General features: G+C 47.9%; 1 protein-coding gene across 1 annotated transcript; it reads right to left on the bottom strand.

Moving 5' to 3' along the window:
- Nucleotides 1-29,102: 29,102 nt before the first annotated feature.
- On the bottom strand, nt 29,103-115,343 carry LOC119441452 (plexin domain-containing protein 2). The gene is made up of 14 exons (XM_037706069.2): nt 115,201-115,343; nt 100,768-101,258; nt 94,282-94,419; nt 87,216-87,285; nt 75,751-75,873; nt 66,197-66,250; nt 65,011-65,079; nt 57,881-57,970; nt 57,144-57,239; nt 52,521-52,663; nt 45,541-45,667; nt 40,190-40,267; nt 38,888-39,042; nt 29,103-37,528 (listed from the first exon to the last, which is right to left on the bottom strand). Exons 1-14 carry the CDS (start codon nt 115,289-115,291, stop codon nt 37,460-37,462), a joined length of 1,794 nt encoding a protein of 597 aa, XP_037561997.1. The 5' UTR covers nt 115,292-115,343; the 3' UTR covers nt 29,103-37,459.
- Nucleotides 115,344-144,179: the final 28,836 nt, after the last annotated feature.

Genomic DNA, 144,179 nt, shown 5'->3' with positions numbered 1-144,179 from the left:
GGCGTTTTGCCCACGTTCGCACCGAACGCGCGCGGCGTTGGTGACTGCTGCCGTTATGTTGCCGGTGCCTCTGGGGCGCCTACCGTCGCGCCTCTAAACCTAAGCTGCTGCGCACCTTAGCGCGGAGCCGCAGGTGCTGCCATTCGTTGCGCAATCCGGAGAGGAGCGTCGGAGAGGAGACAATGAGAGGAGGGGGAGGAGGATGCGCATGCGCAGTAGGGGTGTGGACGCACGGCGGTTGGATGGATGGAGGGAGGTAGGGAGTGACATAGCCCCGAGCATAAATGCTTCGCATCTAAAAAATGCTGGAGCGGAGCTGCCGTCTCAAAAGTGAAGCCGGACCGCCGCCATCTTCCAAAGGCAAGCAATAACGTTAGGAAACAGAGGGAATATACGAAGCATTTAGTCCCACTCCGTGCTGTTTTCAGGTGGATAATTTAGCTGAGCAGATATCGTTGGACGTCTTCCTTTCTGTCACTGGTTTCAGAAGAAAGCCTTAAGTTATTTTTAAGTTTTATGGCACATCATGATATTAGTAGACAGCCAAAGGTAATATTTTAAGCGCAAGGTTCGAGCTTTTAATTTCAAGTTAGCCTAGCATTTGCAATACCTGACCAAAAGGACGTGAGCTGCTAGCAGATTTCAGCTGTCACGGCCCTCTTTCACAGTAGAAGTATAGGCAAACTGTGGCTTCACCTGTGCTGGTGCGAACCTGCGGGGGCTGCCACTCCAGCAATTTTTTTTTATTGCGATAGGAATTATATGGACACTCCAAAGCAGATTTCTGCCGTCGGCGTCGCCGTCGCCGTGAGGTTCCGTATGACGTCAATAGAGATGAAATCGTCGCCGCGCGCCGCCGAACGCTGTATGTGCGAGTGAAAGGGCATGAGGGACGCGCGCTTTCACGGGGAGTGAACGCACGGCGGAGAACAAACGCGCGTTCAGCGCCGTGCTCCCTTAAGGGCTGCAGAAGTAGGCGTCTCTTTCCTCCTTTACAATCACCTATATGTAGAGCAAACGCGCCTTCTTCTGACGCGTGAAAGGCCGTGGGGAGGGGGGGGGGGGGAGGGAGGCGACGTTTAGCTGCGGCACCAAGTGCCTATTTATATCAGAGGCTCCGGCAACAGGCACCAACGCCGCACGCATTTTGTGCGAACGCGGGCAAAATGCCGACGGCGTCGACAACAGATCTGCGTGTTGCCGGTGCTGCTGCATGTCCAAGTTTATACAGCTGATAAAGCTACTACCATTACTCCGTATAGCTCTCTACAAATTTGCTATCGCAATTGATGCTTCGCCTTTCAGGTGAAACTGCGACTTTTTTTTTTTAAACCTCTTGAACCAGTATTGAGCAACAGAAAGCTGTATCGGGAGTTTTTCATGTTGCTCTACAATTTTCTCGCTGACACTTTTCATCTAATTATAATATTTGAGAAGTTGATTAATTAATTAAGACTAAATATGTAATTAGGCGGAACAAAAAAAGTAATCTCAGTATCTCCAAGCCACGGCAAACAACATTACCTTGGTTCTGTCCAGATCCGTGGCATTTGCATATTTTTAAATCTTGGTGCATGATAGTTGGGACACCCTATACTAGTATGCCATGCGCACGATGTATGTACTACGTTGCAATCGTGGTGAATGTAATTTGAAGAAAGACAAATTTTGCCCCGCTAGCGTGAGATTTTCGCGACGCTTGTTTTTAGGCTAAATAATGTGAGACTGCGTTTGCATGTGCGACGCCTAGTTAGGGTTTCTCATGAATAGTCATGGATTTGTCAGAACCTGTTCATCATTAAGTAGAATGCTTAAAGAGTTGTTGAGGAGCCACGAAGCATCTGGTTCAATATTCAGCACCCAAACAGTAGTTATACATGTCCCATTTCTGAAAAATACGTAGTACATGTCTATATTTCAGATACCAGAGCGGGACCATAGCAGAATCAGTCAAGTGGCTGCACAGTTCTCTGGTAAATGGGCTTATGCAATTCAAGGAAAGACATTTTCAAGTACCCATACAAGACTGTCATTGTTCAATTCCCATTTTATGTTTGTCATTACAGTATTTCACAACAAGGTAGGTATTCCAGTATTCCAGTTTCTGTTGTGTTTGTATATAAATAGTTCAATAAAAGTGGACAAAAATCAACTGTAGTGATAATTTGTCTACAAGGCACTCGCCTACTATATAAATAGCGCGCTTAAGGATGATAAGTGGTTCTTGAGGGAAAGGGAGAGGTTGGCGCTATCTTCTGCCTTTCCCTTTCCCTCAAGAACCACTTATCATCCTTAAGCGCGCTATTTATATAGTAGGCGAGTGCCTTGTAGACAAATTATCACTACAGTTGATTTTTGTCCACTTTTATTGAACTATTTATATACAAACACAACAGAAACTGGAATACCTACCTTGTTGTGAAATACTGTAATGACAAACATAAAATGGGAATTGAACAATGACAGTCTTGTATGGGTACTTGAAAATGTCTTTCCTTGAATTGCATAAGCCCATTTACCAGAGAACTGTGCAGACACAAACGTGCGCATGAATTAAATAGCGAATTATACGGGGTGTCCTTTCTTATGTCAGGAGGAGGAGGAATAAACTTTATTTAGAGAAATGAGCAGACGCTAAAATCGTCCGAGGTGGGCGGCGTCCCTAGTCCAGGATGCCGTGGGCCTGAGCGGATAGCTTGGCCCTGCTCACTAGGCGATGCTGGTCTTCAGGGCTCGGGCTTCCTACTGCTCATCGGTTGGTCCGGTGATGGGTGGTATCGATGGGTTTTGTCGACATTTCCATACCATGTGGTAGAGGGTATTGGGCGCAGAGCAGAAGGCACATTTGTGAGCATATCTCGTAGGATACATGGCGTGTAGCAGGGTGCCGTGCGGGAATGTGCCGGTCTGTAGTTTGCGGAAGATCACCGCCTCTTCTCTTGTCAGCTTGGGATGCGGGGGTGGGTAAATCCTTCTATACCCAGTCTGTAATGACTCAGGATATCGGCGTATCATTTCGGGACGCTATCATGTTGATCTACTGGTGCTCGTGAACCCGGTGAGATAGCCCGGACAATGTGATCTCGTGCAGCGGCGTTAGCCGCTACATTACCCGCCAGGAACTCGCGTCCCGGGGCCCAGACAATGTACAGTTCTTGAAAATTGTCTAGTTTTTTTAGGATGCTCAGGGCTTGTTTGGAAAGCGGCCCTTTGGGTAATTTCTACATGATATTTGTGAGTCCGTGATGACTGTGAGGTGATCTTCCTCTCGCTTGCCCGTAGTGGCCGCCAGGGCTATCGCCGTTTCTTCCGCGCAGTCGATGTCTGAAGTGATTACCGAGGCCGCTGCTACTTCTTGTCCTTGGCCGTTGATCACGCTGATAGCGTGGGCTGCTCTGTTCTTGTACTTTGCCGCGTCGGTGTATCTGACTTCTGGTTTTGGTCCTTCGTAGGCCTTACGTGCAGCTTGCACTCTCGCTCGCCTCCTTTCTCTGTTGTATTCAGGGTGCGTGTTTCTCGGGATGCTGGCCACCGTGATCTCCTCCCTCAGGGGTAGAGGAAACCGTTGTTTTCTGGACTCATATTCGACTGGGTAGCCCAGTCTTCTTAACGTGTCCCTGCCCGTGCTGGTGAGCTTGAGTCACTCTATCTGGCTCGTCTTGCGGGCCTCTGCTAGTTCCTCCCAAGTATTGTGGATGCCCAGGCTCAGTAGCTTCTCCGTCGACGTCGTCGGTGGAAGCCCCAATGCCAGCTTGTAGGTCTTTTGTATTAGGGTGTTCAATTTGTCTCTCTCGCTGTTTTTGAGACCCAGTACGGGGTGCCGTAAGTGACTGCTGATTATCAGGGCTTCTATTAATCTGATTGTATCCTGCTCTTTCAGGCCGTGCTTTTTGTTAGTCACTCTTCGCACCAAGTGCGCGACTTGGGTAACTGTCGCTTGCAGCTTTTTAATGGCGGCGAGACCGGCACCGTCCTTCTGGAAAGTGAGCCCCAGAATACGGAGTACGTCCACCTTGGGTATGTTGACTCCATGTAGGGTCAACCAACGTTACTAGATTAGCTTCAGTTTGCAAGCTCCGCCCGAGCCGCGCGCGCGAATGTGTCCCTTTTCCGTCTCCTCTCGCGGGGTGGCGCTGCCACCTCTCTCGGCCCTAAAACCGCGTTCGCTTGCCTCTGCTGTCAGCGGCCGCCTGCTCCGAGCGCGTTCCAGTGCGTTTCGTTCGCAACACGTGAATTTGTATTTCCTGCGCGATAAGATTGAAGTACAGACCTCAGGGATGGTGAATAAATTACCTTAACTAGTCCATACCCTCGCATTGCTCTTCGCATTGTAATGCGAAGAGCAATGCGAGGGTATGGACTGACGTGCTATTCAGCTATAATTGCGCATTAGACGTTCAATTAAACTGCTCAACACAAAAATAGCCAATCTCGTTTGTTATTTCGGTGTCTCTTAGTGAATTTGTTTATTTGACGACATAGTTTAAGGCCAGCGATGTCGTTTCCCATCTTTGCGTAAGTTACGAGACTCCGCGTTCATTTCGCGTATTCGTTGCTTCCTCGGGAGTCTGGACCAACGTGTCTGGACGAATGAATGAAAGAGAGCTTGTGTTTTGATTCAACAAAGTAATTTATTACTCTGTAAAATTACAAAAACATTTTATGCGCCCACTTGGCCAAGAATAACGCATTTATCTACAGCAAACGGGCCTTTTTATTTGCCACGGCGGCTTTCTCGCTATTCTCAAGGCGGCGATTCACATCCCTAGCGTAGAAGTGCATCCTGGTAACTATAATAAAATTCAGCACCTGACATGTAAAGGCAGCCTCATGCTCTACGCATCCAAGACGATCGATGTTCTCCATCTCCAGCTCATCAAGCACGTCCCAAAAGATGTCTGATGTAACTTGATCCCCGCTCAAAGAATGTGAAACTGCGCGGTTCACAATTTTCACAAAGTGCAGCATTTTTCTCGAAGGATTTTTCAAACATCCTTCCTTGAAGCTCCTATAAATAGTGAGGTAAGCATCTTTGCCTACGACTGGGTCAGTGGAGCTTATGTCTCCTATGCACGAAGAGCAGGTGGTGGTTTTTGTGAATTTATGAACCACATATCCTGACAAATAGTACAGGATGCTGTCGTCTACTTCTCCTTTGAAGTCAACGTCGTCGCTGTCTTCGTGCTGGTCCACGAGTTCGCTGTAGAGCGACGTGATAGTTCCACACACAGGGGAGTTACTTCCGTCATCGCACAGGCTTGTAACATCGCCATCACCTTGCCTTTTGCGCAACTTAACGGGAGGTGCCCTCCGCACAGCTGGTTGCTTACGTTTCCGCGCCGGTTTCGACAGGTATGAAGGGCAGTTCGGGAACAAACGGGGAACAGCGTCGTCCTTGAGCGCCCAATTGTCGCGCGGAATGATAACAACGTCCCCGTTTATGTTGTGCACGAACTCCTTCACTAAGTCACTGTCCTCGAAATGGAGATCGCACACAACGCAAGAGCTTGTGAGCTGCTTGTCCAGTCGTGGAATCGCAACGCTGCCACACTTGAAGACGTGAAGAATCTCTAGGCGTCCGGAAGAAATGCCGCTTCTCGGCAGATCTTTGAGAATCGTAACCGCTTTTGCAGCCGGTTACGAAACAACGCGGCATGTCGGTTGGTCACGATACAACGCCACTTATAACGTCAGACGACTCGAACGTGAAGAACAAAGCACATGAACAAAGCGCACCACCACAGCACCAACAACAACGGTTCGCGCAACGTGCTTCGACGAGCCGCGAAGCCGGGCCGAGCGTGCGACTAGCGCCACCACGCGGCGGGAGACTGAAAGGAGACACGCGCCGCCGCGCAGCTTTCAAACTGAAGCTAATCTAGTAACGTTGGGGTCAACGTTGGGTCCGGTGTCTCCTGCGGAGGCCGCCCTAGCTCTTGTCCTCTTTTTGAGGATCAGGAGCTCCGACTTTTCCTGCGTGCATGAAAGACCGCAGCGGTGTAGATAATGCTCGGTCCTGTCGATGGCTTCCTGCAGGGCGTCTTGTTGTTCGCCCACCGATCCCGTGCACGTCCATATGGTCAGGTCGTCTGCATACATTGCATGACAGATACCCCTGATATTCTCCAAGAGGTTCGGCAATCCCCTCATCGCTATATTGAACAGAAATGGGGAGATCACCGACCCTTGGGGGGTTCCTTTCTGCGGTATTTGGAACTTCTCGGTCCTAAGGTTCACCAGGCCTACGGTCACCGTTATACCCGTCAGGAAGTCCCGGACGTAGTTGTATGTCCGCTGTCCGCAGTTGGTAAGCTGTAGGCTGTTTCGCACTGCTTCGTGTGAGACGTTGTCGAAGGCTCCTTTCACCTCGAGTGCCAGGATGGCACTCTTTTGGCAAGTGCTGAGGCCATCGATGCTTCTTCTTTTAGCTGAAGTAGAATATGTCCTGGGTGGACAGGGTTAGGCCGGAAACCGAACATAATGTTCGGCAAGTGCCCCCCTTCTTCCAGGTAGGGTGAGAGTCGATTGTGGACCATGTGCTCGAAGAGTTTTCCCGCGCACAACGTGAGAGAGATCGGGCGCAGGTTGTGTAGCTTGATGGGCTTGCCGGGTTTCGGGATGATCGTTACGTCCGCGTGCTTCCAGGAAGCCGGTATACTGACGGTCTCCCAGCTTTGTTTGATATATTTTAGTAAAATCTGTCACCCCGTCGTCCAGGTTACGGAGGGTCTTGTTGCTAATTTTATCCCTGCCGGGCGTCGTGTTTCTCGTGAGATTTCTTAAGGCTGCCAGATCTCCGACTTGGTGAAAGGTTGGTCTAGATCCGGATTCGTTTCCCCCTCGTACTCCGGGTGAATGACTGGCTGCGCCTTCCGTTGTTGTTCGTCTCCGAGCTATTTCCCGGTGATGGCTTCGAGCACTTCTTCCTCGGTGCCCTGGAAGTTGTGTATAAGTCTTTGTATGTGTTGCCCCGTGACAGTTTTTGATTCCGCCTTCGCCAGAAGGGTCTTTAGAATGGCCCAGGTCTTTCGGTTGCTGAAGGTTCCCTGTAATTGGTCGCACACTTGATTCCAGTTCTGACGTCCGAGTTTTTCAGCATACTCCTCCGCCTGCCATAAAACTGCGGCAATGCGGATCTTGAGTTTGCGGTTTCTCTTCTGCTTCTTCCATCTCTTCAAACTCCTCGCCTGGCCTCCCAGAGGTGAAGTAGGTGTGGGTCGACTTCGGGATTGCCCGCAGTGAGTCGGATGGTCTTTGTGTACTTGGTAACCAAGACCATCACGTTCTTGGTCCACTCCTCGATGTCCTCTATGCTTCTGGGGTGTTCATATTTCCGGAAAGCGGGCCAGTCCGTAATTTTGGCCTGACCTAATCTCACGGGGGTTTTGTGGTGCGTGATTTCGGTGTGGATGATGTGATGGTCGCTGCCCAGAGTCTCGTCTAGTCTCGACCACTCGACTTGCCTTAAGCCAGTGGAGAAGGTCAGGTCTGGGCTGGGGTCTCTGGAGACACTGTTGCCGATTCTAGTTGGTATTTGAGGATCGGTCCACAACGTCAGCTGGTGGTGTTGTCCCGCGTTGTGCACGTCCATACCCTTCTTGTTGGTTGATCGGTAGCCCCAAGCCACATGTGCAGCGTTAAAGTCGCCCACCACAAGGAGTTTTTGACCCTTCGTGACTTTCTTCACTTCTCTCAGGAACTTGTCCAAGTCCTTCAGGGTGTCGCGCGGAGGACTGTATATATTCAGGATGTAGAGGCTCTGCAGGATTTTCTTGTGAGGACCAGCTCAATCAGAGTGTGTTCGATTCTGTGGTTGATTTGGTGCTGCTGAGTCGTGTGATGTTTCTTATTCAGGACGTCGGTCCGGCTCCTTCCTGGGGCAATGTGCGTTTCGTAGCCGCGCATCGTAATATTGTTGGTTTCTGTTTCCTGTAACGCGACGACGTCAGGTTGATGTAGGGTGCATAGGTGAAGTAAATTTTGCCGTTTCTGATTTATTCCTCTCCAATTCCACTACCAAATTTTGAGCGTTTGGGTCGCTTCTCTCTTCTTTCCTATCTTACTGGCCTCTTGGCTTCCCAGAGTCTCGTTCATGTGGGCTTCTCTGATGGGGTATTTTGGCTTTTTTTTCTTGCCTGCTCTTTGTCCTTTTCTAGGATGAAGATCAGTTGACTGAGCTTGTTGCCCATCTGGGTGATCTCCTGGCGGAGCGTTTGTACGGCTGCTTGGACGGTGGCTGCCACAGATTTGCTTATGGTGTCGACGGCCTGAGCCAGTTCGGCTCGGAACTCATTTCGCAGTTCGGCCTTGTCTTCGGTTGGGGCCTTGGTCATCTTGTACTCTATTCCCGATTCTAGGTCCTCTATCGGGGGAGTATGTTCCCTCGGCGGCGTTGGTGTTGTGGTGGGTTCCTGCTGTCTCCGCAATTGGAGCTTCATCTGCAGGGCTTGTTCCCTGGCCTGAGCTATTCTGTCCCGTTCCTCCTGACGTCTTTCTTGATCTTCTAGACGCTTCATGAGCCCTTCGTTCCGCTTCATCAAGACGGCGTTTTGCCTTCTGAGGGAGGAGATGGTTTCCTCGTATCTCGAATTTCGCTCTTGCGTCGGCAGTGAGGGAAACGGGTCGGTTGTCGACTTAGAACTGGCCATCACTTCCGCATTGCAGATCTTCTGCTGTTCTTGCTGTGGCTTATTTTTTCCATACTCTGAGGAGCTTGAACTTGTCTCCCTTGTTATAGATGGCTGTCGGCCTCTTCTTCTACTTCTCTCCCTCACGTACAGGGGTGGGGGTCTTGGCTTGAGCCTTTTCTCGCACTCCTTGTTTGCCGTCTCATGAGGTAGTCCGCATAGTTTGCACTTCAACTGGCAATCATGGTCTGCTTGTGGGTTCTGCACCCCGCACCGGTTGCAGATATGTTTGTCTGGGTTGGGGCATACGTCCTGCCGGTGGCCGATTTCTCCGCAGGCCTTGCAATACTGTACCGATCTGCGGTATGGGCGGCAACGTGTGAACGAGCTGGCCACCTTCACATAGAAAGGGACGTGCGGACCTTCGAAGGTGATAACTGCTGAGGTGGATTTGCCGAGCATCCTCGCATACAGGATGCCACAGTTGTTGGCTGCCAGAAGTTCCGCAAGTCGTTTCTCCGTCGTGCACGCAGTGATACCGTGCACGACTCCACTTACTGTTCCTGGGAGCGGTTTGATGTACGGTGTCATCTCGTATGTGGCCGCCTCTAGTTAGATGCCGTTGATGGAACCGAGCTTGAGTGCGTAGTCCTCGTCTGTGGTGCTGGCAATTATCAGGTTCTGCTTCCACTGCGTTTGTATGGTTACGTACGCGCAAAATTCTTTGAAAGGGGAACCACTTGCCCTTGCAAGTCCCTCGGTGATCTTCTCGTCCGGCCAGCTGGACAGCTTCATGCCGATTCTTGGTCGGTACACCACCTTGTAATCATTCTCTGGCAGCGGCGGCGTCGCGCGTCGCGGCGGTGGCTTGCCGTTGGTTCGGCTTCCCTGATCTTGCTGCCGTTGCTGGTTGGTGTTGGCTTGCATGCTTGCTTGCTTATATCAAACTTGCTTGCTTTCTTTCTTATGTCAAACTACCTTTTTTATTCTTGTTGCGGATACCAGCATTCCGTTTCTTCACCTGGGTTGCATTTAACAGGTGGACATTACCTTCTAAATGCGTAGTACAGTGCATAACTTACTAATTGACAAAATCGTGCCAATTATCTTTTTAGTTATTAACTTTAGTGCACATGTTGCAATAGTGGAAATGAGCCCGGTAACATACAGGGCCTATACAGTTGGAGCCAATTTCGTAACTAGTACGAGTTCCAAGGTATACATCAAAGTTTGGGGCAAAAATGCCTTGGTGTCATGCGTACTTTCTTGCTGCACTGTGAATATATGCAATGCTCGAGGGTAGTATTCAGGACACCAACTCATTTTGCTGATTTGACTTCTTATATCTCGAAAATGGTGCTAGTTACAAAATTGGTTCCGATTGAATAGGCCCTGCGCGCCTTACGGCCTCTAATTTCGTCATTACCACATGTACCCTAAAGCGATGAATTAAAACCATAATTAGCGCGACTCTTTCAATTAAATGCTGCTGTACTTGTAAGTTATTCAGAACGTAATGTCTACAGTTAAGGTAACTCTGCTGAACAAGCGGAATATTTGGTATCTGCACCAGGGTCCTTAAAAAATCGACATAAGAAAAAAAAGCATGCGTGCATGACGGCAAAAAAAAAAGCCTACATACAAATGCCGGCAAAAGAATGCTGGCCGTGGACAATCCACGTTGTGACCGTCGTGCGGAAGTTGTCGGCCAGACCACGGCCACAATGAAGTAACCGGCGGCCATGACGTCAGCCCGATGCTGACCGTCAGCCCGATGCGCGGTGGTCGGCAAACAGATTGGCCACGTGCAAAAACCGAGCCCGGCCCGACCCAGAAGGCCAAGATCGGGCCGTCCTCTCTTTAACTGGCCATGGACGTCCGCCCGATTTCCTGCCGAGCTCATGTTTTGCTGGGGAAAATCAGCGCAGCACTACGCGATAATGGAACTACTGGCCACCTTAAAAATTTTAGAAACTGTTAGCTGAAACACCTAGTATATAGAATTTACTCAGTAACCGAAATGATGCCAAGCCGGATTCACTCGAAATCAGAATAGTCTAGAAGTCATGCGCAGCAGCGCTTATACTCGGACTCAAAGTACTAAAAAAATAAAACACCGCATATCCACGGGGTGAATGATGATGAGTGGGCGAAGCTCCGGAGGGAATCATCGGTAAACCGTGAATCTTCCGTGTAATTCGCCCAGTCTCGCCGCACTAAATCGAACGATTGACTTCCACCAATGACACGCGCCATATGTGACGTCATTCCTATTTTATAACAGCGCCCTTCATTATAATTGCACCATCTCCCGCTTAAGGGGACGCTAGCACAAACGCGTTAGAAACGTGCAGTACTCTAAGGGGAAGAGGCCACAGCGTCTTACGCAGCCGTTTACACATGCCGGAACGTGCACCGCGTTTGCCGACGCCATCAGCGTTTATAAATACGGGGGTAAGGCGGAGAGGCCACAGCGTCTTACACCAGCTTCTTGCACGGGCCGTAACGCGCTAGCACAAACGCGTTAGAAACGCGCAGTCTTTCGTTAATGTTGGGTATTTATTGCCATCGTGGTGCGTCTGTCCATGTGCGCTTCGTGGCGTAGTGGTTAGCGCCACGCGTTCGGAAGCGAGGGGTCCCTGGATCGATTCCGCTACGGCCAGAATTCTCGGAATTTTTTTTCTCATAAAAGTAGACGTGGCTACCTACTACGACGACGACTCCTCCTACTACTACTACTACAGAGGAGGGACAGACCCACACCCTAAGGAGCTTCGCCCCTAAAAAAGAGTGTAGTTTGGACGGGAAGGCGAAGCAGTATTAGTAACCCGAGAAGCAATCGCGTTCCGTGCGCCGATTCTGATCCGGCTCAACAGCGAATTGTCGCGCGCAGCGTACTTTCGCGCGTCGCTACTGGATGCCGAGAGGAGGCGATCGCGAAGGTTTATGGCGGATTTCATACTCGTAGTTAGAAAAATGAGGTCAAATGGCCCGGTCCCACGAAAGGCTCGTCAAAATCTCGACAGAAAAGTGTGGCCCTTACACGAGTCTATACGTTAGTTATAGTGGTCATATAAATTGTAGTAAACATTCACCTTTTTCAAATTAGTAAGCATAGTGGACATAGTAAGCACGTACCATGTAAACCTGCAAATACCTCACTGGATGACCTCGAGCACTCGCTTAATTTCAAAAGGCAAGCATTGTGAAGAACGCCGGCAGCGGAGGCGAACGGTTCGTACAGCCGCGCGATTCACTGCAACTCTGAAAATTAGATTCATCATCATTATCTGCCTATTTTTATGTCCACTACAGACGGCCTCTGTCAGTGATCTGCAATGACCTATGTCTCTTAACTCTGCCACACTAGGGGCGCGGAAAGACAGCCCGGCAAGGAAGACAGCGCGCATGAAGTTAGCAGCCATCCCTGCTCGTCCTTTATCATTGCACCCACCAATGATTACCGACACTTAGATATGGCACTCGGGCCGCATAAGCGTCAGCCGCGCACAGTCATTCACAGCTATACGGCAGGGCTAGAGGAGAAGACGCGTGCTCTGTTTCCCATTCGCATTTGATTACGTGACATAGAACTAACCCGAATATTGAGCGCATGGGAAAATAATGCCCACCAAGCCGCCTTCCTTTTCAGCTCACTGTTACGTGCTTTTTTCCGCACCCACAGTGTATGGGTCGCTCATTTATATGGCTTTTGGATTTAATGCGGAACATTACGGCGACGACCACCGCGACAATTTGGCTGAAGTGTCGATATAATTGCTTTCGCCATAAAGCTGGACAGAAAATTGTTAGCAGATGACATATATATATATATATATATATATATATATATATATATATATTGTAACCGACAGTTGCGACAACCGTTTCTAATAAAACTGATTTATTCTGGGCGAACCTACTCCAAAGACTCAACACTCAACAAAAACGCCTGCGAGCGGCACCTCTTCGAACGTTCTCTTCTTTCTCACCTCCTTTCGCGTGCCATTCATCCGACCCTCGAGCACGAGCCACCGGTCTGTCAGCACGTGGTGTGGGTACGTGCGGAACCTACCCATTATATATATATATATATATATATATATATATATATATATATATATATATATATCAGCAAGGAGCGCGTTTACGACTTCGGAGAGGAAGACACGTCCTCTATCACTCAAAAGTTCGCGAGGTGCACCCCGTGACGGAAAATAAAGTTTTTCAGGAGGAAGGATGCTATTTCACGAGCGGTGGCAGCAGGCAGAGCGGCTGTTTCTGCGTAGCGCGTCAAATGGTCGATGGCGACGACTATCTATCGGTTTCCGGAAGCCGTGCTCGGAAGGGGTCCATTCAGGTCAATGCCAATGCGATCGAAGGGCCTGGCAGGACACGGGATTGGCTGGAGCGGACCAGAGGCATGCTGAGCAGGAACTTTGCGGCGTTGGCACTGGGGGCACGACCGAATGTATTTGCACACAAAGGTGTAGTACATGCCACGCCAATAAAACCTGGAGCGAAGCCGGGTGTACGTCTTGAAGACACCCGCATGTGCACACTGCGGGTCAGTATGGAAGGCAGAACATATTTCACCACGAAGATGTCGAGGTATGACCAGCAACCACTTGCGGACGTCAGAGGCGTAATTCCGGCGATAGAGAAGTCCATCCCGAATTTCGAAGTGAGATGCTTGAAGGCGCAAAGCTCGAGAAGGTGAAGGAACAGTCGAAGGGTTTGAAAGGAAGCGTCGAATCACTAATCCAAGCATCCTTGCGTTGCTCCGAAGCCATATCGCAGCCTGCTGGGAACGAAAGCACCTGGTCAACGGCAGAGAGGCAGCTATCGCTTTCGGTTGACACGGGAGAACGGGAAAGCGCGTCGGCATCGGTGTGGCGGCGGCCAGACCTGTAGACAACGCGCACGTCGAAATATTGCAACCGCAAAGCCCAACGAGCTAATCGACCTGAGGGGTCCTTCAACGCGGACAGCCAACAAAGCGATCTTCGACGTGATCTGTAACCACGTCGAAGGGGCGGCCATAAAGGTAGGGTCGAAATTTACCAAGTGCCCAGATTATGGCCAAACACTCGTTCTCTGTAACGGAATAATTCTTCTCGGCTTTGGTGAGGGTGCGGCTTGCGTACGCAACGACGTACTCGTCGAATCAAGATTTGGGCTGCGCGAGCACAGCGCCGAGTCCAACACCGCTGGCGTCGGTGTGTACTTCTGTCGGAGCTGTCGGGTCGAAGTGACGCAGTATAGGCGGCGAGGTCAGTAGACGACGCAACTCTTGGAAGGCATCGTCACAAGCGGACGACCAGGCGTAATCGTTCAAGTCGCTCCGTAGAAGCTGATTCAAGGGAGCGGTGATGGACGCAAAATTCTGAATGAAGCGGCGAAAGTAAGAGCACAGGCCAAGGAAGCTGCGAAGTTCTCTTACGGAGGAAGGTTTGGGAAAATCAGCAACTGCACGGAGCTTGGCGGCGTCAGGAAGAATACTGTGTTTAGATACCACGTGGTCAAGGATGGTGAGCTGACTTGCGCCAAAGTGGCATTTCTTCAGGTTGAGCTGAAGGCCGGCGGAAGTTAGGCACCGTAACACTTCCTCCAGCCTACAGAGATGGGTGGGAAAATCAGGCGAAAAAATAACCACATCATATAAGTAGCACAGGCACGTTTTCCACTTGAGACCACGCAAAAGGTTGCCCATCATACGCTCAAATGTTGCGGGGGCGTTGCAAAGCCCAAAAGGCATAACGCGAAATTCACATAGGCCATCTGGTGTTACAAAGACCGTTTTAGGTTGGTCTTCGGGTGCCATGGGGACTTGCCAATAGCCGCTGCGTAAGTCGATAGAAGAGAACTCCGCGCCTTGGAGACAGTCAAGGGCGTCGTCAATTCTCGGAAGAGGGTAAACATCTCTACGAGTTATTTTGTTAAGACGACGGTAATCGACAAAATCGACACAGCATCGAATCGATTCATGCTTCTTCGCTACAATATATATATATATATATATATATATATATATATATATTGTAGCGAAGAAGGATGAATATATATATATATATATATTCTAAGGGTGTTTCTTTGGCAGAGCTTGGAGCAGCGCAGCGTCAACGGTCAGCGCAGTAACAGCTACCCATCACGAGAGCCGTTGCTGAGCGAGAGCGCTTGACCCACTAGCGTTTATAGCCAGTAGCGCTGTATCCACTGGCGTGTCTCTCTTCTTCACTACAATCACCCCCGGGAGCAATAAGGGAGCCGTCCGGCGACCTAACAGCTCGGCACGATGAGCGGGTCGAAGTAACGCTTGAGACGGTCGACATGGACAATGTCTCGTCCACGGCGGCGCATGTCTGAAGATGGCTCAACTGGTTCGATTACGTAGTTCACAGGGGATGCGCGTTCGAGAACACGATAAGGGCCTTCATACTTCGGGACCAGTTTTGATGAGAGACTAGGGGCAGTGAAAGGGACTGAGAGCCACACGAGCGCTCCCGGATCGAAGGTGACCGTGGAAGTGGCGTCACCGCGAGAGCTCCTCTGGCGCTCTTGATCATCGGAAGTAAAGGCCCGTGCTAGGTCGCGGCACTCTTCTGCATGCCTGACCGTGGCAGAAATAGGCACACACTCGGATGCATCCGGCCGGTACGGTAGAATGGTGTCGATGGTGTGGGAAGGGTGTCGACCATACAGTAAGAAATAGGGTGAAAATCCAGTGGTGCTCTGCGTAGCGGTATTATACGCGTAGGTCACGAAGGGCAGAATGGCGTCCCAGTTCGTGTGGTCGGAGGCGACGTACATTGAAAGCATGTCGCCGAGTGTACGGTTGAAGCGTTCTGTGAGGCCATTCGTTTGAGGGTGGTACGCCGTAGTCGTACGATGAACAACGTGGCACTCCTTGAGAATCGCTTCAAATACTTCCGACAGGAAGACGCGTCCGCGGTCGCTGAGCAGTTCTTGAGGTGGACCATGCCGCAGGATGAATCGGCGAAGTAGGAATGAGGCAACATCGTGCGCCGAAGCTGCTGGGAGAGCGGCGGTTTCGGCGTATCGTGTAAGATGATCTACTGCCACAATGACCCAGCGGTTACCAGCCGACGTCAAGGGAAGTGGCCCATACAAATCGATGCCAACGCACCCGAACGGCCGGGTAGGACAGGGTAGAGGCCGCAGACCAGCTGGCGAGAGTTGGGGTGAAGATTTTCGACGCTGGCAGTCGGGGCATGAGCGAACGGACTTTTGAACGTAGTTGTAGATTCCTCGCCAGTAGTAGCGTTGTCGGAGGCGCTGGTACGTTTTCAAAAGTCCCGAGTGTGCACACTGTGGATCAGAGTGGAACGATGCGCAGATTTCAGAACGCAGGCTTCTAGGTACTACTAATAACCACTGGCGGCCGTCAGAGGTGTAATTGCGTCGGTGAAGCAGGTCGTCGCGAATGGCGAAATGGCGAGCTTGACGGCGCAACGCACGAGTGGTTGGCGGCGATGACGGGTCAACAAGGAAGTCTATGATGGAGGCAATCCAGGGGTCCTTGCGCTGCTCGGAAGCGATGGTTTCAATGTCGACGGAAGAAACATCAAGCTGGGATAGTGAGCAGCAGGCATTGTCGTCAGGCAAGGGAGAACGTGAGAGGGCGTCAGCGTCAGCATGTTGGCGTCCGTTGCGGTACAGCCCGCGGATATCGTAGTCCTGCAGGCGAAGTGCCCAGCGGGCAAGACGACCTGAAGGATCCTTCAACGATGACAGCCAACATAGTGCATGGTGGTCGGTGAGGACATCAAATGGGCGACCATACAAATAAGGCCGGAACTTAGTAAGAGCCCAGATGATCGCCAGACATTATTTTTCCGTGACAGTGTAATTGGTCTCGGCTTTCGTAAGGGTGCGACTGGCATAGGCCACGACATATTCAGGAAAGCCAGGTTTGCGCTGCGCAAGGACAGCGCCGAGGCCAACACCACTGGCATCTGTGTGTACCTCTGTAGGGGCCGTCGGGTCGTAGTGGCGTAAAATTGGGGGAGTCGTCAGCAAACGACGGAGATTTGTGAACGCTTCCTCGCACTCTGACGACCACGAATGAAGGGGTTTGTTGCATCCAAGGAGCTTCGTCAGAGGCGATATGATGGCGGCGAAATTTCGAATGAAGCGTCGGAAGTAAGAACACAAACCTACGAAACTTCGCAGTTCTTTGATGGACGTAGTTTTAGGAAATTCGGCGACGGCACGAAGCTTGGCTGGATCGGGGAGAATTCCTTCCTTGGAAACAACGTAACCCAGTATCGTCAGCTGCCGCGCTGCAAATCGGCACTTCTTTAAATTAAGTTGTAGGCCGGCGTTTCTCAAACACGTCAAAACACGCCGGAGGCGTTAAGGTGCGTGGAGAAATCCGGAGCAAAAATAACGACATCATCAAGGTAGCACAAGCACGTGTGCCATTTCAAGCCGCGCAAAACTGTATCCATCATGCGCTCAAAAGTTGCTGGCGCATTACAAAGTCCAAACGGCATGACGTTAGATTCGCATAAACCGTCGGGCATGACAAAGGCTGTCTTCGGTCGATCGTCATCTGCCATAGGTACTTTCCGATCACCGTTACGTCGAATTTACCCTCTTCGCTGCAACGCGAAGTCTGGAGCGTGTCCTTACGAACTACGCAAGAGCCCAGATGTTCGAATCCCTACGATTGCATCCGTGGTTCGAGCGAGTTCACTACGCTTCTTTATCATCTGGGCATGCGCTCGATAGCGCGGTCGGGCGTTTCTATGAGATATATGAGGCGCTCCGTCGCCGCAACCTGCGTAAAGCTAAACCGCGTGGCGGCAAGGCGAATGCGTGGTGGAGCCCTCAGCTCGCTGAGGAGAGACTGCGTGTGCGCGCGATGCGTCGTCGCTTTCAACGGGCCCGCGACCCTGATCAGCGATCGTTTTACAGGACGCAATATGCGTCGGCTTTCGCAGCCTACAAGCAGCACATTCGTAGGGCCAAAGACGCAGCGGATCGCGCGCTTTGCCAGGATATGACGGCTCGCAACCTTTATGGTTCGCCGTTCAAACTGGCGTTTGAGAAATTACACTCCGCGACGCTCCTCCCACCGCTTGAGACCTCGCCCAACGTCGTCACGTCTTCGGTGTTGGCGTCTGCTACACTGCTGTTGAGTGAGCATGTCGCGACGGATGACCCGAGTTGCGATACCCCCTTTCACGCACTACTTCGCGCGCTCGCGTGCTCTGATTACCCTCCCGTGCCTGACGATCACGCATTTACGCTCCCGGAGATCGAGCATGCGCTGTTTCAGGGCAACTTACGTTCGGCGCCGGGGTTGGACGGGCTCACCGGCATGTTCGTTCGGAATCTGTTTCGTATTCACCCTTCCTTTTTTCTTCTTTTGTTTATTGCGGCCCTCCGCCTGGGACACTTCCCTACGTCCTGGAAAGAGGGACGCATTATTTTCATTCCCAAACCTGGCCGGCCGCCTCATTTACCTTCAGCTTATCGTCCTATCGTGATGAACTCCTTATTCGGCAAAGTACTGGAACGATTACTAAATTCCCGGCTTTACTTTTTCTAAATTCTAATCACCTCCTTCACGATTCCCAATTTGGCTTTACACATGCCCGGAGTGCCCCTCTCGCCCTGTATGTCCTGAAGCAGCGCCTGCTCTCGCTCAAGGCATCAAAAACGCCCGCCGTTCTGATCTCCCTCGATTTTCAGGGCGCTTTCGATAGCGTATGGCACGCTGCGGTGCTGTTCTTTTTGCGCAGACACCGCTGTCCGGCCAACTTATACCACCTCTTGTGCTCTTTCCTCTCGGGACGGCGGGTGGTGTTCCGGGCGCGCGCGGGTGAGGTATCGGCTAGCCCGACGATCGGCAGTCCGCAGGGCTCCCCCATCAGCCCCTTACTGTGGAATTTGATCGTCCACTCCCTGCTCAGCCTTCCCATGCCGGACGGCATGCACTTACAAGCGTACGCGGACGACACCATTGTGCTGCTGTCTGGCACCTTGCGCCTGCAGCTGCAGGGTCTGGCAGAATCTGTCTTATCCTTGATTTGCAATTGGGCCCGGCAAAACAAGGTCAAAATTAGTCAGTCAAAATCTTTCTTTGTCTTCTTCAACAATGGGCATATTGGCACTTCCAAGAGGCGTCCGTCTATTCGCCTAGACGGCGCTTTTCTAAAACATCAAGATCACATTAAACTTCTCGGCGTGGTCTTTGATGATAAGCTTAATTTTCACGCCCATGTTGACTTTATCAAGACTAAAGCCGAGGTATTGGTTACTCGCTTGCTGAATTTCGTACGTCTGCATTACAGGCTACGTCCAGTCCTTTTACGACGCCTTTATAGACAGGTTCTGCTCCCTGCTGTTGCATACGCATCGCCGGTGTGGTGGCCCGCTTTCCCTACCCCGCACCTCACTGCCCGTGTGCAGGCGGTTCAGCGCTCGCTTCTGGTGGCGTTGACGGGCGCCTTCCACACAACTCGTACGTCGGCATTGCAGATCCTGGCCAACTGCCCACCACTCCCATTGGAGCTGGATCGCCTCAATGCCGAATTCTCACTATTCGTGTTGCGCCAGGTGACTCATTTCGCCAACGAGTCGTTTGACCCCCGCAACTTGGAACGCCCGTTCGACGCGTGGTCGCGCCATCCGCGGGAGCTGTACCGATTCCGGTTCTACCGATTAACGCCCCAACAGGCCTCACGTGTGTGTGCCACACCTGCGTACCACGTGTTCACGGACGGTTCATATACGAGCGTGCCTGCGGGCGCCGCTTTCGTGGCTTTTAACCCACGTGGTCGTCTATGCGCTGTCCGCAAATACAAGGTTATAAACGCGTCAGGCGCCTACAGCGCGGAGGTAGTCGCCTTCACTGAGGCGCTTTATTACCTCACCACGCTGCAAACATCCACGCCGGTGCACATATGCACGGATTGCCTTTCTTTACTCCTTGCCCTCTCAAACATCCGTGACGTTGACGCTCGTGTTGTCTACTGCAAGCGCGCGTTAGCGTCGCAGAGCGCTGCCGGGCGCCATGTCTACTTGTACCACGTCCCGGGTCACCGCGGCGTCCTCGGAAACGAGCTCGCGGATTCCGCTGCTTCTTCAGCGGCCACCACGGGTCTTTTGAGGGAAGTTCGTATGTCAGTACGTTCGGTCAGGGCGCGTCTCCATCGCTTGTCCCGGAATGTATGGCATGGCGTCTGGCAACGCGAGGGCGCAGGCACATCCCTGTATCACTGGCTCCCCAGCGTTCACGATATCCCTGAGTGGTGTCCTCCTCACCGCTCGCTAGCTGGTGCATCTCCTCACGGGTCACGGGCATTTTGTGCCCTAACTATTCCGTTTCCGTCTGCACGCCAATAATCTGTGCGCGTGTGGGACGCAGTGTGAGGACTTATCCCACTACTTGCTGGCTTGTCCTCACACCGCACAGATTGTTGCTGAATTGCGTGCGGCGGTTCGGGTTGCTTCCATCACCCCACCTATTTACCCACTTTTACTGCGCTCGAGGAAAACCCGCGCATTACATATTCGCCTTTCTGTTCTTATAGCTTGGTCAGTCCCCACTTCACCTCCCGCCCCTGCTGTTTTGCCCGACGCCTTTTAATTTTTTTGTCTTTCACTTTCATCTTCATACTTTCACATATTACTTTTGCATGGCTGTTTCTGGCCATCGCCACTGTTTATGCCAACTATGGCGGGGGGAACCCCGTGGCCGATGCCTTAAGCTGCCTGCGTCATCGTCATATTTCTTGCGTTTCTCTCTTGGTCTTTCCCTTTTCTCTTGTTTTTCTCTTATTTTTCTATTTCGTCCTGCAGCCACCCGTGTGCCGCAGAGCTGCCCACCATCAACTGGCCGCCTCCTGCGGTTCCTGGCATCAGCAAGGCGCTGCCCCACGCGTGGCAGTTCATAAGTCTTAATAAATGGGGTCGGGCGGTTTCCGTGGATCACTGCCGGGGACCATTTTTTTTTCCCTCCCTCCAGGAGCTTGTTTTGTTTTCTGCGTTCAGCCTTTTTACCATGTATTCACTGAGCACCGGCACTTCGCCTTTCACAATCTACTGCTTTGTCTCCGAGACCATTTTTTTTCTCTTTTAATTGGCTTTCTTTAAATCTCTGTTTGGGTTGCTTCTGTAACCCTTTTCATTTATTTCCTATTGGACTTATACCTGCCATACCTCTTTGGTGGTGCGGGTTTGCCCCATTTTTTTTTCCAACTCCGGGGCAAAGAAAAAGCCATAGGTACTTGCCAATACCCTGAGCGCAGATCGAGAGATGAAAAAAATTCTGCTCCTTGTAGGCTGTTAATAGCGTCGTCGATTCGCGGAAGCGGGTAAACGTCCTTACGAGTGATCTTGTTGAGGCGCCGATAGTCCACACAGAACCGTACAGAACCGTCTTTCTTCGTAACAAGGACGACGGGAGATGCCCATGGACTGTGGGAAGGTCGGATCACTTCACGGCGGAGCATATCGGCCACTTGTTCATTAATCACGCGACGTTCTGTAGCCGATACACGATATGGGCGTTGCCACAATGGCGATTCGGAGCCAGTATCGATGTGGTGCGTAACAGTTGACGTCCGGCCCAGGGAAGGTTGCCCGACGTCGAAAGAAGCACGAAATTCTTGAAGGAGGCACAGAAGCTGTGATCGCTGGCCCGGTGTAAGGTCATCGGCAACAGAAGAATCGAACACATCTGTAGGCAATGGGCCAAACGTAGAAATCGAGCCGAGCGTACTTTAACGGGCACAGAATGGGTCTTCGGGAACGTCCGTAATTTGTACGTCTGCGATAGCTTCGACACTGCCCAGACATTCTCCTTGCCAAAAACCCTTGCACTGTGGCCGAGATAATTACACTGTGCCAAAGTTACGAGGAGCTACGCAGGCAGCGGTCATTGAACCGTCGCCCTCCATCGCGCGACGAACACCTCGCTGGCTTGTCGGCCATTTCTGATCAGTCAGCGTTGATGGCAGAAATGAAGGCCCTTACCGCGTCGTCGAACGCGCATCTCCCGTGAATTTTGTTATCGAACCAGTTCAACCGTCTTCGGACCAGCGCCGTCGTGGACGAGACATTGTCCACGTCGACCGCCTCAAGCCATACTACGATCCTGTCATCCTGACGAGCTGTTAGGTCGCCGGACGGCTAGTGGGTCCAGCTCTAGCCTGCCCAGACGCTAGTGGGTCCAGCGCTTTTGCTCTGCAACGGCGCTCGTGCTTGAAAGCCGTGTCTCGTTTGGCTGTCGACGCTGCACTGCTCCGATCTCTAATAAACTCTTTACAATATATATATATATATATATATATATATATATTGCAAAGTAGATCGAAGACTTGAAAAATAGATGCTTCTCTTTAATGGCGGGCCAGAAGAAGAACGTGCAGCCTACGCGCTTCGTCGTCTTTCACGGCGCCGACCTTTGCGCGCGCCGTCCCGCTGTGCGTGAGCCCCACATCATTGTGTCAATTGCCCCCCGTACGAAAAGCGACCGTCTCGGTCGCGTCAAAAAGTTCTTTCAGCCATGACAAGAAATGGAGTTCCTCAGGTGCATCTGGGCGTTCACGTACGCGCATGGTATGGTTTCATGCGTACTACATGAACAACTTCAGCGCGAGGACGACGACGGAGCGAACCGGGGTCGGAACTGCAGGGGACGACTTCGTAGGTTACGTCGCTGAGGCGGCGTGTAACCTTGTAGGGACCGAAATACCGGCGGAGCAACTTTTCCGAGAGTCCACGGCGACGGATGGGCGTCCAGACCCACACGCAGTCGCCGGTATTGTAATGGACGTCGCGGCGACCCTGGTTGTATCGAAGGGTGTCGGTATGCTGTTGGCTCCGGATACGATGCCGAGCAAGCTGGCGGGCTTCTTCGGCTCTTTGCACAAACTCTTCCACGTGTTCGCTGGTCGGGCTATTATCATCCACAGGTAGCATGGCGTCAAGTGTTGACGTGACGTGGCGCCCGTATACAAGTTCGAACGGCGTAAACTGTGTAGTCTCCTGTACAGCAGTGTTATACGCGAAGGTTACATAGGGTAAAATCTCGTCCCCCATTTTGTGCTCTACGTCGACATACATGGAGAGCATATCAGCCAGCGTTCTGTTCAGACGTTCCGTTAATCCATTGGTTTGAGGGTGATAGGCAGTGCTCTTGCGGTGAGAGTTATGTGTTAGCTGGAGAACGTCCTGCATAAGTTCGGCTGTAAATGCTGTACCGCGATCCGTGATGACAGCAGAAGGTGCACCATGTCGCAGGACGATGTGGTGAACGAAGAACTTGGCCACTTCATAGGAGTTTGCTTGCGGAATAGCTTTGGTTTCGGCGTACCGGGTTAAGTAGTCGGTAGCGACGACTATCCATCTGTTGCGCGAAGAGGTCACTGGGAATGGCCCAAGTAGATCCATTCCTATTTGTTGGAACGGTGCTTGAGGAGGGTCCACAGGGTGGAGAAAGCCAGCCGGTTTAAAGGGCGGTTTCTTGCGGCGCTGACAATCGCGGCAGGTCTTCACGTAGCGTTGAACAGAAGAAAAAAGCCGGGGCCAGTAATACTTCTGTCGTATCCTTGCTAATGTCTTAGCGAATCCCAGGTGTCCCGCGCATGGCTCATCATGGCAGGCTTGCAAAATGTCTTGGCGCAGCGCCGACGGCACGACAAGGAGGTACGTATTTGGACCGCTTCCGCAGTTTTTCCTGTAAAGGACGTTGTTGCGCAAACATTACGATGATAAGCCGCGCACGAGCGAGCGAGGTAAAACACCTTCAACTCCTTGAAGGTGCTCGATCAGCGGCAGCAGCAGCTCAGGGTCAGCGCACTGGTGCTCAGCCATCTTTACGGCGTCGACAACGCCGACAAATGGCAAGTCATAGTCAGGGTCCGACGATGTCGTAGGGAGCGGTGCGCGGGACAAACAGTCAGCGTCACTGTGCTTCCTTCCAGATCGGTAGACAACGGTAACGTCGTACTCTTGTAAGCGCAGGCTCCAACGGGCTAGTCTGCCTGAAGGATCCTTGAGGTTGGCAAGCCAGCACAGGGCGTGGTGATCGCTGACAGCCTTAAAGGGTCTACCGTACAAGTAGGGTAGGAATTTACTAATTGCCCACACAACCGCTAAGCATTCTTTTTCAGTGGTTGAGTAGTTTTTCTCAGCCTTGGTGAGACTGCGGCTTGCATAAGCAATAGTACGTTCCGCACCATCTTGCCACTGCACAAGAACTGCGCCGAGACCCGCATTGCTGGCGTCAGTATGGATTTCTGTGTCTGCGTCTTCGTCGAAATGAGCAAGTATTGGGGCAGCTTGCAAACGCTGGCGCAATTCATTGAACGACTGCTGCTGCTCGTCCGCCCAAATGAAAGGCACATCGTCGCGTGTAAGCCGTGTGAGAGGCTCAGCAATTCTCGAGAATCCCTCGACAAAGCGTCTATAATAGGCGCCCAAACCAAGGAAGCATTGGACAGCCTTCTTGTCTGTGGGTGGTGAAAACTCGGCGACGGCAGCTAACTTGTCGGGGTCTGGTCGGACGCCTTTAGGACCAACGACATGGCCGAGAAATTTGAGCTCTTGGAACCCAAAGTAGCATTTTTCGGGCTTGATGGTGAGGTCGGCAGTACGGATCGCAGCGAGGACGCTCTCGAGTCGTGCGAGGTGCTCGTCGAACGTGCTCGAGAACACGACCACGTCGTCCAAGTATACGAGGCAGGTTTGCCATTTGAGTTCAGCAAGCACGGTATCCATCATCCGCTGAAAGGTGGCAGGTGCGGAACAGAGACCGAAGGGGAGAACTTTGAACTCATAAAGGCCGTCAGGTGTCACAAACGCTGTTTTTTCACGATCCTGTTCATCAACTTCGATTTGCCAATATCCGGATTTGAGATCCAACGAAGAAAAGAACTTGGCATGTTGTAGACGATCCAATGCGTCGTCGATGCGTGGCAGTGGATAAACATCGCGCTTGGTGACACGGTTCAATTTTCTGTAATCTACACAGAAGCGTAACGTGTTGTCTTTCTTTCTGACTAACACTACAGGGGAGGCCCACGGGCTTGTGGACGGCTGGATCACGTCGTCTTGGAGCATCTCTTTCACCTGCTGCTTGATCGCTTCCCTTTCCACTGGAGACACTCTGTAAGGATGCTGGCGAACAGGACGTGCGGATTCATCCGTAATAATGCGGTGCTTTGTGATGGACGTACGCCGTAATTTGGACGACGTTGAAAAACAGTCGGCAAACTCGTTCACGAGACTCAGTAGTCGGTCTTTCTTATGGTTTGGCAGCGTAGCGTTAACGTGAATCCGTTCTTTTAGGCTGGGTAACTCAGATTGCTGAGACGATGCGATTTCCAACGTGCCAATGTCAGTAACATGAATGATTTCTCGAAGAAATGCGATTGTCGTTCCTCGTGGTACATGCCGATACTCGTTGCTAAAGTTTGTTAGCAAAACGACTGAACATTTGTTTTGCACCTCAAGAAGTCCTCTGGCTATGCAAATGTGGCGCTCAAGAAGCAGGGGGATGTTTGCCTCAGCAATTCCTTCGGCGACGTCCTCCATGTCGCATCGGACAAGGGTAAGCACACTGCTCTTGGGTGGCAACGTGACGTGATCGTCTGCAACGCGTAGCGCGATGTCACGGTCGTTGTCATTACTGTGCGCTATGGCTTGCGTAGTAGCGAAACTGACTCTAGACTCTTGCAGGTCGATGATAGCGCCGTTCGCCTGAAGGAAATCCATGCCGAGTATAAGGTCCTTTGAACATTCAGGAAGAATGACGAAGTCGCCGATGTACGTGAAGCCTCGAATGTTGACTCGTGCCGTGCACCGGCCCATTGGGGTTAAGAGGTGCCCTCCCGCAGTACGAATCTGAGTTCCGGCCCATTGCGTCGAAACTTTGTTCAGCATACGTGCGAGATTCTGGCTGATGACAGACGTGTCCGCACCCGTGTCGATTAACGCCGTGACTTCGTGGTCATCTATGGTAACTGGTACGTCGCAAGATACTGACACCGAACTGCACCGATTTCTCTGCGTCTCAATTACGTCATATCGCGGTCGTCGTAGTGGAGGATCTTCAGCGTTCGCAACGTCAGCGACCTCACCTCCGCAGGTCGCTGGACTCAGTTTTCCCGGGAAGCAGGGCTGGGTGAGCGACGCCTTGTTGCGCTCGGCGTGAAGAGGGGGCTGGAAGACCTGTTTCGGGCGGGTGACGGTGACCGGGTGTCATGGAATCGTGGGGCAAACGAGGTCCTGGCGTCCGCGAGGTAGGCTTCAATCTCTAGGGGGCGTTCGCCATTTCGTGGGCACGGGGCGTTCAGTGAAAATCCACGGAGCCCAGCTCGGCGGTAAGGACATGCCCTGTAGAGGTGGTCGGCTTCACCGCAATGAAAACACAAGGGCCTCCGGTCTGCAGTGCGCCATACGTCGCTCTTGCGGGGTGGTCGCGCTTCAGCCATGAATGGCGTGCGGCGAGGCCTGAAGTCGCCAGTTGCTTGTTCCACAGCGCGCACTCCATGGAAGTCCGGCACGTCGCTCACACCGTGAAAAGTCGGCGACAACGAACTTCGCGCAACTTCCGCATACGACATGCGAGGCTGTGGCTGCCGTATCTCGGGCTGTGGTGTCTCGCTTCGCTCTGGGACTTCCTGAACTGCCTGCCTGATTTCCTCTCGGATGACCTCAGCCAGAGCAAGTCGCGGTACCGATGCCGGAGCCACCTGAAGCTTCTGGAGCTCTTCTCGAACAACAAGCCTAATGAGCTCCCGCAAGGCGTCGGTATTGTCAACAGGTATAGTGAGATGGTCACGTGATAGGGTCGACACGTCGCGGTTGTACTGCCTTGTTCGCTGCTGCAGTGCCTTTTCCATTGATATGGCTTCCGCGAGAAACTCTGCAACGGTCCTTGGTGGGTTGCGTATCAGGCCTCCGAATAGCTCTTGCTTGACACCAAGCATTAAGTTCCTGAGCTTCTTCCGGCATGGACGGATCCGCGCGTCGGAAAAGTCGGCACATATCCTCGACAAACATTGCGACGCTTTCGTTCGGCCGCTGTACTCTCGCCTGAATTGCAGATTCAGCTCGCTCCTTGCGATCGAGGCTGGCATATGTGCTGATTAGCTGCCGTCGGAATTCGTCCCATGTTGATAGGGCCGCCTCACGGTTCTCAAACCATGTCCGCGCATAGTCCTCGAGGGCAAAGTAGGCGTTGCGTAGCTTGCGCTCCGGAGTCCAGCCGTTGAATTCTGCGACACGCTCAAAGTGATCGAGCCAGTCCTCAACATCCTCGAAGGTGTCCCCATGGAAGGATTTGGGGATTAGCGGCTGATTAAGCACGACCTCGGTCGGTGCAGTTGAGGAAGAAGACGGAACTGATGTACTCATCGTTCTGACTCGGTTGGGTAGAGGCTCGTGCACCGGTGGCAGTCCTTGAAGTCGACGGCTTGTCCGTACGTGAACAGGAGTCAGCTCGACCGGACTTCGTACTGGGCTTGTAGGCGGGGTTCGATCTGGGAGTTGGTAGCATGTACCCAGCACCTCCACCAGAAAAATGTAACGTAGATCGAAGACGGAGTCTTGAAAAATAGATGCTTCTTGTCTTGTCTTGTTTCCCAAACTCTGGCGCATACCCACTACGGGGGATTGGCCAAGAAGCAGGCGGTTTCAATTATGATGCTTCTCTTTAATGGCGGGCCAGAAGAAGAACGTGCAGCCTACGCGCTTCGTCGTCTTTCACGGCGCCGACCTTTGCGCGCGCCGTCCCGCTGTGCGTGAGCCCCACATCATTGTGTCAATATATATATATATATATATATGGGTAGGTTTCAGAAAGCTGGTCGGGCCCCAGCTTCCCCTCCCCCCCCCCCCCCCCCGGAAAAATGAAAACTTCCCGCCTATGCATTGCAGGCAAAAGGCCAGTTCACTATCAAATGTGCAGAGCGATACATTTGTGACTGCACTACCTGTACAGTGTACTGCTACGTATGAAATGAGTATTCACTCTTTTCGCGGCGATCCCGTGAGCGCCGCCTTGTTTGATCACGTGGTGACGCGTCCATTACTTGCCTCAGCTGCCTCCGTCGCTTCCTTGTTTACAATGGATGGGCATGACGCCCGGTGCGGCGCAGAAAACCTCTGTATTGGCGGGCATTGTGGACGGTGACTGGGTGAACGACGCGAAGCTTTGGCCACAGCTTCAGAGGACATGCAAGCGCTTTCCGAGCTCATTACGCCCTTTCCAAACGGCACGAGCAGCATAAACGGGGCTTGTACTAAAGGTACGTGGCACTAGAAATGTATTCCAAGCTGTCCAACCTTCCCGCTTATGAATTAAGGATTAGAGTGTTTTGCTCTTCGTTATTTATTTGGCAAACACTTTGAAGCAGCGGCCTTGTCATGTTGCTGACTCAGTAAAGTGCATCGGTGTGTTTTTGTGCCTAATCGCTCGCCGCTGTGCTTAATTTCGACAGATTTGTCCTTGCCGAGCACAAAAGCTTGGATCCTAGATGTTCTGTACTTTGTAATAGCTTGTAGCAAAGATGTGTTATCAATAGTCATTCGCTTACTGTGACCGCAACGAAACATTTAGCTTTGACCATTCGTGCGCTGACGGTGCATTGATTGAAGTGTCACTTATCCGTGGTACGTTGGCGATAGAGTGCGCATACGTTTGCATGCGAGTTGGGCTAGATGCGTGTAGACAATGGGCGAGAAACTTACTATGTCAGGAAGTAGCGCTACTCCCTTTGCCATTGTTTAACGAGCGGTGCACTCTTGCCGACGTTCTGTGGTTGAAGTCCTTTCTTTGGAAGTTAGCAATACAACGCTGGCAGATGAGCGAATTTTTTATAATCATGGAAAGGCTGTGTATCGTGAAGGTCCGGCAACACAGGCAGTCTAGCAGTGGTCCGTGAACTGGGTCACACGGATTCGTTCCATTTCTTAATATGCCAATCACCATTTTTGCAGCCGACTACGGCACACATCTTCCCTCTACCAGTCTACATTTTGCAGCATGAATAGAGCACAGTGCGTTAGCAAACACCCAGCTGGATTTCCGACAGCTGATCGCACAGAAGAAGGGCAGAAGTTGCCAACGGTTTTGTATTCGTGCGCTTTCACCGAGGCAACATGCAGCGCGCCGCCGACGGCGCCATCTCGTTCCTCTGGAGCAAATTGCTCCGCGAAAAGGGTCAATAAGAAGCTGACATTAGCTTTGTTGTCAGCAGTATAGTCATCTGGAGGGTGCAGGTTGCACATGAAGATTAAAGTAGTTCGACAGACACCTTTTGTATTACTCTCATGCATGACTACATAGACTGTAATGTTGATTACAATATCTTGCTAGGCTGCATGGGTACACCAAGCATGAAATATTTTTGAAGAGCAAGTGAAGGACAAGCAGTGAACTGGATGAAATTGGAGGCACGACGACGCAGCGAACGTGCCAGTTTGTACAAAGGACAGGTTTAAAGAGCATTCGTTTTATTCGTATTAAGAAACGGCGTCATGAACGTTAAAAAAAAATGCAGGAGGAGGATCAAACACACAGTATATACCAAATCTTGCATTGCATAAAATCTGTAACTGTAACGAACACACTTTAAAAAATGACCTCTCTCTCTATATATATATTTATATATACGTATAAAATAAAAACTTTTTCAGCAGTTACCACACTTTTCAACATTTGTTACAAGAAGGAAAGGGCCACAGGTACGCCTATTATTGAGAGCTTTGGAGCCAGACTGCTCGTCACCCGACAGATAGACACATCTTGCCAAAACACTAAGCACACTTATGCCGCACCAGACGCAGAACAAGCTGCTTAAAATGTATTCTCAATGCCTGCTGTAACTGCCATTGAATGCCAATATCCGATGTGCTAGCTAATGCCAAGGTGACAAACGGTGAGGCTCCTTCTGGGCCAAAGGCTTTTTTCTTATAATGCAGCCATCAGAACACACAAATTCATTAGGTGCCGAAGTGAGGCTCAGAAGCGGCAAGAAGATTTAACATGTTGCGCCACTAAAGCTGTGAACTGAACTTTGCTTGTAAACGCTTGTGGATTGTGCTATTGTGGACGCAAGTGTGCGGAAAATTACTTCTCTGCTCAATCTCGCATGGCAAGCACAAAATTTGGCATAAAAGGCTGCACGAGACCACCTTCTTTCTATGTCTATAAGCACAATGCATGCCTATTTTATGCAAAATGGTTGCTGAGTACTACTACGCTGCACTTAAATGGTAGTGCAATGCCGACCATTCCAGCCAGATAAGAATTAAAAGAAATTTCAGGATTAGAAACAACATAAGAAATCGGCCATTTTTACTTGCATTGTCTGAGGCTCTCGACATCCTGGCTCTCGAATTCCAAGACGTGGGAGTTAGAATGTGCCACACACTTGCTTCCCGAGCACACACTACCACAGATGTCAACGACTACAGAGCATGAATGCTACACTGCAAGCAGTCCACAAAAGCACACCTAACGATCCTCACTCGGCACAACTGATGCCTCACAATGACCCACTGAATGGTAAATCTCAGGACCTACTTCACATACAAAGCTGCAAACACACAGAAATGGGGAGGGAAAAAAAAAGTGATTTCACCATAGGTGCAACAGACAGAAGACCACAAGTACGAAATCAAGGAGGTACCATGCAGGGTAACCATAATTGGATGTTTACAAACCAAACAGTGTGTTTCATGGTGAAGAGCACAGTTCTTTACATTAAGACACTGCAATTTCCACATGCAAAAATTCTTCTCACATTAACACATTGCAAAAGACAATAAGAAATGAGGCAAAAGATGCGAGCCAAGAACCTGCACCAAGGCAGGACTGAAATCATATCGAGATGCTACTTTAATTACAAACCTTGACATATATTCCTTGCATAACATTGAAGGAGAAACTTCACAAAAAAGAAAAAGAAATGCCTATGAGATTCTCCAACTACAGATCCAACAGTGACTGACATTATTTCCCTGTACAACCTGCACTGCTGCAGTCATGACTTCTTGCAACAAGCATGGAACTTCATTCCTCGCCCCTTCATCCACGATGAGCACAACGCCAAGTCTTGTAAGCGGCATTCCATGAACTACAGAATGCACTCCACAAAGTGCTGCTGCCTACACAGCGAGACTTCCACCTGGCCTTGTCTTCCAGCCCATTTTTGAGACTCGGGTTCCACTGTACAAAATGGAACTGTTCACTCTATATGGGTCGCTCAAGAGCTAGGCTACCACAGTCAGAAAGCAAAAAAGCTCGCAATGCGAAAAAAAGGAAAAAAATAGTCACAAAAGGAGACCTGAAGGCACCAATGCTCAGGCATCTTGACAGCATGTATGCTTGTACACGTTGAGAGTTTTTAACATAAGAGCAAATATCTACAATGCAAGCATAGGCACAACTGTGACATTGTGGTTGAAACAATAGTAGCGCTGCAATTTTCATAACCAGGTTCCTCGATTGTACAATGGTTAAAAACACTGACTTTCTGTCTATAAAGCAACTCGCGCTGCCATATTCATGCATCTAGCTTGTCCGCCTCCCTGCTGCACCTGAACTTCACTGCATGATTGAGCACCCGTTTTGCCATTCATACTGGATGAGCTAACGATCATGGATCGTACGACAGACCGTTGTGGCACAAGAAAAGGGCCATACAAAACGGAGTATTGTACAGGCCAGCTCCTCTCAACCTGCTCCAACATAATGTTAGCGACTCTTTGCCAACTCCTTCCCCATTACAACTTTTAACGCATATACTAAGCAAAATTTCATGCCTGCAACAAGAGTAAATAGATTTTACAGAAGCTGGCTTGCTGTGTTTTGTTTCGAAGGCTGAGTTCAAAGCATAAAGCATGAAATGATTCTTTTTGAGAGCTTGACGGCAGCATGTGGCAGCCTGACATAGCGATACACTTAGCCAACATGGGAACTGCTGAATAGACATAATACAGGCTGAAACTCGTTCTCTTGCTCTTAAATTCGGACTTGTAGTAACATTCATTTTAATCCTTTAACCTGACAACAAAGTAAGATGATATTCAATATGCTTTAGGTCTGTTGCACATACAAAGCTCAATGACCCTCAAAGAGATGGCTATGTCTGCAAAAAAAAAAAAAAATACCAAGGGAGGAACACACCACCCAAAATATACAGCAAACAAATTCCTCTCTTATACCCCAGCACACTGTAGCAAAACGGAGTATGAAAATATTGCAGAAACAAACCAAACACATGAAGTCAGGAGTCAAATACCAATTTGAACAAGCTGCAAACTGCAGGGAAAAAATAAAAATAAAGTTATGTTCGCCTTGTCTTGCATGTTCCGCTGAACAGTGTTGCACCAAGAACACAAGCGTAAATTTATCAACAGTCTAGCAGTGGAAAATGGGCCAGCGTATGCATTAATCAATCACTCAAGACTTGTCTTCTCATGGTACAGACAATGGCAGCATGCACCAATCTTGTTCTTGGACACTGCTGCAACACGGCCTGTGAGCTGGCATGCCCATGCACACATGACTGTCTCTGGGTATACATGCATACGGACAGTGGATTTCACTGCGTTGTTGGCTTGCTAGAAGAGAAACTAAGCCTGCAGTGAGCTCTTTGCAAGGTATTTAATGATATTCAGAACAGATTTTCCACCAACTTTTTCCTTTTCTTTTTTCAATTTCTGCAAAAACTCATGAAAAATCAGAAACACGTGGTCTTTTTAAAAAAAGCTGCATTTTTTTAGCAGACAGATGAAGAATCAAACCTGCTGCAGGTATGTTTCAAAATGTATTTTTGATAACCTTTCTGCCAGCGGTGCAGGGGACTTGCTTAATACTGAGTGAGGCCGTATGCTCAACAGCGAAAGTGCGCCTGTGGATCATGCAAAAGACTATCTTGCCTGCTTCTGTGAGTCTGCTCAAGAGTTGCTGTACCCGTCAGTACAAAAAGAAAGAAAGCAGGTTTACGCAATAACGAGCATCACAGGCAGGATGTGGGCGGGAAGAAGTTAACAAGTTGTATTTTTAGGCTTAACTATAAACTATGATACTATAACTACATATATTGTCTTATGTACATACTACTTAAAAACACGCCCAGTAATGTCTTTGTCAAAACTGAGAAGGTAACATTATAAGAGACAGGGAGAGAACACAGATATAAAACAAGCAGGCATAACTGAGGTGTACTCTTGACGACAGTAAAATAATGCGCGAGGAACGTAAGTCAGAATTCTAGAACACTCCCCCTCGACAGAAAATAGTGGCCAAGGTAGTTCATTGACAGGACAAGAGCTTTGACACAACAGGACAAGCGAGGTACTGGACGCAGAAAAAAAAAGTCACTCTGCCTGACGCACAACAAAAACTGCCGCAAGAAAAAAATGCGCACCGTTGCACTTAGGGAAAGTTTCTCGGCCTCGTATCAAAGTAATAAAAAAAAAAAGTTAAACGCCTCGTAAGCTGAGCTGCTAGGTTTTTCCCAAAAGAAAACACCACTGTCGGGAATGTTGAAGCGAGATGCTTTATAAAAAAAAGGGCATAGGAAGCATAGACCAGAACCATGCCGAGACCGGGTAGACACCGAGAAAGTCGGTACTACTAGCAGCTTATGAAAGTGCCCTTCTGTGAGGTGCCAGCTAAGCTGTTACACTGCTCTTTCCAGTTGCTGCAGTCTTTCTCAATTCTGTGCATTCTCTTGACCCTTCCTCTCTTTCCTATGTTTGGCCAGCATAGGCGGTGAGCCGCTCATTTTGTGTCCCCCTTGAATACCATACCTAATGATATCTATGAATAGTAAATTGGGGAGGGGTGGGGAATAAGACAAGTTGGGCTTGGAAAACAAAGAAAGCAGTCAGGTCCCAATGTTCGGCAAAAACTGACTCCCAGCCTGTAGGGAGAGACCAGACAAACAGTGCACATAGTGCTGCCTTCAAACGCACAGGCACTGGCCCGAGGGCAGGAAAGGGCAGAATGCAAGGAATGCATATGTTCCAAGGTAAAGCAGTGAGAAGCTCTGGTGGCAGCATGAAACAAGCAGTCGCGACCAAAGTCGTGAAAGCTGTGCTCTGTTCTTGCTACGTCAAGAAAGGCACTTTGTTGTGCGAGATCCAATAGCAGGGTTAGGAGGTTCTTGCAAGAAAGATTGTCATTTAGCATGCCCTCAACTACTGCAGCACTAAAAGCACGCGGATATGTGTCAATGGAGACAAATCTTGGAGGCAGTTCTGATAACAATGCAACTCTGTCTCGTGGTCACGAAAGTGATCAATGCACATGAAAGTGGCTGTAAAGAACCTACAGATAGTGACACTTGAAATTGCACAATCAAGTTCCTCCACAGAGGTGTACTTCTGGAAGCATGGCAACATCTCGTCTTGCAAGGAAGTCAGCTAGAAGAGATTCACTTGTGCAACTTCCTTGGGTCTTGGAATTAAATTTAGAGTGCTGTGCAAAGCAGAACGTTATGGCCACATTTTCGACACAGTTATCGGAACCACCTGTGCCGACTAAAGGTGAATTCACATTACAAATCGAAACAGCCGATTCAGCCCACAGAAGAGACAGCAAACTTTCAGCAACGCCCTTGCGCATTTCCCGAATTAGTGCCGTTGAGATATGTAATGCTCTGTCTGCAAGATAAATCTGAATCTGCAATTTGATAAACACATCAGTTTACCTTTAACAAGATTACACTGCCAGATTGGCCAGCATAGGCGGTGAGCCGCTCATTTTGTGTCTCCCTTGAATACCATGCCAAATGATATCTATGAATAGTAAATTGGGGAGGGGTGGGGAATGAAATAAATTGGGCTTGGAAAACAAAGAAAGCAGTCAGGTTCCAATGTTCGGCAAAAACTGACTCCCAGCCTGTAGGGGAGAGACCAGAACCTTGCAGTTTTACTGAAGCAGCTTTCTTCACGGGGCAGGATGTTGCAATGTCCACAGCAGTAACCTCTGTGAGGTAGCTTAATTTTCATCATCAGAGAAAACGCCACATTGAGTACAGACACGATGGTACAGCCAAGCTAAGTGTGCTGTGTTGGCTCCCACCACAGCGATGGCTGATGAGCCAGTCATGACAGAAGGTGCAAAGTGCCAATGAAGCCAGTGCTAGTGCAATGTTGAATCATTTAGCTAGCACAGAATTGTGACACTTTCTTTTTTCAAGCTGAACACATTATACAAAGCACATGAGGTAATTGTACTTTTGATTCTCGTCAATTCGCTGTCTGTCAGCAAGAGCTGTTAACAGAATTTGATTCACAGTCAAGTGGCAACTTTTCATCTCCCTGCATCGCTACCACTGCACGCTACTGAGAATTGCTGCACGGATGATGTATCAAGAACATTCTGGAAAGACAAGTGCTGACCACCGAAGACAAAAGCATGCAGCTGTGACAACGGCCACAGCAAAGTGTAGAAGCTTATGGGTGAAAAGCTGTGAGCAATCGCTGAAGGCACAAACAGTGGCAGCATCCATGTTGACCTCTGTGAACCTATAAAAATCCTCACCAAGTCCCTCAGTCAATGTCACACGACTTGTGTGGTACATGGGAGACACCTCCATGCAGCCAAAAAAATTCAGGACCATTTGGTGAAGCTATCCCTTGAGTTAGTTTGATTAGGCACTGCACCTCAACACTGGTGTAGCTACACCCACCACATAGACCCAAACAAAGCTTTTGTGTCAAGAGCACAATGGAATGTACGTGCAGCAGTGGCCTCCAAGCAAATCAAGCCTTCCGACCTTGTAGTGGTCGCAAGTATTTAAGGTCAAACAACATTGCCTCTTGACCGAAAGAGGCCTTGCACCAGCGCTCCCCTGCAATTTCTACAGGGAGGTGTTGCAAGGAAAATTCCTCAGGATCTCCACTCTCCAGCACTCTCACACAGAAGCTGATGCTGCCAAGTTAAAAAAATGTTGAAAGTTTTTGGAGTGCGGACCACTACAGATGAAGGACTGCATTTTCCTCCAGTTTCCGGAGCCAAGTTGAGGTGTCAATTTGAGGACTGTTTAAAAGTGTGGAGGCCACCATCTCCCTTCCCTTAGTTACAGCGCTGAGTACTTCCCAGTGTGGATGAAGAGGTGCAACACGCAGCATGCTAGCTGCGACAAGAATGCAATAAATAGCTGCTGCAGCCAGCTACATGCACGACTGCTCAGTTTGAGCCATGCATGTCTACTGTATAGGGTTTTACTCCTAGGAGCTTTCTGCCACCAACTACAGAAGTTAAATGATGTGCGGTGATAGGTGCATAAATTTTTATCTATTGCGTCCTGCACCAGCAATACTACGAATTGCTTGCTCTCTTCCCTGTGCGAGACCACCACTCATGACATTATCATGACATAGCAGCCAAGACATAGCAGCACGTAGGAGAAGCAAGCAGTGAGAAGTTGTGTGGGCATTTACACATGCTATCCACTCAGGGACTTGGAAGTACTGCCCGATTAGGAATATCCGAGAATTGAATTCCACTAATGAAAGGTGCCAGCTCTTGCGGTGCCCTAACACCCATACAGCTGGAATTGCGTGACAGACGCTACAACACTGCCCTAAAACTAAGCCCATTGTTGCCAGCATGTTGTCAAAAACCTGTTGAAGTAATGGGTCAGTGTCCAGTTAACCTTGTGGTGGGCCCTCGTTGTAACAGGGTAGACAACTTACTGCAGTTAGTTTGCAAGAGATTCCCCTTGAGTAAGAGCAAGCAAGCTCTGTTCCGCACAACACTCCAGTCGATTGAGGGCCATGGTTAAAGCAGAGTGCCCCTAAAGTATATGGCAGCTGAAGTCAAGTGAAAATGGCAAGCATTTTACAATGAGCAACAGGTTCGCACTGGACGCTTTAGGCCACTAGCTCAACACTGAACACCTCAAGCGCTGAGCCATATTCATTATTGATCACTATAAACGAGACATGCATCTTGCGACATGCCATTCGGCATAATTTCTCACTGAATTAACTAACACTTGTTGGCAGCGCATTTCTGCTGTATGCCTCGTCAAAGTACAGGAAAACCTCCTTAATACGTAGTTGGCAGAGAACGTGGATCAGGTATGCACATCGTCATCCATGACGATGAGGTGGAAGTGCGCGAAGCATTGGGAGCAGGAAACACGTCCTGGCTACCGTGTTTTGATGTCACTATCGGTGGCAACTGTAGTCTGGAAAAGGCCCGTGCGTCGCAATTTTGCTATTTATGGTCGGCGCGTGTGCCATTTCAGAGTCCATGCTTGTATGCGCTGAAAAATTAAGTAAATACTACGCACTACCCATTTCGAATGTGTTAAGCGACTACGGTTTAAGCAGTCAGCCAATACATTAGGTTCAATGGTGACAGGGCGGGGGATCCGTCACCACTATATTTAAACCAGAATTACTTATTAAGCAGGTACGTATTAACAAGGTGTTACTATACTTGACAGTGCTGAAAGGGAGGGGTGTGAACCCATACCTTTCGTTTGTCATGCCTGCTTTTGCTGCCCACAGAAACTACAACTATTCTCAAAACAAATGATCAACAGAGAAGGCAGCCCACTGGTTGCGTCTTTCTCCATTGACTGCCCAAAGTAAAAGATGCCACGACATGTTTGCCTGCTGCACAGACGAGTCCAAGCACAACAAGAGGGAAGTGAATAGAAGAGGGGAAGGAGGGGGAGAGCTGAACAGATGGGTCAGTGCTTGAAGCCGGCAGAGCCGACGACTCCAAGGGAAGAACTCGCTCCTCCTTTCAATGTCATTACCCCGGCTCCTGAGGTCACGACATTGTTATCAAAGTCGTTGGCCGTTGGACAGCTTCCTCAGATATGGACCGAGGTGGCGGCCGTGTAGCGGGCTTCACCATGGAGCCTCCACTGGCTCGGACGATACTGCAGGCAAGGAAGAGTATTTAGGCACACAAGACATGTTCACAGATGATGAAACGGTGCAACACAATAAGCGTCTCGTGCTTTGCGCAGCCGATTTTGCCGAAAAACATGTCCCGCAATCGTGCTCGGCTTCGGCAGCAGGCCTTACAGATGCTCGTAGAGAAAGTGACAGAGCCGCAACTGAACCCAACGTCTAAACCATCAAACATTCATTGCAAGAAAGTTTCACTAAACACAGTCTCCCAACTGCAGTCCATTTTGCCCCACTGAAACTAGAATTATTGTTCAGCAAATACAGTCGTGAATGAATGATGGCATGAGTGTATGAGTTTCTTTTGCAGGTGTAAAACTGAAACACCCGGAGCACTCAACTTGAATATGTGTTGGGCATCTTATCAGATGCTTCATTGTACAATGTGCCTCTTGATTAATTCTGGCGTGAACGCATACAAGATTGATCATATGGCTTCAGGATTACGACTGCCATTGTGCTAGAACCAAACAAATGCACTCAGCACAACACTGAACACAGTATAACCCTGCTGATACGTTTTTCACGGGTTTCACGTAATATCCAGGAAACGCAAGAGCCAAGAAACAGGAAAAATTTAGAAACGAGAGTGGTGGTGAACTGCACAAAATTTTTTTTAATTATTACGTTTGAATAAAAGTCGCAGTTTCGCCCGAAAGCCGAAGCATCGATTTCAATAGCAAATTAGTAGACAGGTATACAAGGTAAGGATAGTAGTATTAACGTCCATATAAACTTGTAAACATTCGCTAATTAACTATTATATTAACTAGCATGATGTCAGTGCCGCAGCAGCTGCAAGCGATGCGACCTTTGTGCTTTCTATCACTTCAACGCAAACTGAGCGCTGAGAACACACAGCACACACAAAGCTACGAGCCGCTGATGCGCCTACACTGCCTAGACGCTGCCCCAAATGCAGATCGTTGATGCCAGAGTACAATGCCACGCAGGCATGCACTTTTTCCTTGTCGCAGATTGCGTTCAAGATACGGCGCCCACGCGGCCGCCGCCGGAGTGAACTCCCGACAATACGTCATAGGTGTCGCCTCCGGCACTTTGGGCGGCCAATCCCATCGTCAAGCCACCAAGCCAAGCGACATGAAAAGTCAACATGGTGGCTTGAGCCGGCGCTGGGTGGCAGTTCAAATTGCATGATGCGGGAACGATCCCACAGTTGCGACGCAACAGTTGGGTTACCATGGGTCCTATGGAAGCGATGCCGGGACCGGCCGAAAAACGACGTAACAGCCAGGAAAATGCAGCACCCAGGAACGTAACAGCGGGTTTCTACTGTACTCTTGAAAGTGGGCTGTTGAGGGACTCACCTTGATGAGGAGCTGTCCAGCAGGCGTCTGGGGGTTGCGGTATGCATACAGCAGCCACACGCCAACGGCAACTACGAGCACCAGGATCATGATGACAGCGACCACCGTGCCAGAGCTGACAGCGTGCGATGATGAGGAACCGTCCGATGGCATAACTGGAATTTAATCGTCGGTATTTGTGATCTGCCCTCTAATTGGCGACAGTACTGCACTGCTTTTCCTTTCAGCTCCCCAAGCCCAGCATGCATATGCACTGCACGCATTATATGACACTAAAGCGCTGCCGGAAAGTTAACAGCCCAATCAATGAAAGAAATGCTCTATGTCCATGTAAAGGGCCCATCGCAGGTTTGGAAGTAAGAAACAAAGAAGTCCAATGTGTAAATTGTGTGCTTTGTGCAAAGTATTAGTAAACCGGCAAACATTGCAAAAACGGTGGGGAATTCGAAGCAATAACCAGTCCCTGCTTCTCAGAATAGCTGATCTTTACACCCAGATGATACTGAAGATGCATTAAGCTTGTTACAGACCTACAATGCACCCACTGGTTGGTGTACTCTTTGCAAAAGTCAATTTTACTTTGCTGTAGGTCAATTCCTTCCTTGGTTGCCGAGGCAAAGTTGCATGCAGCACCAGCTTCCATTGGGCGGCAGGTGCATGCCTTGTTCCTACATGCACCTACCGTGCAGTGGCTTACCGCAGCTGTGATGACCCCTTTATCTATGCTTGAAAGAATGCAATCAAAACATGTTCTTTGTTGCAGTAAAGATCCCTGCATGCTGTGCATCTAAAGACACCCAAATGCCTCTATTAGTTTTGTCTATTATAAGCTCTGCCACCACTTAGAAGATTTCACAGTTTTGCTGTGATTGCGAACTCATTTGTGCACACTTAATTTTGGGTTTTCTACACTCCAAGCAAAGGGTGTATCTTGTCCCCGAACAATAATTGTCATCAGTATTATTGCTTGCATTTCCTTTCTTGAAAATTATGAGCTCACTACGTTCCTGTCAAGAATACTATGTTGTGCTGATGTGCATGCAGTTCGTGACCAAGAAGTACCGGGTGCACAGCGTTAAAGAAAGGAATTGCATGCAGGATTCGTGATGATTTTTGTTTGGAGACAAGATAAGCAACAATGAGTGCAAACTTTTCTAAGAGTGATCGCTAAGCTCCCTCTAATCTGGCAGCACCAGACCGTGAAATATATCCGCCTAGAGGTTGTTGATGCACAGGGAATGCTCCTGCCTTTTCGTTAAAATGACTGCAATCCATAGTGCCTCGAGCAATTGGTGGACTTACCGGCTGCACTGTGTGCTGCTGCATCACCGTGCACATCGTTGGTGTGAATGGAAACCACCTCAGGAATAGTACCGGTCGCTGCATACAAAAGGCAAACACTTGGCGTCACTCTACTATGTTGTAAACGTGGGCAAAATTGCATCCTGGTAATGCTGTACTTCGGGATTTATTGATGTGGTTTAATGTCCCAAAGAAATACTGGGGCTACGAAGACAACATAGCAGGAGGGGATGGCTCCAGGTGAATACAGACTACCCAGAGTTATTATTGCGATAGCAATTATATGGACACTCCAAAGCAGATTTCTGCCGTCGGCGTCGCCGTCGCCGTCAGGTTCCGTATGACGTCAATGGAGATGAAATCGTAGCCGCGCGCCGCCGAACGCTGTATGTGCGAGTGAAAGGGCGCGAGGGACGCGCGCTTTCACGGGGAGTGAACGCACGGCGGAGAACAAACGCGCGTTCTGCGCTGTGCTCCCTTAAGGGCTGCAGAAGTAGGCGTCTCTTTCCTCCTTTACAATCACAATATATGTAGAGCAAACGCGCCTTCTTCTGACGCACGAAAGGCCGTGGGGGGGGGGGGGGGGGGGTCAGGGAAGGGAGGCGACGTTTAGCTGCGGCACCAAGTGCCTATTTATATCAGAGGCTCCGGCAACAGTCACCAACGCCGCACGCATTTTGTGCGAACGCCGGCAAAACGCCGATGGCGTCGACAACAGTGCTGTGTGTTGCCGGTGCTGCTGCATGTCCAAGTTTGTACAGCGGATAAAACTACTATCCTTACTCCGTATAGCTCTCTACTAAGTTGCTATCGCAATTGATGCTTCGCCTTTCGGGTGAAACTGCGACAGCTTTTTTAATGCACATATGAGTCCAAGTACACAGGTGCCTTTAGACTTGATGTTGCATTTTTCATGTCATGTGAAAAAGTGTGCCTTAGTTCAGCACAGAAGTAAGAAATGCATAATACAACCTTACATTACACAGGAGACACTAACAAAACTATATAAGACTTTTCTTTTTTGTAGTTACGAGCTTAAGAAACCCCTACCCATTATATTCAGAACGTGCTATGAATATAACATGGGAAACTTCATTTTCCTATCTTGTGCTTCTAACGCCATGTCAATGCGGTCTTGGATGCCGCTGGATGTGCCGGCTGTCGATCCGATGGCACCAGATGTAATGCAGCTAGGCCCAGCGGAATCAACGGCGTCGGTAGAATGTGAGTCAGACGCAACAGGTGGTTCTGGCCGTTCCTCGGTAGAATGCTCCTCTTCGAATGCAACAAAAGGTCGTTCCGTCAGCGCGCCATCATCCGCGATCTTCAGCCGTGCGTTCCATGGACACTTTAGTTTTTTCCCGCAAGACTTGCGCGTCTTCTTTAAGCGAGCGTCTCCTGACATATCACCGTAATATGAAAAAAATGTGCGTGAGCCGCATGAATGCAAGGCGTAGCAGACGACCGAACCGGGAGCAATGAAGGACTGATAGCGGCGCGCGCAAAACACAAATAAAAAACAAAATGGCCACCTCGGTCACTCGCGCCAGCCAACGGGAGGGGCGAAACGGGTAGGGGGGACTTGTCTTGCGAGTGCGCGCTCCGCCCAATCAGAGGCCTGCAACCACCCTTCGGGAAAGCGGCGAGGCTTCAGCTTGAGCGGCGCCAATCCGTTCAGCTTGAGCGAAGTCATTTTGAAGTGGCGCAAAATGCTCACAAAGAAACCAGCTACAAAACAAGCCCAAGATAGCGACGGTCAGGTGGCGGCTGCGCCCGCGGCGCGTGCGGGAAGTTTGAACAAATTTTGCCTGTCGCAGATCATTTCGCAGCTCCCGTGGCGTTCTAAAAGTCGATTCTTTCCTATTTCCTGATCGAAATCATGGTTAATAATTTGAGGGCACGTGCATGAAGGCCCAAACATTCCTAAAACGTGTTTTTCTAGAAATAAATTTTTCGGCCGTTTTTTACCATTCTAGAACCCGCGTCACCCTTTAAAACACATTCAAAACATAGCCGGCCAACCAATAATTTGAAATTTGTTTGAATTATCACGAGTCTACTGTATCACAAATGTTTTTTTTATTCGCCGTACTGCTACAATGAACGCGTCGAACCCGATCACAGTAAAAAGGGGGCACACGCAAAGTGCCAAAAAACAGAAGTGCAATCAAAGTGGGCACATGGCAGCATGCATCTGACTTTCAGTGCAATCACGATGATGAAATGGCCTTCGAGATTAGCGCGCGACCGTCTTGCAAGGATTTCAGGAGTCATGAAGAAGGTCATGTGTTTTCAAGGTGTGCAGCGTACAGCATAGACAGCATGGCATGGGGTGTGCACTGATGCGATAACGGATGCCATGACAGCACCATGCATTACGCCTGCTTCATTACGCCTGCTGCATTACGCCTGCTTCAACCATTTGGAACGACCATCTATGTCTTTCCAAATTGGCAACAATGACCACTCAAGCGTTCCTGTCGACGCAGCCCTAGGCGGCCCGAGCCAGCGAGAACGCTGCACCACATGCTACCACAACACAATGTTGCAAAGGGTCGGCGGTTACTACGCCGCTATCAGGAGATGACGATTCGGCGGTGGTTCATTTACGCATCTGCCGATTGCTGATAACCGTTCGCAGTGCTGTTTTACTTGTCGAACATCACATTTTTTTCCCCGCCTGAAGCGACACAGATAATGTCATTTCACGGTTCTTGTGTGGCTGATGCACAGTCGTAACGCCAAAACCATGATGCCTGAGACCTTCGCAGAATAGCGGTATGCCACAGTAGTTTCCGAAGTTGACGCTTGTGGCTAACTAAAATGCTTCACTCTCGTGTGCGGAATACAGTCATGCGTTGCTGGTAGTAAAACTTATCACAAGCTCTCGAATAAGAGATGGCAGCTGTTTTTACAGTTTAGAAATGCCAGGTGATTGGACCCGGGCACCATTTTGTAAGAGCTACACGACACCACATTTCGTTTTTTAGTTGGACGTTTCTAACTGAAGTTGGCAGCTAGGTGCGGGAATGCAACAGGAACAAAAATGGCACTGAACATCTGGTTTTTGGACCAAAGTGCAGCCGAATTGTAACTTCTGACAGCAGCTTCAGTGTGGTTAATTTTTTAGCGTCTTTAAGGGCGAGTCCATGGTAATGAAGTACTGATATAACTATTGCTTTTCGCAGAAATATTAAGTTTGTTATGAATGGGTTAGACTGTATTGCGTTGACAGCTATCCATTAAAGAAAGAAAGAAAGAAAGAAAGAAAGAAACAAAGAAGACCATGACAGAAATTTCGTGTCAATATTTTCTTTAAGGTAAACATGAGGAAACCTTGAAGATCTGTTTGTCTTATATATATAAAAAAAAGCCTACTAGATCAGCAGACCTAAACAATAGTCCCAAGGCTGTTCTGCTTTCAGAGAATTCGTCTTGTCAAAGGTGCGCTTAGAGGCAGTCCATTATAACGATCTTTAAGTATAAACCGCATGCACGCGATCTTGTGCGCGACAGCGACAAGCGACGCGATGGAGATGGTTGTCGCGGTCGCTCGTCGCCTAGAAGTCGTACCGCATGCGAGCAACGACTTTGAGCGACATCTCCTCAGTGTTGCCAGTATGAGGGCAGCAAATACTCGCCGAAACTGGCGTGACGCTTGCTTTATTAATTTAAGTTGATGTGTTTTAGTGTAAAGAGCAGCATAAATATTTCTAAAGGTCTTGCACTACGTTATTATCCTTGCACGTATCAAAATCTAGTCATTCGCTCGTTCCGTGCGACAATCAGTAGTGCCTTGACTGATTTATATCCAGTTCCGGCTTCGCGCTATTGGCTAGTCGCCCATAGCACTTCTGGGCGACGAGCGATGAATTCTAGATTTCTAGAACCGAGCAAGTGAGCGAAAAGACTGAACGATCTGTTCGCGTGACGGTCTGTTTCGTCGCTCGAAGCCGTCGCTCGTCGCCGTCGCGCACAAAATCGCTCTCACGCGGTTTGGGCTTTAACGTGCTCTACAAACTGAAGCGTCATATCATGATCACTGGGTTGACGACTATCGATAAAAGAGATACAGTTAAACCTGTGTATAACGAACCTTCACATAACGAATTTCGGGATATAACAAAGTTTTTCTATTCCCCGCCGTTACTCCACAGAAGCACATGTATTTCAAACCTCTACGTAACGAAGTGGCAGCGGGAGACCCCCTCGAAATAACTAATTTTCCCCGCCGACAACCTAGAGATTTCACCCCAAATTTTGCCATTTTTGCACGAGCAGCAACCGGAAGCACCTCCTCTGCCGCGACGGAATGCGAAGCGGCGGCGGCGCGCTTGGCGCACTCGAATTCACGGCGACTGCGAGGCGCGAGCACATGTGCGTGCATGCGAGAGGCAGGCCTACATCCCTCGACCCAGCGATCTTGCCGCCGCGGGCGTTATCTTTCCCCCTCCCTTCATTCAAACCTGATCCCGCCGCTTGCTGCAGCTGGCCTAGCCCGCCAAGCTGGCACTCTCCTTTTCCTGTTGCCGAAGGAAAAACGTTTTTTTTTTCAACGCGCTGGCAGCGCCACTCTTTGGTTACTGCGCAAGTCTCTGTGCTTCACCACTAACCTGACACTAGGTGACACTATACAACGCTACGACGCCATCGTGTCGCTCGCTCTTCGTTTCCGACGCCTCGCGCTTGTGCGAAACGACACGCGTCCACGCATCCAGTACCCGGTGTGACATTCCAAGGATGAGTGCTTCGACGAAGAAACGCAAGATATTGACTCTCGAGGACACAATGGCCATCTTGGACGCCGTTTGGACGCGCTTTACAATCGCGGGCGTGTTAGAATCGAGTAAATACGGTAAGCGTTTCTTTTTTGAATTTTCGTGTCTAACCTGCATATAACGAAATCCTCTTTATAACGAAGTTTTTCGGGAATTTGTCAATTTCGTTATATCCAGGTTTAACTGTACAGTAGAACCTCACTGATATGATCCCATTACGTACGATTTCCTGGTGCCAATGTTCGCACCGGCCGAAGCCTTAGGCTGCGTGAGCCACACCGGCTTGGCTCACGTCGGCATCTCCCGCTGCAATGATTTGCACAACGGTTCGCATCACGTAGGTGTCAACTACAGTTGAGTGCCAATTTTTCTAGCGGCTTCCGATCCTATGTTTTCTCAGATAGCACGTTCTTTCTCAAAACGTATCAACCAGGTTCTAGTTAATAAAGCTTAGACAAAAGTCTCATGTCAGTACACATTCGATATGGTTACACAAGCAAACGTGTACAAAAGGGTACAAAAGCAAGCACTGGATTACCCGAGTACGAGGTGACAATGGCGGCTTTCTCTCACCATTGGCGACAGCGATGGATGCATTGGCCACTGCCGCTGTAGCAGAGCTGCTTGGCGCTGTTGGAACAGCTGGTGGTGGCACTGTGGTGCGTGGAGTGGCACCGCACTGCGAGGCATTCTTCTTTTCCTGCAGAAAAGAGGACAGCTACTGACGGAGCACAATTTTCAAATCTACATGACAGTAAACTCCACTTGAACAAAAGTCAAGGTTGCCAAGTGGAAATCAAAACAAGTGAAAGTGTCACGGAAGCAGCTCCGCAAGCCCGCTTAAAAACACCTTCGTGCTGCGATAAGCCATCTCAACTACACTTTGGGGGAAAAAGCAAGTTTCAAACGGCCTCCCTTTCGCCAGAAGTTGTGGCAGGTAGATTTATTGGTGAACTACTGAGCTTTGGCCAGAATTTTCAAAGCTTGCTGAAATTTGATAGTAGCAGGCAGCTTAAGCCAAATACTCATGCACAGCTTCCCCATGAGATGTTTCCGAACTTGTTCCACCTTGACACTTCTTAGGATCCCTTGATCGAGGAATTCTAGCAGTGAAGTTAGTCGTCAGTTAAATCTTAATATCCCATTTAGGGAAATTTAGGGAAATCTGCAATATAACTATTTTGTTTTTATTTCCTGGTCTCAGATTGAACACCATGTATTTTGTTTCGGCGAGGATACCCTGAAATATCAACTTCTTTATTTAATCAGATATCTGAATGAAACTTTCAGGGTAGGTTCATAGCGCAGACACCTGAACCAAGTGCAAAGTTTCATGGAGCTGTACGTGCTGGTTCTCAAGTTACAGGGTATTACAAAATATTTCATGCGGGTCCCTTTGGATGATTTGCAAAATGTGCTGGCACTGTTAAATTCATTATGATCATTCCTGGATAGGTACTTCAAGGCAAGACAGAGCCTTTTTTAAAATTTAATTGCTGAAAGATTTTAGCACAGCACTCAATTTAGTGTGGTTGACCCGACTTGCAATTGTCAAATTCTTTACTACACATTCTAGACAAAATATATCTGACATTTGAATTTATTTGCAGCAAACACCAACAAAGTTCATCCTGCAGGTTCTACAATTTAGACTTGCTTACAAATATCGACAAGCACAATAATAATAAAAAAATATCAATTGAGGCATGAGATTGTAACAGAGTCAAAGCAGTACAATATCAGACCATACTTAAAAAAAAGTTCTACGCACAGAAAAAAAAAAGAGTTCTATCACAGGCTTACAGGGATTCACTGCCAGAGGGCTCCTATTTACAAATATGTCAATGTTTTTTTCTCATTGTACATGGTGTTCAGCAATGTGGGCAATAAGAACTGCAGAAGAGCGAGAACTGCAGAAAGAGCCAGAAATTATCACAATAGCTGTCCATAGTAATGCAATTAGCATTTGAGCAATGTAGTCACTCACCATATTTCTGAAGTCAAGGTTATTTAACACCTGCAGTAGTTATTCTGAGGCTTCTATTGCTTCACCAATATGTTACATAATCCTGCACCTTCCCAAGTTGCTTTAGCACTCGCCTGTCAAGGTCATCAATGAGCACAGGGGGGCATCGACTGTATTGCGCTGTCGCACTGATGATGAAATGACGACGAAGGAGTCACATCGCACTTACAACGAAGGAATCGCATCGATGGAACGACAAAGATGGTATGAAGACAACGACATGATAAAAATGAGATCACGATTCTTAAATGACGATGACAATATGAAGACAGCATGATGACAACGGCACAAGCACAATGAGATGACGACAATGGCAAGACAATGACGCAAAGTGTCAGGCAATCAGCCACCAACTACCGCAAACGCATACACAGTGGAATCTCGATATCATCTTCATGGAAACCGAAAAATAAAGCGTACTATCCGAAAACTGTATGATCCAACGTATTATCCAACTATATCGTATTATTGGAAAAAGTAAAAGAAACGTATTACCCCTATTGCAAAGTTTCTCTGCTGCTTCTTCTCCTGACTTAGATTTCCGGCCTAGCCCATGCGCATGATACGATCGCCGAGGCTGATCCACTGGGGACACCAGGAACACTGGCAACAATACATTCTCGTACCAATGGTGCAGTAGATATATAGGCAGCGTTGGTGCAATTGCCATCTTGTACCAATAGAACAGAAGCTATGTCACTGAATAGGTTGACGTAATCATTGCCGCTTTGCCAGAATCAGCTTCGCCATGCGGGCCAACTTTATAGAATGCTTCTATGCACTGAACCACTGACCGAACGTGTGTAGCTTCACTCCACGGATCATGTCTCATCATGCAACTATCAGGCAGGCTACATGGAACTATTGAAGGAGAAGGCACAGCGAGAGATCGTAAAGACGGTGAAGACTCGAGAAAGTGCAACGAGCGATCGCTGCAACTCGTTATATATTTGATTTTAAGCAGTTTCTTGATGAATTAGGCACTGATAATTACAGAAAAGGTAGTTTATGACATATACAGCCCAAATATGCAGTTTTCTGAAAATCGAGTTACTTGAGATTTTTTGGTTTTGGATAATCAAGGACCAGGTACATCAGACACACCTGGAACCTTTAAGGGGAGAGGCGGGTCAAAAAACGGCGAGTTTCATTAAAGAAATAGGTTTTGTGTTTTTAGTTGTTTCAGCAACATTGATCTCTCCTATTTTACATATGAAGAAATCAGAGCCAGAAATTATCGGGAAAAGTATAATAAACTAGGTTAAAGCACTCGAGGTGGCAAGAAAAGGCACAGATATGACACATTTTCAAGCGCGCGATGCGTCAAACCGCGGTGTCGCACGCCATTGTGCTCGTGCAAGGTGGAAGGCCTAAGCTTTTTCTCTCCAAGGTTAGCTTTGCCGCATCACAATCTCCCCGGGAAGTAATAATAATAATTAACAGAAGTAAACAACTTTTATAACTTTCAATCACGTTTTCTCAACTTCATATTTTGGGCAAAACAAGGCGTTTGTGTACAACATTTTATGTACTTATTGTGGTTCAATCAAGACCAATATTGATGGGCGTAATTTTTAGGATATGCAGAATGCACTTATCTAGGATTTATTGCAATCACTTTATTTTTTAAGGATGAAAATTTTTAATGTACTCGGGCACCAGCCACTGATTATGAAGCACCAGATACAAAATTCTCTTAAAATGCTGCGTGTAAAGGGAATCACATTATCTTGCTTATTAGCACTCAGTGGAGTGTTAGGGATAAGAAAAATAATTTTGCACTGCTTTATCATGCTAACTGCTAAGTCCAGCAGCTGCACAAACATGCACTGCTTCTCACTTATGCATGGCACTTAGGACATGAAAGCATCGAGATATCCTAAAACTAAAAGTAGATTTCGAATGAAGAGATCAAGCTCTATAAGTGGTAGAATTTTCATTCGCCCAGCATCATTATTTAAAAAGAAATGTTTCTGAGGAGCATCTCCCCTTAAGACCAGTAAAAGGAAAACATCGCCAGACAGTGAACTCATCATTGGCTTGTGTCCTTGCACATTCAAATGTTGCCGACAAGCAGCGAAAAACACCAACTGTCGTGCAGGTGACAGAACACATCCCTTTCATGTCTGTCATGGCAGTAAGGAAACTGTGCTGAGCATGTCCCATCCATGCCAGATGTGCTCCCAAACATGCCAGTGTCCAGTCGAAACAGGAAAGCGCCAACCACAAGTGAGTTTTGGTAGCGATGAAAGGAATGAGCATTGCCTTGGTGGCAGCATGCTGCGTTGCTATTGCGAACATTGGTCCAGGGGCAATCAATTACGCTAATAAAAATACCATTTAAAATTATATTCCGGGGTTTTGCGCACCAACACCATGATCTGAATATGCGGCATGCCCTAATGGGAGACTCCGAATGAATTCTGATCAGCTGTTATTTTTTAATGTACACCCAAAGCACGGTACAGGGACGTCTCTGCATTTTGCCCCCATCGAAATGTGGCTGCCGTGGCCGGGATTTGACACCACGACCTTGTACTTAGCAGTGCAACACCGCCACTAAGCAACCACAGCCAGGCACAGCACACAGGCACTTAGTGGCAAGTGCATGCCTTAGGAACCGCTGTCAGCGTTCCCCACGGTGCATACTACTTAAGAGAGGCCAGTCTTGCTATCTGCGCCCTCGTATGTAGCAGCACCGGTGCTAACATATCGGGCAGAAACTTGGAGGTTAACAAAGAAGCTCGAGAACAAGTTAAGGACCGCACAAAGAGCGATGGAACGAGAAATCTTAGGACTAACGTTAAGGGGGGACGTGGCTTTGAAAATCAACTTCCTGATTTCTTCATGGATTTTGATGAAAATTCGCACAAATGTTTAGAATGTCTCCCTGATACTTCCATAAAAGTTTCAGAGTGATACCTTGAGAACATTTTATTCAGCAGAATTTTTCTCTCTTGAACTTTCTGGAGGGCCTGGGGAGCTTAAAAAACATGATGGAAGGCTCATTGAGTATTGACTGCATAGCTCAATGCGTGCTGAAGGTCGTGACAGTCTTACTTTTTTTTTTCGCAACACAAATTTTTAGATAGTCATTTTTCAAGTTACCTTCGCACCAAGCACACTTTCGGGGTGAACGAATAGCCACGCCATAAATTTATAAAATGTCAAGATAAAAATGCGAGACTGTCTCCACCTGCACTGTAGTCCAAGGAACGTGACAAAAAAAAACAGAATCAAAATAGGCTAAACGGTAATGAAGAAATCAGCTCCAGAAACTGAGCAGAAAGGCGAAAAAACAGTTTTGAGAAAACGGCTCTCAAAGTTGCACCTTCTCTTCAGTTCTCTAAAACGCACCAAAGTTGTAATCTTTGATGTGTTTTGTGACATGGGGCTTCTTGGACATGTGGCCTCTGGTCTGCTGAGCCTTTGTTCTGCCTTTTTCATGGTTGTATGGCATTCTTTACTGCTGCTCTACAAAGAGCATGGTGCCTGGGTTTCAAACCAAGTGAGGTGCAGAACTATGTGGGCATAAATATACAGTAGTTCTAGCGTTGTATCTGCAGACTGCCTCATTGATAGCAGCCTATAGTGCAGTCAGTGAGGCATTGTTTTCTTTTGGTAGAATCGACCATGTTACTGAATGAAGGCTCTCAGCAGCCTTCTGAATCATCTTCCATTGACAATGGCTATGGAGGTTAGGAGAGCCACTGATAGATAGGCAGCAATGCAGCTGCTATAGGTGCTTTCCAGCCTGTACTTTTTGTATCATGCCTCACTTATACAGCCAGGTGTCTGTGCCAGCCCAAGTGGCCTAGTGAACAGAGCTCATGATGAGGTTCTCTTTATGAAGGGGTGGTATGATAGGTATTATTAGTAGATATCGTGGCATTACGATAACAGAGTCAGCGCGCGATGTGCTAAGTCGCGGGTCGATCCGAGGTGCCGATGTGCGAAATGCCTGGTCGCGGGTCCGCGGAATAGACGCTTGACGAGCTTAGTCGCGCAGTCCGAGGTGCCGATGCGCGAAATGCCTGGTCGCGGGTCCAAACGCTCGGTAAGCTCAATCGCGCAGTCCAAGGTGCCGACGCGCGAAATGCCTAGCCACGGGTCCGAGGAATAGACGCTCGAGGTGTCGACACTCCATGAGCGATGTGCCGACACGCGAAATGCCTAGCCGCGGGCTCCAGGAGTCGACGCTCGAGGTGCCGACGCGCGAAGTGCGTAGCCGCGGGTCCGAGGAGTCGACACTTGTTGAGCGATGTGCCGACGCGCGAAATGCGTAGCCGCGGGCTCGAGAAGTCGACGCTCGATTTGCTTAGTCGCGCAGTCGGAGGCGCCAACGCACGAAATGCTTAGGCAAGGATCCGAGAAGTCCGCGCGCGATGTGCTTCATCGCCGAGTCGGAGACGCCTACGCGCGAGAGGCTTAGCCGCGTGTCCGAGCATTCCGTGCCCGAAGCTCGGTCGCGAAGTCCACGTCACCGATGCTCGGAATGCTTAGCCGCGGGTCTGAGACGTCCACACTACTGCTATGTCCACGTAGCGCCCGCTTTAACACTCGTCAAAATTACGGAAACTGTCCGGAGCTCGCGAGGACACCGCAACAAACGGAGCAGACGACGCCATCACGGAGCGAGCACCGAACCAATGGCGAACCGCGCTGGAGTCACGTGGCGGGCGCGGCCAATCGGTGGCTCCGGCACGACCTTCAATCATTTGCTTTTTGTGTGCTTGTTTCTGTATGGAGGAGATAGCTGAAGCGGCAGATTTGAAGACGGAGAAATGCGCTTTCCAACGAGACCAAGATGGCGGCGCTCGGCTGCGCCGTTCCGAAGATATCGTGGCTTGAAAAACGCCGTTTTTTCGCGATTTCCGCGCAATTTTTCGGCACCTTGGCTGATACAACAATTTTTTTAGAGCACTTCTACTTGGTTTTCAGTGATGATATTTCGGAATCAGATAGAATAAGAGTTACAGAAACTGAAAATGTGATTTTCAAAAAATCGATTTTTTAGCCATTTTTCGCGATGCGAAAGCCGCGTCCCCCCTTAAGAGACAGGAAGAGAGCGGTGTGGATCAGAGAACGGGGATAGCCGATATTGTAGTTGACATCAAGCAGAAGAAATGGGGCTGGGCAGGCCATGTAATGCGTAGGATGGATAACCGGTGGATCATTAGGGTTACAGAATGGATACCAAGAGAAGGGAAGCCCAGTCGAGGTCGGCAGAAAACCAGATGGGGCGATGAAGTTAGGAAATTTGCAGGCGCAAGTTGGAATACGCCAGCGCTAGACAGGGGTAATTGGAGATCGCAGGGAGAGGCCTTTGTCCAGCAGTGGACATAAAATATAGGCTGATGATGATGTAGCAGCACCGTACAGTGGAATCTGCCTGCTCAGGTTGTCATTCACTTTCGCTAATCTTTCTTCCAGAGAACTGTACTGCCACAAATCGTAGATGTGGACAACCACGAATCACTGAACATATCTCTGCTTTCTTCCAACACCACCCGTGCAGGATACCCACCTCAAGGTCACACTGGTTCTCCAGCCAGCTCTGGCGGTGCCGGTCAATGCCACTTGAGCAACGTTGCACCGCATCACACCACGAGCAGCTGAACGAAAGCTGTGCTGAGCGGCACTCTGTACAAGTCTTCAGGCCCAGGCACGCTGCAAGATGGTAAAGGGAGAGCATGGTCAGTTGCCCCAGTTGTGCTGCAATGCAAGCATACGTGCGCCTCTCGCAAATACATTGTCCCTCAGGTTTTGAGACCCACCACTGTCAAAGAAGAACGTTGCTAGATCCCGAAAATGAATTCTGCAGCAACAATTTTTTGAAAAGTGCACTTAAATGGACACTAAAGAGGAACATGTTGACTTGAAGGTTTTAGGTAACAGTAGTTTCTTGCAATAAGTGTATAGCTGCAAGCGCATGCTACTGTGGGCAAGAGGAACAAATGGTGGTGACAACCTTACAAACCTAGAAATGTCTGAAAGGACAGGGCAACTAAAGTGTAGACCGCTTATAACTTGTAAGTTGCCGGAGTTGCGAATATCCGCACCATAAGCGGTACCGCACTATAACCAAAGCAACAATTTTCAAGGCCCGCACATATGCAAAACATGTGCACCGAGCCGCCACACGTATGCGACAGTCGAGGAATGCTGCTAGAACGTTTGCATTCAATTTACAGTCGAATGTCGTTAGTTCGAAAAAAATCATGCGGCGGCGCCTCCGACCAGCATTGCTCCGCCACCACCATAGAGTAAAAGCTTAGGAGAGATCCCTCAATGTCGTGCGAACAAAAAAAAAAAAAAAGAAAAACGCGCCGGAAATTTAACCCTCTCTGAAATGGCAAGGTCGCCGATTCTGCGTTGCGCCGGAACATGCGTGTACTAAAGCCCCTATGCATAAAAAGTAGCGACACTCTCCTCCTCTGCCTTCCCTCCTCCTCGTTTCTCCTCTCTTTCGCGCTCCTTTTTCGACTGTTGCGCTGCCTACACCGCTTGAAACACGTGCACTTGATCAGCGGCGCCGCTGATCAGATTTGACGATCGCCGACTGTGTTCGCCGCTATCGTCTTGCTCCTCGCCAGTCGGTAGACGCTTCTCGGGCGAAAATGGCGATGGAGCGTGATCGTAAACAAACGCAGCCAGCGCCCGGGGGCTCGACGGTCCACGTGATGCCATTAGGCCAATACCGACGCGGCGTCGGCCTCGGACAGGGTGTGCGAGGAGGCGGCGGCATTCTTCAAAGCGTGACGCTACTTTTTATATATAGGGGCTTTAGCGTGTACGTGCCGACGTCTTAGCCACGCTACCGTAGCAATGCATAGAAAATGGCAGTGAACCCTTCTTTCTCCTTTATGCTTCCTCTACTTTCTAATCATGTGTTGACCTTGCACGCTGCGGCTACGGCGCAGAGGGAAGCAGCGGCACTGCGCACGCCGGCAAACGCCCGCTTCCCAATAACAGCAGAAAATGAAACTTCGGGGAGCTGGCGCCGGGCCGGCTCAAGCGGCGGCGCCTGCATGGCGTCGGGCGCGCACGGTGACAGTCCAGTCGAAAGAGGGAGCTATGAGGGAGGGCGAGGGGAGCCACCTGAAGCGGCGGAGTTGCAGAGGCGAAATCCGCTTCCCTGCCGCCCTCGTCCCTCACATTCCACGGTCTCCACGTGCGCCCTTCCCCGTGCCGTGCCGGCGCAGCCCGCTCCCTGAAGTTTCGTTTACTGCTGTTATCGTGAAGCGAGCGTTGGCCAGCGTTGGCAGTTTCGTAGCCCTCGCTAGCTATGCGCGCCGTGATATTTCACGACTCGCACTCAAGACTCTGGTTTCAGCCTCACTGGGCCCTTCTCCACGTGCCCTTCTCCTCCACTTCGTCTCTCTTTCTTCATCGAGCACTCCTTGGGGCACCTGTTTGAGGGGAGCGCTCGCCGTCTCCGCTGACTTCCGTACTCCCAGGCAGCCGCACTGTAACCGGTATTTCGTTTCCCGCAACTGCACTATAAGCGATACGTGTATACATGGAGTGCTATGGGAAAATTAACGGGAGTCTGAAAAGACCGCACTATATCCGGTCCTGCACTAAAAGCGGTTATGTTATAAGTGGTCTATACTGTATTAGGAAGCTGGAGCACACAGGTATGGACATTTGCAGCCTGATCCCTATACAACAGCTTGCATTATTGGCTAACTGCTCACATGCACTGCCACAGCTTGTCCAATAGATCATCCATGCTTTCAATTGTGTTTCAAAAGTGAGGAACTTTTACTAACTTAACCCAATTGCTACTGTGTGCCATGCACTTAGCTTCGGCATTTTGTATCAAATGTTTGCTGCATTGCAAGGGACATGGCACATCTTTGTACAAGCAAAGAGGATAAATTTGCACCTCATGATAAATGCCATGAGCATGAGCATGGAGGTTGAGAGACTCTACTGAAAGACTTCCTCATCATTTGCCAAACATCTAATAAATAAAGCCCTACTCTAACTTTTTTGGTATGAAAAACTTAATCCCACTGAGGCATCAAGCCACCAGGATGTTTTCTACTTGAGTTATAATTAAACTAATGCTTTGAGCAGCAATTTTCATCCCACATACGTTCACGATCAGCACAGTCATCAACACTTTCTATGCCATCATCACTTTCGAATAAGATAACCACAAATTCCTTCCTTTAGAGACCATGGTGACAACCAGCTAACACCACGCTTCCCACTCACAAAGCCCACCACAAACATGCAACAGGTAAAAACATCATGGCAAACTATAATGATAAACTAGCACTACATGTTCAGAAAGTCTTTCAGCTTAAAATAAGAAGAATAAAAGCAACAGCAGCTTCATACAAATCATGAACAAGTATATGAAATCGCAATGTTCTTGCACACCAGTGTTTTGCAGGCTTTGCAATTTTCTGTCCCACCATGCGAGGCAGGTAATCTACAAGCTTTGCTAGCTAGTGGTTTACATGTGAACTGTGCACTCCAGCACTGCTCACAGTAGCAGTTGCAAGGCTACTTTTATTACCGTATTTATTCGAATCTAGGCCGATAGTTTTTTTCAAATAATCACATACGAAACTCTAGGGTCGGCTTAGATTCGAGGATTTTAAAAAACGCGCCAGTTTTTAACTGAAACTGATAAATATGGTGCATAGTTAGCGCCATCTAGAAAAGTCAGTACCGCAGCCGCTACTAGCCGCGCCAGTAGCCAGCTGAAGTACACGAGCGACGTCGCCATTTTGACCTGCGTCGTATCGGTAGTATCGGTATGATGCAGCATCGGCGCGCGGTGTGGCGTTATCGTAATGGCACCAAATGGGCGATGCCATTATAGTGCCGCTTTCTAAACGAATACTGTATTACTCGAATCTAATGCGCACTTTCAACACGACCCTAATTCTGTGTCGGCATTTCAAAATGGCCGCCTCACACGCGCGTCGTGCCTAGTTACGTAGCATGCGGAAGCTTCCTCCGTGTGCTGCAGTACACGTGCTTAGGCAATAGTCTACCGTCTGTCTTCACGTTCTCAGCGTCTGCTCTATCTATCAGCATGAAGTACCGAGTTCATCATGATGCCGCATTTAAAAGGAAAGTGATCATCTGTGCGGAGACGGACGGAAATCGGGCCGCATCACGGGCGTTCGGGGAATCCGAAACTTGCGAGCGGACTGACGCAAACAGAAGGAGAGGATTTTCGCCAGCAAAGCAATGCGGAACGGTTTCAGTGGACCGAAACAGGACGTAATCTGCGACGATCCGATCGGACGTAACGAACGATACGGACGAAACAGGACGTAATCTGCGTAATCTGATACGATCAGGCTTGGCCCTATCTTGAAAGCAATCTGCGACTGGTAAAGTCCGCCACGCGCCGTGTTTTCGCCGCGTAGAAGCGAGAGGCATGCTAGCACGAAGGCGCGCTTCGTCTCCAGCGTTTTGACAGTTCGTTTCCGCGGTCAACGAGCGAGGTGTTTTCATGTTTGCTTGAGCGCGCGTGACACCGTGCTTGTTAATAGCGGTCTACTAATTTGCTACCGCATTCGATGCATCGCCTTTGGGCGAAACTGCGACTTTTTTTATTTATCGCAACATCAGTGCATCGGGAGGAAATCTATTTTTCCAATTTTTCCTCACGGAAAACAGGTGCGCGTTACAATCGAGGAAGCGTGAGAATCGAGTAAATACGGTAGTTGAGCTAGCCGTAGAGGCATCGTCAAACGTTCAAACGGGCGGAACTTCGGCATCGGTCTGTCGTTGGAGGGATGGTTTTTGCGTGCGCCGCAACGTGCGCTCCTTCCAAAAATGCAGCATCTCTAATGCGCTGGATGGTACTGAATATAGCGCACTGTTTGAAGATGTCAGCAGTAAGGAAGATAGCGACGAGGCTAGCAGCGATGGTGACATAGAATGAGCTCGGCATGTTCAAATTTAATAAATGCTGTTTCATTTTGCGAATGCTGTCCTCGCTTTTTTCGTTCGGCCTACATTCGAGGTAAGTTTGTTTTTTTTTCGGACTTCGAACTTTTGGGGGGTCGGCTTAGAATCGGAGTCGGCCTAGATTCGAGTAAATACGGTAATGACAACTGAGCAATGAGAAAGGCAATATCTTGCATATGGGAGAAATGAGGCACCACACACTCACTGGGCAGGGCGGTGAACACAATGGCCGTGTTGCTACGAATGACGTCACTCTTCTTGCTCACCTGGTGGTACTCGTAGATGGTCTTCCGCTTGACAACTGCAGAAAACAAGGCAAGAGATAGATATACAGCATGCATTTTTTTTTAAAGCTTGCCCAGAGCATACGCTTTTTGCAGGGACACATTGACACCTCTTATTAAAGATATTTACAGGAATATAAGGCAAGTTTTTTTTTAATCCAGAAATCTTAGCCTTGAAGTTAATCCTCACCCCACCCCCACCTGATAGAGTATGTTTCAACATGGCAGCAGCAGCACTGTATTTCCGGCGATTCAGATCTTAGACGGCAGGGAAATAGTAGCACTGATAAATTTTGGCAGGTCAGGCAGCATTGGCCGTCACACCAACACAAAGCAAATGCTGTTGATCATCATAGTCATTAATGAGTTATCAAGCACACAAAGTGCTGCCTTGACAGCCAGTGGAAAGCAGCTGTGGGACATGCCAGAAAGTGGCATTTACAAGGATGTATTGATTTTCTTAAGTTTTTTTTTCTTACGTTAGATTAGGAATTAAGTAAACTGAGTCGGTTGCCGTTACCTCAGCCAACAGTGGTAGACATAACAAAAGGAACAGCAAGTCCCTTTGAAAGTGCCCCTAGCAATCCGGATATTCAGAAATTCTGCTTCTGGTAAATGGGTAAATCTCATGCAGAACTCAAATATGGTCACTACTCACAGAACACCATGCGGTCAAACATGTAGGCATCCGATATTCCAACTTTGACTGGGTGGCTCCGGTCAGGAATTTCCGTTACGGCCATGGCAGCTGAAAATGTGCAGGCATCACCACACGAATGGATTAAATGATGAGTCTAACATGGCACGTCCCATCACATAGCATGTCCCTGGGGACATGTTAGGTCATGGCACCATATTTGGTACCACATTCACACAATGCCAACACCAATCCCGTTTTAATTTACAGTGCAGACCACTTATAACGCAACTGCTTTTAGCGCAGAACCAGTTATAGCGTGGGTTTTTTTTTACCACCGATATCTCCCATAGAACTCAATGTATAGGCGGACCCGTTTATTGCATAGGCGCACGAAGCAGAATACCAGTTATAGCGCGGTTCTTTGAAGCGCGCGACCATGAAATCGGTGCACGGAGCACGGCCGCACGGTTGCCGGGCGTGCAAACGCAAAGGAGTGGGAGCGTGGGCGCGCGTGGAGACTAGCGGCGAAAAGCGAAACAAAAAGTCACAGTTTCCCCCGAAAAGTGAAGCAAATTTACTAGTAGAGTATACTGAGTAAGGATAGTAGTTTTATCGCCTGCATAAACTTGGCCACATCTGCTTACTAACTGAATTAACAAGCATGGTGTCAGCACACACAAGCAAACATGAATAGATAGCACTCGACGGACCGCAGACAAGCACTGTAAAACGCAGGCGTGAGCAAACGCGGCAGGAGCAGCGACTGAAGGTTCGTGTGGTCTATCGCTTCAACGGAAACTGAGCGGTGAAAGCACAGCGCATAGAAAGAGAAAGCCGCGCCCCCTCCCTCCCGCGCTGCCTTCGCGCTTTCCTCCTTTCGTGTGGGAGATTGAGTCGCCAGTTGCCCTTGCGCCCGGTCGCAAGATACGCATTGAGTTCCGCAGCTAAACGTCGCCTCCCTTCCCTCCCTCCCCTCCCCCCACGGCCTTCCACACGACAAGAGTCATCGCGTTTGCTATCCACCATACGTTCACTCCAGTGGCGTAGCCAAGGGGGGGGTTGGGGGGGGTTCAACCCCCCACGAAATTTTTTGCACCCCCCCCCCCCCCCACTAACCCACCCTTTGCTCTCGTCGCTTCGCGCTGACATATTTCAAGAAACCGGTGCTACTTTCACACTTTCATTCCTGGGCGCTTCCGTTTGGGTTGGTAATTTACAGCGAATCATGTCTGCATATGAAAAAAAAAACTGTCACGGTGTTTGTCAAGGCCTTGACACTCTGAGGTTTTGGGCGCGAATGTGGCGGCCGCATTCTGAAACAACAAATGCGCAACAAATGAAGCAACAAATGCGGCAGCCGCATTTTAGATGAAGGCGAAAATGCTCGAGGCCCGTTTACTTAGATTTAGGTGCACGTTAAAGTCCCCAGGTGGTCGAAATTTCCGGTATACATTTCCGCCGCTTCCCTTCAGGTGCCGGTTAGGCCGCGTTCGCGTAGGAACTTGGTCTCGAAGCTGGCGGAAGCGGCAAAATCTTGCAAAAATCCGCCCGCCTAGGCGGCAAAACAGGCAGAAAAACAGGCGGCGAGCCAAATTGGTCTCGGGCCGATTTTTTCGCCATGGCGAAGCGGAAACGTGGCGGAAAGTCGTTCTGCTCGACCGGAAGCTACACTAGCATGTAAACTTCCGGTCGTAACATTGAACATGGCACCAAAAGTGTAGGCTGCAATGCTGATCGACGCGATCAAGAACCACCCCTTGCTCTACGACAAGAGAAGTACTAAAACGTACTGTCAGCAATACTCGCGATAGTATTCAACGTCGCGCGACCGGAGGTGCGGCAACGAACCCTTGGCGTGACCCAACTTCTTACACTTTACCAAAGCCAGGCGAACCCACCACTGCCGTTTCCGAGGTTTTCTTGTCTTCCGTTTATTCATTGTCCATTTCTAGAAAACAAGTAGGTAGAAGTATAAAAGCCATTTCTTCTTCCACTTCCATTACAGACAATAGTTAGGCAGATTCCTCGTTGGCGCTCCATAATTCTCCTCGCTCGTGCACGGTATGTTGCAGAAGTCGCGGGGTGCTTTTCTCGTCGCGACGATAGATTGGGGGCGTAGGTCTCACGTAGGACGCGCAGGCTTCGGCGAGCCCCAACACAAGGGCCAGCCCGGGTTTTAGCTTGGTGTTCCCGTTGCCGCTTTCGTGTCCTGGAGGCGCCGAAAATAATACGAAATGATGAAATGTTATTACAACTTGTAAATAAAAGCTATTAAAGAAATATAATCACGCCTACGCAGCAACCTGTGACACAGCGCTACCGCGCCCCGTCTGAGGAGAATTACAGAACGCCAACGAGGAACTTACCGAAGGTCGCAGATGACACGCGAAATTGCGCAAGATGATCACTTTTGATGACGGGTGGGTCAGTGAATGAACATACCGCTCGAAATAATGCGATAATGAGCACACCCCGCCGACAAACGTACGCAGACTATAGATGGATGTGGACGAAAGCGGCAGCGGTGGCCGCGGTGGTAGCAAAACAAATGTGAACTTGGACATGCGCGGAAAAGATTTTCCGGCCGCTTTGGCCTCTCCACCCGCTTGCCGCTTCCCAAGTGTGAACGTAGCCATAGTCTGCAGCGCAAAACGTCTCTCGTTTGCGATTGCGCCCCTACGGAAGGCTGGTAGTTACTGTTGTGTTGCTGAATCCCAAACCAGCAATTACGAAAGGCTGGTAGTTGCTGTTGTGTTGTGGAATCCCAAACCAGCAATGTACACACGAAAGGGTTGATGCCAGCAGTGAAATTCCACCGACTCGCAACAGAATGCACGAAACAGACAGCCGACAAGCATGGATTACTGCTGTGCGCAGTACAGCGTAAGTAAACTCTTGTTGCAGGCGCTGACAGTTCTCGTCGGAGTTCACGCGTCCTGAGAAATTGATTATGTGCACTATGCACTGAACAAGACCGGAGTTCATTCCTGCATCACTAGTACACCAATGAGTCGAGATTCTGTGAGGTACAAGGCCACTTCCTGTTTGCACCGGCCTAAGTGAAGCAGAAATGACTCGCACGCACTACTTAAAATGCGTACACATGCCGTAACTATGCAGTGCGGTGAAATATTCTGTACAATTCTGAATCTGTTGACGTAAAGGCAAATGACGGCTGCACGCTCGCACACAGCGGAAGACACAGCGGCCCATGCACTTGCCGCAGGAAATGCAAGGCGACGAAAGCTTCGTAAAAAAAAGCATTACTCGTTTTTGCGCGTATTTAAGTTTTCTAGCGCAAAGACGCAGCGAACAAGCTATTGCTATGGGAGTAGGTATAGCCTGGTAACCACGTGCATTTTCACATGTATAGCCGTCCTTGACCTGTGAAACGCACTTAGCCCCGACGAGGACGACGCCATCTACGCTTAACGGAGATTAACAATTAATGATGCCGTCTCCGATCGGGCGGGTCGTCTCAATGATGCGTTTTCGAAGACTGGTCCATTCAGTGGCGCGATCAGAGACGGTTGCTCCAAACGCCCACTGTACCTGTCGTACTTACTGTATTCTACTGAGCTTACATTACTTTTTACTTAATTTCTTCACAAGCACACAGGCACACACACACGCGAGGGGGGGGGGTATACATGCAGAGAGTGTGCTTAAACTACCGATATTTATTATCGATCACGTCACGTAGAGGAAAGCAGACGCTTACCCCCCCCCCGCCTCCCGGTCGGGCCGATGAACCCCCCCCCCGAAAAAAATTTCTGGCTACGCCCCTGGTTCACTCTCCGTGAAAGCACACATCCTTAGCGCGCTTTTACTCGCACATAAAAAAAGCGGCATACAGCATTTTTTTTTTCAGGAGTGGGAACGTGGGCGCGTGCGTGAAGATCAGCGGCGAAACGCAAAACAAAAAGGAGGAGAAGGGCGGGAGACTTTGGAGGAAGGAGGGCGCGTGTTTTCATCACTATAGCAGTGTCTAGAGTGAACTAGATAGCAGCGTCCAAGCGGGGTGCGCGGAGTGCGGGAGAGAACGGTGGCGCAGTCCTTTTTATTTAGTTTTTTTTTTTTCATGAGTGGGAGCCTGGGCGTGCGCATGGAGACCAGTCTCCAGATGAAAATAACAGCGTTCTTCCGCTGATGCCACACTTAAGGGAACTTGGTTTCTGTGCTGTGTTGCGATTGTGTTGCATGTGTGTGTGGGTGAAATATGTAATAAATTGTGTTTGAAAGGTGGGTTGCTTGTTTGGCATAAGCAAAAGCCGAAAAAAAAGCATGCTTTGGTTATAACGCGGCACCGCTTGCAGCGGAGATTTTTACAACTCCCGCGACTTACGTTATAAGCGATGTACACTGTATATCATATTGTTGCTTGCAAAAGCCCCGGCTTCGATTAAAGTGATACTTTCTACACAATACAGCACTACCTACCTTGATGAAATACATAGTTAAATCTCAATATACCAAACATGGATATAAACAATTTATTAGTGTTGTGCAAATATTCAAAATTTTGAATAGTAATCTCGAATATTACGCTATTCGATATTCACTTTGACAGCAGTTGTAATATTCGTGCTTTTGGTATTGTTGGCAAACGGTCACGAGCTTGTTTACTGTTTAATAATCAGATCTGCTGGCAGCCACAGCCACCCCTCCTTCTCTAGGTAGAAAGGTACATCTAGGTAGAAAGAAAAAAGAATAAGTGCAGTCCTCTGGAGCGTTGTCAGCCAAGGAAGAGCGGGCATGGCCTCGGGGACTGAAGATGGCGCGAGCTCTCTATATTGATAGTGTGCCTCCTAATCTCGGAGGCTATAGAGCGAGCCACTGGAATCCAAGCCAGTGCAAAATCCAGCATGGCGGCCTCCAAGATTGGGTAACGTAGCTCAGAACGTAGCTCTTTAGTGCAGAAAATCGCACTTTGGGGTCTCAATTCGTCCAAAAAATCGGTTGCGAAAATGCATGAACTCAATGGGAACCCTGACAGTGCATTTTTGAAGTCCTGAATATCCAGCAAGTACAAATTTTTGGAGTCAAGCACTCACACGCCCGCTTTAGCAGCAGTTATCGATTCCGTGATGATCGTCCGCAACTTTGTTGAGTGCAGTGCGGGTGATATTTACAGTGGAATCTCAATGATACGATCACAGCTAATACGAATTTCCGGATAATACAAATTTTTCTGTGGTCCCGGCCGAGCCCCATTGCTTTGCAACGTGCTAGAGAACGGTTGTTACGAATTGATTTTCGACCCATGTTGATTGATACGAATAAACGCCGCCCCACCGACGGCCGCGAAAGAGAACAGCGCGCAGTCATGCTTTCTCCATTTCTGTTTTGGTATAGAGGCACGGACGCGGCGCTGGACAGCGCAGAGCCCGCGAGTGGGCACAAAGAGTTTGAAGCGGTGGCGCTTTTGCTGCTTTTCCTTTGTGCATTTCCCCACGCAGGCGTGGGGAATCGCGGACGCCACAGCGAGCGAAGGTTCGTGCGGTCTATTGCTTCAAGGAAAACTGAGTGGCGTAAGCACAGTGCATACAAAAGTCAGAGCCGTGTGGAGATCGCTTTCAAGATACGGTGCGCGCAATAACACCGACAGCCGGCACAGGCGCAAAGTACAAAATGCATTTGTTGGCAGATTAGAAGCCGCCCCCCCCCCCTCCCTCTTTCCCTCCTGCGCTGCCTTCCCGCTTTGCTCCTTTCGCGTGGGAGATTGCGTCGCCAGTTACCCTTGCGCCCGGTTGCAAGATACTACTTACAACCGTGCAAGATACGCATTTGGTGCCGCAGTACAGCGTCGCCCCCCTCCCCTCCATACCCCCACGGCCTTTCGCGCGACGGAAGTCCCGTTTGCTCTCGGCTGTGCGTTTGCTCTCCGTGAAGGCGCGCGTCCCCCACACGCTTTCACTCGCACATATGGTGCGCGGTGACGATTTTATCGCCCTTGGACTCATGCTCCCCGTCTCCGCAACGCCCCTCGTTGATCTCCTCTCCCATCGTTGGGCGCACCTCGTTGAACCTCGTTGAGAAGCGTGCTCGCTACCCGCCCTTGTCGGCGAGATTTTCCTGCGGAAGCCGGATTACAACCGGTATTTCGTCTCACGCGGCTGCACTCTGAGCGGTATGTGTATTACATGGAGTTCTACTGGAAGGCAAACGAGAGTCTGAAAAAGGCCGCGTTGTAGCCTGTTCTGCACTATAAACAGTTGTGTTATAAGTGGTCTATACTGTAAATGCTCTTTATGTGCATGTGCCTGAGTGAGTTCACCTCTGACTCTTTAATTTAGCTAGTTTTAAATGTGTTTCGATGATACGAATTTCGGCTAATACGAATATTTTTCGTAACCCCGTGAGATTCGTATCATCGAGATTCCACTGTATATGCTACGTGTTGTGAGCCAGCTGGAGAGCATGGCACTTGGGGCGGTGAACTTATGCACCAAGTAATCCCGCATCAGTGATTACTTCGAGTAATCTTTTTTGGACATGGAAAATAAAGGCGATTTATTTTTGCGGCAAGTTCTTGCTTGTTTTCTTTTTTTATTCATTTCGGTTAATCTGAAAATCCGCTTATTTCGAAGAATTTTCGTCGTTCGGCAACCTTCAAAATATCAAGGTTTTACTGTATTCCAATAAATAGTCGTACTTGAATTAATTGTGGTCTCATTCTCACAAATTACTCCAATAAGTGCATGTATCCAATAATTATCTTGCATGCCACTTTGTGGCCAAGATTTTGAACAGCAACTATTCAATGTTTGATTAAAAATATTTGGCCAAAATCACTATTCACTTCGAATTCGCTTCAAAATCAAAATCCACTATTCGCACAACCCTACAATTTTTGCAAAACAACGTGAATCTAAAATCCATTTTTTTTTTTTGCCACCGCGTATATTACAACAAACATTGCTATATGAAGGTATTTTCATGTTGGATGTGACTTTATTAGAGTGAGATTGGACTGTATTTGCCTACTGTGTTTTCTGAAAGGCATAGCAAAAACAATTCATTGCCTTGCTCCATGCGGCAGACTTCAAAACATAGGTTGATCTATGTTAAGTATGTACAACTCTAATGCAGCTACTAACACACAAGGCTGACTTATATTCATGGCCAACCTAATTAAATCAAGTCACTCACATCTTTGTAGACAAAGACAATGTCTCCATTTTTGTGCAGCACAGCCTGGAATGTGTAGTTGCCTCCTGCAAGAAATTTCACGCAATAAAAATCTTAAAGGGGTGCTGCGACGCTTGTTACATCTTCGTGATGGCTTCCCTCACTATCAAAAATTCAGAAAACTCACTTTGACTTGCTTGGGAAAAACCGCCACATTATTTTCAGGCTATCACATTTGCTAGGCACATTTGCTTGGTACTGTCTTCATAAGTGGGAATGAAAAGTGAGATGTGTTTGTACTTGGCAAAAGCATCCATAAATACAGCGATAGCCATAGACAGCATACACTGACCTAGAACCAGCATCAACTGAGAGTGAACAGCTTAATTAAGTCTGCAAGGATTTCAAAGGGCTACATAAAATTCCTTATTGCACAATTGCAATCTCAGATTCTACAAGACAACCTTTGGAGGCAATATCTACGCCTGTGTGAATTTCCTATCTTCAGAGCTTCACCTTGGCACCTCTAGTGACACCTCTAGTGACAATGCCTGTGGGGATTCCTAGCTAATACCTTTATGACCATGACTGCTGGCTACACACAGAATGCGGTGCCACCAAATCGTGAGTCCATCTGAGCATGCTGTCCATGCTTCCAAGTTTTGCTGCAACTTTGTAGCTTAGTTACAGGCTTCAGTATCTTATCACGCACTGAGGGAATTGCCACTACCTACACATGTTCTACTCGTTATGTGGCAACGCTTTCAAGTCACTACTGCCTCTATGCACCTGCCGTATGGACATTCTTTGAAATCTACCCTGCACGCACGGAAGACAAATGTGGAGGATGGATGGATATTCAAATGTTTCAAATTCTCCCTTTATTTATACGAATCAAACAGCAATCACTATTCAATTCACATTTGAAACTTTGGATATTCACACACATCTACAATATGATGCACTCCTGCCTGTTTCTTTGTCTGAAAACATTTTCCCAGAGCTAAGCATGCTGTGGTAAATGATTCTTTTATGGTCATAGAAGCGCTCACGTAAAATGAAGCTCAACTAAAACTCCCTTCCATAAAGAGAAAAGAAAGAAAAAAAGAACCCCCCCCCCCCCCCAAAACTTGCATTTTAGCATATGCAGCAAGTATTTATTTGAAGGTTGCAGTAAATGCAGTAAAAATGAACTAATCTTACCACTGGGCTTGTCCTGCAGTACAACCTGATGCCACTCCACCACAAAGGATGTACCTGCAATGCAAAATGCATGCTTTGTTCAACACACACTGTGCAGGCAAATACTAATAAAACAAAAAAGCACAGTTGCATTTTTCATTGACCAGCTTCATAAAATGACAGTGTGACGGCTCACTGGAGTAAAGGTTGTTCTGCTTGGTTGTAATATACTGGTTGACTGCCAATCAGTAATTGCCAAATGCCAATCAGCATAAAAAAGTTACATGGGTTTCACATAGTGTGCTTTCAATCACAATCGAGCCCTATCACGATTGGCTCTTCTGTACAAACTGCAGAAAGGAACCAATCACAGTTGAGATATTCTATCGCGATCGAAAGTGCACCTTGTGCCACTGGCATTGTATCGCTGAAAGCAATCGATCCAAGATGTGGCCCCTGATGGCACTTCCTCAGTGACTGGAACTACATGATGTACTGTATTTACTCGATAGTAACGAGAGTTTCTTTTCCAGATTTTTGCTACCTGAAGTCGATCCTCGCATTACAACCGAATACCGAAATTTAAGTTGTCTAAAAAGTGCAATGATGACTCAATTCTAATCAACAAATGAAATATGCGAGTGAAAGCGCGCGAGGGACTCGCACTTTCACGGAGAGCGAAACGCACGGCGGAGAGCAAATGCGACGTCTCCATCGCGCGTAAGGCCGTGGGGGAATGGGAGGTAGGGAGGGAGGGGAGGCAACGTTTAGCTGCGGCACCAAATCCATATCTCGCGACCGGGCACAAGGGGAACTGGCGACTCAATCTCCCACGGGAAGAGGAGGAAAGCAGCACGGGAGAGAGGGGGCGCGGCTTCTACTCTGCAAACTTGTAAGACCTTATGTACTTGCACTTTGCGTGGCTGCGGGCTGTCACGCGCACCCTATATTGAAAGCGATCTCCACACGGCTTTGACCTTTGTATGCGCTGTGCTTTCGCCGCTCAGTTTCAGTTGAAGCGATAGACTGCACGAACCTTAGCTCGCTGCTGTCGCCGTGCTTGTTCACGCCAGCGTTTTGACAGTGGTTGTCTGTGGTCATCGAGTGTGATCTATTCATGTTTGCTTGTGCGCACTGACACCATGCTTGTTAATTCAGTTAGTAAGCGAATGTGGCCAAGTTTACGCAGCCGATAAAACTACTATCCTTACTCCGTATAGCTCCTTACTAATCTGCTATCGCAATTGATGCTCCGCCTTTCAGGCGAAACTGGAATTTTTTCATGCATCCGGTGGTCTCGCGTTACTTTATCGGTTTCCTTCATTTTTTTTTTTGCTGGACACCACAAAAAGTAACCCCTCGTGTTACTTTCGGGGTTTCATTTTTCTTGATGGACGCAATGAAAAGTCACCTCTCATGTTACAATTGAGTAACGTTACTTTGGCGGTTTTATTTTTTTCTTGATGGACGCAATGAAAAGTCACCCCTCGCGTTAATATACGGTATTTTGACTTCATAAATGTTGTACTTTTGTTACAGAGTACACTATGCAATAGTGTTCTTCTGTTCTTCAGTTAACAGGGACAGTTCCCGTTCAGGGAGGTTCTGGTTAATTTGTTTGCATGATGCCCTGCACGGCATAACCAACCTGTTAATGCTATCAAAAGCAGCGAAGGGGAGATGGGTGTGCGTGCATACCTAATTACAGTGTAGACCGCTTATAATGTAAGTCGCTGGAGTTGCGAATATCTGCACTATAAGCGGTACTGCACTATAACCAAAGAAACAATTTTCAAGGCCCGCACACATGCAAAACATGTGCACCGAGCCGTCACGCGTATGCGACAGTCGAGGAATGCGGCTAGAACGTTTGCATTCAATTTACAGTCGAATCTCGTTAATTCGAACCAAATCACGCAGCGGCGCCTCCGACCGGCATTGCTCCGGCACCGCCATAGAGTAAAAGCTTAGGAGAGACCCTTCAATGTCACGCGCGAACAAAAAAAAAAAGAAGAAAAAAAAAAAAAAGCGGCGGAAATTTCACCCTCTCTCAAATGGCAAGGTAGCCGATTCTGCGTTGCGGCGGAACATGCGTGTACGTGCTGACGTCTTAGCCACGCTACCGTAGCCAAGCGTAAAAAATGGCAGTGAACCCTTCGTTCTCCTTTATGCTTCCTCTACTTTTTAGTCACGTGTTGACCTTGCACGCTGCGGCTACGGCGCAGAGGGAAGCAGCAGCGCCGTCCCAGGACGGCCAACGAAACTGCCCCATGCCAGCAAACGGTCGCTTTCCAATAACGGCAGAAAACGAAACTTCGGGAAGCTGGCGCCGGGCCGGCTGGAGCGCCAGCGCCTGCGGGCGCGCACGGGTTGAAAGTGAGGGAGCTACGAGAGAGGGCGAGGGGAGCCACCGAAGCGGCGGAGTTGCCGAGGCGAAATCCGCTTCCCTGCCGCCCTCCTCCCTCACATTCCACGGTCCCCGCGTGCGCCCTTTGCCGTCCCGTGCTGGCACCGCACGCTCCCTGAAGTTTCGTTTACTGCCGTTGTCGTGAACCGAGCATTGGCCAGCGTTAGCAGTTTAGTGGCCCTCGCTCGCTATGCGCGCCGTGATATTCTCTCGCACTCAAGATTCTGGTTTCAGCCTCACTGGGCCCTTCTCCACGTGCCCTTCTCCTCCACTTCGTCTCTCTTTCTTCCTCGAGCACTCCTCGGGGCGCCTGTTTGAGGGGAGCCTTCGCCGTCTCCGGTACTCCCAGGCAGCCGCACTGTAACCGGTATTTCGTTTCCCGCAACTGCACTATAAGCGATACGTGTATACATGGAGTGCTATGGGAAAATTAACGGGAGTCTGAAAAGACCGCACTATATCCGGTCCTGCACTATAAGCGGTTACGTTATAAGTGGTCAATACTGTATTGCACGAGTGGAACATCCTCTTGTTTTAGGTCCCCTTTAGCCACGTTCCATCTTCACTGGTCGGGTGTTTACTAGGGTGTCCCATACTGCTTGCTATTCCCCTTAGTATAGGCTTAGGGATTTCTGGCCTATGTTTAACCTCCTCGTAGAATGTTTTGCGCCGGCACACCTATTGTTATCGCGCACAGTGGTTCGTTCGTCACAGTACTCCGGATGGCAGCTATCAACCGCACACACAATGGCATTAAACTGAGCATTCTCGCCCTGTATTGAGAAAGGGTTTTCTTTTTCTCGTTTCACATGGAATTTTTCGAACGACCTACCATATAATGCTGCACAGTATACAAAAATAGCAGCGGCCTCGCAAGTGCACTGTAGCAGCATTTTGTGCAGTTTAAGTGGAGCAAAAATGCATTTGAGCCCTTTTTGGCTCTGTTAGCATTACACGAGTAAAATAATAAGGGGTCTAATGTTCCAGCAGATTTCGCTATTTAGAAAAAAACAGATGCATTAAATCCTATGGGCATTCGCCGGGGGTATGAAAATATTTCATTCAAGGTTCGTACAGGTATCCAAGGCAAAAATTCAAGGATATTCAAGGACTTTCCAGGAGCTGTCACAGGTTTTTCAAGGACTCAAAGTGGCATCCAAAGTAGAATTTTTTTTACTCTAACATTTCCAAAAATGACTAGATTTATTGCACTTATAATAAATAAATGTATATCACAATTATAATAAAAATGTCAAGCCCTGATAACTTCTCAAGTTCACAACATAAAATGAACGCTTACAACAGTGGCATTCAGCATAGTGTTATTGCACTAATATAAAAATAAATAAATGGATATCACAATGATGTTAATAATGTCTAGCCTTGATCACTTTGCAAGTTCACTACAATACTGAAAAAAAAAAGTTCACAAAACAAAATGAATGCTCCCAACAGCTACTCTGACTTCTCCACTTTTAACTGGACAGGTTTACCGAACATTTCCAAAACGTTCATTGTAGATTTGCTACAAATCCATTATATTAAAACAAATAAATGTATATTGCAATTATGTAAAACATGTCTAGTCTTGATCACTTCTCAAGTCCGCAATATTAAAAGTTCACACAACGAACACTCACAACAGCTGCTCAGGCTTTAGCAGTATTAGCTGGGTTGGTTCAACAAACATTTCAAAAGATTCATCAGTGTTATTGCACTTATACTATATTATAAATAAAAGTATACCATAATTATATTTAAAATGCCCTGTCTCGATCACATCTCAAGTCCACAATATCGAAAAAGTTCACAACACACAAAAAACGTGTACAACAGCTGCTGAGAGTTTTCTAGTATTAACTGGGTAATGTTCGACAAACGTTTCCTAAACATTCAGCGTAGTTTGATTGCGCTTATTTATAATAAATAAATGTACATCACAACTATATTAAAATGTTAAGTCTTGGTCACTCCTGAAGTCCACAATATTGAAAAAAAAAAAAAATGTTAAGCCGCCAGCCCGGCGCCAGCTTAGCCCGCTCCCTGAAGTTTCGTGTTCTGCCGTTATCGGGAAGCAAGCGTTGACCGGTGTGGGCAGTTTCGTGGTCCTCGCTCGCTGTCGCGCACCACGATATTACACGACTCGCATCGTTTGTGCATCGTACTATGGTGCACGAAAACTTCACGAATAAATCCTTCTTTTAATTCGAACTTCTTTTATTTCGAACAAATTTTCAAGCCCCTTCGAGTTGAATTATCGTGATTCGACTGTACTACAATGGCGGATATTCATTAAACTGCTGGCTACATTAACAAAGGCACTGAGCATCAGTGGTAAAGTTGCTCCACTATAGCTCTCTAACTTCACACTCGAGCGCAAGAGGGAAAGTGGGAAAAGGCAGACCGACGGACGAAGAGTGAAACGAACGATAGGGTGAGGAACGCAGCATAAACACTGTGAGTCGAGCCAGCACCAAAGCGTGGCACGCATCTCTCGCTCCGTTCGCGGTTTGACGCGGTGAAGCCTTTTATTTTTTTCCACGCAGTTCTGCAAAACGGAACCATGTGTGCTCGCACCGGCGTATTGTTTCTGAAATGGGGAGTTTATCAGATCGACGCCGGAGGTCGCAATGCCGATAGGAGGTCGCAATGCCGATATCAGAGGCAGGGTTCGTACACAATACTTGGCTGGAAATTCAAGGACATTTCAAGGATTTCAAGGATGCAAAAAGGCAGAATTCAAGGAGTGTTAGCGTAATTTTATTTCCTCACATGACTTAGGAAAGGAGCCCTATTTTCGCATTAATTTCTCTTTCAAGAGCTGTTATCTCCGCTTCTTTTTCTTTGGCTGTTCGACGGAAACTCCGTCGCCTTTCGCCTTTCTGGTGGCTCTTCAAGGCAGATTCCCCCATCGTTGCATTGTCGACCGTCTTCTGACATGATGCGCACATTGCTCGATAAGGATCGCTTGGTTCCGGTCTCACCCAGTGACGATAGTCCGTATGTTGCAGCCACGAAGGCTGAAACTTGCACTTCCCGCCTGGCATCTTGTCAAAGTAAACACACAACGCAAACGCGAACTTCACTGAAATGGCGAGCACGAGGCCGACAAACGGCCCGACTATAGTACCTAAAAGACACATACTAGTGTGCCGAGAGCGGGTGTCGCGGTAGCACCGAGTGTGATGCCTGCCGCCGCCGGCCGCTTGGTGCGCTGCACTTCGAGACTGTGCCGGACCATGCTGAGACATGGGCGGACTTCAGGCAAGACACGACGCGAGTCTCCCCATTTGCCCGGCGATCTGCGTCTTATGTTCCTGTCCCAATCCGCAATACGTTCGGGGTCTGCGGAAGCGCTGGGTAATGAGATGAGCCGTTTCTTTCCGCGTCTCTGGGAAATCGCGGTTTCGCGACCTGTTCAAAGTTTCTTTAGACAGACGAGTGCACACATAGATGCAAAAAACCCACTCACAATAAGAAAAGACTACAACGAAAGCGGCAGCAAGGCGAGAAATGAACTAAGCATTGCAATCGACGCGTAGCAATCAACGCATCGCAAACGAACGCGAGTCGAACACCGCAGGATTTAGCATGGTGCCGACAGGCATCGCCGTCTGGTGGCCCGCGGCGGCAGGCATCACTGCCCGCGCCACCGTCCCGCGTTGGACACTCTCGGTGGACGGCACACTAGAGTATATTCTAGGTACTATACGCAAGCCGAGCGAGCGATATGTCTCGCATTGGATTGGATTGGATTTCCAATGCATATTAGTTGCCAGACGACGTAGGGGCTGCGAGATTTAAAACCGAAACTTCCTGATGTTGCCCTTTAGTCAACACAGCTTGTTTTCATGGGCATTCGTAAGCGAAAGGGCCTTAAATATCAGCATGACTTGCGGAGGTACATCGTTGATTTCCTCTAGCGGAACAAATCCCACGGGATTTTCAAGGATTACAAGGAGCCCACGGGTATTCAAGTAGTTTCAAGGGCCCTTGAACTTATACTGTCAATATCAAGGATATTCAAGGATTTCAAGGGGCTGTGCGAACCCTGCAGAGGGCATTGCTCAGAAAATTCAAGGATGTTCAAGGAAGGAAAAATATTTCAGGACTTTCAAGGGCCTTGAAAACGCACTTTTCAATTTCAAGGGTTTTCAAGGATTTAATGGACCTGTATGCACCCTGTTCATTGATTGTGGCGAGAATTTCATTGTCTTGAGCTTTCATTATCGCGGGGTTCCACTGTAATACTGTATTTACTCAAATCTAAGCCGATACTTAAAAAAATATTTAATGTACGAAAGGATGCGCTTTGGCCGCAACCGCCAGATACGTAAAAATTATGGGGTTTTACGTGCAAAAACCACGATCTGATTCTGAGGCACGTTGTAGTGGGGGACTCCGGATTAATTTGGACCACCTGGGCTTCTTTAACGTGCACCTAAATCTAAGTACACGGGTGTTGTTGCATTTCGCCCCCATCGAAATGCGGCCCCCGTGGCCGGGATTTGATCCCGCGACCTCTTGCTTAGCAGCCCAACAGCATAGCCGCCAAGCATCCACGGCCGGTACAGCCAGCTACTTAACGCCACCTTGTGGCCACAGGCTTGCGGTGGACGAATTGCCGGCTGGTGTGCACCATTTTGTTCGTTTTCTCAAAGTGTGTCACTCTCAGTGGTTGAGTCTGCAAGCGTTGCACTGTGACCTTGTCTTTGTGAGGAGCTCGTGCTCAAGGCGAAATGGCACTCACCAAGAGATGCCACTACACTATAGCCTTCAAGCCCAGCACGAGTTTGGCATAGACGAAAAGAATGTGTGCCGATGGTGGAAACAATGGAATGAGCTCTTCAACTGTGCTGCGATGCGAATGGCGTCCACCAGATCACAGAAAAGTTGACACCCCGAAGTGGAAAAAAACGCCACTGACTTCAGTGGGTCACAAAGAGAAGCATGCATGACAGTAACGACAGATATAATACAGGTGAAGGCAAGGGAAATCGCGAATTTTCCAGGTGTCATACAAACCATATTCAAGGCTAGCAGGGGCAGGGTCATGCGGTTTATAAAGTGGTTCAGATTCAGCCTTCAGCGACGGATTTCAGTATGCCAAAATCTCCCCAGCGACTTCAAGGAGAAGCCTGTCACGTTCCAGATCTATGTAATCAAGAAACAGCTGGAGAACGACTAACAATTGGGTCAAACTGGAAACACTGATGAGATGCCAGTCTACTTCGATATTCCTGTGGTGTTCCTGGTTATCGAAAAAGGCGCCAAAGAAGTTAAGGTTAGAATTTGGGGCTACGAAAAGCAACGAACGACCGTAATGTTGTGTTGCACTGCCGACAGGCGGAAGCTGCCACTATAGATCGCTTTCAAGTGCAAGACTCTTCCAGCAGGAGAAGTGTTCCTGAAGAATGGCGTGCGCAAGAACGGCTGGATGAGTAGCGCAATAGTGAAGGACTTAGCCAAGACTGTTTGGCAACGCTACGCAAGGGCCCTGTTGTGTAAGGAGTCGCTCCTGGTTCTCTACTCCTACTGCGGTCACTTCACCGATCTCGTGAATACTGCGGTTTCACAAGGTGGTATGGACATGGCGATTACACCCAGAGGCATGACGAGCCAACTTCAACCACTCGGAATCTCTATTAACAAGCCATTCAAGGATATGCGTCATAGACATTATATTGGCTGACATTGCAAGAGCATTAACTCATTCCTAGGGAATTGAGCATGCTTCTCTTAGCCAGCTGGCAAATTGGCTGCATGGGATGAAATTCTGGCCAAAATGATTGTGCAAGTGTCCTAAAAATGCAGTATTTCTAACGTGCTGTACGGAAGCAAGGACAATTCCCTGTGGAAACAAGAAAGCAGCAAAGCGGACAGTGACGTTAAGGATGATGTTTAGTAAACACCGAATGTGCCTACGAGAAGTGTGCTTGTATAATAAAATGCATGCCCATCCGTCTCAATCTTTTTTTTTTTTCCACACGGTTTATATTTTAGGAAACCTTTTCTTTATTTTCTGACCTTGTGGATGCGGGTTGGCACATACACAAGTAATATTTTTCTGATATATTTAGGCCCAAATTTAGGGGTGCAGCCCTTACACAAGAATACAGTGGAATCTCGTTGATACGATCTTCATGGGAACTGTAAAATTGCATCATCCAATGTATTATCCATATATTAAATATATATTATTATATTAAATCATATTATCATTAAAAAAGTATCCCAAAAACGTATTACGCAGAATCGTATCAACTAGGTTTCACTGTATACAATAGTGGGCTTGTAACTGACCATAGTTGACTGCTAGTGTCACTTTTACTGTGCTCATTCAGCATCATCAGATTTGTGCCACTGTGCACCCACTTCACAGTAGGACCAGATCTATTATTGCACGACCGGATGCTTCCAAACTGAAAAAAAAAAGTTTGATAAACATCAATGCGCATTTGCTGGGATCAGAAGGCAAGTCTGAATTACCTGATTTAGCAAGGGTTGAGCTAACAAACTTTTACAGTGGTTTCAAATTGGATTGTCGGCATTTAATGCACAAGCCAAGTTGGTTCAAAGCCAGTAATGCCTCAAAAAGGGCCAGAGTGCGTGAACCACATTCACCACTGAAAAGTAGCGGTCCTCATAAAGTACCTTCACATGCAGGAATAAAAAAACAGACAAATGATCCTTGGATTGCATTGGTTCTTATTGCCTCATTGTGTGCCACATTGATCACACTGTTACATGTACACTGAAACTAAAACCAGTGGACTTAGATTTAGGTGCATGTTAAAGAATCCCAGGTGGACCAAATTTTTCGGCGTCCCCCACTACGGCGTGCCTCATAATCAGATCATGGTTTTGGCACTGAAAAACCCAAAATTAAATTTTTTAATTAAAGACCAGTGGATGTTCATACTTTTCATTTCGATATGTACATGTTCAATTCATGAACTGACCTACTTGAGTCAACACTAAGGAATTTCTGTATTTGATTGACTGCACACCCCCTTGTAAACTGCATGCAGATATGATCCTTCATAAACTGCAAGAAAATTATGTAGGTAAACACCAGTAAAAGTGCGCTGCAATTTCCAGAGATGAAAAATAAACATGCTTACATCTACTAGCAAACAACTTCCGAGGTAAGTAAGCTAACACTCACCGTTATCGACGTACTTGATTGAAGACTCGTTGCTGGAGATAGTCTCAAAGTTGGCCATGAGGGGTGCAATGAACTGCGTCGCAGCCAGCCACACGTGCAGCATGTAGCCTGTGAACAGGAAACCTGGAGAAGAAAGAAGCAGATCTTAAAGGCACCTAGCAACACTTTTCTTTAGCATTGTAAACAAACTTGCATGGTTGCTGGGCAATATTGCCACGAACATCTGAGCCTAGCATTTTCCCAGCAAATGCAGGTGGGAGCCCATAATATCATTTGAAATGCTGCCCAGTCTTTCTTTAACTTTTTAAAAGCACTGCCACATTTATCTTCAACCTAAAGAGTAAACATGTCTACTCAGCAGATTTCTTTAACATCGCTGCAACTAGCACTTCTGGCAAAAGCAGGGAAATCTCATATTTGACAGATCATATTTGACATCTGGTGGTAGAGAACAATACCAGCACACAGATAGCATGGCTTTTGAAATGGGTGACAAAGGGTTGTGCCACACGATCTCGAGGTCATGCCGATACAAAAGCTTGTTGCAATGATGGGTGTAGCATGGCCGCTGTCATTACTTTGGGAGCAGCGACACAGCCTCAAGAGCAGTTCACACTACACAACGATAGGAGGGGAAACCTGTAAGGACATGGAAGCACCCGCATTTCATTGCCAATAAGTCGAGAGAGATATATATTTATATTGATAGAAAAGCTGAAGTAAGCATGTCAATATGAAACTGAAACTGCATTCGTGGTGTTGGCAACAGCCTACGGTCAGAGCAAGCATCATTGCCATTAAAATATGGCAACAGAACAAGTTCCTCTGTAGGCTGGCAACAATAGGGCAATGACAACATGCCACTTTCATTAAACATTCATTCAAAAGAAAGTTAACATTTTACTTGCTAAGCTAGAAGCAAGAGATCTGCATCCCATAATTATGGCATTCTGGAGACTTCAATGCACCACAGCACTAACTAGCAAGTGGTTAGCCAAGGCATGAGTCAACATGCTGTTGGCGATTGTTGTAGCCATTCAAGAAATGTGAAATAATGTAATGGACCACATTGAGGACGCGCGGTCCGTAGACAGCAATAAAGAGCTGTCTAGCAGCACCAACACACAAAGTGTAAATAAATTATGTGAAAGTAAATGTGTCGGGATAAGGGAGGGATGCCAACGGCCCTCTGCCTCGACACACCGAGCCCCGCAGTTTGCGCATGCCTGCGCATCAACCGCAGTCCGGTACAAGCTCGAGGAAACAATAGACGACAACCACGTGTACACTCGGAAAGCATTTATTATGACTGCAACTAACACTTCGAGCAGGCCAGCTAGCTATAGTTGACATCGCTGAGGGTTCCCTCGAAGAGAACAATACACTAGGTAAAGAAGGGCTTTCGACTTACCAACTGGGGAATACGGGGGGGCCGCGGCGTTTGCCGCGGCAAGAACGCGGTTGACTAACCACGTGCGGGAATACGGGAGCGACGGCGGAGACTTCCACCGTCGCCGCTTGCTGGAGACCAAAGAGACCTGGGCGATATCAGCGGGATCTCACGTGACCCACCCGGTGGCGCTGATAGCGCTTGCGATTCCCGTGCCAAAGGAAAGTTTCCACTCTCCCTGGCCCGCATGTGCTTGACGCGACGTTCGCTGCCCGTGCGGCGGTTATGGGACCCGAGGGTTCCCACAAATGATGCACATTTGTTCCTTTTCTGACTGCTTAATTCAGAGGTGTGCAACTTTTTTCTTATGAAATTGGGTGCATGTTAGATTTTAGTGCACATTATTGGGTGCATGTTATATTTTAGTGCACAAATTATTTAAATTCTTGGTCAGTTTAATATAGAGTAGAATCTCAGTGATATGATCATGCCTGATACGAATTTCGAGATGTAACCCATTTTTAAAATGCCACGGTCAAGATCTTTAGCTTACAACATGCTAAAGTTTGGATGCTGCGAACCGCTTTTCGAGTTGCGGCGGATAATCTGCACAAGTGAGCCACCTCATGATGCCTGACGGAGTGGGTGAGGAGCCGGTGTGGTGGTAGAGATGGCAGTGCCGGGCACTGGCTGTTATCACGCCGGCAAAGCAGCCATGCCAATGCGCAGGTTGCATTCCTATTGCCAGGGCAACGACCTATGCCACACTGTCTGGACTCTGCCCCCGCGCAACTCCCACCCCCACCCACACAGCAAAAATCTATTGCTCTGTTTTCTTTACAAAGCTTTCTTTGTTTTATTTACACCTCTATGCAATCCTTGGCTTTCTTTAGCAATATCATGCAGCTTCTCGGCTGTTTCAAATGCTTTGCAACATAATCATGAGCCGGCAATTACACACGACCCAGTCTTGCCACGTGAGCAAGATTGGCGCCATTTGCTTCCATGTGAAGCCATATCTCTATTCCCCGCCTACCGTCGTCTTCGGCACCCACTGACAATTGAAAACTTTTACCTTTGCACCCGTCAGTACGCACGATACGAAGTCAGTTCGGCGCAGCAAAGAAAAGTAAACAGATTGCCTTATTTTGCTCAAATCATGTCCTTGTCACCATGTGGGAGTGGCTAGGACACAGCAACGAAAGAAACTCAAGATTAACTGCGCAGATCTTGAAATGTCAACCTCGGAACGTGCTAAGTGTGCAACTCGCTGCTGCCAAAATGTGTGCGAAACAAGCACGGCAATTATTCAAATCTGCGTCGCCCAATAGGAGCACTTCCCGCACATCCCTTGACTACAGCAACGAATCTCAACGCTGATCTTCCCTTTTCGTGCTTGTTCCTTTTTCCTTGCTTTCATTATTATTTCAGCATTGAGAAGAATGGAGCTGTGGCTTCCAGAAGCTCTGATCTCTAGTGTTTATGCTGATACCAAAACGGCAGCCCTGCGTCAATGGAAAGCCGCCCGATCAGCAGTGCGATAGCACCTCCCAAAGCACATTTTAATGCGATTAGAATTCTTTGCATACTTCAGGCACTTTGAGCCTATCTACTTACTCTTACGCTGAGGTCATCTACCAGCTTGGACCACTACGTATGCGCTCGTGGCCGTGATGCAGTCATGTTTGCATCGTCGTCATTCCGGCTTTGTCACCAGACTCTCGTCATGTCACCATAGTATACAGTCGTGTATTTGTTGTCACACCATCGTCGTCATGCTGTCGTGGTTGTTCCATCGTCATCACGTTAGCTTTGTCATCCAACTCTCACCATGCCGTCGTCGTCATACAGGCTTAGTTAGTGATACAGTTTTCGTCATGCCATTGTAGTCATACACTCGTCGCCATCCCATAGTCCTCATGTGGTTCTCATGTCGTCATCATTGTGTTGTCTTCATACCGTTTTCGTGATGCCTTCATGTTCGTTCTGTAGTCTTTATTTTAACTTTGTCATGCTGTCATCCTTACGCCATTGTCTTCACACTGCCTTCGCCGTTCCATTGACGTCAATCTTTTTTTATCATTCTACTGTAATGAAGCTGTCGTCAGTCAATCGTAATGACTTCATCATCAATATGTCGTCCTCGGACAGTCACTATCATGCATCTGTTGTCCAAGGAGGTTATAAAAAAACTTCTGAAGTGGAGATGCCGCGCCGTGGCTGACGCCGGCGACCGCCACATTGCTCCGGGCAGAAAACGTAGCTGCGCCGCTTGGGCCTTTGCGGTAGTTCGGCAGTTGCGGCCTTTATCCACTCTTAGTGCTTAGTTACGGTCTGCTGAGCGGTAGTTGTGCGTTTGTAAGGGAACATCCAAGCTCTACTGAACGGGATGGCGAACGCCTGCGTCGCCTTTGGCTGCACGAATCATGCGAAGCAAAAGTCAGGAGTAATGTTTCACGTCTAAGTAGCGCGAAAATGCCTTCAATCGCTCGACCATTGCTGTGCACTATATCCATCGAGGAGCGCTGTTGTACCTGAAATCTACCACTTAACTGGCGAATATAGGCTGAAACAAGCTTTTTTTTCTGCGTATGTTTGAGCGACAGGTTCCTGAAAGAGAAAACGCTGCATGAGGCATGGCAGCCCACTGCTCCAAGAGGTGGCTGGGTGCCTTAAGATTCGGACATTCTTTGTTCGGTGCACGTTGAAGAGGGTTGTTTTGACAGGTCTGGTCAAACGACAAGGCTGCGACAGAGCAGCATTGCAACCATTTTTCCAGCATTCCCCGCACATCTGCATAAAAAAGCGAGTTCGTAAGAAATGCTTGCTGTTCGTATATATTTTCGGTGCGCTTGCATACGAGATTCCGCTTGTCGAGAGGAATTATTAATTACTACTTATATATATAAAATGATACAGCTCTCAGACCTGGCGGATGTCGTAGCTGCGTCTCAAAAGTTGACTGTATATAATTACGTGCATAAATATCGGCACGCAACAGTTTCGCACCAAAACAAGAAAATAACTGACGTAACTGGTAAATAAAGAGTATTGCCAGTCACATATCGTGTGTGTAACAACACGATATGTGCCTGGAGCAACAACAGTTCTTGTGCAGCCGTAGGTATCCTATCTCGGCGTAATTTAACTTAGGCTGGATCGCGAATATTACTGTTTTCTGATATCAGCTGCTGTTGCATGCTGTCGTGTAAAGTTCTATACAAATCAGAGTTCATAGAAATTCGTCTATTGCGGACTCACGATCTTTACAATATTTAAAAGCCATTATTCCTAGTTACTGAACCGCGCCTTAAGAAGTGACATTATCAGAATGCCTTTAATTTTGGGCATTGGTGCAAATTTTTGGTTTTGCGCAGCCAAAAATATGTTTGTTTTGATGTGTTTGCATTTTATATATGCCTGTTGGGTATTATTTTCCTATAGTATACACTGTGATGCACCAGGTAGTTAGGCAATATTTTATTCATTTTTTCCACCATGTTGTTTTACGCTTCTTTTATCAAAATAACCAGGACACAATAAAAATTTATTTACCACTTTACTGATTTCACCTTGTACTTATTGTCACTTCGGTAATGTGGCAAGCTGATGCTCATAAAAGGCGTTACAGCTTCAGCCCACGTATTCTTGCATTAACAACTGCCTTGTGGATTTGGCCTTAACCTGACAAGACAAAGATTACTGGGGATTCCTAATGATACAACTAGGCGACATGAAAGCCCTAACGTCGCTAACTCAATGATACGACGGCCGCTTTCCACCTCTTTTACGGAGTCCTTCGTCACTTTATTTCGTCACAATTTTTTCAGCAAAAAGTCACTCTAAATTCGCCTAATTCACCTCTCTGTGCACGCATTATCGCCTCAATTCAATTGCGTAATTACTTTTCGACTGTTAAATGTGGCTTTCTCATCATCATCAACTAGCCCAGCACCGTGTGTTCTTCCCATCATTACCTTTAGTTAAACTCCTATCACCCAGCTAAACCCCTTTAATTCACCATTATTTACTCCTAATTCAACATAATTACAGTCTTAATACACTTCATTCACCTCTCTATATTCATTGTTACTTCAGTTCACATGCTTAATTAATATTGTATACTTAATAGTGGTTTTGCACGCGCTATCGCCTCTTATCCTAAGAGGATCCTTTCGTGTCAACAACACGGTTTTGAAACGGCCTTGAGACGGACACCCCACCATGAGTTATGCATAAAAGCCTGTCGCAAAAAAAAAAAAAAAAAAACATCTGCGCTAAATAAATCATAGCAATTCTCCCGCTTTCATCATAAAGCGCCACCACGAAGGCGCACTGGTAACGCTACCAGCGTGCAAGCAGCACTCGCTCTTACCCGGAGAAAGATGGCCGCCAACCGGTTTCCCAGGCTTCAGCCGGTCGCATGGGAGCGCATAGGGGATCTCCACTCCAGAAGTTTTTTTATAACCTCCTTGCTGTTGTCATACCATCCTTGTGCTGCTGTTGAGCCATGCCATCGTCGTCATTCAACTCTCGTTATGCCTTCATCGTCAGAGCGTTGTTGTCACACACTTGTCATCCCAACGTGTTATACCATTGCCATGCCATCGTCGTCATACAGTCGACATCATGCATTCGTTGACATACCATTGTCGTGACAACGTTGTGGTCGTTCCGTTGTTGTCATTCTAAGTTCGGCATCAGACCCTCATCCTACAGCCGTCGCCACACCATTGTCATCATGCAGTTATTGTCATACCATTGTTGTTATGCCATAGTTCCCCCGCTGTCTTTTTACCACCGTAATCACTTCAGTAATGTCATCCCGTTGTCGTCATACTACTTTCGTCGATCCATCAACTTCATTCCTTCTTCGTCATTCTATCGTAATCAAGCTTCGGTAATTCAATCGCAATTACACCGCCGTTTTGATGAGATCCCCATCATTGCGTTGGCGTGAGACAGCCGCCATCATGCATCTGTTGTCATACTGCTGTCGTTGTCATGCCGTTGTTGTCATTTTAGCTTCAACATCCGTTTGTCGTCATCATATTCTCCTCATCTTCGTCATCACACTGTTATCGTTATACTATGGTCATCATTTAAGGGGGGGCGTAGCAATGAAACCTTTTTTTTTAATTTATGGGAATAAATTGATGCAATTTAGCATGCAGGTGTGATTTGATATGCCAATATCATAACAGAAATCTGTTTTGTGCTATCTACCGTATTTACTCGAATCTAGGCCGACTCCGATTCTAAGCCGACCCCCCAAAAGTTCGAAGTCCAAAAAAAAAAAAAAACTTACCTCGAATGTAGGCCGAACGAAAAAGCGAGGACAGCATTCGCAAAATGAAACAGCATTTATTAAATTTGAACATGCCGAGCTCATTCTATGTCACCATCGCTGCTAGCCTCGTCGCTATCTTGCTTACTGCTGACATTTTCAAACAGTGCGCTATATTCAGTACCACCCAGCGCATTAGAGATGCTGCATTTTTGGAAGGAGCGCACGTTGCGGCGCACGCAAAAACCATCTCCCGTGGCCCCCTCCAACGACAGACCGATGCCGAAGTTCCGCCCGGTTTGAACGTTTGATGATGCCTCTACGGCTAGCACAACTACCGCATTTACTCGATTCTCACGCTTCCTCGATTGTAACGCGCACCCGTTCTCCGTGAGGAAAAATTTAGAAAAATAGATTTCCTCCCGATGCACTGATGTTGCGATGAATAAAAAAAGTCGCAGTTTCGCACGAAAGGCGATGCATGGAATGCGGTAGCAAATTAGTAGACCGCTATTAACAAGCACGGTGTCACGCGCGCTCAAGCAAACATGAACACACCTCGCTCGTTGACCGCGGAAAAGAACTGTCGAAACGCTTGGAGACGAAGCGCGCCTTCGTGCTAGCATGCCTCTCGCTTCAACGCGGTGAAAACACGGCGCGCGGCGGACTTTACCAGTCGCAGATTGCTTTCAAGATAGGGCCAAGCCTGATCGTATCGCCGGAGTGGATCGTTGCAGATTACGTCCTGCTTCGGTCCACTGAAACTGTTCCGCATTGCTTTGCTGGCGAAAATCCTCTCCTTCTGTTTGCGCCAGTCCCGCTCGCAAGTTTCGGATTCTCCGAACGCCCGTGATGCGGCCCGATTTCCGTCCGTCTCCGCACAGATGATCACTTTCCTTTTAAATGCGGCATCATGATGAACTCGGTACTTCATGCTGATAGATAGAGCAGACGCTGAGAACATGAAGACAGACGGTAGACTATTGCCTAAGCACGTGTACTGCAGCACACGGAGGAAGCTTCCGCATGCTACGGTAGCTAGGCACGACGGGCGTGCGAGGCGGCCATTTTGAAATGCCGACTGCCGACGCAGATTTAGGGTCGTGTTGAAAGTGCGCGTTAGATTCGAGTAAATACAGTATTCGTTTAGAAAGCGGCACTATAGTGGCATCGCCCATTTGGTGCCATTACGATAACGCCACACCGCGCGCCGATGCTGCACCATACCGATACTACCGATACGACGCAGGTCAAAATGGCGACGTCGCTCGTGTACTTCAGCTGGCTACTGGCGCGGCTAGTAGCGGCTGCGATACTGACTTTTCTAGATGGCGCTAACTATGCACCATATTTATCAGTTTCAGTTAAAAACTGGCGCGTTTTTTAAAATCCTCGAATCTAAGCCGACCCTAGAGTTTCGTATGTGATTATTTGAAAAAAACTATCGGCCTAGATTCGAATAAATACGGTATATTAGTTTTCGAGTTACCACACTTGATAGCATCCAGTGCATATTGTCTTGCTACCTACAGTCTGTTTGTGTAATCTTCTTGTTACTGTGGTTGAGCGGTGGCTCGAAATCAAGACATCACATTCAGCTCTTGAAACTGGTCTTAAAAATGTGCAGCTAAGGCTTTCACAGATAGAATCTACAATTGCGTCACTGAAGCAGTGTCAAGAAAAGGTTGAAAAATGCAGACCATCTGTTTCCGCTATGCGAAAGGATTTCACAAAGATGCGCAACAAAATTGATGACCTTGAAAATAGAAGCCGCCAAGACAATGCAGTTATTCAGTGGTGCAACTGGTTGACCTCCCTGCTTTTCCTCTCCTTGCTCTCTCTCTCAGCGCACGGGTGAATACCGTAAAGTACTTGGGGGTCACATTAACGCAGTCTTTAAAGCGGGATGTCCATATCGATCATATTTCTAGATGAGCATTCAAGGAACTAGGTTTTTTAAGGAGAAAGCTAGTTATTACATCCCCCCAGGTGAGACTAACCAGCGTACAAAACACTTATTAGACCCATCTTTGAATATGCAGCAATAGTCTGGAACCCGCACCAAAAGCACTTGACCGATATGTTAGAAAGAATCCAAAACAGGGCACTTACATTTCTTTATTTAAAGTATGCCAGGCTAGAGAGCGTTACTGCGCTCCATATGCAAGCCTGTATCACAACTCTGGCTAGCCGGCGTAAGCAACCTGCCTAAAGTTTCTTTTCCTTCTTTCTCACAATTTAGTAAATATAAATAAGGACGAATACGTGAAATCTCCAAACCGTCACTCAAGTAGAAATAACCACGAGATATGTATACACCCCTTCCTCCCGCACTGTAACACATTTAAGTATTCATTCTTCCCTTTAGCTATCAAAATGTGAAACAACCTGCCGAATGACGTCAATGCTGAAGCAGTTGACACATTTTTGTCACTCGTAGAATCTTATTCCGAGTTACTGCATGAAGCCGCTAGTGTTTGGCGCGCAAAGAAAAGCGAAAACAATGCATCACGTATGTATTTACACGTTCTGTTCAAACAATTTTTCCTTTTTCTTCTTTGTGTTCTCTTTACATTACCGCTTTCACACAGTACATAACCTTTTACTACCGCATCCTTATTTATCATACACATGCTTACAAATACTGGTATGCCCACTGAAATATTCAAATTAATTGTTTTTTGAACTTTCCTATGCTAACTTGCTAATGGCCTTTGCAAAAACAAAACAAATTTTTTATGAGGTGCACATAAAAATGGACAGCTTTCTTGCACTCATCAATGTTTAACAATCCAAGTGCAAAAGACAGATTCATTTTGTCTTCATTTGTTGAGAAATGACACTGGGATGACTGAAAGCTACTGCACAAAAAATGAAAGCTCAGAAAACAGAGCTCAAGGCCTGATATTTTTGAAATTTTTTATGACAACACTCTAGGAAAGTACTGTATTCTCGATTTCTATGGCGTATTTTGTTATAATATTTCACCACGAGGTAAATGAAAGTCCGAGGATCGCAAAAAAAAAAATCGGATAATCGAAAATTTTGACCAGTTTGACCACTTCAATAGCCTTCGCACTTTTGCTTCGCATGAAATCTTCCCTTGAGGGGAGATTTCTCCTCGAAGGAATCCTTTTTATTATTTGCACTAGAGATTTCAAATATGGCACTAGTTTTGATGTAGCTATTAAAGCTTTTGAGTTACGTGATGCATAATGGCAAAGTCCAATAAGCTTTGTGGGCACTTTTTTTATCTACATAACTTTCAGAAAAAGCGTCGTGCTGTAGCTTGTTAAGCTCTTTGTAGATTGCAAAGTGCTGACATAGAGCCAAACAGTGTGTACAATTACAGGAACTATGCAATAAAATTAGAACATTTCAACGAATTTTGTTTTCTCTATTCTCAGAAACATAACCTCGTACTTTCCCAACTACTGCTGGGAGATATTGCAATTTCAAGTATATTATCAGCAATGTACGTATCTCCCGTATCTTTATGTACGCCAAATTTTGTTAGTATATGACAATTATAGATGTACAAGGTTATCTTCGTGGGAGTGCGAAAAAAATTGTTGAAGTTTCACAATTTTTTTTTTTTTTCATAGTTCCAGTACACGCTGCGTGGATATATCACGGCACTTTCCGGTCTACACAGAGCTAAATAATCTACAACAAAATGCATTTTGCGCAAATTTAATACACAATAAAGTGCCTGTTTGATTTTATTTTGCCTTGTGTAGGCCATAACTCAATAACTATAACACTTACTAATGACACATTAGAAATTTGCTTAAAAAACTGTACAAATTGGGCTACTTTTCAAATCACTAGACCAAGTATTAAAAAAATGTTTTTTCGAGGAGTATCTAAGAATTGTCATCTCACTGTCGTCATGCCATCGTCACATGACGATACCGCTTTTGTCGTTCCATCGACGTCAATTTTCCGTCACTCAATCGTCACCACTGCGTCGGTGTCACACATCCCGTCATGCTCATGGGCACCCTTGGCAACCAAATGCCACAGCAAAGTGGGACAATAGCAGAGTATATTGCATATAGCTGAAGCAACGGAAATGTCGTAATGACCACTACAGTTGTTAAATAAACATGACTCCAGAAATCCAGTGTGTTGCTACATAGCTCGAATTATAATCGCATTATCGTCAACAGTCATTGTAAGATGAGCTCAGTCGTAATTCTTGTTCCCAATTTTGAAAACAACACAATACAAATGTGCAATTTTTTCAAATGCTGCCGTGTATTTCTTTTGTAATATTTTGTTATAATAAAGGAAAGTCTTAGGATTGCGGCAAAAAAGTCAATTAAACATAGAATATTTAATTGAGGCGGCAACTTCAATTTTTTTTCGTTTTTGGGTGATGCGAGGTTAGGGTGATATGAATTTTAGTGCCATCCCGAGAGATTCATATCATCAAGATTCTAACGTATAGTGGCAGACTTATGTTTGTGTTGAATCTATCTTCAAGTAAATTTTGTCATTTTTTTCCTTGCACAGCATCAGAAAGGACCAGCCTTTCCATCAAACCACTGCAACCACCTGCCCATCAATTCCAAGAAAGTTGATCTTTGTTATTATGACGTGACATTTTTGTTATATTACTGTGAAAATAACCACTGGTGTAACATGTCAAAACCAAGTTATATGCGCTGTCTCAGGCACCGACAATGAGTCAAGATGCTAGGTGGACTGAGGGTACATTGAGGCAACGCTAAGGGTGGTGAACAGCATTCTATATGCCTGTAGTGACAAATGTGGTGGCCTCACCTCCAGTGGCAATGGTGATGTTCCGCACTGGGTGACCATAGAAGGGGAAGTCGAAACTCAAGTTCACCGTCTAGAAACACAAACAAAACAGACACAATGCACTTAAAGTACACAGTACATTCTCTCTCCACGCAAAGTTGAAGCAAACGGCAAACCAAGCTTTAATTATCGCTCTAGTCAAGTATACCAAACTACAGACATCTGTTATGAATTTCCACTATGGTCAGGGAGCAGTGCCCAGCAACACTCACAGGTTCCCGAGAAAATGGAAAGGGGCACGGCCACCACTACATACAGCCACGTTGAGATTGTGTGTTTAGTTTCCACTGGATATGCTGTCGCGTTATCCATTCACTTGTGGGAATTATGAAGGTTCATATTTTCCTGCGTCCTTAAGCTCGCCACGAAAGTGAGGAGAGCAGACGCCTTTTCCCCTCTTCCCGTGCGGGGAGCCAAACGGCTTTTCGTGCGGTGGCGCGACCCTCTTAGAAACCGGTTGCAAACGCAGCGATGACGTGTATGCGGAGCCCCGCGCTCATTGGACCGAGCCAAAAACAAGGTGGGGCGGTCTAGATCGGCGCGGCTGGCGAACGTCGGTAACGAGGGAAGACTGGGAGCCACGATGAAGGAAGGAGCTCAGGTAAACATCTCGTTCCCATCCTTTGTCATGCCCTGCTATTGTTCGACCACTATCGACCCCGGCAAACGTCGCGGTTGAACCTAGCCTGCTTCCACGCGAATCCCCTGAAGCGATAAAGGTTGTTGTGCTTGTTATTCTATCGTGTGTTGTCGTGTTTCTGCTTGTCTTAGTGCCACCAAAGCCTGGCCGTACGGCAAGCACAAGGGAGTCGACCGTCAAGCCTAAGCCTTACGTACAAAGGCGGCTTGAGAGAACCCGGAGACTACACACTTTGTGCCTCTCAATCTTGGACAGGAACAAACCCACAAACCGACATCCCCTTGCAGTTCAATAAATCGTAAGGACAAGTTGGCTTGAAGAATGTTTCAAGCCATGACTCCTTTCTTGTCACTCTCATGCTGCTTCACAGACAAAATATTTTGTCAACCTCAGTGCCTTGCAGTGGTTTCACAACAACCTCACGAAAGGTGAGAGAGATAAACAAAGTGAGGGGAATTTCTCTTTTTTACACGTTAGAAGTTTTCATAAAGGTTTCCAATGAGAATGACACTCCTGCTTCTCTTGGTATGCTTATCTTGCCATGTTGTACTTTAAATGGAGTCAAGTACTGTACAAAAAGTTTACAGTGACCATTGTTAAAAACCGCCTTCGATTTCAAATCATCTCGAGCAACCAACCAAAGTACGGCTGGACGAAATAAACGTGTTGTTCAGCTGGAAGTGCAAAGCACTAACAGTAACACTTTGGATGACTACGGAGACCTGTCATTTGCAAATCTTCCTTTTTCTTTGATTTCATTTCAGGCCTCAAATGCATTCTGTCCAGTTCTTCCCCTCAGAGCTGTCTCACTTCGTTTGGGTTGACAGTGTCCTCTAAGAAGCTGAAATACTTTGAAAAGCCTCAGCATAAGGCCCTTGGTATTTGAAACGATGAAAAAAGTTGCAGCTTTGCCTGAAAGGTGAAGCATCAATTGTGATAGCAAATTATTAGACAGCACACAGTCAAGATCGATTTTCAGGACGCTCAATTTTTCGGACATGCCCGATAATTCGGACGCCTTCGCGGCACCGCCACGTACCCCATAGAGTCAATGTATAAAAGCTAGGCTTGTGCGAATAGTTCTTTTTTGGTTCGAAGCGAATTCGAAGCGAATAGTAATTCTTCTCAAATAATTTCGAAGCGAATACTTTGAATAGTAGCAAGTAAAGAAAAAAAAAAACAGCATAAGGCTAAGGTCTGGGACTTTTTCAAGGAAAGTAAACAACTTGATTATTTACGAAAATCTACAAAGTTTTGTGCAAAAACACTAGCTGTTCCACATGCTGGGGTTTGAGGTGCTCCTTTCTGCAGCTTACAACGGCTCCTGCAGTGGAAAAAAGCCTTTCACTTCTTGTCTGGGTTGGTATCGAAAGATACCTACGGGCAGCTGCAACCAGGGTTGGGTAAAGGTGGCTGCCCTTGCTTTTCCACCACACAAGGGGGTCTTTGGACCGGGAAAGAAGGGGGGGCCTACAAGTACCCAGCAATCTCATCCGAGATTGTACGGCTTGACTGATGATGTGCACGCGACCTGAAGTGTGTAAAAGCACTCACACAGAGTCTGCAGAGCAGGTGCTGTTCTCACTTGTTGCTGTATCATGTTGATAAACTGGCACAGTCTCTTCTGCTGCCGTTGTGAGTAGAGTGAACGCCCATTGCTTTGCGGGTCATTCAGCATAACAGACATCTTTGTATCTAGGATCGACCAACAATGCCAATGCAGGAAGGCGTGACATCTTGATATTAGGGAACCTCGTCTTGATGCTATGCAAAAGGCCTGAGGCAAACAATGCTGCCTCACCACCTTCGGAAACATGTTCAGCTAGAACCACCTCGGTACGCTGCAACAGGGGAATGACTAGTGACAGCGTGGGATATCAGACAGTTCAGTTGTGGCATGGTCAAGTGGCTTCAAGACTTGCACTGCTGCATTCATAAGATTCCACTAGCTTGCATTCAAGTTTGGAACTGCGTAAGATTCTGAAAGTTCTACAGTGATGACCGTACGGAGCTTCACGAGCCTGGCCATCATGGCATGCTCACTGTTCCATCGCGTCGGGACGTCTTGTATAACCTCGAGAGGGTCCAGCTGCATGTTTCTCTGAATTTCCTGAAGCCGTCCTGGGGCCTTGGCACTCCGTTTATATCTAGTCACAATCGCTCTGATTTTGCAGAGCTGCAAAAACCCTGCCACTTCTCTTTTGGCATCACTGACACACAACTGAAGGGTGTGTCCGAAACACTGCACACCATTCCAGGACGACCGTGCTACTGCAGAAGTAAAGTTCCTTCCATTATCGGTAACGATGAAGATCAGCACAGTAGCGTGGGCTGGAAGTTCCCACTTCTCGATGACACTTGCTATAAATAGCTCCAGGTTTGCTGCAGTGTGAGACTCTGTCATCTCCGTGCAAGCCAATGCATGCACGTGTAGCACGAAAGCACTGTCCATGACGTGACAAGTTACACAAACGTAGCTGTCATTTGCCCGCGATGTCCAACCATCAGTTGCGATTGAAAGCGACTCCACTCCGCTTGCAAAAATGTCCCCGAGCTTCTTTTTCACCTTCTCTTTGCTTAATGCGTAGAGGTCTGGAATAATGGCTCTCGAGAATGTTGTCCGAGACAGCACGGCATAATCCGGTATAGCGAACCTCATGTCATCGAGGAAACCCGGTTCTTCGGCAATCTTGTAGGGGTGCATACCACGATCTACGAAGCGAGCTATTATTTTCGTCATCTGTTGGGCTTTTGGGGCCAATGTTTTCATTTTCGGCTTGCAATTGTCGGCTATGGATGGCTGTTGACCACTTGCTTGCCCCCTTGAGCTTAGATGGCCTTTCGCATGCGTCCCGCTTCTCTTGGTAGTCTTTGTGCAAGTCCGGGTGTCTCCTTAAATGCGTTGCTAGGGTTGTTGTCGTGCTTGTCGGGGTCTTTAGGACTGCCTTGCATTTAAGACATCGAGCTTCAGTTCCCGATGGAATCTTTAAAAAAAAGTTCCAAATCGGATTGCTGGCCGCATGCAAGTCCCCCATGGTGCTCTCTGAAGTGGTACAAGGCAGCTGGGATTGATCAAATGCCGCCGCAGCAGAGACAGAGTCGCCCGCTAAACGCAATCGACCACAACACCACGCCGTCGAGATGCGTGTTTGTACTCCTTTGTTCTGAGTATAGTTCTGTTTTCCTGGCTTGGTTTGGATTGGATTGGGAAAAGTATTACTGAATCCAAAACTTCCGAAAACGCCTTCTCTCTGCCGCGTGTGGCTATTCGTTCGAGCCGAATACTTCGAAATTTCCGAATAACAAAATTAGAATCGAAGCGTATATCGAATAGCGCATTATTCATTCAACTATTCAAAAATATTGAATATTCGCACAAGCCTAATAAAAACGTCTGAAATTTCGGACGCAAAAAAACTTCATCCGATTTTACGGACTTTTTGCCACGACCGGCATTATTTGTAGCCACCACCGCCGCCATTGTGATTATCGCACCTCCTCGAACCGGCGCTCTCGTGCACAGATCCGCTGACAACTGCAGCCACCACCGCGTTAACTCTAGGCCTAGCTACTTCGACGTTTGCTACCAAGCTTCTTTCTGTGCGGCACCATGTTTTTCATTGAACAATTCACCACTGTCAACAATGGCATCGAGTGCGCTTTTGTAATTTTCCCTATTGGCTTCAAAGTTTGGAAAGCACAGCGCATTGCATAATGCCGGTTCCCAAAAGTCAGCTTTACCTTAGTACAGCAATGTTACACAGTGAAGCGTACGCGAAGTATTGTGGTGAATCATCAAGAGTGAGAAGGAGCGATTGTGAGGGGACACAGTATGTATTCCTTAATTATACACGCATGCAACCTCTGCCTCCTATCACAGTACGAGCTACGATACCCCTAATAAGTCTACTGGCAGGCCTTCAGAGCTATTTCAGACGTGCCTGTAGCCCTTTGGGACAGTAAAAGGCATGCATTCGTTTTATCGGACGGCCCGATTTTTCGGACGTTTTCGCAGCCTCTAGGGAGTCAGAAAAATAGGACGTTGACTGTATGCGAAATAAGTAGGGATGGGCGAATATTCGGTATGGTCGAATATTTAATCGAATAATTCTATATTCGTTAATTACTTCGATTTGAATGCAGGTATTCGATATTTTCAAATTATTCAGCACTCCCGAATAAGCAGCCAGAAGCCACAAACAGCCAGTACACATCTCGGAGGCTATGCTTCACATCATGGCTGCCATACATCAACTATAAATCTCGAAGGCTATATGTTTTTGCATTAGTGAGCCGGAAATGTGCGACGCCAAAGAGCAGAAACGGCGCTAGCGTACAACCGAAACGAATCGGCGGAGTCTGCATCGCCATAGTCATCAGCGGAAATTGTTCGAGAATGACAGCAACGACGGAATGCTTCATGCCTATTTGTGCCCTTTATTGCATTTACCGCCATGCATAACAACGCGTTTGCCGCGGGATTTCATAGTCGCCATCCATGATCGTGTCGATAGCTGCCGCGGTTCCTTCCGCAGCGGTTGCGGCAAAAAGTAGTTTCGTTTTGACTCAATGTGCACGTCGGCCGAGTGACTAAGAAGCTGCGTAGGGGCCATCTATGATCGCATAAATAACGACCCCGATTTTGTCTGCAGTTGTTGCAGCAAACGGTAGTTTCGTTCTGACTCGGTGCGTGTGTCGGCTGCGTGCCTTAAGCACTGCAAAGTCGCCGCTCCTAAACTCGTCGACAGTGGCTGCGGTTGCAACAAACAGTTTCGGTTTGACTCGGTGCAAAGCTGTCAAGGATGAAGAGCACTGGCTACATCGCGATGGACGTGTGATCGGTTGGCGGTCAGCTTACTGGGGAAAAAATAATCGGGATGTGCGCACGGAAGTGCAAAGCCTGTCGCAAATGATGACGCGCGCCGCGTCCGTGCTGCGAAGGAAGTCGCAAGGTCTCGATCGCCGCTGCGAGAGCCAATCAGTCACGAGATGACGAGAATTGCAGCTTCCGCACTGCTTTTGTGCAAAATAGCAAAAGGATTTGCTCATCCATTACACTAATAAAATCATGCTGACGTAGTAAGCATTTGCTTATTGTTTTCTGGATACCCTGATAATTCGGCATTCAGTTAATTCGAATTAACTCGTGAAATTCGAATTAACTAAGTTTTACTCTAATACGTGATATATACTATTCGAACTATTCGACTCGAAATTATTCGACCAAATCACTATTCACTTCGAATTCGCTTCGAACCTCAAGTTCACTATTCGCCAATCTTTAGAAATAAGGATAGCAGCTTTATTGGCTACATAAACTTGTAAACATTCCCTCACATTAACAAGCATGGTGTCATGCGTGCACAGGCAAACTGAACACATCTCACTCGATGACCGCGGACACTCACTGTCAAAACACTGGGGGTGAGGAAGAGCGGCAGCAGCAGCGAGCAAATAGACCTTCGTGCTGCTTCTCAATTCAACGCTGACTCAACGGCAAGAACACAGCGCACAAAAAGCTATCATCGCTCGGCGCGCCTACACTCTGTACTCATCGCAGATCGCTTTCAAGATGGGCCCAGGCAGCTGCGCTACATGCGTCCGCCGCCAAAGTAGAACCAGGTCGCGTATTTCTATTTGCGCTCACGCACAGTGCTCGACCGCTGGCGCCACGCTACGCCACTCGCGCGTACCATGTTTCTAGCCGCCACCGTTGAAACGGAGGAGGCGTTGACAGAGAACACGCTGGGCTGGTGGTGACTAGCCTGCTGTTAGGGGATTGGTGGTATTCCTAAATTAACGCATCACTGTTTTGATGATCCAAATATAATCTCACTATCAGGGAGGGAGCAGTTTACCTGACTGGAGCAGTATTTTTTTTATTTGGGGTGTTGCTACGCTGCGCTCCGCAACACCCCAACGACCGCCGCTTCGCGTCGGCGCCCGGCACCACGGCTTCCGCCGTGGCACCGGGGTTCAACCGACCGCGCTGGCAAACGGAGAGGAAAAAAAAAAGGAAAAGCGTGATATTAAAAAAAAAAATTCTAGCCAGGGCGGGATTCAAACCCATGTACGCATGATCCCGAAGCGAGCGCCGTAACTACTCATCCATACAGCCACGCTTTCAAGGCCTGCATTCATGCGAACCATACGATTGCGTTCGAACGCCGAAAGAAACCACCTAGAAACACAGTACGTGCGAGCGGCGCAGCGTGGCACCAGTGGTCGAGCACTGTGCATGGGCGTAAATTGAAATACGCAACCAGGTCTGCACAACTAATAATTCAAAAGTTTTCAATTATTTGGGTTAAAATTGATAGTTGATGCCCGGCACTAGTAGAAATATGCTTGAATATGAAGGCTTGGCAATGCTGCGAAGCAACTTACGGCTGCCCGTCGGTGCGACACAGAGAGCATGTCATGGGTGATGACATGCTCGCTGGGCAGCGCATCCATGTCGGTCCAAAGGCTCCGCACCGTTGCAGGGTCCACGTAGAAAGTGGTGTTGTAATAGTCATGGTGATCCTGCAAGAAGACAAGACAGACCACGTTTTTGTGACAATGCAGTGAATAATGTGCGGCTCAAACAGCAAGTCTTAACAGAGCAAGCACTTCTTAACCCTTTGGGTGGACAGTGTGACATCTCACTTTGCAAGGCAATGTCACTGAGCAGTAGCGGCGAAATATATACATACAAAAACTACAGACAAGCCCATGTATAATGATCTCACTAATAGCGATTTCTAGGCTTCCGCAAATGTTTCTCAACAACCGAAAGGAGTCTATGAGAGAACTGTCCGTTTATAACGACCCGGTGCCCTGCTCAGTTAAAACGAATGGAATAACTGGCAGCATGGCAGCGTTTCGACAAGCAGGGAAAGGGGATGACGAGACGGGGATTGCCCAATGCCAAATTGTCTGCCTTCAGCTTTGTAGCTCGCTTAAGCATTTTGTGAGTGCCAGAGGCTTTACCTACAACCGCATCTACAGCTTGACAAACTCTGAAGTACTATTGCCGGGTGGAAACTACTTAGGAAGAGCTCACCAATGCATGCCAGTAAATGTAGTGCGCACCATTTTTGAAAATATATCTGCACGATGCGCCCCTAAATCTAACATTGTGGGAATCCTTCAATCCCATGACCATCGCACGCACAGGGTACGTCGTGTCGGGCGCACACGCGCCAGGAAGGGTGGAGAGAGGGGAACTGCACTGACTATTTACTTTCTTTACCTTTTCTTGGCGCTGAGCCGTGCTCCCTCAAGGGCTGCAGAAGATAGCGCCAACCTTTCCTTTTCCAAAAGAACCACTTAGTAGTAGTACCTTTTCAACTATTTTGACAGTGCTGCTCCTTCAGCTCTTTAGCTTTGTGGGGCCTAAGGGCACTTCTCAGCTCCTCAGAGGTGCAGTGCACTGATTGGTGCAACACTGCATTTGTGTCAAGGGAGCACTGACAAATATTTTCCAAGTTCTAAAAACTTTATCACAGGCTTTTTACATGTAAAAGGACGAAACTTAGCTAACATGAAGGCTTGGATACATAAGATATTTCAATTTAATAATACTAAAGCTCTCTCAAAATGCCACCCCGGAGTCACTGGCATTGGCACAATGCCATGACAGAGGAAAATTGGCTTATGTCACATAGGACTAAGGAAAGTTCTGATAACGTTCTAATTAAAAACAAACAAGAGAATTGAATCTTGGCATCACGTGTCTCTTACCACCACGGCATGTAGCAGCCGTGGTGATTACAGGAATGGAGGGCGAATGTAGCATGCCATCAAGACTGGTCTACCTAATTAATGGGCACCAAAACCGGAGCCAGTAAGTGCAGTAAAAACAATAATTTGACCCTCATTAATTTGGACATTCAGACAATTCGGACTCGCCTTCTGATCCTGGCAACCGTATGCATTATTTATTGGCATCAAACTCATCAATTCACAGGTATTTGGCTGGGCACCGACAAATGCAGAGACTCCCGGAGAGCGCCGAGTGCCACGCTTGGAGTGACACAAGTACAAAAGTGGCAACAGCAATCAAAACAAAACAAAGCGGTGGTGGAGCCCTCATTGCCACAGCCATCGGCAGTATACTACTGCACGTGAAAAACAGGAACGCTTCGCACCTTTTTGCAGTTTGCACCACGCTTGACACCATGGTGGTTTCGTCGGGCTACATGCCTTGAGGATTGCATGGTTGCCACTTGACACTAGCAACCACAGATTCATGTGTAGTGTTTGTGAAGGCACATGGTAGTGAAAAGCACGTTTACTTGGATGAACATGTATGTCTCGCGTCGCTGCTGTACTGTGAAAAAAGCAGCGAAGTCCTTGCAGCTGCGTGCACTTAAAAGTCCCAAAGTAAGAATGGCAGCTGCCGCACTGATGTACAGTGAAATCTCAATATAATGAAGTTCAGGGGATCGCGGTAAATGGATCGAACGTATTCTGAAAAGTCGTTATAGTGAAAGCCCCAACATTAACCATTCCAGCCATTAGCCCATCAATTCATAAGTTGTCACCATATGAGCTATCCACGAAGACTTCGATGTTGGCTCTCGGCCCGTACCGTTACTATTTGCCATAGATTCTGGCCCCACGCACCACCGAAGCACCGTGTAATAAGAGTGACGCGCTCAAAAGAGACACTGACGCCGAGAAACCTACCGACAAAAAGAAAGCTCCATGTCACCTCCAAAGCGCAACGTTTCTTGTTTGTTTGTTTTTCACCATCCCTGCCATGGACACTGCAACTGTCTCGCTCGAGGCGGACACCTAAACTATTTTAAAGCACAAGAGCGCGTAAATGACACAGCCCGGAAAGTACTAAGTGTGATCGTGTGACAACCCCGCGAGTATGGAGGTTACAGTTCTCCGTGCGCGTAGCTAGTACGGCCAAAGAAAGCACGAAAGAGGTCCGTGGAAAGAATGGCGGAAGAAGGAAGAGACACGCCTCCATTGCTAGACGACACTTGTTTAGGCGGAACATGTGCTCGTAAAGCCTGATGCGTCGTCGCCTCAACCTAGCTAGTGTTCGAACGGTCCTGCGCGTGACAATTGCGAATTCAGGACTTTCTCGGAAAGAACGGCTCGCCTGACTGTTCAGCTGACGCACTGTTACCTCGTAACAAAAAAGCACGAGTCGAGAGTGAAAATATTTTGTGGTGATGCAGGATAGTTTCGCTCTCGACCTGCGGCTTTCGCTCTTGACCCGATGCGCACCTTCTCGCTTCGCTGGTCCCGCTGCTCTACTGAGCTGCACTATCGGAATATCCGTCCCCGCAGGGCCTTCGGGCACACTGCACCGCTGTAGAGAGCAAGGGCGCCGTCCTAAACCAGGGACGAACCCGTTGCAACGTGCGCTGTTATGTCATCTGCCATCCTTAGGGTTGGCTGCTAAAGAAAAGGCGTGCGCAAAAGAACCTGCATGCACGCACGGGCGACAGCCCTTTTGACATGCCGCTGTCACTGATTCGCGTGATCGTTTCACTGCTTTCAAGTCTTTTTTGGAACTTGTAGAGTGATAATCGTCGGCAATTGGCCTATCGAGAGGCGGCCACCCCGCTTTCTGATGCACCGATGCCGTGTGCCAGCGTACTTTTTTTTCTTTCCCTTAGGCGCCCAGATTTTCTAAGCCCATGTGCCACAGCATCCGCTTTCTGCGCCTTGTCTGCTACCCTCATGTTTGGCTGCCGTGACTGGATACACGGAAATCTAAGAATCCCCAGATTCTGGAATATTAGTTCATAGTACTCTGGCATTGTTAACATGACACGGAAACTGAATAAGGATCGTTATTCTGAAAAGTTCAGTATTCTGAAGTTCATAGTACTGAAATATTTTTAGATTGAAACTATAAGAAGTCAGCGGGGGATTTCTGAAAAGTTTGTTAATCTGAAAAGTTTGTTAATGTGGGGTTCATAGTCACGAGGTTTTACTGTAGTACAAAATAGAAATGGGGGTTGCAGATTTGTTAAGTAAATAAAGTTGAAAATTACATGTTCGTATTCAATTAACAAGCTAGCCCAAGACGAAGCAGTTGATTTTACTTAGAAAACTATCTTCCAAGATCAGAAGCATAATGACACAATGGCTTTTCAAGTAAATTTTGACTGCTGATTGCTATTTTACAAATTTCTTTTTTAATTATAGCATGGTTAAATGACAACCGGCCATATTTCCTTGAATGTGGAAAACGCAATTGTTTCTTCAAGTTTGAAGAGCTAAAAAAAGTCGGCCATAAACCCAGCACTAAATACTATATTATTGCTTGGCAGGTTTACATGTTAGTACAACTTCTTCGATTGTCACCCCCACCATCTCGCAGCGTTCGAAACGTACTTCATGGATGCTTTTCATTCATGACAATACAGCAGTGTGTGTGTGTGTGTGTGTGCGGAAAACTATATTGAAGAGAGAAAATAACAAAGGAGAAGGCTGCCTGTATCACAAAAATTAGTGTCAAGGTTCTCAAAATCTGGATTCAAGTACATGATTTCACCACAGACATGCATGTGACGGGTTTCCAATCGCATGTGAATACTCTACGTGGTTGCTTCCCCCCAAATCAGTTTTGAACAGAATTAAAACCAATATCCATCACAATGTACAAGGTGTTCCAGGTGGATACAAGAAACAATATCAAAGTTCCTAGCAGCTCCGCTTATCTAAAATGCAGCCTGAAGAGCTAGCCTATCGGGGAGGGGGGGGAGGTAACACAACTCCCCCCCTCCCCCAACGTCGATATTTTCAAGTACTGCCAGGAGAACTTCATTACAATTTTATTTACAGATATACAAATGACCACATGAACTTCACGGTCTCACTTTTGCAAGCATTTTGTTGTTGCTAATTTTGCCGTCAAAAATTCTTTAAAATTTAATTAAATTCTCGGGTCTTACGTCCCACAACCACCATCTCATTATGAGGCACACCGTAGTGGGGGACTCCGGATAAATTTTGACCACATGGTTTTTTTTTAACGTGCACCCAATGGACGAGACACGGGCATTTTTGCATTTCGCTTCCAACGAAATGTAGCCGCCGCGGCCTAGATTTTATCCCGCGAACTCGTGCTTAGCAGCGCAATGCCAAAGCCATTCAGCAACCACGGCGATTGTTCAAAAATTCTTCAGATAATGTTTGATTGTAAGAAATTCCATTTCTTTCACATTTTGAGAGGTTCACGTTTCCCAGCGTCTTGAGCGAGCTACACATGGACGAGCGGCACTGCCTCCAACTTGTATTTTCCACAATGTTAAATTGCCGCTCGCACTCTGCATTGCTCTGTGGTATCAACAAAATACTCAGTCATTTCAGCTGAGCACTGCATTAAAAATACTTGAAACTATTCGCGCTGGCGCTCCTCGCTTTTAATGCCATGACTGACCTATGCAATGCGACTGACGCCGAGGAGAACGACAGAGAGTATAGTATTGCTAGTTGCGGAAGCGGCCTTCACTGGCTATAGCTTAATGGGACTAGGGCCACTATGGCCCCCAACAACCCCGTCAGCTGCTCTGCGGTTAACGAAATAGCGCATGTATAGGGTTTCCCTACTACTTTCCTAACAATGTTTTGCGCGATGAACTTTTAACTGGATTATAACTGGGTTGGATATTTTTTTGCCAATGTGGCCTAACAAAGCGCTGGACGCGGGAACGGGACAAAAACAGCAATTTCCGGGAGATTTTCCTGTCAACCATACAACCGGAAGAAATGGTCCAAATCCGGGAGCCTCCCGAATAATACGGGAGACTGAGCAGGTATGCTATCGTATAGTAATTCTCCAGCAACCTCAGTTTGCTTAAAATCACCCAAGTGGACATCAAGTTAAGGTGGCAACATTAAGTCCCCAATGAAAATGCACTGTGCGTCTTCACCGGATAATTACCCACTCAAAGGCTATGGCAAGTGGAACATTGAGGAGCAATGAACGGCAAAATGACCATCCCAATTGATTCATTCTGGGAATTACTCCCCGCGTGCACAACTGAAGAAACAATCAGAAGCAGACACAATAAAGTCAATCTACTGGGGAGAATACTATAAGCACCTTTACTTCCCTTAGCTGCTGAATGCACCAAAAGGATGGCCAGAAGTAAAGACATGATGCCCTCAAGTGCCCATGTCTATACAGTGGAGGTCCCAAAGACATGCCTCGCAAAGCCCAAGTTGCCATCCGGTTAGTCACAGCCCTCCTCCGCTTAAAGTTGCCCTAACATTAGCACTTCGTCCCCTCTTCCTCACACCTCACACAGCAAAGCACAGGGAGCCCTGTACCCTGTACTGAGTGTGGAGAATATTGGGATGCCGGGGCAAGAAATTTGGCAGTCTTGATGCCTTGAGGTAACATACGAAGGTTCATAAGCCAGTTGCCTGCTCCTAAGCTCATGTACTATGTAACGCCTGTGGTTAAGAAGACATCCCACCTGCACTGCCTTGGCTGTGCGTGGCACTGGGTAACACTCCCAGGCCTGATCTTGTACACACACACACAACTAACCGAGAAAGGGGGTTGGAGGATGGCCACTGCAATAGCTTATTTGTTAAAGCACCGCACACCCAACGTGGAAGATGTGGGTTTGGTCCCCACCTGAGGCCAGTTACCTTTACACCCACTTTCATTTCCCTTCCCCTTATTATACATATGTATCAATTAAATATAACTAAATTCCCCTATGCTTTCTCTGGCTTCATTGTCCTTTCGTTTGGTTGTCACACAAACTACGTGGCTTGGTGACTGATTTACGTTTGATATTGATACTCTTCAAGAACAGCGCTGGAGTCTGCTGCACATGAAACCAAATGTACCACCATAAGTAACTGATCCAAGAATATGGCTTCAGCATGTGAAGGGGCCCTCACCGTCTGGTTCTGGTATCCCGGTGGCAGCGTCACGTTGCCCGATTCGACCAGGCTCTCCAGCTCCTCTTCGCTGAGGAAGGATGTCACCAGGGGTGTCACCTGAGTCGTCGTCGACACATTGCCTGCCTCAGTATTGGCGGGCACAACTGCGGGCACAGCAGGGGCACTGGGGGGCACAGTAGGAGATTCAGTGGTAACATTGCCCACCAGATGTTGCTGCGGTGCCGGCTGTGGAACAGCTGTGGTCAGTGGTGCTCCAGCGGCTTGTGTCGGAACTGCAGGCGGCACCATGCCTTCGACTACTGGAGATTCCTTCAGCTTGGACAGCTCTGGCGTTTTTATGAAGGGTGTCTTGGTCGGCATCTTTTTGTTGTCCAGCGTCGGCTTCTTGGTGACTTCAGTGGCACCGGAGCCACGCCGGACACGGTGGAGTGGCACAATATCCTCTCGTGACAGCTCCGCAGCACCGCCAGACACATCATAATGCGTAGCTGCAAGATGGAAAAAACAGTGCTGTTTAAAGTTTTGCCATCACTGGGCTGCAAAAATTAGACAAAAGCAAAGAGAAAAAGAAAACAACTGAATTACAATAAAAACTTTAAAAATTGCCATGTAGCCAGAATTTTCCAGTCAATGCAAAAGTTCATGACATTTTGTTGCTGTGTGTAAATACCAGCTATACCTTTAAGAGCCCTTGTACATTTCTTGGAAAAGCTTCAAGTAATGAGTGCAAGAAACATGCTATCTTCACAAACCAATACAGCAGCTGACACCCATTTTCTTTTAAATTTACAGCTGAAAAATGTTTGTGCTCTTTGGAGCTGCATAAGGCTGTATGATATCCACCTATATCATACAACCAATTTCAAACAATCAATCAATTTTATTTTCAGCAAGATAGTCGGGGGACAACCACGTAAAATGGGGCCAGAAGCAGCTTGAGGGCCCCTGAGGGCGATAACACAAGGCGGCATTTATGCATAACAAGCATGCACAGAAGTTTGGAGCAGTGAAGGAAAAGACGAAGTACAAATTTTAACAAGCATGTGTGTGTATGTATGTATATATATATATATATATATATATATATATATATATATATATATTGTAAGGCAGCAGCACAGTTGTCTCGTCGCCTTTATTCGGCCGAGCCACGCGCTGAACGAAGACGACGCGCACAGTGATGATGATTATGTACAGGTGAAGAAGATGAAGGATTAATATTTTGCTCACACTAATTACCCCCTCGCGCGAAAGCGGCCAACCTGGCCGCTGGTTATAGCGGTGCGGTACGTCGTTGGAAGGGCTTTAGGCGCGAAACGTGGACAATTTCTGTGCCACGGTAGCGGCCATCGGAAGGCGTGACAACGGGAGTGACGCGGTAGTTCACTGGCGAAGTTTGCTCTACAACAGTGTAGGGCCCTATAAAACGCGACTGAAACTTTTTGCACAGGCCAGGAACTCGAGTGGGTGTCCACAATAACACTTCATCGCCGGGGCTGAACTGAACGACGCGGTGAAATGCATCGTAGCGAGTCTTCCTATCCTGTTGACTTGCCTCGGTGTTGAGGCGGGCGCGATGGCGACACGCGGCAAGGCGAGATATTATCTGCTCACTCACTGACGCCGACGATTTCACGGGGGCATCAAAAAAAGAGACGTCGAGGAGAGAGGCCGGTTGACGCCCGTAAACTAGAAAGAATGGTGAGTAGCCAGTAGTGCGCTGTGCAGCGGTGTTGTAGGCAAAAGTCACGAATGGCAGGATGGTATCCCAGTTGGTGTGGTCAGCGTTGATGTACATGGAGATCATGTCAGAGAGAGTTCGATGGAAGCGCTCTGTGAGGCCACAAGTCTGAGGATGGTAGCTGGTAGTCGTCTTATGGATGGTGTTGCATGTGCGGAGGACGTCCCCGAGTATCTTCGACAGAAACGCCTTGCCACGGTCACTCAAAAGGACGCGTGGCGCTCCATGTCGTAGAAAGATGGCTTCCAGGAAGAAAGTAGCAATCTCCTCCGCGGATCCTGAAGGTAGCGCAGCTGTTTCGGCGTACCTGGTCAAGTGGTCAACTGCAGTGACGACCCATCTCTTGCCGCTAGCTGATAATGGCAGCGGTCCGTAGAGGTCAATCCCGATGACCGCGAATGGAGCGTCAGGACAGGGAAGAGGTTGCAGCAATCCAGCCGGAGGTGAAGTGGGCCGTTTGCGGTGCTGACAGAGCGAGCAAGACGCGACGTATTTCGCTACGCAGGTGGCAAGTCCAGGCCAGGAAAAACGACTGCGGATGCGTTCATAGGTCTTGTGAAAGCCGAGATGTCCAGCCGTGGGATCATCATGAAATGTCTTCAATATCTGTTCCCTGAGTGATCGAGGAGCGACAGGAACCCAACGCTGTCCTTCGGGGTGGAAGACATACCGGTAGAGGATTGATTTTTCACACTTGAAGTCCTTTAACTGGCGACGGGCTCGCGCGTTAGGAGGACGAGATGAGCCGTGAAGGCGTTCCATAATTGAGTGGCAGTAAGCGTCGTCGCGCAGGGTGGAAAGAAGGAAGACCGTTGAGAGCGGCGAGTGAAAGAACTGCAGAGGACGCGTTTACAGGCTCGGTGACGGATGGAGGCTGGCCGGGAACGTCAGACTGCGGTGGTAACGGACAGCGGCTGAGAGCATCTGCATCGTTGTGTTTCTTGCCGGATTTGTACGTGACGTCGAAGTCATATTCTTGCAGACGAAGTATCCAGCGACCTAAACGGCCAGATAAATTCTTTAACGTCGACAACCAGCATAAAGCATGGTGGTCGGTCACGACCGTAAAGTGGCGGCCGTGTAAATACGGTCGGAATTTTTGGATGGCCCAAAAATTAGTGGACAGGCGGAGCAAACGGCGACCCGAACGAAGCTCCAGTGGACAGGTAGTGGACAGGCGGAGCAAACGGCGACCCGAACGAAGCTCCAGTGGAACTCGACGGCGTAGAGGTCTAGGGGATCGAAAGCAATCTCCACCACTTTGTAAGGCAGCAGCACAGTTGTCTCGTCGCCTTTATTCGGCCGAGCCACGCGCTGAACGAAGACGACGCGCACAGTGATGATGATTATGTACAGGTGAAGAAGATGAAGGATTAATATTTTGCTCACAATATATATAGCACCGTGTATGCTACAGTACTAATTATATGAGCTAATTCATATTGGATTAGACATGAGGTATGTTCTTAATGCAATGAAAGTTATAAAAGAAATATGCACAAGTAGACACAACATTGCATTTAGGTACGCTGAAATGAAAGAGTAGGGGAAAAATTGCGTGAAATACTCGCTATGGCGTCAAAATGAAGCAAAAAAGTTGTCATGCAACTGTATTTTAGAAAGATAATTGAAATTGGTCAGTCTTCTGCATATTTAGTCAGATATGGGACATTTAAGCAACTGTTCACCATAAGACATGTGCCACTGTGGAACTAACCAACCGTTGGGGAGCCTACTACAAGGATAGATTACCTTCCTTTCACAGTTGCAAATTATCACCAAGAAAATGATGCCTTTGTTCGCGAGAAAAAGGAGTAAAGTAAGTGGAACTCATATTTCAGCATGCAATTTAGACCTGATAAGGAAGAACGAATTCCCTGGTAGAATGTGTGCATGAAATGTTAGCAATGGTTGTTTGCAACGGATTACCATTTTATATAGCAATTAAGTTCTGCACAGATTAGACGACAAGATTGCACCCCATACGAGTCCACGTAAAAATGTGTGCAGAAAGAATTGTAAGAGCTACCTATTAATATTTCAGTGATATATTTTAAGCAACCTCTTCCAGACTTTCCTGACCACGGCTGCTGGGTGTGGCTGTCTTGCAGAATAGCTCACACTTAGAAAAAAAAATTGAATTATGTGCCTGCTGGCGCAATCGAACCTCGGTCCCCAAGCACAGCAGTCCAATGCTCCAATACAAATCACACGTATACTTCTATCATGCCAATGACAACTACTGTATTTACCTGAACCTAACGTGCACTTTTTTCTGAGAACATGGGTACGAAACTTTCCTGTGCATTACAATTGGATATGAAACCAAAATCGCATTCACGGCGTGGGCAACAGCCTATCACCAGAGCCGTCAGATACAGCATTGGTGACAAAGATGTTTTTGCCAAGGTTGGTGCAGGTTCACTTTCTGCTCGACTACGATCTAGAGCAGTATTCTCGGCCCATAACTTTTGGAGATACTATCACTTTTGCCAGATTTCGTGTGACTTGGCACTGAATGAGTCAACATAATCGACCAGTAGGCTCTAACAAGCTGGCCATCTGCACACAGTGCCGGGAATGCTGTCAGCCGCATACTTTGTCACATCCAATGCAGTCTCTCGCAAAAGTGACAGTGGTATCTAAAGTGATCGTTTGAGAATACCGTTCCTGTGTTTGATATCAGAGGCCAATGACTTGAAGATGGCAACGACGGCGCGGCGCTTTCAATGTGAAAGCTCAATTAAAAAAACATTCCCATCTGTGAAGGTAAATTCTGCACATCTTGTGTTTTATAATTGCAGACATGGGGGGCATGCTATACTTTTCTTTTTAAGAATCGGCGGCATGTTATATGGGTGTCCCATGGCACACTTTCGATCACCATCGGGCCCAGTTGGAATCGAATACAGTATAGACCACTTATAACGTAATCTCTTATAGTGCAGGACCGGATATAGTACGGTCTTTTCAGACTCCCCTTAATTTTACCATAGCACTCCATGTATACGCATACCGCTTACACAGTGCAGCCGCGTGAGACGAAATACCGGTTATAATGCGGCTTCCACGGGAAAATCTCACCGACAAGGGCGGTAGCAAGTACGCTTCTCAACGAGGTGCGCCCATCGATCGGAGAGGAGATCAACGTGGGCGATGCGGAGGAGGAGCATGAGACGTGGAGTGCGAGTCCAAGGGCGATAAAATCGTCGCCACGCGCCGTATGTGCGAGTGAAAGTGCGCACGCGTAGTGCGCCTTCACAGAGAGCGAACGCACACCGGAGAGCAAACGCGACTTCCATCGCGCGAAACGCCTTTGGAGTATGGGAGGGAGGGGGGGGCGACGCTATGCTGAGGCACCAAATACCTATCTTGCAACCGGGCGCAACGGGAACGCAGAGAAAGAAATTCATTCCTTTCTCTATGGGGAACTGGCAACGCAATCTCCCACACGAAAGGAGCAAAGCGGGAAGGTAGCACGCGAGTGAGGGAGGGGGCGGCTTCTACTGTGCGAACAAATGCGTTCGCACCTATCTTAAATGCGCGCACAGTATCTTAAAAGCGATCTCCACACGGCTCTGACCTTTGTATGCGCTGTGCTTACGCCGCTCAGTTTCCATTGAAGCGATGGACAGCACGAACCTTCGCTCGCTGCGGCGGCCGCGTTTCCCCACTCCCGCGTTTTGACAGTGGTTGTCTGCGGTCATCGAGTGTGATCTATTCGTTTGCTTGTGTGCGTTGACACCACGCTTGTTAATTCAGTTGGTAAGCGAATGTGTCAAGTTTATCGCGTCGATAAAACTACTGTCCCTACTCCTTATAGCTCTCTACTAATTTGCTATCGCAATTGATGCTTCGCCTTTCGGGCGAAACTAAGACATTTTTTTTATTTTGTCTGCTTCATGCAAAGATTGTGGGTACTTGGACATTAACCTTTCAACATTCGTATATTTAAACGGATGCAAAACTCCCAGTTGCACGCTTTGATTCTCGGATACGTGCGGCTGCTTGGTCTACATGTTTTGCATACATGCAGGGCTAGAAAATCGTTTTGGTTATAGTGCAGTACCGCTTATAGTGCAGATATTCACGACTCTGGCGACTTACGTTATAAACGGTCTACACTGTATTTGGCTCGTGATTGGCTCCTTTCCTCAAGATATGGGAGGGAGCCAATTGTGGTCGAGAATTTCAAAACGGACTGATAGCGGCTATGTGACACCAGTAATATATTCAGGTGCTCTTTTTTTTTTTTTTTTTACTTTAAGCCCATGGAAATCGGATGCGCAGTAGATTCAGGGGGGCGTTCGCATCAGATAAATATGATACCTCTTTTGAGATGATTGCCGCATGTTACATTGCGTAGCACTTGTGCAGGAGAACACATGCACAAACCAGTTTCCCATACGCCAAAGACACAGGAATGAAATGGGCAAATTTATAGCATTTTATTAACCGCCATCACGGAAGCTTCGCTTCATTCACATAGGTTCCAAGATGTGCATTGGATCTGCGAAATTTTTATTAATGCCGTTAAGATAAAAAACAAAACCTTGTGTCAAAACAAAAGAAGAGAGGTAATGGGCTGTTGCATACTTTGAATGAGCTATGTGAATGAGCCATGTGAATGAGCCATGTGGAGCGTGAATGAGCCATGAGGAGCAGACTTCGAATGAGCCATGTGGAGTTTGTAAGCCAATACAATATGGTTTAAAGATTTACCGGACTGTTTTTTTTAAATGTAACTCTGCCTGTGACCACAAACATATCACATATATGCATTCTTCAATATGCAACAGCTCAAATGTAAGGTACCAGTCAGCTCTTATAACCTGTCAACTACAGCAAGCAAACAACCAACAAGACAGTCATTCCCCTAAAGCTCCATTTAATGACTTTTGTGTGCTTCAGATATGCCACTTCTATAGACTATGTGTAATAATAATAATTACTTCAAAAAAAGTGCTACATCCTGCCATAATCGGAGAACATCGCACAGCTTGCACAGCTACTTCACTAAGCGCTCCCTTCAACACGCAGGTGTTTCGTGCAACGTTTCCTGCGTGGTGCGATGGGGTCTGCCTACGTCTAGCACTCTGTGAATGATACGACACAGCTTGCCGCATGTGTATGCTCTGCTTTTGTCCGTATCTACTTGCAGAGACGGCTTTACGGCAAGAAATTTCTTCTTCACCAAATCTAGGAGGTAGCTTTTACCATAGGCAAACAACCAACAACATTAGCTCACTGAAATGAATGTAAAATGCAGTTTGTACAGGAGGTGTGCACTAGAACACAAGGACTGAGTGAGGGCACACAAAGACCCATGCGGGAAGCCTGCTCAGTACGCATTACCAACTCACCCAAGAAGCGAGAATGCCCCAATCTGACAACCACTGTAAACAATCAATCTGAAGAAAATATGTCACCTTTGAAACCATTGGGCTACAACATACAGGGTGACCCAGCTAACTTTAGCCAAGGTTCAAAAATATGCAAAGGACTCTAAAAGAATGCAACCAAATATGTGTTTTTAGCTATTGTATGGAGCAAGTCACACAATTTTTTTGTATTTTGCTTAATTGCATAAATGATCAAGGCGATTTAACCAACTACATTAGCTTCAACTCCAGAGCACAACTTTCAATGAGAAAGTTGTTGAGCATTCTAGAAAATATTTAATTCAGCAGCTTCCGACTTCGTATTTGTTATGGCATCATCGTTTCTGCGTTTTAAAGAAAGTCTGCGAAATATGGAAAAAAAAGGCACGTAACATGGTCGCTTGCATGCCGCGATTGCAGTGCTCTGAAACGCGCCGCACATGATGTAACAGCGCATTTAGTTTGGTATGAATAAATGTGTGTTGTTTAGTGGCGCAAGGACCAACATTTAGCCTGGTGTGCAGCCTGATCTGCTTATCACTATCATGAACTGCTGCAAAGGGAGCAAGCACATCACTGGCATAAATCATGCAATCAACGCCTGCGCAGCTGCCCTGTCACTTTTGTGAAGTGACAGCATGCGCTGTTCGTTAATACATGGCACGTTTGAGAGCACCGCAATCGCAGCACGCAAGCGGGCATGTCACATACTTTTTTCTTTATTATGCAGGCTATCTTTAGGCCACAGAAGAAATTATTACGTAACAACTAGGAAGCTGCAAACTCCTAAATTAGATGTTTCCTTGAGCGCTCTACAACTGCTTCATTAAATTTTGCCATGAAGTTAAAACTTGAAAAGTGGCTGATTAATCTTGACTGATTATTCAATTAAGCAGATTACAAAGAATAATGTGGTTTGCCAATTACAATAACCAACTGCCTGCATCCAGTCGCGTACTCCTATAGTGCCCCGCCTTTTCAAACCTTGGCTAAAGTTAGCTGGGACACGCCGTATATTGCTATCAGGAGGCTTTTGTACATATTACTGAGGCAACAATGCCCACAGCAAAGTGGTATCTTGTAAATCACCGCACCTCAACAGTGAACAAAACATTGCATGTGCTTCTTTTCGCAACATAGTTTTGCACCTTCTCTGCTAAAGTTTTCACAAAGACCGAAGTGTTTATTGCATGCACTGAAGACTATTGTAGCTCCAGCTTACTCTGCTTCTTTCCACTGGTAGTGGGAGACCTAATAAATATAGGGAGTAACTGCGATGCTTGAATGGAGATTCTTTCATTGTTCAGTCATTTCATGGCTACCAGAAAATGCTCAGCAATGGCTACAGCAACGTCTGGAGGTTTTCCATGAGGTACCTGTTTATTGTATTGATATGACATATCAATGCAATGATATATATCAATATAATTCACCAAAGGATAAACACTGGTCAAGTGTTCCGCTATGTGCATGATTATTTAGCTTCTTTTATTGGACTAACGAGCCAGGCAATTAGCAACTTATTGACAATTCTGATGTGTTTCACTCCGAAATGAAGCGACTAGTGTCGATGTATGAGCTTGCAAATGACAATAGATTACTATTTGTGACGTGCAATTACATTTTAGCAATGACCATGCATGCTGATGGTACAAACTCATCTTTTTGAAATGCATGCTTTCCTATATGACTAGTTTGACTGACATGGCTTTGTGTGCTACTGTGCATATGAATAAAGGGTGAGAAGACGCTGTGAATCTCGTTTCTGCAAACACCGTGTCAGAGCATTATAACACGAAGCAATGCTGACGGGTTGTGTACAGACAAGAATATGTGGCAAGAGAACACGCCCAAATAGAACAACAGAACACATCCAACAGCTAGTCATGCACTGTCAAATGAGATCAGTAATGGCTGAATGCACAAGGGACACTAGTCGAGGCAAAGTGGCAACATCTTAGCTCACAAAACATTCACAGGACATGGAACTATGGGAAACAGCAACATTGCTTACACCTTTTGAACTGCCATTGAGGAGTTGAACAGATATTGTGATGTAGACTTCAGCAATATTTTTTGTTCGAGGACATGCTAAGAATTCTTGATTTCTTCGTGATCATTTTTTTTTTTCATTTCTTTTCTAAAAGGGCGACATTATTTGATAAAATGCATGCGTTTTTATTTGAAGGTGTGCTGCAGGCACCACAGCACAGAAACAAACATTCATTAGTGGTACTGATGCAATGGAACGTGTGCAAGAACACAATGAAAGTACCCGTCTTAAAAGCTTCTGCACAGTAACCTGTGCACTCGCGAATGACAAGAGTTTTGTTTACAGAGGCTACCAACCATGCAAATTGTACTCACATTAATGAATCCCTGGTTGGCACTTCTTCAAACAAAAGCAAAACAGAACTAAACTATCTGCATTTTCATGTGCAGAAGCAGAGACTGAATTGAGTACAGGCACCTGCTGAGCTGCATTTGATAAATAGGCTTCACGTGGTGTAGAGCAACAATCGCAGATGAAAGCATAGGCTCGGGATCATCACTCCCGTGTGCCAAGAGCTTTATTTCTGCTTGAGAACTTTGAAAGCCAATGAATTCAGACTCAATTTCATTGCTGACAGCCTGAGTCATTCATTTTCAAACAAAAGGCACATTTTGTTTGAGTTCATTGTTTGAAGTCTTGAAAGACCTGCTGGAGTTATGTATGACAACCAGGACTCTGTGATGCATTGACGTGGTGGGAGTCTATGCAAAGGACTGCTAGCTGCCGTTTCATCTCACACATTGTTGCTGCTGCTTTAGCCAGATTTAGATTGATGACTGCATTGATAGATAGGCTGAAAACAAAGCGATGCCAGAAAAAAGAAATGGTCTGATGCTGCCCAGCATGCAAACAGAGCTCTCAATTATAAAAGAAGGAAAACGAAGGAAACAGTATAGAGAGAACTGCGGCAGGGTGTGATGGATGGGAGTGCCCAAGTTTCGTTTTTACTATAGAAACAGGAAAATAATTTAAAAAGCAAGTAGTTTTATTAATAATAAAAATAAGGCTAATGTTTCCTTCAACGCAGGACAAAGGTATAAAGAAAAAACTAAATGGACTGTATTCCTATGGAAGAAAGCTTTGGAGCTGAAAACATTGTACTGGTAAGCCAGCACCACATTTGGCTAAGCAAAAAATTGATGCTAGCTGCACAAAGACTGTTATGCTCGCATTAAATATTAACTTTTCTCAACAAAAATGTGCAGTGATCTTTAGCGCTTGCCTACATCACGAGCAGCATCATAAATACTTCTGCCGAAGCTGTCCTCCACTCTTGAAGCAATGTCTGATTGGCATCCATGTTTGAATCTTGATGCCCTTTTTGATCAGAAAGGCTGAACATTCATGGAGACCTTGTTAACATAGTTGTTTCTTTTATGTGTTAGCATAGGAGTGTCAAAGTGGAAAAATGTTCTTCTTTCTGGGGTTTTACATGCTAAAACCAGTTCTCATTATGAGGCACGCCGTAGTGGAGGGCTCCGGATTAATTTTGACCACCTGGGGTTCTTTAACGTGCACTACAATGCAAGCACACGGGCGTTTTTGCATTTCACCTCCATCAAAGTGGAAAGACGTATAAGTGTGTGAAGTGTGGGAATCCGGTCAGGTGGTAGAGAGGGGATGAGAGAGCGTAGGAGGGCATATATATATATATATATAAACTTAAAAGAAGTGCAGGCGCACGTAGAAAAGAAAAAAACATTTAATTTCGACGTTTCGGCCGGGGTCTGGCCTTTGTCGAGAGTGCTGAAGGTCGGACCCCGGCCGAAACGTCAAAATTGAATGTTTTTGCTTTTCTACGCATAAACACCGGATATGAAAAAATACTTTCTTCACACATACAGTGCAAGTTACTGACGGTGGTGTGCTCCGGACCCCCTTCAGTTGCAATTTGCTGCTTGAAGAGCCAGGACGCATATTGAATGAGCTCTTGAACTGCACTTGGCAATGCAGTGAACGCGGATTCAATCGATCCGGGGCTCCAAAGAGGTGCAACATAATGCCTAATGCATTTCTCTCGCATTTACCAATAAAGTGCTACTGAATTTTTGCTCCCCTCCTCACTTTCCTCTACTCTCTTTGCCACCAACACACTCCAACTGGCTTAGTTAGCCATGAACGATGCCCACTACACTGTACAAGCCCAAACAGGGTACTGCTTTGCTTGGACACAGAACGGTAGCAACAGCTCTGCAGTGGGTGGGAGCAGCCTCCGAATGTCAGAAAGCTTGTGTGGAAAGGTCACTGAAAAGCAACGACCATATGCATCTATGTGGCAAGAAAAGCTTGGGTACATCCAAAAATGAAAACCAAACTATTTCAGTGTTAACCTTGAGACCAAATGAGATAAGTACTGGTACCTCAAATACAGCGTCATTTATTTGAAAATATTTGCGTGTTTTCGCCATTTCATTGCACACACACACACACACACACACAAAAAAAAAATAGTTTTCAAACTTGCTGCCACGAAGCGGCAGTCAGGTATTCCCTGTCAGTCCCTACGTGGGAGACGCCCGCTACGCGCGTCCTGCAGGACCTAAATAAAGTTTTTACAGTCCAGTCAAACTTGCTAGCCTGAGTATTTAACAATGCAAAACAGCATCAGCTTGCTTATCAAGAAATGACTCTCGTCCTAAACAGGAGCTGCCAGAATCGATTAAACAATGGGGAAATAGTGGGTTAACTTCTAAGTGGCATTGCCTTTAGTTTTAGCACATCTACATCTTCTCGTTTACCAAGCCCTTCTTTACAGTAACATTTAAAAAAGTTTCCACTACAGCAGTTTGCCAATCCAGCGTAACTTAGGAAGCACAGTAGGGGGCTATGGCATGCATTTAAAAAAAAGTTTCATCCAAGTATATTGAGGCAACCACTTGCATGAATCCCAAAAGTGAGAAGAATTTACTGCTTGAAAGGCATCCGGCATTTGCTGCCTTTACTAGCTGCATTTTTACCCATAACAGCATGCTTGGTAAATGTAATATTGGGTGAGTACCATGGCCTGGAGGCTCCCAACAAAGGTCTGCACATTTATGGGAAATTGATCCACAATGAACATACCTAATTATATCTGCTACTCGTTTTCAATTCAGCCAAGCAAAACAGTGCTCAGAAATCTTATAGTACAAGTGAAAACTGCCAGATGCAGAGCAGTTTTCCAAGAGTCTGAGCTCAGCTATAAGCTTGAGAAGAAATTATAGATGCACTCATACCTGCAGCAAACTCGACATTTTGTTCACAAATTGCTCTGAGAATTCAGTCTGCATCGACAGAGCACGTCAGCCGACATACCTTGTATCAACTGTAAACTTTGGTATGTATGGGACAGAACGGTGGATGGCTCCAGATTATACTTTTGACCACCTGGGTTATTAGCAAGCTCACAGACCTCAGTACTATGGTAGTTTTGCTTTCAAGCACAATCAAAACAGAGAATTAAACTGGCAATGTTATGCTTCGTGCAAAACACCAAAGCTACTCTGCCATGGCCAGCAGGTTGCAAGTAACTGAAAATACCTATTTCAGTTGCAGTACCTAGCAGAAGCAGTGCACCAATTAACTGCACATTGAAAGTGACACAAGGTCACTAAGGTTTCTTGGTGCACACTCGTCTGCAGTTCTTGCGGCAAAGGCACTTTGGTGAAGTACTGGATGCCTGCTGGCCACGTGAAGCGATCAGATAGAAAACTGCCATTCATAATGTAGCAACATTTTCCATTTTCCATATCAATAATGGCATTGCATCATCCTGTTACAAATCTCGGCGGCATGATCAAGCAGCACGCCGAGTCAGCAAATGAAAAGGCAAGCACAGCAGCGTAGCCGACGATGACGTCACGAATGGTAAGAGCAAGTGGACTGCGCTTCGTCTTATCTCAGGAACATCTCTCCCCTCCTCGACTCTTTCGAAGTCAGACAAGCGCTGCGGGTCAGCAGCCCGCCGTAAGACAAGAGAAGCAGGAAGGATGCGACACTTCGCGTCAGCTAGGCACGCGAGGCGCGCCAACGAGCCTCAATTAAACGGGCTGATAGGGGCAGAAAAACAAGAAAATAAAAGAAAACGTAGGGAGGCGATAGCGAAACTTTGCGCGGTTCCGAAAGCGGCTGCTTGCTGTTCGTTGACGCACCAGTATCAGGTTTCGGCGGCTGATAGCGCAGCTCGCGCTTAGTTCTGCCTTTTTTATCCTTCCATCCGTGGCGAAGCCATCCAAATGAGGCACGGATTCGCGACAAAGGAAAAGAGGGCGACTCGAGCACGCGCGTCGAGGAAAAGGCGCACCGCCTGCACCGCTGCGGGACCGCGCGGCTTCAGCGACAACACGAAGGGCGGCGCAGCCGTGAAAAAGAAAAAAGAAAGAAAACGACCACGCCAAGGCGCTCGCACAGGTAGCTACTGCGCCGCCTCGCGCTACGCCCTCACGGCAACGTCTTTCGTGAACGGGCAGCAAGGCCACTCATGCCAATACGCCTCATCGGCGCAGAAGGGCCGCCGAAATCGACAGCAAGTGCGCGCCTTCCGTTTCATTTCGCCAGAGCACGCTCCGCGCCCCGCACCGAACAGGGGCGGCTGGCGACGCACGCCGCTTTGTGTAGACAAACAGCTGTTGACAAAAAGGAAGCACGGCGCAGTCGTTCACCGCGTCACCGAAGGCCGAATCGCGACTTAGCTGCGCCGGCAGCGCCGATTTCGAGGTCGAAAACGCGAGCGGCCGACGGGAAATTAGCGTCCGCGGCGACGCGGAGCTTCGGCGAAACGCGAAGTGGCTGCGGGAAGATCGCAGTCGACAAAATCGCGGTCGTCGGATCAATCCGCGAGCCGCGTCCTTGTTGCAGACGCATGGGGCTGTGCGCATAGAGGAAGAGCGTAAAATAAAGGAAGAAAAAGCGAGCCCGAACACGATACTCGGGCGCATTTCATCCGAATCTTGTGACACCAATACGGAAATGACACTGCTACAGGAAACGGCCTTTCCGGTCTCGATCTGGTTAGTGCGACAACCGTATCACGTATACTCAAGCAGCAGCAGCGCGCACATTCTGGGACACTGCAATTTGTGTGGAGGTTGCAGCGGCAACAAACATTAAAGCCTTTGACAGATTCGTTACGTGCACGGAAATCGGTTCGACTGTTTTGAAAGAAAGCTCGCCTGTCCACACGTTGAGTTTTCCTTGGACTAGAAAAGTTACTCAACTGTTTACTGCATCGTGAAAGCTCGTGACAGGTTGCCTGCTGTATTCACAAATTCTCTTACCTGAAGTTTCCACGATGAGGAGCACGCAAAGACATGAAATTGTAATGATACCCATTGATGAGAATAAAACAGTACACACTCGCGACGCCATCTTCGAAAGTTCACTCGAGCACTGCCTGAGTGTAGCGCAGGGTAGCGTCAAATGCGACGACCAAGCGCAAGGATGAGCTTTGGCTGCGATCCGCGAGATGGCTGCTGCGTGCCAACTTCGTGTTTATGGCAATGAAATTACGCTTTACGAGCGACTTCTAGCTTTGGCCTCTCCGGCATGGCTTAGTAGCTCCAGTGTGGCTTTGCACTTTGTAGGTCTAGGGGAGCTAGGCTACGGAGCATAGCCTTCGAGACTTTTGACACCCAGCGCACGTTAATCTTGAAGCTAGTGCAAAGAGCTGAGTGTCGCCACTCAATAATGACGGGAACATAGACTATAAACTTAGTATACTACTCTAGAGGAAAAGCTGGGCGAAAAAAGTGGGGACTGCATAGGCGCGGCCATGATGCCACGCCTAATTTTTGTAGCACTAAAAATATTCAAAATATTATGCAAAATGAAGCACTTACACGTAGCACGTAAGCACGGACAACATTTGAAGTTTATTCGGTATATTTTTCAGAACGATCGGATGGCTATTTAGAAAACTTTTATGTAAAAATTACGGCGTCTAAAAGGCTGTGTCTGCAGGCGCCTTAACTAAATGGCGCTACCATGCTGACGGAGGCTCGGGATGAGGTAGATGAGGTAATCTAGTAACGTTGCTCGGGATCGCACAAAAAGTTTCACACTATAAAACCTAGAGGGAAATGTGGCGCTGCTGCGCCGTGGTATGTAGAGTTACTGTATATGCTACCTTTGGTAGCATATACAGTAACTCTAGTGGTATGCAAGGGAATGCCGGTATATTGTGGATTCGGATTGGCATCGTTCTTGAAGAGCCAGACGCCTTGAAGACGCGCCTGGCTAGCAGCTACAGTGTACTAGAAGGGGGCAGTGGGCTTACTCTCCGGCGGAGGCTATGCGATGCGGCGGCTCCACGAATGTCGCAACACGGCCGCCTGGATCGGCGCGCGCGGCGGGGTTGCTACGGCCGTCCCATTCGACGCGCGCCCCATTGAAAACATGTAATTGAGGAAGTTGCCCCGCGCGCCGTGAGGCGGCGCTGTGCTCCCACCCCTCTGCTAGGTGACTATTTGTCGCCGCCCCGTTCCAAAGGGGATGCCAATAAATCATCATCATCATCATCATCTGCTGACGGCGTCGCGGCCGTGGAGATGCTTGGAGAGATGCGCATTTGACATCGTGCACGTGGTGAAGATAGGTTGATTGACAGTTGCAAGAAACTGCACGAGAATCAAGGCACGTGGTGATAGATTCTTAGGCCGGCTTTACACAGCGAGGGTGTTTCTTTGTAGCATAATCATGCAGCTAACGCTTAGGCAGGGTGTTCACGCGACTTCGTGTCTCAAGGCGCATTGCATTGCATGCGCCTTGAGACGTATTCTGGCGAGTGAGTTGCCGCTGTGCCGAAGCGCTTCCCCTGACCACGCTCGTCATTCTTTTCTTGCGCTCGCTGTTCCCTTCAAAAGAAACGTATTTCATCATCGTGGTCACTGTATGGCTACGTTCTCGGGTCGAGCGCTGTGTTCACATAAGTCTTCATATACAGAAATCATGCTGGTAACAATAATTTTGCAGTACATTTTCTCCAGCCTGATGTACCGGCCGAATTAACTATTCGGGGCCCTTGCATGCGCGTCGCATTTACATTGTGAAGTTCCCACGATACATCAGTGGTGCTGAAGCGGCTTTCGTTCAAGCCTCGAACTACTATATGTTACTTGGAAATGTTGCTGCTGAAGGCCCTGTGTAACTAGCATATATGCTTTCATATGCATTTCACATTGTTGTACCACATTGAATTGAAGCAAGTGATTTGTTTTTATAATCTCGCCTGAAATTCTGCGTGTAATTTACTGTATTTTTCAAAAACATGCCGTACTGCTGCGTGTCGTGCTGCAAGTCGAGCACCAAGAAAAAGCTTGGTCTAAGTTTTCACGCATTTCCAGTGGAGGAAACTGGAGCAGTGGAGCTTTAATTTGTCCTCACTTAGAGAGCTGCCCTCTTTTTGCTTGCCAGGCAAACGAAAAGCATGCATCAGCGATTTCTTCATGTTTTGCAAGCAAATTTATAAAGCCCCTACTCTCAAATATTGGCGGAGTCGTTACGGACACAGCGGCTTACCGCAAAAAAACTAATGAGTAAGCCACTGAGCCGAAAAGTTCTCCGCGTTTGAAGGAGTACTGCGAGTGCACAAGCGCTGTGTGTTTGCTATCGTAAATAAATTGTAGGTATTGTGAATGTGTTATGCTGGTAATTTCGCAATGAATACAAACATGGCATTCAATTATTTACTGATGGCTCAGAAAGTTGCTGAAAAATGTCTGTCCGTGGCTGTCGACTCAGGTAAGCAGCTTGATACTTCGTGCAGGAAGACGCGCGATGAGTTCGCTTATTTAACACGCTTATTTAACACAATAAACAGCGCATTCGCATGTACAGATGCAAGACTGCCGCGACTTCAGCTCTCCATTTAAAAGCACCGAGTCATATCTCTTGCTTTCCAAGGCGTATTTTGACAGTCAATTGGTCAAGCTGGGGAAAATGCAAGTCATAAACAAAAGTTTGCGGGCTGCGGATTCGCGCAAAAAAAAAAAAAAAAAAAAAATCGTGGTTGCCTCGTCAGTCAGCTGGCATTCCTTCAAGCAGATAGAGCTCGAATACCTTCTCTCGCGTGCAGGCTTTCCATTGCCATGCTGCGCTCGAGGGCGCGGAAATAATTTTCCCGCAAAACTTTGGCTTACGAGTGTACGCGTTTCGGACAGCATCATCCTGACAGAGGCTGGACTGCAAAGAAGAAAAAAAATAGCGTCAAGTGACATCGGTGCTTTTGTGTGCCTTTTTGGTCGGCACAACTTCTCGCGGTTTCTTATAAAGCGATATTTTCATTATAGCGCGAATTATAGCGCAAATCGTCTCGCGCGCAGCCGTAGCAAGGGAGTTGAGGGGTGGGAGGCGCGCGCCGCGGTGCGGCGAAAGCAGCCGCCACGCCCCTTTCCGCAATTACACCCTCTCCGTCCGAATGGGACGGCCGGAGCAACCCCGCCGCGCGCGCCGATCCAGGCGGCCGTGGTCGCAAACATGAGCTTCCCCGATAGCCCGAGCGGCGGCGCTGGCGTCGGTTTCAATGGAACGTGGGTGCGACGGCGCACCTGCCCAGTGCCCGCCCAGTGCCCGATCGTATTAGTTGGAGTTGCTGAGCTGCGTTGTTTTTTCTGTGGACGTCGTCGCGTGGGGTTTTTTTTTTTTTTTTCCTTCAGTGTTTTTTTCGCACATAGCCTGCAAGAGATTAGTATGCCTTGCAGTAACTGAGCCATGCCGCGGCATCGACAAAACCACTGTTACGCGCCTGGGTGCCAAACAGGCTATGTTTATGTGAAGGATGGGCCGAAGTTGTCCTTGTTTGGCGTCCCGAAGGATAAAGATAGGCGGAAAGAGTGGGAAAAGAACCTCCATAGAACCTCCACTGGACGAAACGTGCGCAGTATGCGAGCTCCATTTCGAGCCACGTTTTGTGCTCAACTCGAACGCAGTTCCTGATCACTGTGAATTGTTTTTCTTTTTATGGTCTAGTTAGGTCAGTTAGCGAAGGAAACTGCGAGGAAGGTACACTGGCCTCCTTACTGGAAGTTGACTCTCTCGAAGCATCAGGTGACAGAAATGAGTGCAGTCAAACTGCTGCTAGCGCTACTGCCACAGAAGCCACACAAACGTGGTACCCCAGCATTGCATTGCATGGGCCTGCGGGTTTCAAACGACCATAACCAGCTCGTGGCCAGAAGCGACTCGAGGCTCACTTACCACATTGCGGACTATGTTGCGCGGAAGTGTATCGTCAATTCCAGCACAAAATGCCAATAATGCATAAAGATGCTCACCATGACGCCACCAGGCGAACGTTTTCAACTTGCCCTGCTAACAAACTTCTGTGACCGAGGAGGCCTCCTTTATCCCTCCAGTCAGCTGTACGGCTTTGTGAAAATTCTAGAGGATCTTTTCACAGAATGCTTCTCTCAGAGTGAGCTACACTCTGCCAGCGTTATGGATATGCTGGAAGTTGTTAAGAGTAAGCTTTAATTCCCTCGAAGTTGGCTGCAATGTGCACGCTCTTAGCCTCACAGCTAAAATAATTAGCTTTTACATTGTCACACGTCTGCATTTTTACGTGAAAGGAATTAACTGTGGCAAGGCAGGAAAGCGGCAGAGGGCCAAGCAGCTGAAGTTGAGCCGTTGTACTTGTACAATGGCTCGCTGTACTTCTCGCAAACAAAAGCTTTGTGTCAGCAACAGGCCTGTTAACTTCATTTTGCTTACCCTTATATAACTGTACATAAGCATAGGCCGGAGCCTTTGTCAAGTGAACTAGTTTTCACTTTTTGTTCAGGCCTCCCTCCATTCCTTTTTGGAAAAAACAAACCTGATTTAACAAATGTGTGCCGGCGTAATAATGGTTAATAATAAACGCAGAAGGCTACTGTGAAGCATGGAACAACTAAAGTGGAACAATGAAATATTTAAGTCACATATACATATTCATTTTGGCTAAGCAAAGACACAAACCTGGTCAGCACGCCTGTTTTTTTTTTTTTTTTTTTTTTTTTTTTTTTTTTTTTTTTTGAGCCCAGCTGGAAAGTATGCACGCGCTGTTTTCTGTCTGACAAAATTTTACGTTAGGTCGACACGGCATGAAACCGTTTTCAATTTTTTTTTACGATTGCCCGATAATTCGGAAAATTCGAAGGCCCCTTCCGCTTAAGCAACTCATCGTAAGGATCGTAACAGCGCAAACAAGACACGGACAAAAGGAAGGAAAAAAAAAAAACGACAACACGGCGCTGACTCTCAACTGATATTTTATTGATCATTTATTATTTTACGATCCTTACGATGAATCCCAACCAACTGGCCCAACTTGCCGTCTGGTTGCTTAAGCAACATCCGTCAGCGACGACCTTTTTGCACAAAAGGTCTATAGTTAGGACAGGCAGCAAATTGACCAAGAGTTGCCGTCTTGCGACTCGTCCTTCGCTCCTCGAACAGGCCGGACGTGTTTCGAGCGAGCTCCTCAACACCGACCCACCACCAAGGCCAGGAGCAGGGAAAGCAGCGTCCGTCTCGGCTCCCTTTTTTCCTCGACCTGGCGGCCGGCCAATGACTCCGAGTTCGTCGCCGTTTTTACGAGACGTTCACCCCTCCACGCTAGCCTAGCTCTCCGGCATGAACGGAGGATCGGAGCGAGACGCAGCTGGCGTCGGCGGCGCGCATAGCTGGCGTGAGCTGCACACCAACATCGCCCGTCGTCATCAACAACTCTCGCCACCTACCATATCAGCATCATCACCGCCGCATCCATCCAAGAAATCACCGAAACCTCCACCATTGCCTGCCAACGACTACAAAATCATTGTCAGGATCCGGGGCGGTCTCGACTGCAGCAAAATTCACTCCTGCGTCCTACGCCAGATCATCCTCAAGGCGGCCGGCCTACCAATCAACGAGCACACTGCTCAAGACCAACTTCGCGTCAACGAAATCAGCAATACTATCCTAGTGAGCACTCCGAATATGGACCGGGCCGACTCCTACAATACCATCCGCACCCTCAACTTCAACGGAACCACCTACGAGGTGGCCACCCACGTAGCTGACCCCTCGGACACCTGTCGCGGCGTCATCCTCCTACCCATCGACTCACCCGAGCAAGCCATCCTCCCCACCCTCATCAGCTACAATCCTGACCTCACAGTAGGATCCGCCAGGCGATTGGGCAACACCGAGTCCATCCTGATTACCTTCCAAGGGAAGCGCGTCCCCTACTACATCAACTACGAGGGTTGTGCCCTCCGCTGTATCCCTTACCGGCAGAAGATCGAGGCTTGCACTCGCTGCCGCAAAGTCGGCCATCGCCAGGACGTGTGCCCGTTCTCCACAGACACACGCTGCCCGAATTGTGGAACTCTCGACCCCTCCATGGACCACGACTGCAAACCGGTGTGCATCGTCTGTAACGGTGCTCCTGCTCCTCGCCATCTCAGCCCTCCAATCTCGAAACATCTCTCCTTCGAGAGAACGCCACTCTCAAGGAGGAGATTCGCCAGCTAAAACTGTCGCTTCAGTCCACCCAGCCACCCTCCCCCTCCCCCTCCCAACCTTATAGTCTCCCATCATCGCAACCTCTCACACCATCACTCCCATCACCTACCCCTACGTCTAACGACCCACCCTCTCCCATGGATGTTGCTCCTGAATCTCAGCCACCTACGACACCCTCTCCCCCCAACAAACGCAAAACCCCCGATACGCCGCGCACGGAAGATCGCCTAGACGATACCCTCCTTGGGTTTAACGATAGAATAACCACTCTTGAATCCAAAGCCCACCAACTACAACAAGACTTCATGGCCTTCCAACAAAGCTGCACCGCGCAATTTGTCGCCCTTAATGACAAACTAGACCGCTTCCTTGAGTCCGTCATGGCACAACTAGCCACTCTCACCCAAGCCATCACTCCACCCCCAACCAACTCCCCACCCGCACTCCCGAGTGATGGCGAGTAGTCCTGCCCGCTCCGAACTCGTAGTCTGGCAATGGAACTGCAGGGGGTTTGGCCGTAAGAAAGCCAGCTTTCAGCAGTACATTGCCAGCTGCAACAATCCACCTGCCGTCATCGCCTTACAGGAAACCCATGGAACCGTGCAATTCCCTAGTTACAATATCATGCAAGCAAAATGCAACACCAAACCTAATACAGCCGTACTCATACTTAAACATCTGACCGCCACCCACTCTAAATTCGAAGACGTTGACATAGAGCACGACTTTATCGAAATTCTTCCTCGCAAAATTCGCACTCCGGCGTTATACATTTTGAACGTTTACAGTCGCCCTAAAGACAAACATCACAAATTCGACAAACTATTCGCTCATGCCCTCTCCGCTGCCGGTAAACACCCCCTCCTAATTCTAGGAGACTTTAATGCCCCTAACCAATTATGGGGTCATTCCAGCAGTACACCCAAGGGCAGAGCCCTCTGGGCACACATACAAAATCACCGCCTTACACTCCATAACGACACTGACATACCCACACGACTTGGTAACAGCGTTTCCAGGGATACTTCCCCCGACCTAACACTCACACACAGAATCCAGCACGCCAACTGGACTAACTTACAAATCAACCTCGGCAGCGATCATTACATCATCCAAACAACCTTACTGTTCCGCCACAAAGTCCTCGCACCAAAGCCCCTCAATCTCACTAAATGGGACCAGTTCCGCGATGCAAGGCAAATGTCCGCCCCTGCCGACATTGCCGACATCACGGAATGGGTCCAACAACTCCACGCCGATACACAGGCACACACCACAACCCTCCCTCTTGACACACCGCTCCCCACAGTCGATGCCAGGCTCCTACACATGTGGGAAGCCAAGGCATCTCTCCTGAAACGCTGGAAAAAGCGCCGCCACAATCGAAGGTTGAGACTTAGAATTGCTCAGCTCGATCTCCAAATTCAAACATATGCCACCCAGCTGACTAACCAACAGTGGGGCCAAATATGCGATAGCATGCACGGTCAGCTTGGTAGTAAGCGGACGTGGCAACTATTACGACACCTCATAGATCCCACCACCTCACGCACACAACACAACCATCATATAAGCAAACTCTTGCACGCTCACAAAGACAACTTAAAGGGACTCTTTGCTGAGCTTCGAGAAAAACACCTTCCCCCCGCACGTCGTTTCTCCATTCCCCACTACATCGGCATACCTAATCCGGACCTTGCTACACCGATCACAGAAGCCGAGGTGTGCCACGCGTTGGCTAACCTCCGCACGACCTCCGCTCCTGGCCCCGACCAGATAAATAACAAAATTCTCCGAAACCTGGACGACAATTCTGTCAAGGCACTCACAACATACTTCAACCACTGCTTCGACACTGGCACCCTTCCATCCTCGTGGAAGGATGCCAGAGTCATCTTTATTCCCAAACCCCACAAACCCGTAAACACGTCAAACCTCAGACCAATCTCACTCACCTCATGCATTGGCAAAACTTTCGAACACATTATCCTCAACCGCCTCAATAAATATATTGAGGACAACAACCTCTTCCCACCAGAGATGGTGGGATTCCGCCGCTCCCTGTCGTGCCAGGACGTTATGCTTCGCTTGAAGCACGACATATTGACACCCAACCCTACTCACGACACACAAGCAATTCTAGGTCTTGACCTTCATGGCGCTTTTAATAATGTGGATCATTGCGTCATACTTCGGGAGCTAAACCTTCTTGGGGTAGGCGAAAGGATCCACAATTACATTGCCGCATTCCTCTCCAACCGCACCGCGACAATATTTATTGGCGCGGAGCAATCCCCTACCTATCACCTTGGGAGCTTTGGCACGCCCCAGGGGTCCGTGCTATCTCCCCTGCTCTTCAATTTCGCCATGCTCCACCTTGCACGCTCCCTTAAGACCATCCCAGGGCTGAACTTCTCCCTATACGCGGACGACATCACCCTCTGGGTCACAGGTGGCTCAGACGGTGAGATTCAAGACGTACTGCAGGCCGCCGCCGATAAGGTGGAGGCCATAGCGGGACGCATGGGTCTCGTCTGTTCCCCCGAGAAATCTGAAATCCTTCTCCTTCCTGCCCACACCGGCAACCGTAGACACACTCCCGACATCCACATCCTCCTCGGCAACAAACATGTCCCCAGGGTAGACAAGCTCAGGGTTCTCGGTCTGCATATTCAGAGCAATCGACACAACACGCACACCCTCCAGACACTCCAATCCACCGTCGACAACACTCTCAGACTGCTCGGCCGCGTGTCCAACCGACACGGCGGTCTGCGGGAAAATGATCTTCTCCGACTAATACACGCCTTTGTCATCACAAAGGTAACTTACACACTCCCATACTTACACCTTCTCAGAAAGGAGGCTGACAAGGTCAACACCCTCCTTCGCAAAATCTATAAATTCGCCCTAGGCCTCCCACTACGCACGTCCACAGAACGGCTCATGCAGACCGGTACCTTCAACACACTCGACGAGCTCGTCGAAGCCCATCTCACCTCCCAACAAACCCGCCTTTCCAAATCGAAAACCGGACGACACATTCTCAACTCCTTAGGCATTTCTCCACCATCTCTCAGTCACCCCAAACACACCATTCCACACCACATACACGCGAATTTACACATTCCACCACTCCCTAAAAACATGCACCCTATACATCACATCCCACGCAGGAGGCAAAGGGCCAAGGCCCTACACAGAAAATTCTCCAATTCAACCGACGTGCTCTATGTCGACGCCGCCGAATATAGCACTGGCTCCAAATATGCCCTCTCAGTAATAAATTCGCACGGCCAGTTAGCTACGGCTGCCTCTGTCTATGCTTCTTCTCCGGAGGAGGCGGAGGAGGCGGCCATAGCCCTGGCTTTCGCTATTCCAAATTCCTCCGTCATTGTCAGCGACTCAAAAACAGCCATCAGCAATTTCGGAGCGGGCAGGGTGTCAAGACAAGCCCTTTCCCTAACCCTCTCTCACCCTCCCACACAAGACGTAGGCCTGATTTGGACCCCAGCACACGCGGGTCTCGCCGGCAACGAGGTGGCTCACGCCAGCGCCCGAGGATTAACGGACCGGGCGCGGGCATTAGGTGAGTCGCAAATCGTTGCTTTCGAGAGGCCGTTTTCCGCGAGAGATCGCCTTCTCACATTCCACGACATCTGTGCACATTATACACTCGATCGTCTCACATTTCCTCCCTTGGCACGTAATTCTCCACGTAAACGCGAGATCCTCTGGCGGCAGCTACAGACTCGCACGTTTCCCTCCCCTCGCTTTCTACACGTCATTCACCCTTCTCTCTACCCTTCCCCGGCCTGCCGCTTCTGCTCAGCGGCCAAGGCCAATCTCGACCACATAATGTGGGGATGCCCTCAACACTCATTACCCCCTCCCCTTAATAATTTAATTACTAGTGAGGAGCAGTGGGGGGCTGCCTTGCGCAGCTCCAGGCCCGACGTTCAGGAGGCCATCCTGGGGTGGGCTGAGAGGGTAGCGGAGGACTACCTCGAGTAGACCCCTTCCCCCCTCTACCCCGCTGCCCCTTTCCTTGTAAAAAGGATAAATAAAGTTGTTACTACTACTGCCGTCTTGCTTTTCCACAGGGTACTATTATGGCAAATATCATGTGGCCTAAACAAATATAGTGCTTGCTAAAGATATGTAAAGACTGTCAAGTATGCCAAAATTAAAAACAAATAAGAGTGTGAACTGCTTCGAACTGAAACCGACAGAAACGCAAGGAAAATCAAAGCTTCTGCAAGCAAAGCTTCCATTGAAGTTGCCAGTGGCGCCACCTCTTGGATGCGACGCTGACTGTGTCAGAGGAGCCGCTGAGTAAGCCCACTGCCCCCTTCTAGTACACTGTATAGCAGCGTTCCATGTGTCACAAGGATTAATTTCCTGCTAAAACAGGACGTAGAAAACTGCTTTAGCTTTATTATTACACAAAAACGTGTTTTGTTTAATTCTGAGGGCATACTATTGGATAAACAATTCTATGAAACGTAAAAAGTATCAGCTGGCTGCTAAAGTTGGAGGGCAGACGACAAGTTTCTCGCTCGCTTTGGAACAACTTGTCGTCTGTTCTTGCTTTTCTTCACTTGATGCTGCATTGTAGGTGAGTAAACTTTATTGAGAGATGTAATATGGGTCAATGAAAGCCTTTTATGTAAATTTATTTTAAGAACGCGTTATTTGTGTAGCCATATCCACGTTTTAGACGAAGCTTCGTACAACACCAGCCAACACAAGCCTCGCAGACACATATCCCGTCATTCCCATGAGGGCACGGCAGCCCATTAAGAAACTCGCATAGACGGTGGCGCCAGTTTACCCTCTAGGTGTTATAGTGAGAAACTCTATGGGATCTCATAGGGTAGCAACATGGCAGCGCCCCTTGCGGTTCCCGATTTCAATACATGGGCGCTATGGGTACAGTGGCTAGACTAAGGGGAGCTTTTCTTCTAGAGAGTTGGTTATTAACTCTATGTCATACACGGTGTAACAGACTGGACAATCTGTCACCGATTGTTTCCGGCACCCACTGTTTGAAAACTGTGCCGCTAAATTCGTTGCCCAGGTAACCCAAAACGTGTAATTCAATCTCGATCATTCATTCCTTTGACACAAAAGCTCGGCTTTTGTAATGCCTTTCAGTATGCATGAAACAAACGTAATTTCAGCTTTCTGGAGTGCGTTACGCCTGTATATAGAGGCAAAACGATGGCCTCTGAGAGGGACGTACTGCATAGTAGCAACAACGGAACGTTCCGATTTCTCAGATTTTAAAGCGAAACTGATGCCCACAAAAACTTCGACTCGATGCTGTTAATTAAGATCATCATCATCAGCCTATTTTTATGTACACTGCAGGACGAAGGCCTCTCCCAGTGATCTCCAATTGCACTTATCTTGAGCTATCTGATTCCAACTTGCGCTTGCAGATTTTCTAATTTCATTGCCCCACCTAATTTTCTGCCCTGCTCGACTGCGCTTCCCTTCCCTTGGAACCCATTCTGTAATTCTAATGGTCCACCGGTTATCTGCCCTATGCATTACATGGCCTGCCTAGCTCCATTTCTTCCGCTTAATGTCAACTAGAACATCTGCATCGGCTACCCGTTCGCTCTCCGATCCACACTAGAGCACTGCACGGGCTCGGGCACGGCGTGTGCTTTTTGGCCCGGGCCGGGCCCGGGCCGCAAAAATCGGCCCGTGCAGTGCTCTAATCCACACTGATCTGTTCCTGTTTCTTAACGTTACGCCTGTATGTTTCTTTCCATCGCTCGTTGGGTGGTCTTTTAACTTGTTGTCGAGCTCCTTTGTTAACCTTCAAATTTCTGCCTTTTTAGGAAGAAATTTGTACCGGTAGAGTAATGCAATGATTGTGCACTTTTATTTTCAACGACAGTGGTAAGCTGTCATCGGGATTTGGTAATGTCCGCCGTACGCACTACAACTTCTGTAAGTTCTTCTCATGATCATTCTTCACTAAGTTTCCTTCTCATGATCAGGATTCCCTGTGAGTAATTGACCTAGATAATAAACGTACTACTGTACCGACTCTAGAGGCTTAAGACGTCTTGCCATAGTCTTGGTGGGTTACATAGGCGTATCTACCCCCCCCCCCCCCCTCTGTCAAAAGGGGGGGGGGGGGGCAAAGCATGCCATTTGCCCCCCTACTTTCGAAAGCGGGTACTTTCAGCTACACACTGGAAAGTCCAACAAAGCTACAGCTGAAGCTAAATTTGATTTCTTTATAGAGTCACCACGTTAATAATGCTTTTCTTTACTACGTAGCCCCGGTTTGGGCAGCGAGTATTGTGCCTCCTCGTGACGCGCAGTAGCGGGCGACGCGCGAGATTCGCCATACACGCTTGCATTGCGCAGAAGTCCTGGCGCTGGACAGTTCCCGCAGTTACAAATTACCGCCTAACCATACTTGACAAAACAAAACAATCGGCTTGATATATTTAACCTTCGGGCGAGAGGAGAGGTCCGGATAAAGTATTTTAATCAACCTCGTTGGTTAAACCTCGTTTTAATCAACCTCGTTTTAATCAACACGAAATGGTTTGATTATAAAATGCTGGAGCTATTGAATCTCCGTCCAGAGATAGTCTACGTAGCGTAGCAGCATAAATATATATATATCTTAATTATCACCAGCGTAAAAACCAATCAAACTACTTACAGCTGTAACTGCCGAATTTCTTTGTGTAATCACGACCTATCGTCGTGATAAGTCGTGATTTATTTATTTATTTATTTATTTATTTATTTATTTATTTATTTATTTATTTATTTATTTATTTATTTATTTATTTATTTTTGATACCTCAAAGGTTCCAGAACGGGACATTACATGAGGAGTGGGCACGTAGGAAAATGACGGGACAGGTTAGGTGGCGTGACTTCAAAGATGGCCTTCAATATCAGTTTTGAAGCGGGAAATGTCGGTGATGAGGGCGATGTCAGAAGGAAGGGTATTCCATTCTCGGACTGTGTGCAGAAAAAAAGAACGCTGATACGGTGGTGGAATGGGCGCGTGGTAGACACACAGCATCGGGATGCGTATGGCGGGAGAAACGATGCGCTGGAATGATGAGGGCAGCGAATGAAAGAACCTAAAAAATAAAAAAAAAGACGTGCACTTTTGCGGCGGGAGGTGAGCGAGGGAAGACAAAACCGGGATTTTAAGGCTGAGACACTTGTATTATAGGAGTATAGTAAGAGAGAATGAACCTGGCAGCACGGTTCTGAACCGATTCAAGGGAATTAATCATATTAACCTGGTGGTTGTCATAGATAGCACTGGAATATTCTTTTTTAGAACGGAATTAGGATTTTATATGCAAGTTCATTTATTCATGATACCTCAAAGGTCCCAGAACGGGACATTACATAAGGGTCTGCGAGGTGGTATGTTCGTGAAAGTGACCTCGGTCAAACGTGCAGAGCCATTTCAGTGCCAATAGAACACTTAACTGAATCTTTTCTAAAGGCGTGTGTCACTTCTGCTTTTATCGATTTCATTTTAATCCCATTTCTGAATAAGGGCTACCCGACTACTTGTTTCCCGGCAGGAGCAAGAACGGCAGATATCTTATATTTTGAAGAAATGAAGAGCACCTTATTGTGACGTGTTCCAAAAATTTCAACTGCGGTGGTTGCTTACGTACTCGAAAAACCGCTACTGAATACTCGCTTTCCCCCAGTTTTTATGCTTTATACACGGCATCATGTTGTTGATACCGGTAGCAACACTCCATTTCCTAGTAGGTACAGCGTTTGACCGTGGGCGCCACGCTGCGCCGCTCGCGCGTACCGCGTTTCTAGGTGGTTCTGTTCATTGAGGGCGCTCGAACGCAATCATATGGCTTGCACGAATGCAACCCCTGCAAGTGTGGCTGTATGGCCGAGTGGTTACGGCGTTCGCTTCGGGATCTTGCGTATGCGGGTTCGAAATGCGCTCTGGCTACACTTTTTTTTTCTTAATATCACGCTTTTCCCTTTTTTTCTCTCTCTCTGTTTGCCAGCGCGGTCGCTTGAACCCCGGCGCCACGGCGGAAGCCGTGGTGCCGGGCGCCGACGCGAAGCGGCGGTCGTTGGGGCGCAGCGTAGCAACACCCCAAATAAAAAAATACTGCTCCAGTCAGGTAGACTGCTCCCTCCCTGATAGTGAGATTATATTTGGATCATCAAAACAGTGATGCGTTTATAATACCACCGATCCAAACAGCAGGCTAAGTCACCACCAGCCCAGCGTTTTCTCCGTCAACGCCTCCTCCGTTCCAACGGCGGCGGCTCGAAACATAGTACGCGCGAGCGGCGCAGCGTGGCGCCAGCGGTCAAACGCTGTACCAGGGTCCTAGTATTGAAGGACCCTGGCTGTACCTACTAGCAAATGGAAATACGCATCCCGGTATCCTCAGTAAACTATGCGGGACGCGGTGTTAATATTTATTCGAAGTACGAAACAATATCCTGAGTGACAAGCGATAAATGTTTTTTTTCTGTGTAGGCTCATTGCAAGCCTTTGTAGAAAGTTACACATTCAAGTGTTCCAGGGTGCCATACCGCCGCTTTCCCCGACTCCTAAAATAATTGCATGAGATATGGACTTGAAATTCCATGAAAATAGGGAGAATTTTAAGCGCAGTGCGTTGCGAAAATGTCACTTTCCAGATTTAAATGCAAGTCTTGCAGATAATTACTAAACTCTTGTTTTCGCACTTGTTCCCGTGCACCATACGGGATGCGTATAGGTTGCTTCTCCGGTGTCCTCGGTGATCTAAACAAGGCATCTTGTTTATATCTGGGGATAATGAAATTTTCTGACGAAGTAAGATGTGTATTGATGAATTACTGTTCTATTTTTAAGTTTCCAGCAAGAAGTGCTTCAAAGCATTACACGGGGACAAGGTTTAAAACGGCACACTAATATACGGGTAACTTTTCAAATTATGCGATGTACTTACAGGAAACTCAAACATGTAGTGCAACTGTTCAAAAAAACAAAAAAAAAAAACAGCTTCACTAAAAATCGGGTTGTAATTCACCAAGTTCGCACACCTCTGCCGTCTTTTTCTTTCTAGTATTGAGAGTAATTTATGTTGATTGTACTTCGTTCTGCATAACCTCGACAGTACTATTACCTTAACTAGCCATACATTTATGCTGTAGACTTAAACACCAAGTAAACTTCTTTAATTAGTAAAATTGACTGCAACAAATGTGCATTTTTTTTTTGTGAGCTGCACTGCTGCTACTGGGTTGGATCAGGGACCTTGGGCACTCAATGCCATTTGTCCCTGCATCACATATAGATTTTATAGCGACAAGAAATAAATGCAAATTCAAATAATTATTCCGGCCTCGATGGTTCGCCATGTGTTATTGAGAAATAGGTCTATGTTACAAATAAAAATACCTGACAGATGCATTTCCAGGATTTTTGACTTTTTATAATAGTAATTTATTGAAATAATATAATTGTATAATAATTATAAAATAATATATATATATATATATATATATATATATATATATATATATATATATATTGTTCTGAAGGCGAATGGCCGCGCTTCGATGTCTGGGAAAAGAAGACGACGATAAGTGTGGTTGTTGTTGACGCTCTAGCTCGCGCTCGCCGGTAACCATGACCTGCCTTTCGGATAGTCTTCTGCAACGCCACGTCCAGGCCTGCTTGAAGACCAACACCCCCGTTTTAAGTGGTGGAGGTAGCGGGGTACTGTTCATCCTGGCACTTCGCAGCCGGACGCTACCATCAGCTTTCACCATGACTGATCCTGGCCCATCGCAAGCTGCTCCCGTGCCAACGACAATCCACTGTGCATGCGTGCCCCGACAACGCGACCCACCTGTATTTAGCGGCACCGACGACCAGGACGTCGAGGATTGGATCGTCGAGTACGAACGAGTGAGCTCTTGTAACAAATGGGATGACCGCGCCAAGATCACGAACGTTCACTTTTACATCACTAATGTAGCCGGCCTCTGGTTCAAAAACCATGAAACCGAAATCACGAACTGGTCGACCTTCACGGCAGCCGTCGCGGAGGTCTTCGGTCGTCCCGCCGTGCGCCGGCTTCGCGCGGAACAGCGCTTGCGCAGTCGAGTCCAACGCAGGGAGGAGACGTTTACAAGCTACGTCGAAGATGTTCTCTCCCTGTGTAAGCGCGTCGACCCATATCTCACCGAAAGAGAAAAAATAAAGCAAATCATGAAATGAGTCGACGACGACGCATTTCAGATGCTTGTCGCTAGGAACCCCCAGACGGTAGCCGACGTGATACAACTCTGCCAGACTTACGACGAGCTGCGAAAGCAGCGTGCGTCGACGCGCCGTGCTGCTCAAGATACAGCAGACATTTCCACCCTTGTCAACGACGCCACTTCGGATCATACCGTTTTGCTACCACACATAAAGCAGTTCATCCGCGAGGAAGTTGCACGTCAACTTTCCCTTGTCGCCCACGCACCTGAGCCAGTGCCGTCATCTTTAGACTCACCTCTTCGTCAGGTCATTGAGACGCAAGTCTCCCAGGCACTACCAGCCCTCCGGCGTTGCCTGTCCCTACGCCATTAACTTACGCTGCCGTTCTTGCCAGACCACAGGCCCCATCTCTTTCTGGCGCCTACCGGGCCACCGGGTCCTTTTACACGTCGCCGCCACCCTCACGCACGGTGCCCCATCCTTCTTCGCCCACCGGACCATCTATTGTGAATCCGTGGCGCACCATTGATAACCGGCCCATATGCTTCGCATGTGGTCTTGCGGGCCATATAGCCCACCACTGTCACCGTCGCAGCTTCCGCTCTCAACATGATGTGGCTTCGCCAACCTATCAAGGTGCTCAGCACTCACCACGAGTTCCTTCTCCTGTCGCCGACCCGTTTTCTACACGCCGCCCGTATGACTCACTCCGGTCATCTTCTCCCCGTCGCCGATTCATCTCCCCGATGCTTCGCCGACCTAGCCCCGCACGAGAGGAAAACTAACAGCCGCAGTTCCCGAGGCAAGAACTGCGCCGTCATCGAACTCTCCAAGACCTCATTTTTACCTGCCTAACGAAATTGATTTATTGATAGAAGGTAGCACCGTACGTGCACTTGTCGACACAGGAGCTGTTGTTTCTGTAATTAGCGAAAAATTGTGCCGCGATCTGAGTTAAGTGGCCACCCCGCTTACCGATGTTTCCCTGCGTACGGCGAACTCGCATCACGTCAAGCCTACCGCTCAGTGCACAGGCCGTGTAATTATTCAAAATGTTATGTATGCCGTTAAGTTTGTCGTCCTGGCCCGATCATCCTACGACGTAATCCTAGGATGGGATTTTCTGTCTACTCATCAAGCCCTCGTGGACTGCGCTCGTGCCGAACTCACATTGTCGACGCCGTGCCCTGACCTCGACGACCACACTCCCCCTAAAGTGTTTGCCGCGGCTGACGTCCACATCGCCCCTTTGTCCGTCGTTCTGGTACCGGTTTTTTCGCCTGCCGCCGCCAACTCACCTGCTTTGTTTTCGCCATCTGCAGCTCCTGCTCGGCGCCGAAACTTCCCACTCCCGTGGGCTGTCATCAACTTCTGCAATGGTTCTGCGGCTATCTACGTGTGCAATGTATCTGCATGTCCGTCACTTCTACTACGCGGCGAGTGTCTGGGGAGCTTCGAGACTTTTGACTGCCTTTTCGAGGATGCAATGCTTGGAGATAAGGCATCACTACCGATTTGTGCCGTCGCTCCTGCCACTGGCACCGATGATCCTGTCGGCATATTCTTAAATGCCGTCGATTCCGCCCTCACACCTGCGCAGCACAAGGAGATCGTGCAACTCCTGCAGCGTTTTCGAGCCTCCTTCGACCACAACCAGTCTTCCTTAGGTCGAACATCAGCAGTTGTTCATCGGATCGATACCGGTCAACAAGCACCATTGCGCCAGCGCCCATATCGTGTGTCGACTGCAGAACGCCGTGTCATCGATGAGCAGGTAGACGATATGCTGAAACGTGGAATAATCCAGCCCCCCAGCAGTCCCTGGGCCTCTCCAGTTGTGCTGGTAAAGAAAAAGGACGGATCCATCAGATTCTGCGTGGATTACCGCCGTCTTAATCGAATAACCCGCAAGAATGTCTACCCTCTACCACGCATCGACGATGCCCTGGACTGCCTACAGGGAGCAGAATTCTTCTCGTCCTTCGATCTGCGCTCGGGATACTGGCAGGTACCGATGGCGGAGGCTGATCGCGAAAAAACGGCTTTTGTGACGCCCGATGTTCACAGTCATGCCCTTCGGCCGCTGCAACGCGCCTGCTACTTTCGAGAGCATGATGGACACGATCCTTCGAGGCCTCAAGTGGCATATTTGCCTTTGTTATTTAGACGACATTGTGGTCTTTTCCTCCGATTTTGCGTCCCATCTAACTCGCCTCGAACAAGTGCTCGCTTGCCTCTCAGCTGCAGGAAAACAACTGAACTTGAAGAAATGCCACTTCGCCGCTCGAAAGCTTACGATTCTAGGTCATGTTGTTTCGAAGGATGGTATTCTCCCCGACCCTGCCAAACTTACAGCCGTTTCCGCGTTTCCCAAACCACGTACCATGAAAAATCTCCGCAGCTTTATCGGCCTATGTTTTTATTTCCGACGCTTTATCCGCAATTTCGCTATGATCATCAACCCTTTGACCAAGCTTCTCGCTGGCAGTAATAACCTTTCGGATTGGTCTCCTGCTTGCGACGACGCTTTCAACGAATTGCGCCGTCTCCTTACGTCGCCTCCTATACTGCGACACTTCGACCTCTCTGCACCCACTGAGATCCACACGGACGCCAGCGGTGCCGGGTTAGGCGCTATTCTTGCTCAACGGAAAGATGGGTTTGAAGAGTACGTCGTTGTCTATGCAAGCCGAACTCTCAACAAAGCCGAAGGCAACTATTCGGTGACTGAAAAAGAATGTCTTGCCATAATTTGGGCCATAGAGAAATTTCGTCCTTACGTGTACGGGTGCCCATTTGACGTAGTGACCAACCACCACGCCCTGTGCTGGTTGTCGTCACTGAAAGATCTAAGTGGTCGCCTCGCTCGATGGGCATTGCGCCTCCAGGAATACGACATCCGCGTCGTGTATCGCTCTGGTCGGAAACATTCGGATGCAGACGCCCTCTCCCGTTCACCCCAGCCTCAGGACCCTGTCTGCTTCACAAATACTACCTGCGATACCACCGCTCTTGCCATCTCTGACATGCCATCTTAGCAGCGCAAGGACCCGTGGGTGGCTTCCATTCTAGACTTTCAGTCTGGCCGGACTTCTGCTCCCACTTCTCGGACATTGCGTCGGCAGGCTGAGCAGTCTTCCCCACTCGGCAGTCTTCCCCACTCGGGAAGACGTGCGGTACCGCCGGAATTACACCCCCGGCGGCCGTAAGTGGCTCCTCGTCATTCCCCGCCACCTGCGCTCCGAAATCTGCTCCACTTTCCACGACGACCCACAATGTGGCCACGCAGGTTTCCTGAAGACGTATTCACGTATTAGGCTTCGGTACTACTGGCGTGGCATGTACCGTTATGTTCGGCAGTATGTTCGGTCATGTTCCACGTGCCAGCGACGCAAGACTCCTCCTCAACACGCCGCCGGCCCCTTGTTACCTCTGCCATGCCCCGCCCGACCATTTGACCGCGTCGGCATCGACATCTACGGTCCCCTTCCCAGTACACGAGATGGTAACCGTTGGATAATCGTTGCCGTCGATCACCTCACACGGTATGCCGAAACTTCACCTCTTCCATCGTCCACAGCAAAAAACGTTGCCACTTTCATTCTTCACAATCTCGTCCTTCGTCATGGAGCTCCTCGAGAGTTGTTGAGTGACCGTGGTCGTGTGTTCCTCTCTGACGCCATCGCAGCATTGCTTCGTGAATGCCGCGTCGTGCACCAGTGCCTATCACCCACAGACGAACGAGATAACAGAACGTTTTAACCGAACCCTGGGCGACATGCTTGCTATGTACGTCTCGTCAGATCACTCCAATTGGGACCAAGTGCTACCTTTTGTTACGTACGCTTATAACACCGCCATTCAAAGCACAACTGGATTCTCCCCTTTCTTTCTCCTTCACGGACGCGAATCTTCTTGTACCATGGACACTATTCTTTTATACCGACCCGACACATCCGAGTCCACGACTGTCTCAAGCAGCTACATACGCTGAAGAATGCCGCCAACTTGCACGTTCATTCACATCACAAGACCAGTGGCGCCAGAAGCAACACCACGATGCCTCCGCTACTACTACGTGCTATGCTCCTGGCTCGCTAGTCTGGCTGCGTGTCCCGTCCACTACACCTGGCCTTTCAACGAAGCTGGTCTCCAAGTACCAGTGTCCATATCGTGTACTTCAACAAACATTTCCGGTGAACTATCTCATTGAGCCGTTAGAACCATCTTCTGACCATCGTTGTTGTTGACGCTCTAGCTCGCGCTCGCCAGTAACCAGACCTGCCTTTCGGATAGCCTTCTGCAACGCCACGTCCAGGCCTGCTTGAAGACAAACACCCCGATTTTAATATATATATATATATATATATATATATATATATATATATGTGAAGGGTGAGAGAGTCAGATCTGCGGTTCGCCGCCCCCCCCCCTCCCCACTCGAGAAATAGTTGGTACGCCTCTGGTGAGTTAGTTGGTTAGTCATAGTGGAATATGGCAGCGTACTTCGAAACATGGAAACGAGGACGTAATACAGCTCTCGTGTTTGTTCACTCTGTGTTACGTCCTTGTTTCGAAGCACGCTGTCGTATTCCATCTGTATAGGCTGACTGGCGGTCATGAATTCTTGTTCCCTTGCCAGGCTATTGAACGTTACATTTGCATGCTGCATATTCATTTTCGATCCTAATCATTTGTTTCAATTACTCCCCCGTAATGCTGAACAGGACAATGCCATCTGCAAATCGAAGGTTGTTGAGATATCGCCGTTGATCCTCATCAGGGCAGTCTCCCATCAGTGGAGGGGGAGCCCTCAAAGGGCGGCGACCAGTATAGCGCGCGCGCACTCCCACACGCTGATCTATATATACAGGGTGTCCCAGCTAAATGTAGCCAATATTTTAAAAAGGACGGAGTGTGCTAGGAAGCTCAAACCAACTCAGTGGTGTTGAGGTTCGCGTGTCCTAGTCTGTGGTATCTTTTTAGTTTTGCAAAGTCAATTAATTAGTATAAACTAATTGCCTAACTTTTTAAATATTGCCTTCACTAAGAAAGTGCTAATACGAAAGTTGTAGACCACATTTAAATATAGCGGACTGAAGTGTTTGCAACTAAGTACCATTGATGGTGCTTCTTGTAATTGCCTCCCGCGAAATTAAAAAACAAGTGCGTGATAGCGCCCTATTTCAGCGCTCTCAGACGACTGATCGAGAAACGAAATCCGCTTGGCTCTGCAGTGCTGTCCGGGACGGGCTCGGCGTTTCCAGTGGCCGCAAATAAGGTATGCGCAACCAACTGCTGACGCGTCATGAAAAGCAAGCGGGCGCCCAAAGTGAGCGGCGGTGGTGAAGGTTTGTCGCGCTTCGACGTGACGTGGCATAAACATATTGTTGCGACGCGAGACAAATGGAGTTTATTAAACAGGCCTCAGGACAATCCTCGGATGCTTGCTTGCTTGCCTCGGATGAGCAAAAACGTTCTCTTTCTCGTCTTCTCCGCTCACACTCATTCATCTTCTACTAATGCGGCTACATTGACTGTAATATTTCTCCCCTCGTAGACGAAGCCCGCGGGCAAGTCAGTTAAATTCTCGGTGTGAAGGGCTGGAGACGAGCGACATGCACAACCTCAGTCTTGGCGGAGCGCCGTCCAGTTGCGGTGAGACGCGCCAGTCGATGATTCACTTCACTGAGCTAGTCAACAATAACGTACGGGCCAGTATAGTTAGTGAGAAGTTTCTGACACAGGCCACGTTTGCGCACCGGACACCATAGCCAGAGTAGATCCCCTGGAGGATAGGTGACATCCCGCTGGTGACTGTCGTACCATGCTTTTGACCGGTCTTGCGAAGCCAGAGTATACGTATGCGGGCCAAGCGTCGAGCTTCTTTAGCGAGACACAGAGTCTCGGCGATGGTGCGATCGTCGTGGGTGGGGAAATAAAATATGGTGTCCAGTGTGTGACGCGGCGGACGAGCGTAGAGTAGGAAAAACGGGCTGTAGCCAGTAGTCTCGTGCTTTGCTGTGTTAAAAGCGTATGTAATGAATGGCAAAATGTCAGCCCAGTTTTTATGGCCCGATGCGACGTACATGGACAACATGTTCACCAGTGTGCGGTTGGTACGCTCGGTCAGCCCATTTGTTTGCGGGTGATACGGTGTCGAGTGGCGAAAGCTGCAAGCGCATAATCGAAGAAGGTCTTCCACGACATCTGCAGTAAACTGGCGGCCGCGGTCACTGATGATTACTCGAGGAGGGCCGTGATGGAGAATGATCGAATGCAGCAGAAAAAAGGAAACTTGGCTGGCGGTGGCAGATGGCAAAGCAGCCGTCTCGTAGTACCGGGTCAGATGGTCGGCCCATACGATGATCCAACGGTTCCCTTTCGATGAGGGGGAAAGGGACCCATGAGATCAATTCCAGCTTGCTCGAAAGGACAGCTCGGAGGCGTCAGTGGTTGTAGGAGGCCGGCTGGCGTCGTAGCTAGGTGTTTGTGGGCCTGACACTGAGCGCAACTGGCCACATACATTTCAGTCGACCGACGCATTCGGGGCCAGTAAAACCGTTCTTGGCCACGAAATGTACGCGCTGCTCCTAGATGTACGGAGGTAGGATCGTCATGCATTACCTGCAGAATAGTGGAGCGTAGCTTTTCCGGAACTACAAGAACGAAGCGGGCACCAGTGGTTGCTAAATTCCTCTTGTAGAGGAGCCCATCACGAACACAATATCCTCGGCTTGTTCTGGAGTCATGCGCAGCGTTGAAAAGCGGCTCTAAGCTGAAGTATTCGCGCTGCTCCTTCTCGAAGGTCTCTTTATCAGGAAATGCAGCCGCCAAAGAAGCATCAAATGATCAAAGTTATCGGCATCACAAAGAGTGGTGTTTAGCGGCATTGAAACTGTGAAGTTGTACTCCTGGAGACGTAGAGCCCAGCGCGCGAGTCGACCAGAGGGATCACGAAGATTGACAAGCCAGCACAACGAATGATGATCTGTGACGATTGTGAACGGGCGTCCATACACGTACGAGCGAAAACGTTACACAGCAAAAATGACCGCTAGGCATTCCTGCTCCGTAACGGTGTAATTGCGTTCGGACTTACTTAACGTAAGACTCGCATAAGCAATGACGTGCTCGTTCCGGCCGCATCGCTGAACGAGGACTCCACCAACCCCTACGCCACTCGCATGGGTGTGGATCTCTGTTGGTGCGGCTGGGTCGAAATGCCGAAGGATAGGACCCGTCGTCAGTAAGAACTTCAGTTGACGAAAAGAAGCGTCAAAAGTTAATTATTCAATTTTTGTTCATTGCACTGCTAACAGCGATAATTGTCATCTCACTTTGTGTCCCCCTATCGCCAAGTAACCCGATATACCGTAGAGGTGATCTTCACCTACGTCTCAGCGCATAACTAAAAAAAAAAAAAAAAAACCCTGTCAACTTAACTTTGATCACCCTGTATATATATCATTCACGTTCACTTTTAGTTTACTTTAGTGGCGCTGAAAAAGCCAATTTCATGCAGTGTCGTGAAGCGAACTTTCTCAACAATTAAGCAAATTATTAGGGGTGCTCCGCAAGTAAATATATTAATCTGAGTATTTTCCGGGCATTTATTTAATGTGCCGATTGAAACAAGCGCATAGAAAATTTGACATTTTGAAAACTTCTCTTTTCTTCAGAAATACCACTCCAGCTAAAGAGCCAAATATTCTTGGCACAGCGTACTGCTTCATGAGACACCTTAGCGTGAAGCTACCTGCTCATGAATTATTGAACCGAACCCTTGGCCTCAAATAGGAAAACAATGTGCTTTGTGTTATTGTACAGAATTTACTTGTTTTTTTTTCGTATTTGTAACTCTCATGGTATTTTTTCTTTCCACCCTTTGCACCCAATTTACCGTCGGTCATGTGACCAACACTCTGCGCGCAAGCGCCGTCTATACCGGCAAAGCGAAGCGGCGCGCGATAGCGCATCGAGCGTCTGTGTAACTGCATTGCTTGGGAATTGTGACCGTTAAAACTCGTTAAATGATAGCACACTAGCGATGAAGTAACGAAGATTGGGCGTGTCAATCTTCCATTTCATATTGTACGGTAAGAACACGGTTGTTGTGCTCTTTCTTTTGAAATCATTATTGAGGGCGGGCGCGCACGCCAAGCCCCACTACCAAAAATTACATGTCCCAGCTATCTCAATTTGGGAAAGTGGCATACATCAGCCAACAGCAGGCATCGGCACGGGGCCCCGGCCTGGATTTTAAGAGAAGTTTATAACAACAAAAACATTCTTGAAAATACATGGGCACTTGGCTTCGTGTACAAGAAAACATTCAAACACTGATGACACTGGCACATATATAACCAACACACATTATGGAAAAAGGCAGAACACACAAGAGTGACGTAAAAGTCTGGCAGGTGATCTGGCCTGCCAGAAATTGAGGTGTTAATAAGGTAAGAGCAGTGCATTTATGCGGCCATTCCGGAGCTTTATAAATCTTGTAGACAATTTCCGCAGGAACTGGTCTTCGTTCATATTAGTCAAGTCTACGCACGCCCGTTCATACATGTGTTTGCGTAGACGGCGTAGCAACGGGTACATAGCTCGCTTTGGCTGCCCCTGTAGTGCCGCCGATCCTCGTTGGCGCCACAACACAAATGCACCTATTAGCCCCGAGAACGACCTACAGGGGCGCTGTGAGCACCGCTCTCGTGACGTCACGGCACGGACTCGCGCCTGTCGTCTGCTGCCGCTCGGGCGCTGTCCGGGCGCCTTCTGCAGTGTTTCCGTTTGTTCGCTGTCGTTCCCTGTGCTTGTATACTTATGACGGTCATCCCAAACACATTTTACGACGTCTTCATTCGCGCAAACTTGTTCAAAGAGCTTATTTCCTAGACGACAATTTATTTCTCAAGGGCAACGCTGCAGTACGTGCCAGCAACGCTCAGACCAGCCCGTTGCGTGTTTTTCATGCGCGGATCTATACTTTCCTGATTGAGGGACTAATAAAGAAGCATAAATAGCACGTCACTAATAAAAGCATAAACGCATAAACAGAATACAGTTAGGGTACCATACCTGCAGTGGTGCAACGAGCATGACACTATGTCTGCTACATATGACTGCTACATTTACCTTGATTTTAGCCCATTAAAACGCGTTTGCTTATGACGAGTAGCTAATGGTATAGTATCTAATTTTTCATTTCTTCACAGAAACGCTCGGCAGTAACACGAGGACCTGACAGTACATTCAACCAGCCCCACTTGTTGCTTTAACTGCTTCTCAAAATTAGGCCGTTCCTCACCAGTTAATTTCAACTGGCGGTAATTTGAAGTAAAGCTAATTGAGGCTTACAGCTATTTGCAGAATACGCAAAGGAATTTGCCAATATTTATTCACTGTTCCATGTTAGATGTTCAACTCACTTGTGCAATTTACTGCTGCTTGTTCCTTGAGAAACAGACATCACAAATATGTTTGGTGAACTGACACAGGCTCCTGGGCCCAAATATTTTAGTGAAATTTGCCTTTTGGACCGTATCGCTGCCGCTAGAAAGAAGCCGAAGCCTCATTCATTAGCAGTATGATGCTTATTGAAGATATCATTATTCCCCTGTGGAGGTCAAAAATCAAGTGAATTCATTTAAGGCTTGTGGTGTATTCTGTATGAGGCGGCTATATGAGGTTTTCTTTTATGTACTCACGAAGCAAATAGTTCTCAGTTTGGTGTAGTTAAACAACGCAGGATCGAGACATGGTGAGGCAGAAGGCGTTTGAATTTTCCTCTTCAGCGCAGCCTAAGCTGCGCTGTATAGCCTCGAGTATACCTTAGGCATTGCAATTGGCACTTAAAGAACTGCTTCGTGGTTTCAATTCGAAGTTGTAGTGAACTGATGGGTTTTTATTTATTTATTATTTATTTATTTATTTATTTATTTATTTATTTATTTATTTATTTATTTATTTATTTATTTATTTATTACAAATACCTACAGCGCCCGATTGGGCATTATCGTAGGGGGTTAATTACAAACATAAAGGTCATATATAGAACTTCAAGAAAAACAGCATCATATCATTTATGGTATATTACAAATACAATAATCGTAATTACAGAGAAAGACAACACATCGAATAAAAAATACAATCGATTATAAAATTTGTTACACAATGCATGAAACGGTACACTGGAAATGTTGTCTACAACAGATTCATGTAAAGTTCTCTATGGCAGATGAAAAATTGGGTTACGCGAATAATGCATGCCTCGCCATAACCACAGTCGGTAGATTTAGTTTCGTAAGTGCTGTGCCATGATGTTGATGAAGGCAACTGAGGGTCCCTATGAAACATTTTCTCGGGTGCAATTGATAGGTTCTCGGTCTTAACCACGAGACTGTTCTTTCAGGTGATCGTTGTTATGGTATCCTTGAAGTATATACATACTACTCGTGACGCGCCGTCGTGTTAACAGCCATGAGCAATGCGTTTTCCGGGTGCCCATTGCGTGTTTGAAGAACGATTAAAGTATTAGCAAGCGTTTTCATGCAAAATGCGCGCTGCACTCTTCCTTTTACGCATTAATAAAGTAGCCATATTTGACTAGTGCAACTCACCATAGTAATAAGAATCATCATAAAAGATTTGCCGTGCAGTTTCCTTCAAACACGCATTTATAATATTGACATCAAAGACTAATACCAAGATTTTCTTCCTTGTAAAATGCAATGTCTCTCATAGCTAAGCACTAAGGGAATGTTAATTGTTTTGCGGAGCATCATACACAACTTCGTGTGTTGAAATTGCAGACATTCTTGTTACGCAAAGTTTATGGACAGACACTGCGCATATACGCACTCCAAACCAATAGACCCCTTCAATGCTACATAGCTTGCGATATCCACACCGCAAATTTTCCCGATTCACAGTTTTGAAGAAGAAACTGCCGTTCAGGCATGGCAGTAAAAAGAAGCCAGCATATCCTTCAATAAGTACGGCTCGAGCCACCAATACCCCAAGCAACGAGCGCGCGCAGCAGCCGAGCGAGCGCCGTCCTGGCCGTGACGTCACTCGTAGAGGGCGCAACTCGCCGCTAATGCACCACAAAATACCATGGACGAGAATTCGCGGTTTTGTTTTTGACTGTATACGTACATGGAACATTCGTGACAGCATGAACCAAAAAGTTCTTTGACACTGGACAGTCGAACAAGGCATGTCGTAATGTTTCTTTTTGTCTGCACTGAGGGCAGCGGTTATTGGTAGTTGGTTATTCCCCACGCTGCCGTGCGGTTCCGCGTCGGCAAAACACGCCAGCCTCGTCTCCAGCCGAAGTCGCGCACCTCGGCGGGCACGGCCGACGAAGTCAGACTTCGCCAGTTGACGCTCTTGCACCTCTGCAGCTCTTCGGGCGTCAAATGTTCTACGGCTAAACATTCGCACACCTCCGTTGCCGGGATGTTTACTAAATCAACGTCAGGTAAAGCTGTTCGAATGGACTGGAGGCTGCTGCATACGTATTTATAGAATGGCGGTGGCTGTTCCACCGTACGACCTGTCCTTTTTCCGATAAAAAGAGCTTTCTGGAGGTACCTAGGAAGTTATCTACAAGGTTTCTGTCTAGGTATTCGGGGTTGTTCACGACGTCGTAGAAACATCGCAATGCGAGGACAGAGCTCATTGTTCTGATTAAAGTGTTCTAGAAACTTTAGTTCTGATGCAAGGGGTGCTAAATGTCATATGTAAGAGGCCGCCTGCGGCGCGAAAGAGAAGAAGAGCACGTGAAGCACAGTGCTCGGAACGGCACGAGCTCTCGAGGCGCGTGAGCCGAGGGGTAATCGGGGGATGAACGGCGCAGTCCGTTGATTATCGACGTGACTCCGGGCCAGGAAGGTCGCATCGCCAGCTACGCTCTGGCGACGGGAAACTTGGGGGTCTGGCTGAGTCCGTGACGTTGGCCGTCCAAGGTGTGGCCGTCGACCTCGGCAAGTTCGAGCGAGGCTCCTGGACTGGCTGCAGCCTCTCACGGCAGGACCGGGCACCCCAGAGAGGATCCCTCTTCTGCGGCAGACCGGCACGTTCGATTCGCCTCGGGACGCCACGTCGGCACTCATGAAGAAGTTGCGACGCATCCCGACGCTAGGCCTATCCAGTTGGGCCTAAGCAACACCGAGCGCCATCGCTGAAGAATTACTGACGAGTTCATCACCGACGAAGTACCGACGAGCTCACCACCGATAAAAGAGACGACGCTCCGACGGCAAGGCAGAGACGACTACAGAATCGACGAGAGCGCTGAACTCTGAGAAAAAGGGCCGACGAGCTTCGGACTCGAAGAAACATGCAACGACGAGCTCAGCAAGGTGATTCTTATTCGTATCGTCTCAGCGATAGTACAGGGTTGCCTGAATTTGGGGGACTAGCCGCCACAGACAAGCGTAGGCGTGAATTAGAACTTTTTAGTGTATTGAGCTTTAAGCTGTACTTGTATTTATTCGCTATGTTTTAGTGTGCTTGATT

The sequence above is a fragment of the Dermacentor silvarum genome, chromosome 2, assembly GCF_013339745.2.
Source record: "Dermacentor silvarum isolate Dsil-2018 chromosome 2, BIME_Dsil_1.4, whole genome shotgun sequence".
Lineage (NCBI taxonomy): Eukaryota > Metazoa > Arthropoda > Arachnida > Ixodida > Ixodidae > Dermacentor > Dermacentor silvarum.
This window is presented reverse-complemented; position numbering and strand designations above follow the sequence as displayed.

Coding starts and splice junctions, on each gene's coding strand:
- LOC119441452 (XM_037706069.2), bottom strand. CDS start 115,291: ATGGCGTCGCGAGTGTGTACTGTTTTATTCTCATCAATGGGTATCATT. Junction 75,874..87,215: donor CATCACCATTGCCACTGGAG/GTGAGGCCACCA, acceptor TTTCTTCTCCAG/GTTTCCTGTTCACAGGCTAC. Junction 39,043..40,189: donor AGCAGCACACAGTGCAGCCG/GTAAGTCCACCA, acceptor ATTAAATTCCAG/TTATGCCATCGGACGGTTCC.